The 144,179-nt window shown below is 43.4% G+C and overlaps 1 protein-coding gene across 1 annotated transcript; it reads right to left on the bottom strand.

The window, feature by feature from the left end:
- Positions 1–29,809: 29,809 nt before the first annotated feature.
- Positions 29,810–117,653, bottom strand: CACUL1 (CDK2 associated cullin domain 1). The gene is made up of 9 exons (XM_053310048.1): positions 117,067–117,653; positions 113,685–113,811; positions 110,061–110,163; positions 81,310–81,405; positions 58,764–58,866; positions 42,902–42,991; positions 41,135–41,273; positions 35,218–35,261; positions 29,810–34,588 (listed from the first exon to the last, which is right to left on the bottom strand). The coding sequence occupies exons 1-9, from the start codon at positions 117,425–117,427 to the stop codon at positions 34,548–34,550; spliced, it is 1,104 nt and encodes a 367-aa protein (XP_053166023.1). The 5' UTR covers positions 117,428–117,653; the 3' UTR covers positions 29,810–34,547.
- Positions 117,654–144,179: the final 26,526 nt, after the last annotated feature.

Below are 144,179 nucleotides of genomic sequence, written 5' to 3'. Positions count from 1 at the left end.
AATACTTTCCTCATCCAAAGATCCCCAAAAGCTAAAGCTAGAGGGGATAGGAGCAGTACAAAAGTTCTGAGACCTGGAGGTCAACAACGGATCCTTAGAATTTATTCACAATTTATTCACAATTGTTATAGCCAGCCTGTACAACATATATAAACAGGTTGCTTACCTGTAACTAATGATCCTTGAGTGATCCAGGGGTATTCACACAACTGGGCAATGTGCACACGCAGCAGCCACCTTGGTCGGGCTTACAAAACTCCACATGATGCTCTCACTCCACCCTGCGCTCATGCATGCGCTTCCATTAGGAGAGGTGGCTGGAGCATCATTGCCACAGTTCCTAGATGACCGCTGCATCCTCAGCAATCATGCTATCCGGAACTAGACAAGGTAAGATAATATTAAAGTGACAAGACCATAAGTGATCCAACCTTTTGCGGGGTTGGAAGCATGGGACATGTGAATACCCCTAATTCACTCGAGGATCATTAGTTACAGGTAAGCAACCTGTTTATCCTTGACATGATCCTGGTAGTATTCACACAACTGGGTGATGAGCAAGCTCCCTGTACAAGTGGAGGGTACAGCTTGTGGACTTAACCTTTTCTACATCAGGGTCTGTTTAAGAATCCCTCTTCCAAAAGAATCATCCATTGAGGATCTTAGATGAAGGGAAAGCCAGATGACTAGGTTGCTGCTCTTCAAATGTCCTCCACAGATACTCCTGATAAGCTTGTTGCCAAAGAACCCATTGCATGTGTAGAATGTGCTCTAATGTCTGAAGGAGGTTTAATTCCTTGAGCCTTATAAGCCTCTTCTATAGCTGATACTATCCAGCTTAACAATCTCTGTCAAGTTATCTTCTCTCCTTTCTAAAAGCCAGGTCTTTTAACTTGTTTAACTTTATTACTCTTTTACTTTACATTGCGTCTTTTTGATTAATGTTGTGAGCCACCCCGAGCAGAAGTATTCTGGAGGGGCGGGGTATAAATATTTTAAAGGAGAAAGTGGTGCTGCAAATAAATCTGTGTACAAATAATAAATAAATCCTCTCTGTGGGTTGTTGTCTTTCCTAAAGACTTTTGTCCTGTCCAAGTAAAAGGACACTACGTACATCTAAGGTATGCAGTTTTCATTCTATGTCAGTTTGAGAGTTATAAAAAAAGGAAGGAAGGAAGGATGATATCTTGATTGATGTGGAAGCTTGTATTTACCTTTGGAAGGAAATTGAGATATTTATGCAGCACTGCTTTATCCTTATGAAAATGGATGTTAGGTATATCTGCCCTTAAGGCATGCAACTCATTAATTTTTCTGGCCATTATTAAAGGTAAAGTGTGCTGTCAAGTCGGTGTCGACTCCTGGCGACCACACAGAAACATTCTGGATGATGTGGTACCCACTTGTCTGATGTTATCTTTTCCCAGGTCAAATAATGTTCTGAAAGTAAAGGCATTTGTGCTGGAAGTGGCAGTTCTTGATTTAGCAAAGTATCAAAGGCTCTGTTTATTGCTTTCTCCTTGTTTCTGGCATGATGTTATTTGTTTGTTCCTTGGTGTATATGCCTTGGCGCTAGACTAGGCATTGTTGTCAGCAGCCAAGCAGTCATCAATATTGATGTAGCTGTCGATGTCCTCGTGGAAGATGCCATCATCCATGTTGAGGGGTGCAATGCCAAATTATATAAAGCATTCTTCAAGTGCAATTCCCAATTTTTCCTTTGCTTTGAAAATTAGACAAATTTTATAGGGATGTGCACTAATCAATTTTTTTCATTTCAATTTGTGCCTGAATAAAATCACCCTGTTTTGTTTTGTGTCCGAATCTGCCCCCCTCTGAATCACCCCGATTTGATTTGGATTTGATCTGATTCAAATTTGGATAGATTTGGACCACTTATAAAGGTTCTAGGGGCACCTAATTTGGGAGGTAAGTAGGTCCCCATGGGTGCCACCTACCACCCAAATTTCAAGGCAGTGGGGCACTTGAATGATATTTAATGATTTTATATAGTTTTTACTGATTTTGTACATTTCCGCCATAGGAAATAATGGGAATTCGAAGTCACCCTATCCTAACCCTAACATGAATCCCCAGCTTTATTTTTTTAAAAAAACTAAGCTCTAGCCCTCGTAGAAGTGAAGTTATGGAGCAAAATGCATGGTCACTATTTTTCAAGTGTTTGGATTCTTTTGTCTATAATAACTTTTCCTCATAATGCATTTCTATGTGGATTCATTGCACACCTTCATTTCTTCTGTTCATTTTTACTGTCATTGGACAGTGCCATGTGATAGAATTGTTTTTTCACAGTTAAAATAGTACAGCCCTCTCAAGGAAACGGTGGTTGGCACCCTGAGGTATGACACACTGGTTCTAGGGGGGGAAGTTCCAGTGCTGCTGCTGAGTTTCAGCACAACGCAGTGCAGCTGCTTGCACTGGGAGGACAATTTTCAACAACCTCCTCCTCTCCCAGAAGTGTTCTGTGCCACACAAAAATATGTCCCCAATGGCTGTATGACTCTCAGGCACATATTTCCACATAGTACAGAGCGCTTCCTCCAGAAAAGGAGATCGTTGAAAATCACACACTCCTCTGTAATGTCTAGATAGAATGAGCTAACTTTACATTTCCTCAGGCTACCACAGGGGGCAGCAGAGTGCACCCTACACACACTCTTCACTTTTTACCAGAAATCTAAAATGGAGGACGGAATAAAGATGTTGTTGTTACTCAGGACCAAATGGTATCTCCCTGTTCATTAAAAAACAACAGCAACAAAACACCATAACCTCCATTCAATCACCAGAACTGCTTCAGCAGAACCAGCACTTTGTAATTCAGAATGACAGCCAATACGTATAAAATGACCTTCAGAGTGACTGGAGTTATGTACCCTCAGTTTATACAGCAACTAGCTGAGGGCCTAAAGCAGCAGTTCCCAACCACTGTGCCATAGCACAGTAGTGGGCTGCAGGACACTGGCTGCTGTACTGCACAACTCTGAGCCAGCTCCACTCAAGGAAGACATTGACAGTGAGGGAGGATTGTTTCAAAGGGGAAACATTAAACTTCCACTTTCCACACCTTTTTCTATATTCAGCTGAGATTTCTCAGCTATAGATTTTTCCATCTAAAGAAATAAACAAGCCATGGAGTTGTAAATACAATTAGAAAGTTCTTCCTATTACAAAGTTCATTGTGTGTGAGATAAACACAGATAAAAAGCTTTTTAGAGCAATCTCTGTGTTGAGGCTAGACAGACTCCCATTTTATATGCTTTTTGGTATAAGGCCAAATTTCTGTTTAAGAAAACTTCTAATGAGCTGTTGATTTATTGATGGTGTTTGGATTGTTTTATTGATTGATTTTGTTATGTTTTATAAAGTATTTTCATGGGGTGTTTTTTTTTTTTTTTAATTTTGTAATCTCCTTTGGATCTACTTGGAGAAAAGTGGGATAGAGATTTTTTCAGTGTAAATGTAGAAGACTCAACAGACCACAAAAGTTAAACACAGAACAATCCAAGGAGGGACCTAGACACAAGCCCTGTTCACACATTATGGTCAATGCACGTATATCTTTGTACAGTGTATGCACACAGAGATCTGTACACATGTACAGTTATTCACACATAATGTTCAGTGCACATACAGTAGTACACTTATTGTTTGTATCTTGCATTTGAGGGGGCCTGTATCCAGGTTCACTTTTGAAATGAACTCACAGAGCAGAAACATGTTGCTTAACCCTCAGAATGCAAGACTACCTTCACTTTGGAAAGTGCAGAGACCAGCATGGGCTAGCACTGTGTAGGCACTAATGCTAGGAGCACCAACATTTCATTTGCCAGGATGTCAGCCAATATGTTTACAATGCATTCATAAAATGCTTAACACGTGCATTTTATGGAGGGCTATATGGTAGGGTTGTGCAGAACTGTCATTATTTGGACGGATCTGTATCAACCAATCTCAGGAATGACTGAATTGTACAACAGATATCAAGAGTGCCCTGGATGGCCTATGTTGGAACTATATGGCTGGGGGTGGGGTGTTAATTAAGATCTGTCCCTGAAGAAATCAGCTGCCTAGAAGCGGCCACAGCTATTCAAATCACCGCCTTTCCTTACATTGTCTTGCCCTAGAATGCACCAGGACAGGAAGCAATGCCATGGCATTGCATCCTTTTCATGGTGTGTTGCTGGGGAAGAAGTGGCCATGCAGTGAATTTGAAGAGAATTGACCCACTTCATAATTTTTGCTGAAATTTTGTTTTTACAAATGGCTGAAATGGTGAAATCTGGCTTGTTTCAAGCCAGAACTTTTCAAAAACTTCTAAAACTGAAGACCATCCTTGGACCAACATTCTACTAGCATGTGGAGGAATCTGTGCTTTGCCTTCATGAAAAGCGGTAAGAGCATTCCCCTTTTGTCCCTCCCTTTATATTTCTGGAGTGAATGGGCATACAGTTATGAAATCTGGCACACGTGAAGTCCACATTGGTTTTTCAAAGCTATTGGTAACTCCTCTGACTTTTGGTGAATTTGGCGGGTGTGTGTGTGTTAAAATGGCTAAAAATTATGAAATCTGGCTTGTTTTAAACCAGAACTTTACAAAACGTTCTGGATCTGAAGCCTCTCTTTGGACCAGCATTCCACTCCCATGTGAAGGGAAAGGGAAATTTCTTTGATGTTATATTAATTTTTTGTCTTTCCCTATTATCTATATTATTAATTCTCCAAGACGGGCCATGTTGAGGATGTGGTAGAAAGGAGGCAATTGGCTGACAGAGTTTGCAAGCAGAAGTACCTGATTGGGCAGTGGGGATTCCATATGCAGATAGGGAGGAGGAGCCTGTGGCACTGTGGTGATTGGGCAGTGGGGATTCCCTATGCAAATAAGGAGGAGGAGCCTGTGATGGTTAAGGTCAGTTGGAATGCAACTGTTACTGGTTGGAAGATGTTCTTGATTGCAGAGGAGAGGAATCTATATATATAAAAGGATAGCAGGCAGGGGTCTGCAAAAAGAGGGGTCGTGAGGGAGGAAAGAGCCCCTTCAGGAGAAGGAGGATGCCGTTGCGGTAATTAAATGAGGAAACAAGATGAACAAAATCTGTTAACTCAGGGAGAGAGGGAGGGAGAGAAAAAACATGAACGGAGGGGGAAGAAAGAGTGGCGAAGAAAGAGTGGAGGAGAGAGAAAGAGAAAAAGAAGGGAGGGGGAAGAGAGACAGAAGGAAGGGCAAGAGATGGGCCTGAGCCTGTCAGCAGCCTGAGGGGAATGAGTGGCCATGGCAGCACTAGCAGCAAGGAGGGGCCCAGTCAACCACTGCTGCTGTTTGGGGCTACCAAGGCCATTGTCAGAGGGAGGCAGGCAGGCAAGGGACGGGCCTGGGCCTGTCAGCGGCCTGAGGGGAACGAGCAGCCATGGTGTTGGCAGCAGCGAGGAATGGCCCGGTCAATCACTGCTGCTGATCCTGGGGGGAGATGCAGGAGCGGGGCTCGGATGAGGGTGGGGAGGTCTCTGGGGATAGGGGGCTGTAGCTTGGCCAATAGGCGGCAGCAATGCTGCAGCTACGACCAAGAAGGGTGAGGGGGATGGAAGCAACGGTATGGAGGAGCAGCAGGAGTGCAGACCAGGTGAGGGTGGGAAGATCTCTGAGGTGAGGGGAGAAATCAAGTACTAATGCACAGATGCTCTAGAGTGTGCAGGAGTTCCAGCACTGAAGTGGAGAGAAATAATGGTGGCGGTCAGGATGCAGAGGTGGAGGGCCGCAGGTGAAGCCCCTCCAGCCAGAAGAGATGGGTGGATGGAAGGCGAAGCCCCACCAGCCAGGAAGAGGAAGCAGTGGTGGGGAGAAATAATGGCGGCAGCGAGGAGGTGGGCAGATGGCAGGCAAAGCCCTACCAGTTGGGAGGAGGAGGTGGGAGGTGACGGCGGGATGGCCTGGCCCTGGCCCGCCCAATGTGGAGATCTGCGGTGGGAGAGAGCGAGTGAGCGGGCTGCGGGGGGAGAGCGAGCGAGCGAGCTGAGGGGGGAGAGCGAGCAAGCAAGCTGCGGGGTGGAGAGCGAGTGAGCGGTCTGCGGGGGAAGTATGGGCTGCGGCGGGGAGAGTGAGCGAGAGAGCTGCGGGGGGATGCCACAGGCTCAGTGCACAACTGCACAGGGTCAGCTAGTTTTATTTATTCATTCATTCATTCATTCATTCATTCATTCATTCACACAGTCAGACAGGTGTTATTGACTGGTCTGTTTTATCCAGACATTGAGTCCTTCCCAAGGACCTGGGATGGGTGAATTTTATTGTCAATGTTGTTGCTGTTGTTATAGATATCATCGCAGAATAGAGGCTGTTACCAGTAAAGTTGCTTTTTGTATTATTATTATTATTATTATTATTATTTACATTTTATATCCTGCTCTTCCTCTAAGGAGCCCAGAACAGTGCACTACATACTTAAGTTGCTCCTCACAACAACCCTGTGAAGTAGGTTAGGCTGAGAGAGAAGTGACTGGCCCAGAGTCACCCAGCTAGTATCATGGCTGAATGGGGGATTTGAACTCGGGTCCCCCCCAATCCTAGTCCAGTATTTTAACCACTACACCATGCTGACCATTCTTTTCAGGAACAGGCAGACCTTTTAAAGAGGATTAAAAGGACTTCACACCTTTTAATCCCTTAATGATTAGAAGGGGAAGTTAGAAATTCTTTCTAACCAAAACAACAACAACAACAACATTCAAAGTAGTTTCACTTTTACTGACTGTGGGCTTCTGCAATGGGCAAGACAAAATCTAATATGAAATCAAAGGAATATCCTTGTTCCACTACATGGAGGTGGAATGATTGTCCTAGGGAGGGCTTCAGATCCAGGATCTTTTGTAAAATTCTGGCATGAAACAAGACAGTTTTAGCCCTTTTGTCTATTTTTGTTTTTCAAAAATCCCCCCAAAATCAGAGGAGTTACCCATAGACCTGAAGAAGAAGAAAAACAACAGAGTCCTGCCAATATAAATTTCATGTGTGCCAGATTTCATAACTGTATGCCTATCCATTCAGAAGATATAAAAGAAGGAGCAAAAGGGGCATGCTGTTACCCCTTTTCATGAAGGTGAAGCACAGATTCCTCCCCATGGGGGTGGAATTACGGTCCAAACAGGGGCTTCAGATCCAGAACGTTTTGTAAAGTTCTGGCTGCAAACAAGCTGGATGTCACCATTTTTAGCCATTTAATTTTTTTCTAAAGCACACAAGCTAAAAGCATTGAATTTTTAAATTTTTGCATTTTTCTCAAGCTTCCGCCACCCAAAAGAACATGAAAAAACCCACATTATTTTAGCCACTTTATTGAAATCCTGGGTCCCGCCAAAATGGACTGTGGGAACCACTTTATGATTTCTGAAATTGACATGTTTCTTAAATTAATTTTGATATTTCAGAATTTTGATATTAAAAAAAGAGAGTTGGATTTGGATTTTACTGATTTTTACCAATTTTGCACAATCTCAGATAAAATCTGAGTTTTCAAATCTGAACTTGCACAGGCCTAACAGAGATCACATGACTCGACTCCTGTGCTAATCACACCTTGAAGGTGCTAATAATACCCTGAAGGTGCGAAAGGCCAGTGGGTTCAATTCAATTCTGCTTCCAGCTCTAATTCCTTTGTTAAATGAATGTTTGCAGACTAGGAGCTGACTGCTATCTGTGGCATTCTATTCACACATGAAAGTCATCACATTAAATTGCATTCAAGTGATGAATTTATATGTGTAATCTAACCCCTAGCATTTCTTCTGGCTCTTTTTACCTTGTGAGGTGGGTTCTGCTTTTCTTGAGCATGATGTTGCTTTGGAATTATTGATCTGATCATTGAGTGTTAAAAATCTATTGAGAAAATAACAGTTAAAATATGAAGAGGTTTAAAACTACCAAAAAAGTATTAAATTTTCCCTGAGCATATTCTTGTGTAATAAGCCAATTTAAGTAGCAGGATTATTCATGCAAAATTTGGTGTCTGTAGATAATTGAGAAGTATGTTATTCATAATTTATTCAAAACACACCCCTCCCCCAAATTAAAATTCTACTTAGCATATTCTGGTGAAAAAAGTAGTGCATTCAGCTAATCTATATTTATTTTATTTATATTATAAATAAATATATTTATATTTATATTTTAATCTTTTATCAGCAGATTGTGTGTGTGTTCAATCCCTCCCCCTGTGTTCAATCCCTCCCCCTGTGTGTGTGTGTGTGTGTGTGTTCAATCCCTCCCCGTGTGTGTTCAATCCCTCCCCCTCCCCCTGCCAGCCTCTTGGAACACCACCACAGCCCATCCCGGGCTGATTTTCAGGCCTGTTCGGGCCTACAAAGATCAGTGCAATGGCCATTTTGGAGATTGTTGTACATGCTCAAAAGGCCTCTATGAGGCCTGGCAAGGCATAGGACCTCACAGGGACCATTTGAGCATGTGTTGTGACCATTTTTAAAAAATTTAAAAAGGCTGCTGAAACCAAAAATGGCCACTGAACATGCTCAAATGGCCTCTGCAAGACCCAAGTCTTGATTTTTCCCTAATCTAGGGAGTCAGAAGAATGCAAAGTTGTTGGCAAGGGACCCGAGCATTTAAAAAACAGAAATAAATGGCACAAAAGTAAGTGGACAAAACATCCCTTAAAAAGACAATGTTGGTTTAATACCTTGTAAGCTGGCGAAACTGAAGTGGGGGGACGGCAAGGAATAAAATGGAAATATTCACTCGCATGCTGTTTAATTCTCTATACAGAGCTCTATCTTTATCTGTATATTTGTCAAGCAATCTGATTATAAGGTTTGTGAGATTTCAAACTTGGAAAGTGCCTGCCTTTAACTTGTGTCATGCTTTTAAAAAACAAAACAAAACTGCTGTAAGAATTCACACCCAGAAATGTTGCATTTGCAATGTATTGCCATCCCTGTGTTGTGCAGTCTTACCATACTGAGAAATGGCTTGTCTTCTGAAATAAGTGGTTAACGTGCTGCAAATTATTCCCTTCAATTTAACTGAGTTGTACTCGGGTTTTTAATTGCCTGTGCGCATCCCAAGTAGATTTGCTCAAGTTTCCTTGCCTTCTAAAAAAGTTATATTTTAGAATGTCTTTTTCTAAAAAAAAAAAAATCAATACAACTTCCTTTTTACTTTGAACACAATTGTTTTTAAAAGACACATTGAATAGTCATGCTGTGATTCTGATTGACTAGTGCATTTGATAAACTAGACATAAAGTTTACAGTCCAGTCTGCCTGTTGCCTTCCTCTGTATTGAACAAGGCAGGTGTAACTTATCCAAGGCACCATATTTGTGTGCCTACTTGGTTCATTTAAGGCAGAGCTCACTTTTGAAAGGGCTGTAATGCTGTGAAGGTGGCTGGTGTCCTCCATCCAATATAAACTATCACAGTCCATATGCTCTTACTACCTTAGAACATAAGAACATAAGAACAGCCCTGCTGGATCAGGCCCAAGGCCTATCTAGTCCAGCATCCTGTTTCACACAGTGGCCCACCAGATGCTGCTGGAAGCCACAGGGAGGAGTTGAGAGCGTGCCCTCTCTCCTGCCATTACTCCCCTGCAACTGGTTCTCAGAGCCATCCTGCCTTTGAGACTGGAGGTGGCCCACAGCCCTCCAACTAGTAGCCATTGATGAACCTCTCCTCCATGAAGTTATCCAAAGCCATCCAGGTTGTTGGCTGTCACCACATCCTGTGGCAGAGAGTTCCACAAGTGGATCATGTGTTGTGTGAAAAAGTACTTCCATTTGTTGGTCCTAGACCTCCTGGCAATCAATTTCATGGAGTGACGCCTGGTTCTAGTGTTGTGTGAGAGGGAAAAGAATTTCTCTCTCTCCAATTTCTCCAAACAATGCATGATTTTATAGACCTCTATCAGGTCTCCCTGCAGTCATCTTTTTTCTAAACTAAAAAGCCCCAGGTGTTGTAGTCTTGCCTCATAAGAAAGGTGCTCCAGGCCCCTGATCATCTTGGATGCCCTCTTCTGCACCTTTTCCAGTTCAACAATGTCCTTTTTAAGAAGGGGTGACCCAGAACTGTACGCAGTACTCCAAGTGTCTGTCACAGCGACAGATAGGAAATAGAATATGTGTGCAATAGAATTGGGTTTTTTGTTTTGTTATTACCTTTAGACCCAGGAACTTGAGGGGATGGGGCAGGGGCAACCTTTCACCAAACCTTTGCAGTGTGACAGAGACAGAAAATTGGTAGATTATTGTTATAAATTCTCTCTCTCTCTCTCTCTCTCTCTCTCTCTCTCTCTCTCTCTCTCACACACACACACACACACACACACACACACACACACACACACACACACACACCATTTTTCTGATTCAAATATCACTCTGTTTTGCTGTTCTGTGGCTAGTTGCAACTTCCACCTCCAAGCCTATTGTAAGCTACTGGATAATTTCAGATTGTTTGGGGCCCCTAGGATTTCCCATTGCATTTCCCATTGCAACCATCTCCCTTTAAGCCAAAGGCTGTTTGGACAGGAAAAAACCCATCCCTGAATTTCTTGGAGGCAGCAACCTGTAGTGAGGTGTGCTGAGGTGGCAGAGCATTTGCTAAAGAGAGCTTTCACTGCATAGCTCTATGGAGGTATGCTCAGCACATGGATGTGCTTCATTTCCTTGGGAAGGCGACTGGCACATATGTGGCACATGTGTGGTTGTATGTGTGTATGCATGTGTGTGTTGCTTACAACCTGTTTCTCCTGAAAGTGTCTGAACTTGTATTTTTGAGCTGATATTATGGTAAGGTTATCTGAAAGATGGGTGTCAGATGTTTGGACAGGGATGCAATTTCAGTGCTTGCCCTAGGTGCTTTTCCCTAGATACACCCCTGATGGTATACTATAAGAAAAATATGTTTTGAGCCTGCAGTGGGAGACTGTGGAATTGACTATTAATATCGGTGGATAGGCAAAGCCAGCTCTCTTTGGATAAATGGTTGCTAAAGCAACTAGTGCTGGTTGTAATGACAAGCTACTTTGTTTATCATATGTCTTTATGAAGTGGTAATTTCATTGGTTGTCCCAAATAGAATTTTGAGATTGAACAGCTGTTCACAGGCAGCCCTGAATCCTCAGCGGGGCCAAGATTTCAATTAAGAGACAATAAACATTTTCTCTTAACTTCACTAATCTTGTCATAGTGAGGCATCAGTTACTACATATAAATGGCCTTGGGAGAGCCAATCAAGCTAACACAAAGCCTTGCAATAACATTTTTTAATGAGAGGAGGTCTTTTTGCTTCAAGCAAGGAAATTAAAAATCAAAACTAAATTTCTAAGTGCCACATAATGACTCAACTTACAAAAGTTAACAAAGAAAGCAAATGTCAAGAAATGTATTCCTGCTCTTCTTCACATTCAGTTCCTTAGCCAAAATATAACAACAAAAACCATTTTATCTAATAGCAGAGAAAAGGGAAAGCTCAAGAATGCATATTGTCAGCTTCCTCAAAATTTAAGGCAGTCCTGCTTGAAGGACTTTAGATTACAATAAACAAGAATAACCTTGTTTATCATTGTCCTATTGCACAAAACTTAATACTCCAGTGGTAGAGGAAATGTCCATCTTTTCCAGGTGTCTAGAGACTAATTAAGGAATTGAAATGAGAGCTTCTGGCCAGCAGGCTAATTCTGCACCATGTACACACTGATTTTGAAATAAAATTGCTGTTAATCAGCTCTCTAATAATCTGGACCCATGCTATAGGTACAGCATTTGGCACTACCTCCAAAAGACAAAAAAAGCATAAGATGAAATGGAAACATAAGATGAAATGGAAAATCAAAGAATCTTATATGTACTTATTGAATTCTACTTTAGATGGCAATAATAGGACCGGGTTTCACGATCGGTGAGACCCGGTTTTGGGAAGTGAGCGGGAAGAGTGGGCTAAGCCCGCTCTCCCCGCTCACGAGTGGGGAGGGAGCCCTGGGCGGCCAGATCGGCCGCCCACACGATGGCCGACTCCGAGATGGAGCCGGCAGGGGCTGGGGAGCTCGGGGGCCGCCTGCGGAGACCCCCGAGCTGGGAGGCTGCTTTTAAGCCTCCCGGCCGGGGGGCTACTCACAAGCAGATAGCCCGGGTCTGCGGAGCGCTTGCTCCGCAAACCTGGGCTAAGGGGTGGGCTACAGGAGCGGGTTAGCCGCTCCAGAACCACCGGGCTCGGCTGTGAGCCCGGTGGTTCTTACGATCACAAAAATCGGGCTAGGATTTTCCTAGCCCGATTTTTGTGATCATAAGAAGTGCCCCCATAGTCTCATGCCTAAGCAAGCCACATTCAGAACTCAGGGCGCATTGTAATGGGTAACATTTGTAGTAGAATATAGCTCAGTCATTGTGTTATGTTATACCTTATATAAATCTAGGCGGACAGCTGGTTTCTTGGAGGCAGCCTTGGAAACGCTACAGTCTGATGTCTTGCCTGCATTGACATCTCATTGTAAAGCCTACTGACAATGCTTCATTTAGTGAGCATGTGTCTTATGGCATCTGCTGACACAGTCATTCAGTTACCATTCTAAAGTTTGGTCTGGAATCAAAAGGGGTAAAAAAAAATTACCTGTTCAATTTACAATGAAGCAAAATGTGTGAAGACAGAAATCTCCCATAAAACCCTGAATATGCCATCTTAGCATTAGTGGTGTGCACGGAACCACGCCTCTGCAGTCTGGCGCCATATGGGGGGCGTTTATTTATTTATTTATCACATTTGTACACCGCCCCAAACTTTCGTCTCTGTCTTTAAGGGCGGGGGGTGCACTTAGCCCTCCCACCGCTTTCCCCCCATCGGCGCTCCTTTTTAAAAAACTTCTTGGGGCGGCAGCGTACCTCCCTGCTGCTCCTGCCCCCATTTTCAGTCGTAAGTAACACGCGCACATGAACACGTCATGCGCATGTGCACCCGCACATCCAAAGTGCACGAATGTGCACACACACGCATGGTACTTCCGGCCGAAAATGGGGGCAGGGTCAGCAGGGAGGTACACTGCCACCCCAAGACATTTTTTTAAAAGGAGTGCCGGCGGGGGGAAAGTGGCGGAAGGGGTACATGAACCCCTTTGACCTTAAAGAACCACCCCCACGGCGCCGAACCTTCGAACTGTGCCACATTCGAACTGGTTTGGAGGCCTCTACAATAGCCTCTGAACCGGTTTGTGCACATCCCTACTTAGCGTCAGCTAAGTGTGATCATGTGGTTGGTCAGCATCTTGATCAAGTGTGATCATGTGGTCAGCATCATCTGTGTGTGATTATGTTTGCATGGTCTCCATTACCCATTTGTTGCCTGCCACTATAAAAATGGTAACTATATTGAGCAAGCTCCTTCTCATCTTGTTTGTCCTTCCCTCCTCTGCTCCCCAGTTATTTGTTAATAAATGGTTAAGAAATTTCACATCTTTGTCAAGTTTGTGACAAGAGTTTAAATTGTCATTTGAAGGCTGTTTTGGTGGTGTTGGAATACAATTGAATTAATAGGCAATAGCCACTTTAGTGAGAGAGTGGCAGGCAATGAAACGTTCAAGGGCAAAATCTCATTCTGAGAGCCATTGTTGCATCATGCACAAGGGAATGAGCTGTAAACCAACAGATCCTCTGTTCAAGTTTCATCTCAGCCATGAACTCACGCAGTAAACAACTATCTCCCATCCTCCGTTTCCTCCCCATACATAATATGGGGAAAATAATATTGACCTATCTTATAGAGTTGATTTAACTTACAGAGTTTCTTTACTTATTAAAATAAGAATTGTTTACTTTGATTTATATCTCAGTCTATCACGTGGGCTCAGAGTAGCCTACAGCATCCCCCCCACTCTAAAAGTTAAGAATCCTATACTCAAGGGGCTCAAAACAAGCAAGCTCAGTCTCAAGCATGGTGCTGTCACTAGTGGAGATCCAGGGCAGTGTTCTGCATATGGCAGTATTGAACTAGTTTGAGAGGACGTCATAGTTGTGCAAAAAGGGCGTGTGTGTGTGTGTGTGTATGCAGGAGCACTATTGTGTCACAGCGATCTTGTGTAAAAGTCCCCATTAACATAAATGTGGCATGCTGCAGTTGTGCAAACACAAACAGGCTGTGCAACACCAGTCTGAAATGCAAGCTCTGGGAATAGCACAATAGCTCTGTGCCAGAACAGCTGCTCCCATACGTAGTACATTGCTCTGGATGTCAGCCACTGTCTTGATTGCTCTGCCCAGGAAGTAGGAAGATGTTCGCTCCCAGCTCTGGGAATGCTCCTGCTCCCAACAGCATCAACTGCCAATGGCATCATTTGGAAAAGGTGTTGCAGAGCGGGCTGAGCTGGGCGTGGGGCAAAGCTCGGTCCTGGGTGTGATGAACTCCAGTGGACTCTGCCCACCCATGCTAACTTACAACTCCTGGAATGCTACTACTTGTGTAGTTGTTTGAATGCTCATCAGGTACTCCATACATACTAAGTATTATTATGCCAAGCACAGAGTGGCCACCCCAGAATAACCCTTTGAATAAGTATGTAAAACAAACCTCAAGTTGTTTCTTATTAGTTTGCAGGCTGTGGGTAGAGGTATTGGGTGTATCCAAATCTGGCTCTCTGCTAGCACAAACAGGAGAATATGACTTTTGTCCATTCCTTCTCTCCCCAACTCCCTGCACCCACAGTAGATCTGCTCCTGAAGGTTGGAGGGTCCTTGGGAGCAGTGGAGTGGAGAGGGATCAGCAAAAACTAAACATTCCTCACTTACAGAAGTGTAAAATAGCATGCATGGAAGGTAGAGGTTGGATACAGCACATTACAGCTGAGCAAGAGGACTATGAGTAGAGCTAATGTATCTCTCTCTATACAATGATAAGACGTATGTGGCACATCTCGCAGTACGTGGTACATCTCACAAGAGTTATGTCAACAATGCCGAGGAGATGGAAGGCACGGAGGTGGTTTGGGTGGCAGGCCGCAGGAGTGCAGAGGAGGAGGGAGGGCTGAGGTGGGGCAACAACAGCAAGGAGAGAGAAGGCATGGAGAAGGGCTGAGAAGCGGACGGAAGGGCAAATGCTGCCAAGGAGGAGCAGGAGGGTGGCGGGCGGGAGAGCCGAGGTGGAGGTGGTGACACATCATCATTCAAAATGCATCTTTGTTTAAAGAAGCAGAGTGAAGGGGAGGGGTGAGTGAGTGTGTGAAGAGGAAGGGGGTGGCTGAATGAGTGAGGGAAGGGAGTGGTGGCTGAGTGAAAGGGAGCGGGTGGCTGACACTGAGCAATAAAACGGGGGCTGCGGCAGGGGGAAAGAAGAGCAATAAAGTCCCAGCATGCAAATGCTCTGCGTGGGATAAGCTAGTTTTTCTGAATTGTTCAAGTATGCTAACTGCAATCTTCAACAACATTCTGTGATTCAAAACAATAGCTTTGTTACTGTTTATTTTTAATGATATCTGCAGTTGTGTAGTGGAAGCATACTGAACTGAATATGGTTTTAAAAAAAAAAAGTTGAGGCCTTTAATTGTAAGCTTTATAAATAAATAAATAAATAAAAGTAAAGTAAAGTAAAGTAAAATAAAATAAATAAATTTTGAAAGCATTGCATTTCTCATCCTCAAAGGAACCTTTTGTAAAATAGGCAGAATCCTTTATTGAGAGGATTTCTATGGCTCACTATTCTGTAAAACCCATAAGAGCAGCATGGTAATGATAACTTGAGCAGATAAGTGCCTTTCATGATGCTCTTTACCTTTTGAAAGTGAACAGTGAAATCAGAAGGAAATAAACTGCAGATGCTCCGACTGGATACATTTATATGGTGGTTTGAGAAACAGATGGGAGGCCTGAAGTACTACCTATAAAGACTGCCCATCTGATTCTCTGAATAAAGGATCCCTGGCTTGGGGCTTTTGGTCCAGATTCATAGCAAAAAATATGAAGTGGCAGGTCTCCTAAAAATAAGAAAGCTGCCACTTTAAAAAGTGCTTCTTTGCCCAGTTAGTAGGGATTCTCTGTAACACTCATGTGTTCTCTCATTTTATTCTGTCGCATGAGAGGCTGAGAGATAGTAACCTCTCCAAAGCTACCTAAGTGAGCTTGATGGCTGATTTTTTTTCTACCAGCAGTTTCCCAGTACAAGTCTAACGTTCTGTCCACACAGCATACAAACAGCACAACTTCACAAACTGATTAGAATTCAGTCATTGCATGACCAGTTTGCTGCTCTCCTCAGATTTACTTTGAGCTCTCGAGAGTTGTCAAAATGAGCAGAATGTGCTTGAAAGCAGAACAGTCTTCCACAAATACTCCCTAAGTATTTCAACAGAAAGTAGCAACATGCAGTGCAATGCAACACTGAAAGAGCACACTGGAGCAACTACTTATGTGCGGGCACTTGCATCATGCTACTTTCAGGGTTTCCAATTAAAGTAGCACAACACAAATGCCCCACACACTGTTTTAAATAGTCATGCAAATGCACTCATGTGCAACACCAGCAGGACTGGCTTTCATGCACACAGCAGCCTTGAAAGATTGGAAATGCTGAAGTTGTGTTGTTCAGCATTGCATTGGCCATTTTATTTTAAATAGTTCATTTCTTGCCTTTCTACCACCGTAACCACATACCTGCTGACATGTCCCTATTTTCCCATTCACCTGAATGGGAAAATAGGGATATGTTGGCAGGTATGTAATCAAGGTAGGTAACACTGGGTTGTATTCTACAGAGCATGAGTAGAAAGAATCTCATGCAGATAACAGGAGCCCTCTGTGCCCCTTGAAAATCTGCTCTGAGGGTTGGTGGACCCTCCAAAAAACAACTGCACAGAGGGCTTTGTAACAGTAAAAGGAGACTAGTGAAACCTCACCCAGCCCACACTTTCACAAATGGAATATGGCAAAATGGATCAATAGTGCAGAAAGGACCAGAGGGAAGCCAATAGCTACTTTAGGTGACTATTTCTTTCAGCAGCCCACTCATTTTATCTGAAGTCTGTTGACATTGTCACTTATCAAGAGTCACATGAAAAGAACTCAATCACACTTTATTTCTCTGAAGCTGAACTTGTGTTACATCAGAAGAGATCTCATTTTGCTGTTTTAAGAAAAAGCCAAATATAACTGCATGTCAATTGGCTAGACAGAAGAATGACCTTGACAGGGACTTTGTGGCTACAGTATTGTCCCCAATAGCACTCAACCAGCAATGTTCACTCTGGAAATGAGATGAGGCTATCCAAAAATAAGATGATAGTTACTACATAGGTTGGGAACTCCCTAGCTACAAGAAGTATATGTTTTTTGTTTGTTTTAAAAGAAGTGGTCCTGTAAGCTTCTAGGACCTATGGAATACTGAGGGCTCTTGAAGGAGGATATCTTGTTTTGTTTTGTTTTTTGTAAAGAAGGAAAATGGGAGGATGGGTAAGGGAGAACTGGCCTGCTCAGGCTTTTAGTTAAGTATTCTGGAGGGAGCATGATTAGGGCTGGGGATGCATGATATGAGGTTAAACTCCCCTTCTTGCACCATATAGGGATGTTTCAAGTGGAAGGAAATGGAAATGGGGGAAATGGGGGGGGTTGTAGAGAAACCTTTTCCCTTTTTTTATTCTCCAGAATCCACTCATTCTAGTGCTGTATAGTAATAAGATGGTCAAATTTGAGGTTGGTAGTCATTAGCCAATTCCCAAACTGACACTGAAATCTCAGCAGGGGGACATCTCAAGGGAGTGGGAAAGTCAAAGGGTGTTCTCTCTCTCTCTCTCTCTCTCTCTCTCTCTCTCTCACACACACACACACACACACACACACACACGGCCTGAACATCACTACAAGGTCAGGCTGGCTGGCGTCCTGAACAGGAACAGCTCTCAGGTTCAGCATTACACTGCACAGTTTTGTTGCATCTTATAGGAATGTGTGAACTGGTTCTATGCTGAACCAGTTCAGCTCGAAGGTTCGGGGTCAAGCTGAACCACTCCCGGTGGTTCAGCTCATGAACCACCCAGTTCAACCACCCGGTTCAACTCCTGGTGGTTCAGGAAAACCCCTTTCCCCCAGCTGTTCATGGGGTTTGCAAGCATTTTTACGTTAACAAATCTTTTAGTGCTTACCCCCTCCAGGGGACTTCTCCAAGGCCACCAGGGGGGGTGTCCTGCGGTCGTCCCCCCCGCTGCCATCCTTTCTTATGTCAAAAATCACCTGCTTCGGGCATTCTTCAGCCCCTTCCAGGCCTTTCCCCCCTTACAGCGACCATTTTGGAGGCTGCCGCACATGCATAATGGGCCCCTGCACCAGGCCATGCAGAGCCCATTACGAATGTGCAGCGGCCTCCAAAATGGTCACCACGAGAGGGGAAAGGCCCGGAATGGGCCGAAGAACGCTCAAACTGGTTGATTTTTGAGATAAGGAAGGCTGGTGGGGAGAGGAGGAACCTCCATAGATCCCCCTCCCCTGGCCTTGGAGAAGCCCCCTGGAGGGAATAAGCACTATATATGTAAAAATGCTCGCGAACCACCCCCTCCCAAATGAACCAGTGGGGGCATTAATGTAGGGGCAAAACTGAACTGGCCTAGTCCAGTTTGGTTTTATGCACACCCCTAGAAGCTTCTGCTTGCCTGGGTTCCTGCTTCTGAACTCTCCCTCCCTCTCCCATTGTTCTTGTGTTGTGAACCAGCCTGGCTGTAGGGGAAACCCATTGCTGTAATTTGTCTATACAGTACTTGAATTGATTTTATATGTTATCACTAAAACATATTATATTAATTTCCCTACTAGCATGTAGGGAATGCATGTGTGAAACGAGTGAGCATTTGTGCCAGAAGGAGGCCGAAGAGTCTGGAGTGACCAGGAGAGATGTCAAGTCTGCACATACAGAACAGCCTGAAGACAGAAACCCAGAGAAGGAAAAGTACAGCTTGCCATCCAATGTGCTGAGTCAAGAGGCAGTTCCTTGATGAGCAGGATGGTTGGCCAAACAGCACGTTCCTAAGAAGATAGAATCCTCTGAGGGAGGGTGTTGGTGTTGGAAGTTAAAGGACTTTGCACTGTCTCTTGTCTCAGACAGTGGAGGACAGACTAGTGAGTCAGAGGGCTAGAGGGTCAAGACATTGGTCATCCCTTCTCCACTGCTCTGATGCTATCCCTTTGAAATGTAGATTGCTACTCTTAGGGATTCAACTTCCTCTCTCTCTCTTCCCTACCTGTCCTTCTACCTTGCAACATGGCAAGCTCCTCTCCCTGTACCATGTGTGCAGAGAAGATGCAGAATCCATCTGCATCCAGCTAGATAGATAGATTAGAGATCCTAACTCCTCACTTTCCTATCTAGAATGGAGTTCCTTAATAAATGCCTTATATATTGATTTGAAACTATGAATTGGCTCCAAGTTACTTTTCTCTCAGCATACACGCATGCCTAACGAAATTCCGCTGTGTTGTGCCTCTGTGCACTCTGCTATAATGAGAAAGGGATTCTCTCACCACAGAGAATTTCCAACAGTTGGTTCCCAGATCACAAGCCTGTGAACCGGTGGCTGCCAGAGGAAGCCGTAAGGTGAACTATCAGCACAAAAGACCCGAGGCAGTGACCAGAGAGAGAACTGTATAAAAAGTGGCTATTCTGCAAATGCCTTCTTCGGGAGACAGCTGACTAATCCTTCAAGGCAGAGTGTGTGCACACTCCAGAACTCCTGGCCTTTCCACTCTTCATGCTACCTTTAGGGTTGGCTCCCCCAAGTGTATGCATCTTGAGTATGAATAGGGAAAATTAAATTAGTAACCCTAGTTAATAAATTGTATTCTTTGAATCTCTACTTGTCAATCATCACGAACTTTGGGACAACAAAGCCTGGTCATACACACTTCCTTCCCACTCAAGGTAGCCATTCCTCTGGTGGGGCCTCCTAGGGGCTTGTCCAGGGGAATTGCCTGCACAGCATTTTTGCATTCACACATGCAGGGAACACACATGCTGCTGCTTTGGCATTTAGGTGGGGCAGAGGTGCAGGGTGGGCCTCCAGCAGCAGCACAGTGTGCCGAGTCAGTTTTAACTCCTGGCGCCCTAAGAGCCGTGTGGTTGTCGGCAGAATACAGGAGGGTTTTACCATTGCCATTTCCTGCACAGTATGAGATGATGCCTTTCAGTATCTTTCTGTATTGCTGTTGCTCTATATAGGTCTTTCCCATAATACGGAAAACATACCAGCGGGGATTCGAACTGGCAACCCCTGGCTTGCTAGTCATTTCCCCGCTGTGCCATTAGGTGGCAAAAGCAGCTGCTTATCCCTGCCCAGCCACCTATCTGTTGTGCCAGCCAGCTATTGCATCATCCCTGCCCAGCTGAGGGGCTCAGGCAAAGTTACCTGGCTGAGCTGCAGCAGCAAGTTCAGTGAAGGGGCAGCGCTCTAGGGATGCTGTTCCCCCAGCCATGACTGTGGTTCTACTACATGGCCCTAAATACAGATAGAGGAGAAACGGGCAGCACCAAGGCAGGCCCAATGATACTTTGTGGCCTAAGGACCTAGAAGAATCATGAGCCAGCCCTTCTATAAAGAAAATAGCTGCATGGTTCTCTCACTCCCTCAGTGACGGATTGTGTGTTTGTGTGTGTGTGGCGGGGGGGGGGGGAGTTTGCAAATTATTTAGGGGCAAAGTGAGTCATCCCAGTTTACCCAGATTGAAGATGACTTTTCAATTTGTTCAGAAAATTTCTTCCAGCACATTTACATGCCACAAAACATTTGATATTTTTAAAAAATCCCACCCACATGTTTTGAAATTGTTGGACTTCACACCCCACAGGTTTGGAGTGAGCTCATTCACTACTGTGCGGGGAAGTGGCTAGATCACAAAGCTATCTGTGATGTCCTAAATATGAACTCCTATTCCATTATCAGTTAATGTAAATTAGCATCATTATGTCTGGTTGAGAAAATAGGCACTCAGGAAAAGCAGTTCAAAAGATCACTATATATGCAAAGTACTTCTCACAGCTCTCATTCATCTTCAAAACCTGTTAGGTGGGACACTGGATGTTGCCATTTTGAAGCAGGGAGAGAGATAATTTCTAGCCTATTTTCCAGTAGGGCTTATGAGATCACCCGGCATTGCGTGTGAGCGTCCAACCCCTGCCACATCAATATCACAATGCCTCCACTACTATGAACAAAATTTGGTACAGTTGTAGGGACAACTAGGGACACCTCAAAGGCATAGTTTGTGACGATGTCATCCACCCCCATTCAAGATGCTGGATGTGTGAACATTTGAGGTGCAAGTGGACTAACTTGTAAGCCCTCTTTTTTAGATTGTGAGCCCTTTGGGGACAGGTGGCCATCTTATTTATATATTATTTATATATGTAAATGGCTTGGAAAATTTTGGTTGAAGAGCGGTATATAAATATATTGTTGTTGTAGTTCTGGACTGCATAAACGATTTGAACCAAATTTGCTACAGGTGTAGTGACACATAGGCTGAAGTGGGCTAAATTATGAGGATCAATTATCAATCAAATTTGGTACAGTTGTAGTGAATGACACATACAGACACCTTAAATGTGTCATTTGTAACGATGTCATTCACTCCAATCCAGCATGGAGGACATGTGAACGTTTGAGGAGCAATTGGACTAACTTGTGAACTGCCTAACCGATTTGAACTCATTTGCTACAGGTGTTGGGATACAGAGGGACAGTTAAAGGGTATTGTTTGTGATTATGTCATTCACTCCAATTCAAGATGGCAGACACATGAACGTTTGAAGAGCAAGTGGGCTAACCTGCGTACTGCTTAATTGGTTTGGACCAAATTTAGTCCAGTTATAGGGATAGTGAAAGTAGGCTGATTAGTTCTTACTAGAACTTGTTAAAGGTGCAAACAGCCATACAAGTATTTTCTGATCTCAGGAGGATGCTGTTAATTTAAAAAAAGATTGTTGATTAACAAATAATCAGCAACTAGCTGAATTGAGTGCAGAGCATCTGCACCTCTAGTTCTCTTCTCAGCTTTCCTTTTGCTCTCCCTGCCCGATGGCTGTCGCTCAGCCATTCTCATGGCCAGCACTTTCTTTAACCCCACCCGCCCTTTCCCGTCGTTATCTGGCAGCTGCTTGTGAACTCTCACGAGAGCTGCCACACATGGGATTAGCAACGGGTACATTTAAGAGAAATATAGATAGATAATCAAATATAATGTGCAAGACATTTAGGCTTCCACCTTACTCAGTTGCTCTGATATTATACTGCTCTGTTGTTGTAGTAGCTGCAGTAAGTTATAGAATGTCTGTGATGGAGTGTTCAACAGTCTAGGAGTGGCTGCTGTGGACATGTGCTGTCTTTGAGGCTGAGACCTCCTAGGGCTAGGACATGTTCAGCTGTTAAAAGGAATTTTTTGGTACCTGGCATCCAATAACGCAGATAAAAACACAGTAAATCACACTAGGGAAAAGGCCCTTCTATGAGGCAAAATATTTAGTGTCATTAGATAATGAACAGGTCTAGGATAATTTGGATAGATACCAGGGAAAATTCTAATGCAGAGATCAGTCCCAAATCACTCTGCTTTCCAATGTCCACTATTTGTTATTTTATAAATCCTTTAGCAGCATCAAGTCCCAGTGCCTTTAAAAACTGAGATGAAAACCTGTGATTGCCCAGCATACAGGTGAAACTCGGAAAATTAGAATATCGTGCAAAAGTCCATTAATTTCAGTAATGCAAATTAAAAGGTGAAACTGATATATGAGACAGACGCATTACATGCAAAGCGAGATAAGTCAACCCTTAATTTGTTAGAATTGTGATGATCATGGCGTACAGCTCATGAAAACCCCAAATCCACAATCTCAGAAAATTAGAATATTACATGGAACCAAGAAGACAAGGATTGAAGAATAGAACAATATCGGACCTCTGAAAAGTATAAGCATACATATGTATTCAGTACTTGGTTTGGACCCCTTTTGCAGCAATTACTGCCTCAGTGCGGCGTGGCATGGATGCTATCAGCCTGTGGCACTGCTGAGGTGTTATGGAAGACCAGGATGCTTCATTAGCGGCCTTCAGCAATTCTGCATTGTTTGGTCTCATGTCTCTCATCCTTCTCTTGGCAATGCCCCATAGATTCTCTATGGGGTCAGGTCAGGCGAGTTTGCTGGCCAGTCAAGCACAGTACACTGTATACTTTTCAGAGGTCTGATGCTGCTTAAGGTTGTTGTTTTTTTGGGTTTTTTGCAAAGACCATAATCTTAGATTTTTGAGCATTTATGAATAAATTATTTTCTTCACAATATTGGGCTAACCTGTGTAAAGCTCTTCTCATACCAAGTGTTCTAGATAAAATAACCACATAGTTGGCACAAAGTAGTATCAAAGTAGGTTTACTGGCTAGTGTGGGAGAATGGAAATCAGGGCTATCCATACATTCAGTAAGGGAGTTTATATAAAAATTGAAAAGGAGTGGGGCCCAAATGCATCCCTGCTTGACTCCCTTCTGTGTAGGTACAGACTCAGTCAAGTGTCCTTGAGCACTACATCTCACTCTCAACTAGTTGTTCTCTTGCAGCATCTGAATAAGTAGTAACTGAGTTTGCAAGTTTACTCCACAAAAGCTCCCTAGGAATGGAGTCGAATGCTGCCTTAAAATCAGTAAAGGCTGAATACAGAATGAATAATTTTCAGCCAGGTGATGTAGTAGTAATGATAATGATAACAATAACCACCTTTGTTAGCTGCCCCATAACAAGTTGTTCTCTGGGCGACTCACAACATAGCATTAGTGGGATGGGGGGAGAGAAAGAAAATATAAATACAATACAAAGCAATTTAAAATGATATAACCCAGGATCCCAATTCCCATAAACTGTTTCTAACACTGAATCATACTGGTCACAGGCCTAAAAGCCTGAACCAAAGCTTAGCCATTTTTGTAGCAAAACACTAAGCTCATAGCTGCCTTCAGAAATGCCGATGGGCTAACTAGCCCTCCCTTTTCTGTTTTTTTTTCACACCAGAGATGTCCATGATCTTTTAGAATGTAGATGAATCGCCCTAATTGCTAGCTTCACTCCTACAAGGGAGTCAGCTTTAGCTTTGTGAGATAACGAAAAGCAATAACTACAAGAGGGGGCCCTGAGAGGCTCCAAGACTTCACCAGTAACAAACCTGTTGACACATAAGGGAGATAAGGCCAAAGAACTAAACAAAAGGAGGTGGAACAAACTGTGAATTACAGAGATCTGGGGACTGTTACATGTCAGTGCTGATGTCAATTGTTTGTTGTTTGATGCTGATGGAGATTGATTTATGTATGTAGTTGCTAAAGTGTCTTCTTTCGACATATTGCTATGTCATAGATATGTAGAACAAAGAACTTAGAAATGTATAAATAGTTACTTGAAACTCTGTAGAATTTGCATTTGATCTGGGCGTTGTATCGCCCCTCTTGCCTTACTTAGCTGCAGCAGTAAAACTTTGAAACTTTTCCGCTGTGTGGCATCAATTATTGGCGTCGATACCACCCAGACAAAGAACCGGATTTTCGGTATATCAAAAACCTTTTAAAATCAGTTTAAAAATAGAACTTTAAAAATTAAATTTAAAAGGCCCAACAAAACAAAAAAGGTATGTACCTGGCAACTAAAAGAACAAAGTGATGAAGCCAGGCAAACCTCACTGTGGAGGCTATTCCATAAATGGGGTGCAACCACCAAAAAAGCTCTCTCCCTAGTAGCCACCCAACTCACCTCATTTGGCAGGGGCACTCAGAGGAAGGCCTGCAAAGAAAAACTTAAGGTCCAGGATGGGACATATGGGGCACTCTCAGGTAATCCGATCCAAAGCCGTTTAGGGTTTTAAAGGTTAAACCAGCACTTGGAATTCGGCCCAGAAACAGACTGGGAGCCTGTGCAGCTGATGAAGCACTCATGTAATATGCTCAAAACATCCAGTACCAGTTAATAATCTTGCAGATCTATTTTGTACCTATTTTATAGTTTCCAGACCATTTTCAAATGCAGCCCCACATACAGTGCATTGCAGCAATCTAAGAGAGAGGTTACCAGTGCATGAGTAACTGTGGTCAAGCTATCTTTATCCAGGTAAGGTCGCAGTTGGCATATCAGCCAAAGTTGATAAAAGGCTCTCTGAGCCATAGAGGCCACTTATCTAATCTAATCTAATCTAATCTAATCTAATTTGTACACTGCCCCAGATTTTCGTCTCTGGGTGGTTAACAATAGCATAAAACAAGTTAAAAACATATACAGAAAACCTAAAACAATGTAACAATTTAAAAATAAACCAGAGATTAAAACCTAAAAATTTTTAGGAGGCTGAGAAAGCTTGGGCGAAAAGATGGGTTTTCAGGCATTTTTTGAAAATTGCCATAGATGGGGAGGATTGTATCTCAGCAGGGAGTGCATTCCACAATCTCGGGGCAGCGACTGAGAAGGCCCGTCTCTATGTAGCCACCAAACAAGTTGGCAGAAACTGCAGACGGACCTCCTCAGATGACCTCAGTGGGTGGTGGGGCTTTTAGTGAAGACGACGCTCTCTTAAATACCCAGGGCCTAAGCCGTTTAGGGCTTTATAACTAGCACTTTGTATTTTGTCCGGAAACCTATTGGCAGCCAGTGTAGCTCTATCAGTAAAGGAGTAACGTGGTCTCTCCGAGATGACCCAGAGACCAACCTGGCTGCTGCATTCTGAACCAACTGAAGTTTCCAGACTACGTACAAAGGGCAGCCCCACGTAGAGCGCATTACAGAAGGCAAGTCTGGAGGTTACCAACAGTGGTACCACTGCTTTGAGGTCAATGATCTCGAGAAACGGGCGCAGCTGGCATATCAGCTGGAGCTGATGGAAAGCACCCCTGGCCACCGCCTCAACCTGAGAGACCAGGGAGAGGTTGGATCCAGAAGTACTCCCAGACTGCGAACCTGTTCCTTTTGGGGAATTGTGACCCGATCAAGAACAGGTAGATCAAAATCATCTCTAGAGTTCTGACCTGGCACAATAAGTACTTCCGTCCTATCTGGATTCAGCTTCAGTTTATTCTCCCTCATCCAGCCCTTTACTGCTTCCAGGCAGGCATTTAGGGAGGATATGCCAGCTCCTGAAGAAGTTGACATGGAGAAGTAGATCTGGGTGTCATCAGTGTACTGGTAACTCCCAGCTCCAAATCCCCTGTTGATCTCTCCCAGCGGTTTCATGTAGATGTTAAAAAGCATTGGAGAGAGTACGGAGCCTTGAGGGACACCATACTTAAGTTCAGATTTTGAAGAGCAACAATCTCCAATCGACACCATCTGGAATCTATCCGAGAGGTAGGAGCGGAACCACTGTAAAACAGTGCCTCCCACCCACAACACTCTCATACATTCCAGAAGGATACTATGGTCGATAGTATTGAAAGCTGCCAAGAGATCCAAAAGGACCAACAGTCACACTTCCTCTGTCAATTGCCAATTGGAGATCATCCATCAGGCTGACCAAGGCAGTCTACACCCCATAGCCAGCCCAAAAGCCAGTCTGAAATGGGTCTAGATAATCAGTTTCCTCCAAGAGCTCCTGGAGCTGAGAGGCCACCACCCTCTCAATTACCTTGCCCAGCCATGGGAGGTTGGAAACAGGCCTATAATTGCTCAGCTCTGAGGGATCTAATGCAGGCTTCTTTAGAAGAGGTCTAATGACTGCCTCCTTAAGTCAAGGAGGCATCCTGCCCTCCCTCAGAGAAGCATTTATAATTTGAGCTTGAGCTTCTAGCACTTGAGTTTCTAGCAACAGTGCTGGATCAGTGAGTACCCCCAGACTGTGAACCTGGTCCTTCAATGCAACCCCATCTAGAACAGGCTGAACATCATTCACACGGGCAGAGGAACCATTGACCAATAGTACTTCTGTTTTGTTTGGATTGAGTCTCAGCTTGTTCACCCTCATCCAGTCCATTCCTGCACTGATTCAGGACAGTCACTGCCTCACCTGCATCTGATGAAAAAGAGAGATAAAACTGAGTGTCATCTGCATACTGATGACATTTCAGTCCAGATCCCCAGATGACCTCTCCCAGCAGTTTCATGTAGATGTTAAACAGCACAGGGGAAAGAATGGAATCCTGCAGAACCTCAAAGCATAACTGCCAAGGGGTTGAGCAGTAATTCCCCAGCACCAACTTTTGGGGACGTGTCTTGAGGTAGGAATGGAACCACCTCCAAGCGCTGCCTCCCACACCCAACCCAGCCAGCCTCTCCAAAAGGATACAATGATCAAAGGTATTGAAAGCCACTGAGATATCTGAGAAAATTAACAGTGTTGCACTCCCCCATCTTTCTCTCTGCACAGGCCATTCCAGAGGGCGACCAAAGCAATTTCTTTTCCAAAGTAGTACCAAAGCCTCATCAAGTGTCGACTGACAGGTCCTGAACCCCACCTGTTCCTCCTGTGTATGTTCTCTTAATCCAGAAGTTTACCATATAGATGTCTAGAATATAATTCACTGATAATACTCAATAAACTGATAGGTCAATAATTAGAAGGGTCAAAGCATTGGCCTTTCTTATAAATAGGATCAATCACAGTTGTATTTCTCTCCCGAGATACAGGCAGATCAATCAATATGAGTGAAAAGACTTGCAAGTACAGGATCCCACCATCCAATATTTCAATTTTGACAGTTCAAGAGGGGTGTGATTCAAATCTGGGGCTTTACCCAATTTGAATTGGGTCAGTGATCTCCTTGATGAAAACTGTTGGCCAGATCGGGAGAGGTTCCTGAAGAGGCAATAAGGGCATTTCATCAAAATCAGATGCCCTATACAAGGCCCTAAAATGGGTTGCCCATACCTCTGCAGGGATATGACAACCCAATCCATTCCAGGGTCTGTCTGAGGAATGAGCAAATACAATATTCCCACAGGCAGCAGTATCATTAATTCTAGAGGTGACCTATAATAGCTCCCCCATTCCCCTAAGTGCAACTCTTTCTTTTAATACTTTTTTTCCTGATCAAGTATGTGTTGTTCCATAATTAGACCCTCATTAGCCCTATAAAGTTTAAAATTGGCAACCAGGGCCTTTGTGTTAAGGCAATCTTGATCAAACCACCCATTGGTATCTATCTACATCCACTGGGCTATTAATAGTGCATTGGGCAAGGGGTTGTTGAATTGACTGAATAAGGGCCTGAAACTGGTCAAATACCCCATCACTAGTTTGCTCAGTTAGCAGGGTGCCCCAACTTAATAATCTAAAAACACCCTAATTGTTCATCTAGCCAGGTAGACCATTCACTCTAGTAAACCTGTTACTGTCTGAGGCCACCTATATATGGAATATTGCATCCTAGTCATTTGCACTCATAGATAACACTACAGGATTTGCAGTTGATGTTTGATATCTTACGTTCTTTCAGTCCTAGTACTCTTGGAAGTAGGTGCATCACAGAGTTAGATACAAGTGACACATTTTGAATCACAAGAGTGTGATCCTGGATTCCTGACTGGTGGCTTAGTTACAAATCTCAGTAGCAATCTATGCAGATTTGGTAGCTGATGAAATGCTACAGTAGGTGTTTTGCTGAATGTTTCAGAGTTGGCTAAAATTGGGTAGCTTTTTCTTATTCTTTGGTGATAAACCAGGAGCTGCAGGATGGAAATCAAAACTATTAGATGTGTTGAACTTTGCTGGTACTTACTTACCTTGCCATTGTGAAGAGTCTCTATAGTTACAATGTTCTTTTTTTGTTATTACGTTGTTATTACAGATACATTTGATTCTAAGAGCCAAACTGTGGGTTGTTTCTTTTGATATGCTTGTGATGACAATATTTCCAGTTGAGATAGTTATGAACATCTGTAGGTTTGTTGTACAGAACAGTTATTATTTTGTCATCAATAGTGAGGACTACAAATAATAAGCTTGGATTTTCAATGGTATTGTTAAATATGGATTGTTGAATGGATGGCTATTTATGTAATATTTAATCTTTTCTAAATTATTTACCTTTATTCCAGACCATAAAGATGTCACAGATTTACCACAAAAGCAGTTTGTGAGTAGTTTTCTCTAGGATGTCCTGACCAAGTTCTGCCATGAATAAATTTGCATAGGATGGGACCATACAAGTGCACATTACTGTACTTTAAAGCCATAAGTAGTGTTTTTCATTGAAAATGAAGTTATTACAAGTACTAAAAACCTCTGAGGATGGATCATTGGTGTTTGTTACTAAGACAGTAAACATACATCCTCAGGGGTTACTAGTAATTTAGCCATGTTAGATTATTATGGTGAACTATGGCACAGTTTAAGGGCACTTAATCCTTGCCTCTCATGCTATGGTCATTATTAAAACTCCCTTCCCCAATGCTGCCTGTCTCAAGAGGAAACTCACTATTGGATGTTACAAGAGCTTCCAGTCTATGGCACATAGGGAAGGAACACTCCATCCTTTCCTCACATGACATGGCCATGATTAAAGTGCCTTTAATCAACACTCTTTGCCTCAGGAAGGAAGCCACCTTTGGGAGCTTCTACCCCAAGGCAAATAGTTTGGGGAAGCATGATCAGAACTGTGGTGTAAGGGGAAAGGGTGAAATGCCCCCTTGTCCTTGTGGCTGCTATGCTTATATGATGGATTTATCACTACGTGTAATTTGACCCTAAGTGTAATATGCCACACTCCGTGGCACCATGCAAATTTCATTAGTCACCCTCAGCTGTGTGATCCATCACCTTCAGCATGATCAGTGGATGCATTAAGAATTTCAATTTCAGAACCAACATCTTTTGTCTAAAAAATAGTTTAATAGAGCAAGTTTCCCAGGAAACAAGAACTGATATAAGATGACACCCAATGCATTTAAAAATGTTGCCATTTAGATCTCAGGGGGGTGGGGAACACACATACGTGGCAAATCATCTGATTCACAGAAGCACCATAGTGAAGACCATGCTGCTTTGGTTAAGTCATGGCTTTAGAGACCCAACACACTGCTCCACCAAATTATAAAGAAAAATGTTTACAAAGTAACAATTGCTTTATATGTTTCGTTGTTTCTTTCATGCTCAGTTCACAAAGATAAAACCCTTTGAAGATAGGAAAACAAATGATTTCAGCATTAGATGCCAAAACATACAGAAATCTTAATATCAATTTACAACATAATACAACATATTAATTTATTTTTACAAAAAGAGTTCTCAGGCTTCCTATTCAGGCAAGATGCTACATTGGGCTAAAACATCTTTGAAAGTAATGTGTAAAGTGTTATTAGAGGAATACTTTGTCTTATTAGCTTCAAAGAAGAACTGTTTTCGAAGTTATATCCTACGGCTCAACATCCAATGAAAGAAATAAAACCATTACCTGAAAATAGAAGCCATGTATTCTACAGGTTATTTACAAACCAGTTATTTTACATTATTTTTAAAGTAAAAAAACAGAGAGAGAAATCAAACCCAAAGGTTTTTAAGTGCATAATAAAATTTACACACTACTTGTAATAAAAAGGGGCATTTTATTTAAATTTTGTATCCCACTGACTTAATGGTGCTAGCTTTGATGTCATAAGCAAACACCCCAAGTTAGAATCTGATGAAAGCAACACAGATGCTGAACTCCCATGCCCAAAGAGCTCACCCAGAAGGTAGCTGAAACTGAAACTCTCCTCAAATATATTCAGGGTCAACTAGGGATTCACAAGAAGGAAGATCAACCATGAATACTTCCAGGTGTCTGTTGCCTGGGCTTAACTTCAAGACTAGTATGAGAAAGACACACAGGTGCTACATGGGCTTTTCCTTCTGGTCAGACAGCTGCTGTACTGCCCAGGCTCTCTGTCAAACACACACACACACACTCCATGTGACATTACCAGCATTCCCTGTAAAAGAGGTTCCCAGAAGTTGACAACTACAACTCCCATCACCCCCAGCTGCAATGAGAATCACTGTTACAGGGAACACTGCACTCCATCCTAACTTGTAACCTTTTGAATACAGCAGAAGATTCACTTGGGCTCTAGTTGGATATCTAGTTGGATAAGGTTGCCATTGGTCTCCCTAAACTACAGTAAAAATAAAGCAGAGGACACACCATATTCTGTACTTAGCCTCCCATTCTGTATTCTCCCAAACAAGCTGCAGAGTCCTTATTTATAAACCTAAATATGCTCAGAAGGCAAATGAGGGAAGGAGAGAATCTAAGCTTTTATCACCCTGAATAGTGCTTTACAGTATGATAAAGGCTGCTTAGGTTGGGTGTGAGTTAGCTCAGGAGAACACAGCAGCAGATGTCCATCTTTTAAAGGAACCCCCAAGGGCAGTTGCATGACTCCATTTCTCATGCATTCCTAGCAGTTTAACTTTGCCATCTTGGACCACACAGCAAACTTCTAGAACGGCAATGTTTGGGGAGGATGCAGCAGCATCAGGAGCTTATGGAAGCAAGAATTTATTTATCCTTAATTCATATAGAACTAAAATGTAACAATTCTATAAATGAGCTTTTATGCCATCAGATATTTGTTTTATATTGGAATTTTTTTTAGTCTTGGTTTCTACTAATGTTCTGTGAGTACACTATTTTTTCCTATTCCCACATCCCGTTTTTCATGCCCAAACAAATTTTATTTCATGTGTCCATGTATTTGTGTGAGGCCTATCCTACACACACATCCATACATTAAACCCAGCAATGAATTTGTCTAAACTTCCTATCATGGTTTCTTAAAATGGTAATTTCAATATCAGAATAATAATGAACTTTGTCCTCACAGGCAACTGAGGTCTGGTGGATAAAGTGCATTCTTGAATCAGATGCCAACTGTATTAATGTAATTCTAGGGGCATGATTGGGTGTTCATTCATCACAATAATATGACTGGAATTCAATCTGCAAATATACTGATGGACCAGGCGATGACATCATACCTTGCATATACTAACTCCCCTTTACAGAGATGAAACTAGTAAATGTTACAACAGAACAGGTCTTTTGAAATAGTTTGATTTCTGTCTTATTTGCTTTAAAACAGGGGTAAGGCAGCCTTGACTCTCCAGCTGTTATTGAACTACAAATCCCACCATCCCCAACCACAATTTGTGGCTGAGAATGATGGGAGTTGTAGTTCAATAGCCACTAGAGAGTCTTGTCTACCCCTGTTTTAGAAAGGGGCATTTAGAATTTAGAAATTTCACCAGTAGAGACTGTTCCAAAGTTATATACCTCCACACTTGGTATTTTTTTAACTTATTGTGTTAAAAACAACAAGAAGAAGAAAGACATAGGTAAATTCTGTGATTATTCCTGACAGTGGCCCACATCCTAGTGTGCATAAGTGTGTGCATAAGTACGACTGCTGGCACATGCTGGGGGCCCTCACCAACTCCTCTAGTTCCCTTCTATGCCCACTCTTGAGCCAATATAGAGTTCAGAGAGCTCACTCTAGAAGTGCTCTATAAGATCAGGAACACGTTCCTGACCCACTCCAATGGTCTTGCTCAACAGCATGCATCCAGGGACTGGGAGAGTTGTGTGAGAGCTCCTTGTGCATTCCCACAGTCCCCTCTTACACATACATCACTAGAATGTCAGCAGTGGTTTTTAAAATAAGACAGTCCTAACCAATCAGATTTTAAAATAGTGCAGGCTTCAGTGTGGACCCGAAGAAATGAGCATGGCCAGTGCCCAACAGCAAATGGGAAAGGCATGCATTAGTGCACTTTTTTAGCTTATGAATAATAAAACCCTTTTAATTTTCCTTTTGGTTCCTCTCAGTGTTGCTATGATGAAGGTTTGTGTATCTGGATGAATATTATTACTTTTTAAAAAACTAGCTGTGTTACCCTACTGATTTGGTAATGGGCGTATCCAATGGCTAAATGAGCCAAAAGAAAGATATTACTACTACATAATAAACATTCTCATATCCTCTCCAAGAGATGTAAATGTTTCCTCCTCATGGCCCTTCTTTGGGCACAGCAGTGAAGACTTCACACTTAACTTCTTCCTGAGCACTAACTCCTCACCACAGCTGCGTCTAGTTGGCCTTGTTATTTCATTAGGCCTTGTTACTTCAATGGCAAACTTGCCCACACTTACCAGTTTTACAGTATCCCTTTTCTAAACCAATTATAGTTTGAAAATAAGGGAGGATCCTCTAATTTACCTACACACATGGTACTTCTTCAGAGAGAAGACAGAAAACAGCACCTTGCATCTTTACCTCTGAACCAGACCATAGGTAGAAAGCAGGGATCCAGATTACTCCTTTATGAGGTACATATTGCTGTAGATAGTTATAGCCCTAGCACACTGTAAACTACTCCTTATTAAGAACTATGCTTACACTGCAACCCAAACAGTGTTGAGGTTCAAAAATACTTTTCAGTGGGTATCAAACATGCAACCCCCCTCACCTGCATTCTGAATTGATAAGACAGCTGTACTGCACCACAAACGTTTCCTGAATATGCAAGTCAACCTTGCTGCCCAAGGATAAGCTACAAATATAACCAAAGTTCCAGCCACACCTACTAAACCCATTACAGATTACTTCATACTAAAAATCTCAGTACTGCCATAGGACAAACTACAGATGAACTGGGTCAACTTGGTTCACAGTCTCTTACCAAATTCTTTAACTGTTATGCAGTAGTGTTTGAATTCTGAATAGAAATCACATTATTACATTCTGTCTGGAGTTTAATTCATTGCAGTAACTGGAGAAGGCAATAAAAAAAAATTGAATGTTGAGACTTGTGTTAATACTTCTCATGAGTGGGGGAAAGGATTTGAACCTTCTTCAGTTTCAGTTCCTAAAGATAATGAAGAGGTATAGGAAGATCTTTTAGCAATGCAGCATATTTAATCAAATCACAGCTTACAAGAAGTGTGTGTGTGATCTGCCAAGTTGCAAAGCACACAAGTCAAAAACAAAGGCAAAAAGGGGCACAGGAGGGCATAATGATAAAGAAAGAAGTGTAGGGAAGGAAGAAAAGGGCTGAGCAGGCGAGTAAATAAGTCTGGAATGTAAGTGGCATGAGACCAACTCAGAGGCAAATCTTTTGCAGCAAGAAAGAAATACTGCCAAGTGATGAATATTTATTTTCCTAAGCAAAAGCTTCAGACAAAACCTAATGGGCACAAGTTTTAACTCAGCAATGTCCATAAATTGGAAAAAGTGCAAAGTTTTTTTTCCCCCCAGGAGAAGCTGCTCTTTTTGGCTACCAAGTTGTTTTAAGCAAAAAAAAAAAAAAAGGGGGGGGGGGAATGTTTCTCACAGGATTGCCCACAGAAGAACTTATTGAAGCCAGTCATGTTGTTCCAAGTTAGCCCCCAAATAGCAGCAACAGACATTTTATTACATGGCAAGAAATAAGTCCAAACTCCTCTTCTAGGTATAGTTTGCACCAAAGAACCTGAGTATCAGTAGAGCCCAACTGAGCTTTTGGATACCCTCCCCTCCAATGTTGCTCCAGTGTCCGCTCCGATTGGAAATAAAATACATCTAGTACAGTCATTATCTGCATCCTCTTGAGCTTGCACATGAAGCTGAGCCATCTGAAAGACAAGAAAAAACTAATGTAATGCCCATTTCACCTTGACCTAAGCCAACAGATACACAGGATTCCATTCATCTGTTTGCAAGAATAAGTGGTCCAAGAAGTTAAATGGACACCCTTCCATGGGCCAGAAAAGTTTTTAATTTCGGTTGCACCATAAATCCCCATCTAGGCCATAATGCACTTCACACTGGATAATGTCTATGGAGCAGAGACTTTGAAGCCTGCCTATTCAGCTGTCTTTATCACAGACGTGATAATTCTTTGGCACCTTTGATCCCGACAGAGTACCCATTCATTGGAATCATGAGAAATTGCTTTGGCTATCCCATACTAGACTGAATTCCTTGAATAATTTTCTTGAAGAGAGTCCTCACTGCAGGGATTCATACCCCACTGCCCAAGTGTACTCAGGGCTTCGGCTACTGATAAGGTGGAAGTGGTACAATGAAGTATCTCCTATTTGAGGTACAGGAATCTCACCCCTGACTCTGTCAAGATGGTGTACTCAAGACATCAGACTTTTCTTTACAGCCACTGGTGAGAAGGAACTGTATGCCACAACTTACTACACATAGTTATCATTGCTAATAAAATAACTTGGAATAACAATCTAAAATTACTCACTGTACGTTAATTCTTCGCCCGCTCTTTTACGTGACTGGTCACCTCTTAAAAAGAAAAGTGGAAGACAGAGGAAAAGAATTACAGAAAGTTACCATGGGGCCTAATATCAGCCTGGACTTTAAACACAATGCAACAGAGAATGTTTTAAAAATTATCTGTTAAGTGCCAGTGAGAGTGACAACACCACAGGTAATCCAAGGGGGGCGGGGTGGAATCTCAACATATCCTGCTAAGACTAAGAGGCTTCAGCCTTGCCATTTATGGCCAATTCTGATGTTGCCCATGCAGCATGAATGCCATTTCTGTATCATCAGATCTTACTCTACGACAGTAACATTTGAAATTTATTAATTTAAAATATTGCTATACTGAAATGAGAAACCATATGGGATAGGGAGATGACATGACTATTTCTCATGACAGCCCTACCACTAGGCACAGTGAGGCAGTTTTTTTCAGGCCATAAATACTGAAATACCATTAAAAAGGATAGCAACATTTTAAACTAAGTTATTAATTTTTTTTTTACCACCATCAAGTTCCATTTAGTTCTACTGCCTTAGCCAAATGGTCTGATGGCTATGGCAAAGTTACTCAGAAGTACTCTTTCCACGAATGTTTTCCAATAAATGCATTTTAAATTACATCAGTATGCTGCTGAAATAAATGCATACAGAGAGAATTCCAAGTTTCTTTTTTATTCAAGGTACCATTTGTAGATGGCATGGAAGAGTTAACATTTTTCTAACATAGTGAAAACTACTTTTCAATTGTAAGCAACCTAAGACGTTACAGATGCATTATCCTCCTGGAATGCTGCCAGTGTTAAATCCCAACCCCAAAGCTTAATTTATCAGAGGTCATTGGGGAAAATTAAAATTCCGAATGAAAATGAAACAAACTTCTTAATCAGATTTCCAGATTTAAGTGATTAGGTGCAATTGTATCATTTCAAATATTTTTACTGGCAAGCAAGAAGACTGAGGAAGCTACATTAACTCTGCAAGGCTGGGATGGTTCAAGTACACATTTTTAATGAGGTCTTGGCAAGTTTCTACTTTTCTTGGCAAAAGCTGGAAATATATAGGAAGAAACTTGTAACAAGGGACAAAGCATCAGGACAAACTTCCAGTTTGTGTCTCCTTCAGCATACCACATTCAAAACCAGTTTAGAGAAGCCCCAATTAAGATAAGATAAGTAATGTGCTTATCAATGCCACTTTTCATTATCAAAATAGTCAGGGAATGTAGTAATCAAATTTGAAAAATAACATAAAGCCTCTAAACAAATGTCTTTGTTAACATGAGCAGAAAGTTTTGTGGATTTTAATGAGTTTACGGCTATTGTAAAGTGGGGCCCTATAGGCCATTGAATCAAACTGCTTGGTCAATACAAGAAATCTGGAGCTAGAATATCTCCTCAGATGGCTGTCCAGAACCTCCTCTGAAGACTTCCAGCAAGGAAGAATCCATCCCCAGGCTATGTAACTGGTTCCATTGTCAAAGCTTCTTTCACCATTAAGAAGTTTCTCCTAATGTTCAAATGAAATCTGCCCTCTTAAAACTAAAGTCCATTAGATCTAGTCCTGCCTTTTGGAGCAGCAGAGTAATTGCCCTCTTCTAGGAGACAGCCCTTTATATATTTGAAGAGAGGTATCATTGGCTAACATGCAGAGCAAGGATGTACCAGTACAGAAAGAGTGGCTTAACTAACTACACTGGCGTAACAAAGATGCCCTCCCCTTCTACAGAAAGCCCTCTATGCCATTGAAACATACATCCCTGAGGGCTGTGCAATCCTTGGGGACATAACTTGGGGTAGCACAGAGGGCTTCTAGGGTAAGTGCTGGAGCGCTTGGTCATTAATGAAAACATAGATATAAAGGACATAACAGAAAATAGGTGGAACAGTGAAAACCAGTGGGAACGGTTATTCCTGGATATAAACTCTACAGAAGGGATAGGGAGGGGAAGATCGCGGGTGGAAAAGCACTGTTTGTTAAAGCAGGGACAGAATCCAAACAATTAGAAAACCTAGGAGGACCAGAGACCTCCACAGAACCATTATGGGTGACAATCTGAGGACTGAAAGGAAATGTGTTATTTGGGACATGCTATCACCCTCCGGGTCAAAACACTGAGAGTGACCTGGAGTTGGAGAAGCAAATAAGAGAGGCGTCAAAAAGAGAGAGAGTAGTAATAATGGGCGACTTCAATTACCCACATATAGACTGGGTAAATCCATGTGCAGGTAGTGAAAAAGAGGCCAAATTTCTAGAAATGCTAAATGACTGTGCCTTAGATCAGTTAGTCACAGAACCTACCAGAGAGATGGCAACCTTGGACTTAATCCTGAGTGGTGCCCAGGATCTGGTGTGAGATGTCAGAGTTGTGGAACCATTGGGAACCATAGTGTGATCCAATTCAGCTTATATGTGAGTGGAGCATTGCCAAGGCCACACTGATGCATTGGACTTCAGAAAAGGAAACTTCTAAAAAATGAGGGAACTGGTAAAAAGGAAACTGAAAGGGAATGTTGGGGGGGGGGGTATCAAATCACTCCAGAAAGCATGGAGCTTCTTTAAAATCACAATAGAAGCTCAGTTGGAATATATACCAAGAAGGAGGAAAGGTACCACCAAGTTCAGGAGGTCGCCAGTGTGGTTAACAAGTAGATCTCTGGTTCATCTAGGAGAGACCATATTACTCCTGTGTTGAAATAACTACACTGGCTGCTGATATGTTTCCGGGCAAAATACAAGGTGCTGGTTATTACCTATAAAGCCCTAAACAGTTTAGGCCCTGAGTATTTAGAGAACGTCTTCTTCACCATGAGCCCCACCATCTGTTAAGATCATCTGGAGAGGTTCATCTGCCTTCTCCGCGGCTGCCCCTGGACTTTGGAATGCGCTCCCTGTTGAAATAAGAACCTCTTCATCTCTGGCAACTCTTAAAAAGGCACTGGAGACACATTTATTCACCCAGGCTTTTAATTAGATTTATGGTTTTAAATTTTTAATGTTGTGTTCTAAATTATTTTAATTGTTTAATTGATTTAGTTTTTATTTTAGATCTTAATTGATTTTAATTGTGTTTATTTTGATGTAAACCGCCCTGAACCATTTTAGGAAGGGTGGCATATAAATCAAATCAATCAAATCAAATCAAATATATCAGCAGCAGAAAACCTTCCAGGGAGGCAGTTGGACCATTAGATGATGAGGGCATGAAAAGGATTGTTAAGGAGGAGAAGCTGAATGAGTTCTTTGCATCTGTCTTCACAATTGAAGACATTGACCATATATCCTATCCAAAACCAAGCCTCTCAGGCTTCGAGGCTGAAGAAATGGGCCAATCTGATGTGATGAGAGAGAATGTTCTAAATTGTCTTGAAAAACTACAAAACTACAAATCACTAGGGCCAGATGGCACCCACCCAAGTGTATTTACTGAAGGAACTCAAATGTGATATTGCTGATCTCCTAGCAAAAAAATATAACTTATCCATACAGTCAGGCTCTGGACTGGAAAGTAGCAAACTCCAATTTTCAAGAAGGGATCCATGGGGGATCTGGGAAATTACAGGTCAGTTAGCTTAACTTCAGTGCTGGGTAAATTGATGGAAAGCATACTTAAGGACAAAACTGTTAACACACATAGAAGAATGGGCCTTGCTGAAGGAGAACCAGCATGGTTTCTGCAAGAGAACATCTTGCCTCACGAACCTTTTGGAGTTCTTTTGAAAGTGTCACCAGGAATGTGGATAAAGGTAATCAGGTTGACATGGTATACTTGGATTTCCAAAAAACTTTTGACAAAGTTCCCCACCAAAGGCTCTTAAGAAAACCTACCAGTCATGGGATAAAGCAACAAGTACATATGGGGATTGCTAACTGGTTGAAGGACAGGAAACAGAGGGTAGGAATAAACTGACAGACAATGGAGGGAAGTAAGTTTGGGGTCTCCCAGGGATCTGTACTGGGTGACCCCTGTACTTTAACTTGTTCATAAATGGTCTAGAAGTTGGGGTAAGCAGTGAAGTGGCCAAATTTGCAGATTACACTAAACTATTTAGTGAAATCCAAAAGAGATTGTGAGGAGCTCCAAAAGGATCTCTCCAAACTGGGTGAATGGACAACAAAATGGCAAATGTGGTTCAAAGTAAGCAAGTGTAAAGTGATGCATATTGGGGCAACCCCCCTGCCAACTTCACATATATGCTGATGAAAGCTGAGCTGTCAGTGACTGACCAGGCAAGAGATCTTGGGGTCATGGTGGACAGTTCTTTGAAAGTGTCAATGTGCAGCAGCGGTAAGAAAGGCAAATTCCATACTAAGGATCATTAGGAAGGGGATTGGAAATAAGAATGTTAGTATTATAATGCCCTTATACAAATATATGGTGGGACATTTGGAGTATTGCATACAGTTCTGGTCACTGTATCTTAAGAAGGATATTGTAGAGCTGGAAAAGGAGCACAAGAGGGCAACCAAGATGACGAGGGGCCTGGAGCACCTTCCTTATGAGGCATGGCTACAGCATCTGGGGCTCTTTACTTTGGAAAAGAGGCAACTTCAGGGAGACATTACAGAGGTATATAAAATGATGCATGGAGCAGACAGAGAGAGTGGACAGAGAAATTTTTCTCCCCCTCTCACAACACTAGAACCAGGGATCACCCCATGAAACAGAATGTCGGGAAATTTAGGACCAACTAGAGGAAGTACTTTTTCATATAGCACATAATTAATCTATGGAATTCTCTGCCCCAGGATATGGTGATGGCCACTGGCTTGGAGGGCTTTAAAAGGGGCTTATACAAATTCATGAAGGACAGTTCTATCAATGGCGACTAGTCTGGTGGCTATAGGCCATCTCCAGTCTCAGAGGCAGGATGCCTCTAAATACCAGTTGCAGGAGAGCAACAGCATGAGAGAGGGAATGTCCTCGCCTCCTGCCTCTGGGCTTCCCAGAGGCATCTGGTGGGCCACTGAGTGAATCAAGATGCTGGATTACATAAGCCTTGAGCCTGATCCAGCAGTGTTCTTATGTTCTTAAGAGGAGAGTATCAAGTTGGGAAGTTCTTTTAGGTTGCTCTCTTGTTGTATCCAAGCTCTGTATTATCAGCCAGTCCTGTTTTCTCTAGGCCTAACGTACCCAATTCTTTCAACTTTTCCTAATAGGATTTGTTTTCCAGACCCCTGACCTTATCTGAACCTGTTACAATTTGGCTACATCCTCTCTTACTTTACTGGCTTCTGAGTTAATAATCTCTCCCAGTTGTGTCACTGTATTTTTTTCTTCCTATATGCAGAATCTGTGATGTATTATGTTTTATACTGAGCTTCATTTCTCTTTTTTAGGTGTGAAACAAATGGAAAAGTACTGATTTATTTGAAAAACACTTGTTTAGTTGCACAAACCTAACATGACTGTAACATATATGACAACCATACTACCTTTTTGTGTGTGCTTTGGTTTGGGTCAGTATTCCATTTACTCTGTGTTACACCGAATATATACAACCGTGACACATTCAGCTACCACTAAGTCACTTCCACAAGGAGATACTTGTGTTTCTAAATGCTCTGTTCTCATGATAAACATGCAGCTATTTAATTTATTATTATTATTTTTTTGAAAAACATGCAATTATTTGAATGGGCAAACAGCACTGTACAACTGATAAGCGTGACAGAGTCGCACTGACTTCAGACAAAGTCTGAAGAAGTACAAGCCATCCCAGAGCAGTACTGTTTAGCAAGACTCTTCATTAGATGATCTCATAATCATTACCTAAAGTTTCACTCTTGAGTGACAGCTTGTTGCATTTGTGATGTTCAATGTATAATTTATAGACCTCAGCATCAACTCACAATACATGCTGGACCCAAGTTGCAAGTGTCCATGCTATTACCTGGGAAATCCTTCCTGAATAAGTTCTTGTTGGAGTTTCTGGTCTTGAGCAGCATATTCCTCAAGCTCAGATTCTACAGCAGGAGGGAGGATGTTTGGGATAAATTTAGAAAATAAAGCTGGTGCCATCTGAACCCATTCTGTGTAGAAATAGAAAGCAATAGCCAATGAAACTCAATCAAATTTGACTTCACAGGTACAAGTTTGGTTTCTTCTCCCCACCCCACCTCTCTCTCTCTTACACACACAGACACACACACACACACACACACACACACACACTGAATGCAACAGATTCCACGACAGGCCTCTGAAATCCTAGAATCAAGCTTTGGAATTACCAATATCTAAACAGAAAGCGTAGACATCTAATCTTGCTGCATACCAAGAATGTTAGATACATAGCTCATGTCAATATTGCATAAGGGGCTCAAGACAACTCAGCCATACAGTTGATTAAATGTACATCGAACAAGAAGATACTTGAGTGGTAGCCTGATGGTACAGGAAGCTCCCAAAGTAGTTTGTAAATATTACCACAGAAGCTCCCAACTGCCAGTATGCCACATATTTTAATATTTGCAGCTTAAAATAAATGGCTCTAGGACTCCATATGCAAGACAAGCATCTAGCTAATATACACAGGGTGGTATCCAAACCTTGGTGCAGTGGCTGCCATCATTACAAGCTCCTTCTAGAAGCAGAAGCTGAGTTATGCTCAGGCAAGGGGTCCTTCTGTGAGTGTGGCTCTCCTTTCATGAGCAGGCAGAGCTTCTGATGATGGTGCTTCACTATACCAAAGATTTGGATGACAAGAAGTGTGTGAATAGACCTGAAAACATACTGATGTCTGCAGATCTTATAAAGGATATGTATCTGAAAAGACAGACTTGAGATCAGTCAGAAGGACAAGTTATGCTGTGAGCTTTTCAGACATGCCCAGATGAACACTAAGGAATTCTACTGAGGATAGAAGCCAGCTCCCTCTAGCTAGGGAGGGGTGTGTGTGTGTGTGTGTGTGTGTGTGTGTGTGTGTGTGTGTGTTTGCCTGCGATTCAACCTTTGTATCACTACTATTTAACCATCAGTAGAGAAGTTATTCCACAAATTTTAGCAACATTTCAGCACTTTTATTTATCCAGTTTTTAAAAGAGTTGGAAGAGCAACTTATAGCATGTTGAATGTGCAAGACCTGTGTCAGCTCAGCTTACTACTTAGTAGTGTAATTTACTAATTACATGGTGGACTTACGAAAGCTGCTATCAGCCATTGCCCTGCAGTCATCAAAGCAACAGCTCACAGGGGAGTTGAGGAAGAATAAATGACATTAGAGTTGTATGGGTCACGTAGACCATATAAACAAAAAATAAATCATATCTTCAGATTTAACAATTTCCAAAAATCAGTGCTAATAAGTGAGGTTTGATGATTCAACTTAATATAGAAGTCACTCATATCCCGCACCAGTACTGAATTTAGAACATAGGGCAGGTCTAATAGTGGCTGCTGTACTCTAATTAAAAAAAACAAACCTTAAGCTAAAGTAAATGCCAGCAACCTAATCTTAAGATCTGCTGCATCAACATCTGTCAAATACAAGTTATAAGTCCGCCTTCAAGAGATAATGTGGATTTTAACAAGACCAGAACAGTCTCATTGCAATATTTTACTGGTTTTTCCTATACAATTCCTGGAATAAGTACAGTATGCAATTTTCAGGAATATCTGGTACATTACATAAATGAAATAATATTCTATAATAGTTTACCTGGCCTAAGCATATATAATCCTTTTACAATATTTGCCATAGTGGAAGGGTTTATCCAAAAAGGTGTGGACTGAGCTTCTAGAAGTAAAGCTGAAATGAGAAAAGAAAACCAATTACAAATTAATGTTATGCCAGTTCTTGTTGTGTCGAGTACTTCTTTGCCACATGGACTAATACTGTTCAAGGGAAAATTAGTTTTATTCTAAACTGAAAATCCTAAGCACAGAATTATTAGCAAGCAAGTCCAGTAGAACTCAATGGAATTAGCTTTGGCATAAACATGCTCAGTATTTCACTGCACATCTATCTACCAAGTGGTTCTACTCAAAACCATTCATAACATTATCCATACAGGTAGATCTCATTGTCTGTGGGGGTTCCATTCCCATGCTGGTATCCCTAGGACCTACCTATGGGGAACAATGGGGTGGTTCAAGTTCCCCATTCTTCCCCATGGCCAAAACAAGCAGAGTGCACAAATTCAGCAACCTTGCCTTGAATATTGCATAACAGAAGCACACACAATCCCTCCCAATACAGAACAGCACCACATTTTACCAAACACACTGTCCAAAAATGGCCAAAAAGGAAATACTGACCCAGAATTAACTGCCAGTCACAGTGCCTGCACTGCAGTAACATCATTGGCACAAGATGCTTTCTCACACACAACTATGACTCCTTACTTCAGCATTTGCAACAGCTGCCTTAGCAGTGCCCTTAGCAGCCTGCAAGACATAAACTCAACAACGTCTTCAGCCACATTTAGACTGAGTACACCTTGGGGAGCCAGCGTGGTGTAGTGGTTAGAGTGCTGGAATAGGACCGGGGAGACCTGAGTTCAAATCCCCATTCAGCCATGAAACTAGCTGGGTGACTCTGGGCCAGTCACTTCTCTCTCAGCCTAACCTATTTCACAGGGTTGTTGTGAAAGAGAAACTCAAGTATGTAGTACACCACTCTGGGCTCCTTGGAGGAAGAGTGGGATATACATGTAAATAATAATAATAATAATAATAATAATAATACAAACCAGTCAATAACACCTGTCTGACTGTGTAAACAAGAAATAATAATAATAAGAAGAAGAAGCAGAAGAAGAAGATGACAAACATCTGCCACACAATACACCAGATATAACTGTAGTTGAGAAGAAAGAAAAACAAGTGAAAATAATCGACATAGCAATACCAGGGGATAGCAGAATAGAAGAAAAAGAAATCGAAAAAAATCACCAAATACAAAGATCTACAAATTGAAATTGAAAGGCTGTGGCAGAAAAAGACCAAAATAATCCCAGTGGTAATTGGCGCCCTGGGTGCAGTTCCAAAAGACCTTGAAGAGCACATCAACACCATAGGGGCCACAGAAATCACCATCAGCCACATAAATCACCATCAGCCAATTACAAAAAGCAGCTTTGCTGGGAACAGCCTATATTCTGCGACAATATCTATCATAACCGCAACAACATTGATAATAAAATTCAACCATCCCAGCTCCTTGGGAAGGACTCGATGTCTGGATAAAAACAAACCAGTCAATAACACCTGTCTGACTGTGTAAACAAGAGATAATATAATGCAAATTGCAGGACAGACCAGAGCAGTGAGGGAAGCACAAGTTAGTTTCAAGGCCAGACATGGAGCTCACTATATTATAATAATTATTATAATATTATTATTATTGTTTACAGAGTCAGACAGGTGTTATTGACTGGTTTGTTTTATCCACACATCGAGTCCTTCCCAAAGACCTGGGATGGCTGAATTTTATTGTCAATGTTGTTGCTGTTGTTATTATAGATATCGTTGCAGAATATAGGCTGTTCCCAGTAAAGTTATTATAAATAACCTCTTCTAGTTGGACTAGACTTGTAATAGCATTATTTCCTTGTTGGCATTTTGTGTATATTTTTTCCGGTTAAGCGACGTTTCTTCCAGTAACCCTTCAGTCTCCAGCCCTGGTTGCTCAACTGAAGATCTTGAGTCCTGTAAGCCCACTTGCCACCAGATGTCCAGGGACTCCAGCACCTGGCGCGGTCCTTGTTGACCCAGGCGACGAGCGATCCGGTATAGATTTATTAAAGTTATGTCTCACCATATTGTTGATGGGAGAGGCACTCTTCGTCTGGCTCCTCTGGTGAGACCTGTCCAGTATGGTTGGACCTCTGGCATAGCTCTCACCTTCCTCAGAGCACACAAGCCCCACAACCACGCCAAGGTAGTGCCTCACTGAGGGATGATGATGATGATGAATTTTGATTTCTATACTGCCCTTCCAAAAATGGCTCAGGGCGGTTTACACAGAGAAATAACAAGCAAATAAAATGGAAACCCTGTTCCCAAAGTGCTCACATTCTAAAAAGAAACATAAGATAGACCCCAGCAACAGTCACTGGAGGTACTGTGTTGGGGGTGGATAGGGGCAGTTACTCTTCCCCTGCTAAATAAAGAGAATCACCACAGTAAAAGGTGCCTCTTTGCCCAGTTAGCAGGGCTCATCACAGCAATCACCAAGAAATATTACATAGAGAGCTGCCACTGTCCATTTCTCGCCACAAAACCACATCAATAAGAGAAAGCAACAGCACACTAAGCACAGCAAGCATATTACATTTAGTTAGTGCTGAGAAAGCCATAAAAATCAAACCTCCTTTCCATTCTGCCTGCCACAAAGACAGGAGGACAGAGCAGCAGTCATGGCCCGATAGACCAATGGTCTGACAAGAAAATAAAAGCCTCTAGACTCTTGAGAAGAAGTCTTCTTTCTTTTCTTCTCCAGTGTAAGTTTACATCCCTGCCTGCCAGTCGACATCTGGATAACACCATGGCCTCAGATCGGTGCTGGGCCCCGAATGACAGCCTGACAGATGAGTCGGGGCACCAGTACATCATGTCATTATCGGCCATGGCGGTGGCATGTCTACATGTGTCAGTAGCACTAACGGGCAGACTGTGACACATCTGGGTTTCAGGTTGGCAGGGTGGGGCAAGCTGCCAGTGGTGTTGCAGGGGGTGAAGGTGACCATGAGTCACTCACCCTCCATAGCCAGCTCTGGATAACCCAGCAAGGAGAAGCTGGCCATCAGGAAGACTGGCCGATCCACCATGTCAACATCCAAGCGTGAGCAATGGGGTGTCACCATGCCCCTAGCCATGGAGAACACCCTCTCACTCTGGAAGCTGGTTGGCGGGCATGAGAGGAACTGTATGGCAACTGCCGCCAAGTCTGGTCAGACTTGGTGACTTGTTACCCAAAACTGGATCAGCGGCCTGCCACTGGCCCCAGCAGGTACTGCAGCTCACACTGCTCAGCACTGCTTCAGGGCTCAGTGTGCTCCTTTCGTACCCCTGGCAAGGTGCCAAGGAACTCCTCCATGAACTACCGGGTGGATCACAGAGGCGGAACTGCTGGCTCATTTGGCCCGGCCAGGGACACCACTCTGCTGGACTAGGAAGCAGTGGTGATGGTTCTGCTAGGGGTGGGAATGCACATAACCAGTATGAGCTCTTGAACCCTCCTCCTGGTTGTGCCCCAGCCTCCTCTCCTCTGCTTGCCTAACATCTTCAACCATCAAGTCTCTCCATCCGGGCAGCTGGTCAGGGGTTGGACAGGCCACACACTTCCAAACCACACCTCCTTGCCAGGGTGTGGATGGCTGCCTCTTGCTCCTGCAGGCGCTGGAGCAAAAAGAAAAAAGAAAAAAAAGTGAAGTTCTACCAGATTGGAACATCCTGAGGGATCAGGTGTTCAGGTAGGCCAAGCTCAAGCTGCCTCTCCTTGAGCATCCACCTACCCTTTTTGCTCTGGTGGAAGAAAGCTACTATCTCGTGGCACCTCGCCACAAGAGCAGCCATGGCAGCAGCAGGATGGCACCCAGAGCCTGCAGCAGGGATGTTTCGCTTGGTCGCAGCCCCCAAAAGGCCAAGCGCATCCCTCATGATTAGGTTCAGTGTGTGCGCCACACAATGGATGGACACAACTAAGCCTGCTCAGCTGCCCTAGTAATGTTGGTGGCATTTTTGGTGACCATGAACCCTCGGTAAAGGTTTGGCTGCCTGCACAGCCACTACACCACCTGGTGATCCATGGCCACCAACAGCTCACCTGCTGTGTGGTCAGTGTCCAGCACCTCCACATGCAGCACAGCCCACCTGTGCTTTGCTGCATGGGAGGGGCTGGCCACGCCACCACCAGCAGCTGTGCCCTTGCTCTCCTGCCTCCACCTGTACGCCCATGAGAGAGACCAAAGCAGAAGCCTCCCACAGATCCGCAGTGAAGCGTATGCTGGTGTCAGGTGCTGCTGCACATAGCAGTTCCAACACAACCTCCCTGCATGACCACTACAGGGAGGGCACCACCCGGCTGCTAAAGGTGGTACATGAGGGCATGTTGTAGTAGAAGGTGAGCAGCCAGCGTAAGCAGGCGTTCTCCATGGTGTTCTCAAATGACCAGTCATCCAAAGCAATAATCTCCCCAATGCCCTGGGTGATGAGATGAGGCTCTGGGCAAAGAGACCGCTTGCCCACCGACTGCACCCAGAGTGCAGGCAACTTTTCCTGCTTAGAAGCAGGTACCTTGCCACTAACCAAGGACACACCAGGCCTATTGCTGCCAGCAGGAGCATGGACCCCCAGGTGATGCCATCGCACATGCTGCAGCATCTCCATCATCCAAACACACTTAGGCTCCTGACCTCAGCTGACCCATGTCCTGCAGTGGATGCAGACAGCATTGTGTGGGTCACTATGGGAAAGCTCAAAGTGGTCACACGCCATGCTGCTCTTTGGGACCATTTTGGTGGTAGTGGTAACGGGCTGCTGGTTTCTATGGGGGGGGCACCACCCTCTGGGGCTGAGAAGCTCCAGAAACAGCCAGAATGACTTCAACCTGCTCCTCCTCAGTCTGAGACGGGGTGGTCAAACTGCCAATGGGGAGGATGGAGAGTGCAGTGTGGCTGGTCTGGCAGCTGATGACACCTCCTCCTTCACTGTCACAGGAAGAGCTTCTTCCCTGACAGGGGAGGACCCCCCCTAGTTCTACCTCAGCTGCCTCAGGCACTGTGGCACCAGGCTCCTCCTGAAGGGTGAGCCTGTGCGGCACCATAGGCCCCTATCGCCATCGCCCATGATGACCAGCAGCAGCATCCCTTCCTCTGCCTGGCAATCTGCCTTGAACCCTCCCGGACATCTTGGTTTTTTGTTCTTGTTTTTTTAAAAAAGGTTTAAAGACCTAATTCTGAAGGGGGGGGAGTGGCTTCAAACGAGTGTGGGGTCGGGGTAGTCTATTTATGCCCTGTGCGCCACACATAGCAATATCTATAGCACTGTAGTACACACAAAGCTAGAAACATTTATTCTCGCCCCCCCCCATAAAGAAGAAGCAGGCTTTATTTGAGCGGTGGGGCTTTTTTTGAGGGGACTGAGCTAGTTTGTTGAAAGGAAGGCAAAGGGCAGGGAATTACTGTGGCCTCTCTAACACAAACCCACTCCTCCTGTCCTGCAGTACTGCCATTACCCACCTGATCTCTCTTCCCCAAACTAGGCACTTTTTAAAGAACTCTAAGGTCTAATAACCTGACCAGGGCGGAGAAGCTCTCTCACCTTCTGGAGTCTTCAGCTGGGGGCTTCCGCCCCAATGTCTTCAGCTGGAGTCTGCCAGGTGTTGCTCTCAGAGGCACTCTGGGCCAAGCAGACACCGGGACTCAGCAGCTGGGGGGGGGAGGGGAGTGTCAGCAGGTGGGCACCCACCCAATCAATCAATCAATCAATACAAAAAAAAACACAAACCCAGGCCGGGGGGGGGGGGCAGAGGGAACCTGGCAGGCTGGGCACCACACACCAGCCTACAAAAACCAAAAATTAAACCATCAAGCAGCACACAGACAGCAGCAACAAAGGTGGCAGCAGGGCTGCAAAATAAATAAGCACAGCACCCCAGTTATTAAAGTCACTGTGGACTGGCTACAAACAATGAGGGGGGAAACCCACACAAGTAATAAAATTCCAAGCAGTACCTAGTTAAAGTCTGGGGGCTGTTGATACAATTAAAAAACCAATTAGAATAAAAACTGCAGCACCCTGTTTATTAAAAGGAGGATGGTTACAAGCAATGAGAAAAAGAAAACCACACAAGGCAATAAATTCCAAGCAGCACCCAGTTCAAGCCATTGGGGCTGTTTTTAAAAATCCAAGAAAATAAAAGTAGCTGGAAGCACTGCAAATTAAAAGGAAAAAAGAGACAGATAAGCCCCCCTCTCTCTCTCCTCACTGGGCCAGGCAGGCCCAGGCCACCACCACCAGTCTCTGCTCCCCTCTCAGTGCTGCTGTGGTCTCTCTCCTGAGGCACAAATGGCTCTCTGCCTCCAAGCAGCCCCTTAAATACATTTTAACTCCCTCCTTTGGCATCCCCCTCCCTGCTCGCCCTAACCCAGCCTTTGTCTCAAAGCAAAGGCCTTTGTCCCACCTTAACCCAGCCTTTGTCTCAAAGCAAGCTCATGTGAGGGGAAGAAAAATGCTGAATCATTCCCTCCATGTCTGCTCAACAAAGGCTGTCCCTTTAAACTTAAACTGCTTCTTCAGTAGCGCTGCCACCACACTCACTTTTTAACAGAGTTTATTAACCCCACCCCACCCCGGTGTGGCTGAAATTCCAGGGGAACTCTCTCTTTACCAATGGAAAAGTACAAAACCCCCTCCACATGCAGCTTCCACATGTGAGAAAACCTGGTAGTGCTGAGCAATCAAACTTGACGTGTTTGCACCAGAGTAAAAACCCCTTTCCTGAGTTAAAAATCCACTCAGAGGCAGGTAAAATACAAAGAACAAAAAGAGAGAAGCTTTATTTAAAATAGTGCACACTGCTTCTGTCTGAGGCTATTTCAGCTTTTAGTTACAGGTAAAATAATCATTCGGTAGTTGTAGGAATACTACAAAAAGCACCCCAGCAGCACTCTTCGTTGTACATTAATATATTGAGCTACATCTAAACTTTTCCAAAATTAAAAGTGTACCAACTGCTGTACTTTGTTTTTTCCATATGGTATTAATTCCATTTCACAAGGTTAAATCAGAGTAAAAGTTTTACTACCCCAAAATTCAATTTACAGCCTCACAAAGGCTAGACTTCAGCAATTTGAGCATTCCAAGGAACAAATATCACCTCTCGAGATTGGATTAAGAGTTCAGAAAGTTTGAACGCAAGCATCAGAAGAGGTAAGATATCAATGCCTTTGGAATACAAGGGATATAATATGGGGAAAGGTAAAGGTTAAAAATGAAAAAATGGTTAAAAGTGGGGAAAAACTGGACTACGAATAAATGTAAAGAAGACTAAACTCATGGCGACGGGTACAGCAACCAGCCTCAGAATTGATAATGAAGACCCTAAGTGGTGGATACCTTCTGCCTTTTAGCATCAACCATCTACAGTAAAGGATCCAGTAGTCAAGAAATATGCCGCAGACCAGCACTTGGTAGGGTTGCAATGAAGGCCTTGGAAAGGATATTTAGATGCTGTGATGTGTCTATATCTACAAAGATTAGAATCATTCAATGGTTTTTCCTATGACACTCTATGCATGCGAAGGCTGGACTTCGAAGAAACAAGAGAGAAAAGTATTGACGCTTTTGAACTTTGGTACTGGAGAAGACTTTTGAGGATACCATGGACAGCCAAGAAAACAAAAAAATGGATCATAGAACAATCGATCCAGAATTTTCTCTCGAGGCACAAACGACCAGGCTCAAACTATCATACTTTGGACATATTATGCGAAGACCCAGCTCCCTTGAGAAGTCCATAATGCTGAGAAAAGTTGAAGGAAAGAGAAGAAGAGGACAACCAGCAGCAAGGTGGATGGACTCGATTACGACAGCAATGAATGCACCACTGAGAGACCTTAAAGGCCCAGATGAACACAGATCATCCTAGAGAGAATCTATCTATATGGTCACTAAGAGTCGACACCGACTTGATGGCACTTAAATAATCAATCAATGGTTAACACTAACATGATTTTTAAATAATGGGGAAGTAGGCAATTTAACGTTACTCACTCAGAGCCACCCAGTGATGCAATGAAGTAGCCAATGTATATAACTTTCCATCACCACTAAGGATTACAATTCATTTGCATGAAGTGGTGTGCAGTAATCAACTTTTGGTGTATCTTAAGCAAATTTTATATATATATATGCGCACACATACACACACACACACACACACACACACACACACACACACACACATATATAGGTGTGCTCTCTCCAAGCCTAAAGGAGAAGTCAAATGGCTGCTTTGATAAGCATTTGCTACCAGGATATCATGAAATATTTTAGCTACTTATTTCACAAGAATGAAAAGAAAACTGAAGAGCAAGAGATGAATTTCCTTCTTTTGTTGAAAAGCAAACATATTAGAAAGACCTTTCAACACTCAATAGGAAGGTGATGGCACCCTTAAGCCCCTGAAACAACAGATCCTTGTATTCACTTTCTAATATAAAAAAGAGAGCCGACAGCTAAGCTTAATGTTCATTTCTAGTCTTCTATTCCTTTTTGAACATCCCTAATACTAATACTATCTGCATTTCACAACTCTGGTGTTAAAGTAAATTTCCCCTCACAAACAGGAATAATTCAGTAGCACTGCCACAAAAGCCTATTATATATTAAGTATTAGGGATGTACATGAAATGGATTTAGCATTTTGTTCCGAGCTCGAAACAAAAACGCAGATAAAAGAAACATTTCGCCAAAATAGCGTTTGTACTGGTTGTTTCACGAACAAAATTCAAAACGTTTCGGGTGTTTCAGCCATAGGGAACAATGTGGAAACTTTAAACACCGCATTGCTCCCCATGGGTAGCTCCTAGGGACACCAAAATGGTTTCGGTGGTAGGGCATGAAAGGTGCTACCTACCACAAAACCCACAAAATAAATGGGCAAGCAGGCAACTTTTAACCTTTCCCCCAAATCCCCACAGGATCCCAGTTTGGAGAGATCCTTTTGGAGCTCTTCACAATTTGGCCACCTCGCTGCTTACCCCTACTTCTAGATCATTTATGAATAAACTAAAAAGCACCGACCCCAGTACAGATCCCTGGGGGACCCAACTTCTTACCTTCCTCCATTTTGAAAACTCTCCATTTATCCCTATCCTCTGTTTCCTGTCCTTCAACCAGTTATCAATCGACACATGTACTTGTCCCCTCATCCCAGGAATGCTAAGTTTTTTTCAAGAGTCTTTGATGAGGATCTTTGTTGAAAGCTTTTGGGAAGTCCAGGTAGACTATGTCAACTGGATCACCTTGATCCACATACCTGTTGACACTCTCAAAAGAACTCCAAAAGGTTGGTGTGGCAAGATTTACCTTTGCAGAAGCCATGCTGGTTCTCCCCCAGCAAGGCCTCTTCTTCTATATGTTTAACAATTTTATCCTTTAAAATGCTTCCCATCAATTTGCTCAGAACAGAGGTTAAGCTAACTGGACTATAATTTACCAGATCGCCCCTGGATCCCTTTTTGAAAATCGCTGTTACATTTGCTACTTTCCAGTCCTCCAGCACAGAGCCTGATTGTAGGGATAAGTTATATATTTGGGCAAGTAAGTTGCCAATTTCACATTTCAGTTCTTGAAGGATTCTTGTATAGATCCTGTCTGGTCCTGGCGATTTGCTAGTTTTTAATTTTTCCAGACAGGGGACACAGCAGAACCACATAAAGAGCAGACAGAAGGCTGTGCTAACTGGTCAAAGAGATCAAAGAGCCAAAAGAAAGATAGCATACACCAAGTAAGAGATTCAGCATATAGGTTCTTATATGCCAGAAGCCTTCAAGCCAAGATGGGTGAGCTGGAGTGCTTGGTTGCTAATGGAGAAATAGATATAGTGGGCATAACAGAAACATGGTGGAACAGTGAGAACCAGTGGGACACTGTTATCCCTGGATATAAACTCTATAGAAAGGACAGGGAGGGGTGCCTTGTAGGTGGAGCAGCACTCTGGATCAAAACGCTGGCAGTGATGGGAGTTGCAGAAGGAAATCAGGGAGTCACTGTCAGCATTTTGATCTGGACAGCGATAGCACATCCCCAGTAGCACATTTTCTTTCAGGACTTGTATTGTCACCCACAGGGTTTCTGTGGAGGACTCCGGTCCTCCTAGGTTTTCTACCTTGTTAGATTCTATCCCTTCTTTAACATACAGTGCTACTCCACAGAAGGGGTCACTTCTATAGGAGCATTTCCCTCTTCCTCAGATGGATGTCCTCCTTCCCCGAGACCTTCATTCTCCCTGACAGAAGAGAAGCTATCAGCCTTGGAGTGGGATGCATCTACCACGTCCCTGAAAGTCTCATCTGAATGTCTCTTGGCGCTTCTCCAGATCTGTCACCTTGATCTCGAGGGAACGAAATTGTTCCCTGAGAATCAAGAGCTCCTTGCACACACCCATGACTTCTGCCCATAGAGCAAATAGTCATCTATGCAATACACTGGGAAATGCCCCCTCCCCTGCTGGCTTTCTATCTTCATAACCGGTTTTGTTGGCTGTTTACAGTATTTAGAGATAGTTTATTAAGAAAGTTAGGTCTTAGCTGTATTGGTCAACTATTTAACTGTTCAAACTTCCTTTCTCAAGAATATGAAGGAGGGAGTAGTACTTACCTTCTCTTCCCACTAGGCTCCTTGTGATCAAGGCAACTAGTTTCCGGCTCCCCCGCACACTTTCCCGCTAAACGCCATGCAAAACTCCAGTGCCCTGTTTGCTAAGCTCTCGGGCCTTTACCTCTTATATAGAGACTAGGCTTCAGAATGAGACACAAGAATGTGGCTCACTGGAATGTGGGCGCTGCCACTAGGAGTGACTCACTACAGCCCTAGCTGACTCCTCCCTATCTCCCTCTCCAGGCAGGGAGAAACAACAACTAAATGTCACAGAGCCCCTAATTCAACTCGTGGCAAATGCTAGCCCTGGCAAGAAACAAACACAGACACACACACTAGGACTTCTCTCTTAAAAAGAAACCAGCCCCTCAAAATTTCCCCTCCTCCTGTTATTTAGTTTGAAGGAAAAAGACTTGATGTTGTTTTGTTTAGAAAAGCTTTCTTACCTCCTGAATCCGCTTCTGCTCTTCTCAGAGTAGGCTTCAAACTGCCATCATCAGTCCACTGATGGATTATTAGTCCACTGATGATCACTACTCCCATCTTTATGACTAGCCTCAGAAGTCTTATGTGTGCCTCTTAGCCTCCTTGTCCTCCTGCTTACTACACTGAAGAGAGCAAGAGCAACGGTGATGTTTCTTGGAGACCTTGGGCCTAGCTAGAGCCTAGCTCCTCTCCTCAAAGGCAAGATCCTCTGACAGGGACCCAGACAAAACATCTTTCTGAGGAAGATCCATCTGAGATGGTAACAACAAATTGAGAGAGAGGGGGATGGAAGAGGAAGGGGAGACAGTCCAATAATCTTTTCTTTTATCAGGGGGAGAGAAGGAAAAAGAAAATAGGTAAAAAGAAGACTAGTTCACCCTAGCAGAGAATAGATGGAGACAGATTGAACTGAAGGCTGAAAGTCAGATGGAGCAGCGCTCCAGAAATGCATCTAACCAGGAGCAAGACAGAAAAAGAACTGGACATCCAGCCCAGTGCAGGATGGGGAGGAATCTGGACTTGCTGTTACCCAATACATCTACCTGAAGCTAACCTATCTACTAGGAGCAAGTGGAGGAAGATAACCCAGACTCACTGATGACATTCTACACTGTGTGAGAAATTAAGGTGGGTCTCTAACTGACAGCTGGAATCACACCACATTTACGGTAAACTCCAACCTTAATATAAGTTTTATTAAATACACTCAACTTATGGTAACCCATTTACTTATGGTAAACAGCAGTTTTGATGCCTTTTGCTCTCTACTTCCAACATTTTATAGAAGTTATAAACCTAGTTATAAACTAATCAGGATGAATTAGAATTGTAGGGCTAATTTCAGCCATTAGTGAGGATGCACTACATTCTTGCTTTTCACAATCTTCTCTCTACTTTGAAATCAAGCTAGTTGTAAAACATCCACACACCTTCCTAAAAGGATGTGAAATGCAAGTCTCCAGCCTTCCAAACAAGAATTCAAGAAACAAGATATATGAACAAATGTAGAAATAACAATTTAAAACAGAAGATGCCCATAATATTCCAATTCATACTATATAAGTTTGGTTTTGTAGCTACAGAAGATATGGCGGCCTCAACATTTTGTCAAATTTTATCAAACTCTGTGAAAGTGTTTATTTCAGTAGAAAACCCAGTCTTTACAAACTAAATTCAAATTGAAAAGCTACCTTTATGGCCTATAAATATTCCTGTCCTGTGGATAACTTTTCATTGTAAAGTGGTAATATTAACTGATAAACCAATTGTGGCATAACAGGAACCTTACGAACTGCAGTTTCCCAAGATGTTAATTAAGATTAAGAAAATATATTTTAAGCTTTTTATAAATCAAATTAGATAACATAGGTGTATGAAGTATTCATAATAAGTTACAAACTGCATAGCTGATGGCTGACCAAGAATTTTATTACTAAAAATATGTATATACAACTTTTCAACAAAAATGATCAAAGATGCTTATGTAACAAAGATAGAAGGAAGTAACAAAAGGAATGAGAAAATTGTTTCATGTCCCAAAAGGTGCTCATAATCTGGTTGAATAGGAAATCTGGTTGAATAGGAAATCTGGTTGAATAGGAAATCTGGTTGAATAGGAACAGTAGCTCTCCTCCAGCTAAATATGAGCCACCACTTTAAAACATGTCTCTTTAAGCGTTAGAAGGGGCTTTAAAGTAGCAACTCAATAGGTTCTCTACTAGGTTCTCTACCTCTGCTTGAGCTTTCCCCCCCAATATTGGCATTTTCTGTGAATTCTGTAGTTTATCTCCATAACCAGCAGAGAAGAGAAAATGCTAACCTATCTAATCAAAACAAAATACACATAAGAGCAGCACTGCTGAATAAGACCAAACGTTTATCAACTTATTATTTATTTATTTATTTACACAGTCAGAGAGGTGTTATTGACTGGTTTGTTTTATCCAGACATTGAGTCCTTCCCAAGGACCTGGGATGGCTGAATTTTATTGTCAATGTTGATGCTGTTGTTATAGATATCGTCGCAGAATATAGGCTGTTCCCAGTAAAGCTGCTTTTTGTAATTGGCTGATGGTGATTTCTGTGGCCCCTATGGTGTTGAGGTGCTCTTCAAGGTCTTTTGGAACTGCACCCAGGGCACCAATTACCACTGGGATTATTTTGGTCTTTTTCTGCCACAGCCTTTCAATTTCAATTTGTAGATCTTTGTATTTGGTGATTTTTTCTATTTCTTTTTCTTCTATTCTGCTATCCCCTGGTCTTGCTATGTCGATTATTTTAACTTGTTTTTCTTTCTTCTCGACTACAGTGATATCTGGTGTATTGTGTGGCAGATGTTTGTCTGTTTGTAGTCGGAAGTCCCATAATATTTTTACATCTTCATTTTCTACAACTTTTTCAGTTGTATGGTCCCACCAATGTTTGGCTACAGGTAGCTTGTATTTTTTGCAGATGTTCCAGTGTATCATCCCTGCTACCTTGTCGTGCCTTTGTTTGTAGTCAGTTTGTGCAATCGTTTTACAACAGCTGATTAGGTGGTCCACTGTTTCATCTGCTTCTTTACAAAGGCGGCACTTGCTGTTTGTTGTGGATTTTTTGACTTTTGCTCTTATTGCATTTGTTCTTAGTGCCTGTTCTTGTGCAGCCAGTTTTAAGCCCTCTTGTTTCTTTCTTCAAGTTGCCATTCTTAAGCCATTGCCAGGTTTTGGTGATGTTTGATTTTCCACTTATATTGTGCAAATATTGACCATGCAGTGGCTTATTTTTCCATTTTTCTGCTCGGTTTTTGACTTGTTCTTTCTTGTAGGCCTGCTTTGTTTCATTGGTGTTGAATAGTTTCTTCTTGTTGTTGCTGTTATTATCATTATTATTATTATGATTATGATTATCATCATCATCATCATTATTATTATTATCATTATTATTATTTCTATACCGCCCTTCCAAAAATGGCTCAGGGCGGTTTACACAGAGAAATAACTAACAAATAAGATGGATCCCTGTCCCCAAAGGGCTCACATTCTTCTAAAAAGAAACACAAGATAGACACCAGCAACAGTCACTGGAGGTACTGAGGTGGGGGTGGATAGGGCCAGTTACTCTCCCCCTGCTAAATAAAATCAACACATTAAAAGGTGCCTCTTTGCCAAGTTAGCAGGGGTAATCTTTTTAGAGAGATTAGCCAGATGCCTACAAGAAGCCAAACAGTCCTACTCTGTTTTTATCCCCCAAAACCTGGTACTAGGATGCATATAACCCTTGAACAAGATTTCATTTGGCTATCATGGCTAATAATTTGATTAATCCCTCTTTTAAAGTCATCTTGCGAATGGCCATCACCATATCCTATGGCAGAAAATTCAATTTTGTGTCACGTGGAAAAATCCTTTTTTCTGTTTTAAATCTACTGCCAAACAATTTCACTGGTTGAATACCATTCTCTAGACATATTGTAGCCCACAGGCCCATATTTCTACAAGTCAACAGGGGTTTTGCTGAGAGGAGAAAGAAGCAAAAAATCCCCCTTCATGTGAACTGCCCTGTGAGGCAAGCCTGCAGTACAGCTGTTTTGCCCACTCCACCCTCCTAAGGCTGCAGAAAATGTCAGCCATTCCATATTGCTTATTGGATGTTATGGTATGACTTTCCTATCTCTACCCTAGATCTAGGATGGGGTCACGCTACAGAAGAATTCAATTTGCCTTAATCACTGCAGTCAGGAATTTACCATTATAAATCCATGTGAAAATTGGTGACACTATTTCATGAAAAAATCTAGGAGAATGGCATTTCTGTTACAACTACAACACACTGAGGACATTCACACAACTGGGTGGGCAGGGCGGCGGGTAGGCTGGTTGAACTCACCTTCCCCCCAGATCAGTGCTTGACCTTCCTGGGATTGTGGACCATGCTTCTGGAGGATCCATGCTGCATGATGCAACACAGAGCTCCAGAGGCCAAGATGATGCATTCCAGCCTCCAGATATCCCACAAGCACTGCATGACATGCACAATGCATTGGGGGAGTCCCCCAGGAGATGCGCGCTCTAGGCACTCGTCTCTGTGTCCGCTAGGGCTGAATGTAGCCCCAGCAAACACATGATCCTGGAACCCAGGTTAAGGGCTCACTCAAGCTCTTACGCCCAGCTAAGAGCCGGGTTTCAAAGCATGGCTAGGTGGTGCTGCCCTGCCAGGATCAGGCCCAATCCCAGCGGTTCTGACGTGCAACCTCACCCAAACTGAGCCTCCCTAGCCTGGGTAAGGGTGCGCATGAGAACAGCCGCAACGTTTCAATAGACACTCATGTCATCACTGAAATGTTCTAGTTTTGTTATAACTGGGCATTACCAGACTGACTTACCCTATGAAATGAGGTCAGTGTTATTGTTATACAACACAATTCTAATACAAAGCATCATACTTTCAAAGAAATGCACTTCATCCATCTTCCTGAACGGATTTTATATACATATATAAAATAAATATTCAGTTACTTTGCGTTTCTCCCAATAAATAATCCTATCATCTGGCCTTTAATTCTATTAAAACATATTCTAAGTGATAAATGGTCTGCATACACAATTTGTCTACCTGTTGAGTTTTGTCATTAATATCTACCCTTTATGACTGTCTAATTCCAGAGCATGAGAGAATCCAATTGCCCTCGTGTTTTGAAAAAAAGTAAGCCCAACAACTTTACTTACGCATCAGGCTGTAAATGTGCTTTTCTGCAACATGTTCCGTAAACAGTTTTATAAGGTCGTTTCTTAAGTCTCGGTTAAGCTTGGTTTCTATGTAAAACTTATTCTGAAAAACAAGAGAGAAAACTTAAGTGTTTTGAGAGTACAGCAACATGAATCAGAGAACTAAAAAAAATCAAAAAAGCAGCATTATTCACTGCTTTTTCTACCCCTTCCCATCAGAAGCAGAAATTTGTATTATTATTATTTTTACATTTATATCCCACTCTTCCTCCAAGGAGCCCAGAGCGGTGGACTACATACTTGAGTTTCTCTTTCACAACAACCCTGTAAAGTAGGTTAGGCTGAGAGAGAAGTGACTGGCCCAGAGTCACTCAGCTAGTTTCATGGCTGAATGGGGATTTGAACTCGGGTCTCCCCGGTCCTAGTCCAGCACTCTAGTCACTACACCACGCTGGCTCTACCTTTTGTATGTTCAAAAGCACAAAATGAACAGTACAGCAAGTACAATAAGAGAATTAAAGACAACTTGAGCAACCAAGGCCGTAGGCAGTTTCTGAAGAGAGATGCCAGAATATAAGTCTGATTGAAAGCCCCAATCCTAGGCAGGCAAGGGAAGGCACTGGTAACAGAGCATCAAGGGAAGTGTCCTGTCATGCCCTTCATTATTGCATCACATATTACTATGCTAAATCCTTTTATACAAATCTAAAATCCTACATTTCCCCCTTCTCTCAATAACAAAAGAGATAGCCCCACCCCTACTCTTTCCCTTCCAGAACTGTAGCCTCCATCAGACTAGACACACACACTTTGCTTCAAGGTGTTACTGTACCTATGAGGTCACTATCAACGGATAGAATTGTGCCCTCACAATATAGCTTTAGCACCATTTTGCATCATCTCATACTGCACGGGAAATGGCAATGGTAAACCCCTCCTGTATTCTACCAAAGACAATCACAGGGCTCTCTGGTCGCCAGGAATCAACATCGACTCGACGGCACAATTTATCTTTACCATTTTAAGAGACAGAAGCCCAAGCAAATCAGTTTGCCATATTAGCCATGATGAGAATTCCTCCGTCCTCTGGCAAGTATAACAATCCCCAGACTTCCAGAGCTTACAAGGGGAAGCAGGATTAGCCCTGCAATCGTGCTGTGCTGCAGAGATGCTCTAAGCCAGGGATAGGCAACCCTGCAGGGGTTGCCTACCCCTGCTCTAAACACTTGACTCAACATGAGGTCATGTCAAGAACAAAACTGCACTCCTTCATTGGAGAGGGGCAGGTCCTTGCAACAAAGGCTAGTCAACATTTGTGAAGAAGTCCTTTCACTCATGTTTATGCTTTATACTTGTAGCTAAAAGTTTACTAAAGCACTATAAAAAAAAAGCGTTCAGGAGGAATCTACATCTCCAACTTCTAGAATTCTAAGGGATTATGTGGATTTCTATCCTGGTTTTGATAAGATACAATAGACATAGTAACCTTCCACTTTGGAATCCAAACACAAACAAACCAAGCCCAACAGAAGCAAGAGCAGGATCAGATGTTTTTATCTGTCTCCCTCTCTCTTCTGCTTCTCCCTCACAGGGCAGTTGATGTTCAACAGATTACTTACTCTAGCTGCTCATGGATGGAAGCAATATGGAAGCATATAAAATGAGATGTTAAAAAGGAAGCTTTTTCTGCAATTTCTATCCATTTTTGCCATCAAGTAATATTTTTATTTATTTTATTATTTTTTACATTTTATATCCTGCTCTTCCTCCAAGGAGCCCAGAGCGGTGTACTACATACTTGAGTTTCTCCTCACAACAACCCTGTGAAGTAGGTTAGGCTGAGAGAGAAGTGACTGGCCCAGAGTCACCCAGCAAGTATTTGGCTGAATGGGGATTTGAACTCGGGTTTCCCCGGTCCTAGTCCAGCACTCTAACCACTACACCACGCTGGCTCTTTCCTATTTCTTGTATGGAAATAGTCCATATAAGACTGAATCCAGAGGAGCCCAGGTTGAGTGAAAAGGCTCTCAAAAGGGTGACATGATTTCTGCCAGCTCCCCTCCAACAACTGACCCTCATGCTGTATCTCACACCATTCCTGTGCCTCTGACCCTGCTCAATATCAGACAAAGGCTTTTCAAGGCCACTAAGTGCTGCAGCGAAGAAGAGGGATGGAAAAGTCCCATTCTGCAAGTGGAACACCAACTGTAGTTCTCTGACCCAACCCAAAGTGATAACACAGTTCAATGCTAATACAGCATTAAAAGTGAGAACTCCCCTGCTTGTTAGTAGAACAGGAGACCATTTTTTCTTAGGAGAGATCTCCTACTGACTTAGCACATCGCTATTGCCTGGCTTCACATGTCAAATATATTTATTACATTCTAGATGATTACGATGAATATTCATCATATTCTAGATGAATACGAATAAGCTCTAGTCCAGGAGAGCTTATGCTATAATAAATCTATTCGTCTTTAAGGCGCCACAGGTTACTGTTTTAGAGGAGTGTGTGCAAGATTATGTCTGTCCATCATCATCATCATCATCATCCAACTCTGTCTTCTCCGTTTTATATGCTTAAAGGGCTCTGGCTCTCTCCTCCTTTTACTGTACATGCACAAACACTCGTAGTTATAAGCAGCCTTGAGGCATTGGCCACTGGTGGACATGATTGCCTAGAATGTCCCCATAGGTTGTCAACCAGATTATTTACTCTAACAAGGCCTGAAACTGCAACTGTGGAAATGATTAATCTGACTATACCAGCAGAAGATATGCCTGCTCCAATAAAGTACCATACCATATTTTAGCACAACATGACAATACATTAAAGCATTAGAAATACTCATACCAACCTGTTGTAAAGAACATAAATCTACAAAGTGCACAAAAGTACCAGAATCAGAGTTGCTTATTTTAAGCTGAGGTATAACAAAATGTGATGACCCCAGAGGCTGAACACACTATAGTACTCTTCAAAGTTTTTGCCGTAACTTCAGCCAACATACAATACAGAAAAAGGATACAAACTGACCAGCATACATAATTAACATAAGATAATGAGGAAAACTAAATCATGTGGAGGAGGGAGACTAAAGCCTGAAAGTAAGTTCAAAATACAGTGTCTTGGATGCTACAGGAGGAATTGTGGCGTTGCTTAGGAAACCACACAATAAACAGCAGTGAAAATATTGGTGCATAATATTCATGGCTTCTATTGCCTATATACTTATGTACAGAGTATGATAAGCGTCTTCCAAATTGAGACGTGTTTGCACCAGAGTAAATCTACTCAAAGAGGCTGGTTAAAATTGTAAAGAACAAAAAAGAAAAATAAACTTTATTCAAAATAGTACAGAAAGCTTCTGTCTGAGGCTCTCTCAGCTTTTTTTACAGGTAAAAATACTCAGTAGGTTACAAGATTCCTTCCAAAAAGCACTCCAGCTGAGTGCCCTGGATGGATGGGCACACAGATTATTGTCTCTTAGCTTAGTTACATTACAGGCACATAGTCCTAGACCAGTTGCAAGGATATACAGAACACACGAACGGGAAATAAACATCTAACACAAGGGTCTATGACAACTCGCCACCAGTCAATTGGACGTGGCCAACTCGCCGCAGGGACAACTCGCTGCAGGGAACAACACCCCCCCACCACCACCACCACAAGCCTGTCCTGTCACTTTGGCTTTCGATCCAGAGGGGACAAGCAGAAGGGAGTGGACAAGTGGGAGGGAGGGTGGCACCTACCACCCACCAAAGCATGTCTTTCACGTTCTACAGTGGAAGGAAGAATCTCTCTGCATTCCTACCTGTGGGGTTGTGCCTCATGAAAAGTGAAATGTCAGATGTGGAGCCTGCACCAGAGCTTTAGAGCAGGCAAGCTGTCATTTTCCTCCTCATATTGCCCCTCTGTGGGTCTCCCCAAAGCAGCAGCAGACCTTGCTGCTGAGTTCTCTTATTAAAGCAGAGTACCTCAAGTGTATACTAGGGATATTAACAGAATACTTGGGGGATCTGGTGTGTAGCTGAATTTTGAATTGTTTGGCAAAACTCTTAGGAGATTTCCTGGCCAAGGTGTGTGTGCATGTTATATTGTTGTTTTTATTCTCTGCAGGAAAGTACAACTCACTGCACCCTATGGCCCAGCATAAAACTGCTTATATGGCAGAGAAAATATCAAGATGCCACACCAATCACTCACTCTGCAGGACTGTACAGACAGGCTTTTATCTATTAATTTATTTTTGGATGAACAAGAGACTGGGCAGTAGTCTGGGCTGCATTATCCGCATGTTGAAAACTGGCATATCTCCTAGCATCCTCCCCATATAGAACACAGCCTCTTGTTGGACACTGTGGCATTTCAAAATAACCACGCAATTGTCAAAACATGCTTGTATCTGGTGTGGTGTTAGACTGTCTAAGAATCTCCCTGCATTCCTACATGTGGGGTTGTGCCTCATGAAAACTGAAATGTCTGGTGCAGATCAATTTCCCTACTCTGGGCCCAGCCCTGTACAACTGCCAGAGCTTGGATAAGTGTATACATGCTCAGGCTTCTAGATATCTGCAAGTCCACAGTATAACTATTACTGACTCCGGAGCAGTATTATGACCAGAACGCAATACTGGATCAAAATAGCCCTATTTTCATATTTGTCACCAATCTGAACTATTTATCACCTCTGGAGAGATGACAAAAATGCAATAGTAAAAAATCAAAAAACATTTGTGACTCTTCTCAGATGGAAATTTAGCTGCCTCTCGCCTCCCTCCCACTTGTCCCCTCCAGATCGAAAGCCAAAGTGACAGGACGGGCTTGCGGTGGGGGGGAGTTATGTTGTTCCCAGCGAGTTGGCCACATCCAATTGACCGGCGGCAAGTTGGCTACGGCGAGATGGCTGCGGCGCGTTGTCCCATTCCCGAATGAGGAAGATTTTGCAGTTCCTCCACCTCTTCTGAGGTGACCAGAGTATGTCCACCTGGAAGGAATGAAGCCCAATTCAGACATTATGGGGTACAAGTGTACAGATGTCTGTACTCTAGCACATCTGTTTGTTTGAATGACTATATCTGTGTTCATTTTAAAAGTGATCCTGAATCAAAATAAAAAATAAAATAAATGATACAACTGACCAAATCAAAATCAAAAATAAAATAAAATAAGTGATACAACTGACCAAATCAAAATCAAAAATAAAATAAAATAAATGATACAATTGACCAGTGGTGAGTTGTCCCATTTCCCTAACACAAACTGACTAACGAACAAGGCTAAATTTCCAGAAACCAGAAGCCCTGGCTTCCTTCCCCCTTGAACTCACTCCAAACTCCAGGAGAGAATTCAAGCCCATGCAGTCTTATATTCCAAGAACTGCAATCTTGCTTTCTTTAGCCATTTCCCTGGCCACACAGCCTGTTGCAAGCCCAGGCTAGCTTCAACTGAACAAAGAAACCCTTCTCTTCATGCCTCATGGCCTTCTAGATTCTACCCAGCTGTGGGCTAATTGGTTGAGCCCTGGAGGTCACCCTCCTGTCAGTTAGGGTTCGCTTATGGTTCACTCTTTAGGGGAAGGGAGGAGCTGATACTGGCTGATTGATACACCCGACACCCACAAGTAACCCTGGTGCACAGTCACCCCATCTGTCACTATGTTATGGAAAGGTACCCACTGGCAATGGGAGTGGAGCACCCCTACAACCCTGTGCTCACAAGCTGGCTGTGTACACAGTTGGATGTTCCTGCAATGAATAAGGCATCCACCATAGCGAGCAGAATTGGGGCCAGTCCAAGGCCCCAGGCAAAGCCCACCCAGACACCCCCCACCTGCCTCAGTTACCTCCCCACCACCGCCCCCATCACCCATTCCTGGCCATAGCAGGAAACAGGCAGGATGGAGCAGAACCTGCAGAAGAAGCACCCCTGCAAGCTCAGGCATGTGTCTATAGTGGCTACTGCAAGATCCACACCTAAAACCCACAGTGCTTCAATGGAGGCTTATTCAGATTCCCTTCTGTTGCTTGACACTATAGCACCATTCCCTGGTCCCTGCTCTCCCCCTGCCCACTCACCACTGCTCCCTATGAACTCTTCAGCCCACTCACATCTGGTTAAGATGGCATTGTAGTCCATTGCATTTTCAGTTCACTCCGCTGATTATCAGTTGATTTTGGGTTTTGGACTGCTTTAATTTTTTTGAAGAGGGAAGAAATTGTGGTTATTAGGCAACCCCCCCCACCTTTATTTCTACCATGTAAGTATGATATTTAGTGGAAATGGGTCCTAAGACAGAAAGGAAGAGAGCTCCGTTGTTTGCTTCACCACCTTCTACTCAAAAGGACTGCCTTTTCTTAATATATGGCAAGTAATATAAAACTATTCAAGCTTCTATGAGTTCACAGCAACCTTTGGTCAATAATCACAACCAGAATAGAAGAAGAAGACAGGATTTCTCAGCAGGAAGATAGGACTCTTACTTTTGAAACAATGACGACTGCAATACAGGGAGTTAACAAGACTCTATAGTATCAAGTTTCTGACCTAGAGAACTCTTTTCATTATTGTAATTTAAGCATTTTTGGATTATTGGAGGGAGCAGAAGAGAATCGCCCTGCTGTTTTTATGAATGATTTTTTGGTGCAAGTCCTGTCACTGCCAGATGATTATGGTTTGGAAATGGAAAGAGTATTTATGTATCGCATTCCAGTTTTGCCATCACATTCTATCAGTAGCCCTTGCCCCTTCATTGTTAAATTTTGGAGACAATCACAGGACTCTGTGGTCACCAGTACAGGACTCTGTGGTCACCAACTTGATGGCACACTTTACTTTACGATTCAAGTAGATCTTCTGAAGCAGGTGCATGAATCTAAAACTATAATTTTTCAAGATTTCTCAAAGGAGGTGGCAGACAAATGTTTATTTTTCAACTATTTGAAGCATTTTCCAAGGCTCGGCAGTTTATTTAACACATTTCTATGCCATCCTATACGCAAGCCCCTAGGCAGTTTACAATTCTCTCTAGTTGGCTAGAGAGAAGAAACTGGATTATTTTATGAAGTTCTAAGTCAAATTTTGTGTTAGATTTCAGGGTAACGAAGATTTTTCAGGATGCTTCAGTCACAGAAAGGCTTATTTCTGGTATGAACTCCTCTGATGGGGACTAAACTGTGTTTTCATTTTTTTTATTTACTGTGAGTTGCTCTTAGTGAACTCTTGTTTCTCTGCAGCTGTGTGCTATTAGGGTAGAATGGCCTTCACATATTTCTACAGGATAGAATGACTTTCACTTATTTTTTTACAGAAAACAGTCCTTGCTTATCTAGTGTAACTATGGAGATGCACTGGAGTGGACAGAGTGAAGTTTTGGTTTGGTTTTATTCCACCATAGTCTGGAAGTATGAGAAGTTTGTTTTTTCCTCCTATTTTTTTCCTTTTGTCAAGTTTTGTATGTGTGTTTTATTATTGGTGTATTAAACTTTTTAGCCTACTTTCCAGCAGCCTTATGAGATCACCCAGCATTCTGTGGGTGTCCGCCCATGTGTGTGTTCCCCGCTATCAACTTTGCAACTCCTGGACCAATATGAACTAAATCAGGTACAGTTGTAGCAAAACATAGGAACACCTCAACAGCGCAGTTTGTGATTATGCCATCCACCCCGATTAAAGATGGTAGATGCGTAAATTTTGGAGGCGCAAGTGCACTAACTTGCAGACAGTCTAACTAATTTGAACCAAATTTGCTACAGCTGTAGGGACACATAGGGATGCTCTAATGGTGTGGTGTGTGATGATGTCATCCACTCCAATTCAAAATGGCGGCCGCGTGAACAGCTGAGGCGCAAGTGGTCTAATTTCTTGACTGTCTAATCCAGGATTTCTTAACCTAAGATGCTTTCTTAACCTAAGTTGGACTACAACTCCCAGAATCCTCAGACATGGCCTTTATGGCTGGGGATTCTGGGAGTTGTAGTCCAACATCATCTGGGGGCCCAAAGTTAAGAAACCCTGGTCTACTCAATTTAAACCAAATTAGGTACAGTTGCAGTGAGTGACAGGGACACCCCAACAGTGTAATTTGTGATGATGCCATCAACACCGATTCAAGATGGTGGACATCTAAACTTTGGAGATGCAAGTGCACTAACTTATGGACAGTCTAACCGATTTGAACCAAATTTGCTAAAGCTGTATGCACACATAGGGATGCCCCAATGGTGTAATTTGTAATGTCGTCATCCACCCCGATCCAAGATAGTGGAATGTGAACTTTTGAAGTGCAAGAGATATAACTTGTGGACCTTGATTTGAACCAAATTTCGTCCAGTTGTAGAGACACTGAAAGGGAAGCAGGCTGATTAGTTCTTACTAGAACAACTTGTTTTGGATTATGGTTAGATTAAAGTTAATAGTTTATTTCCTCTTCTTTATATACATTTATTGCTATGAATTAGAGCATCTACAACATTTGGGGTGTGTGTGTGTGTTGATATTGGCCCTAAACTACTATGGGGGTTAATAGAGTAAATATGTTGAACTGAAATATCAAGCTCAATGACCTAGATAAAATTCAAAAATTCGTTTAAAAAATGCCTGTTTGATTGTTTCTTGGGTTGGGTGGTAGGTACATTGGGTCATGCCCTACCACCCAACCCATCTTGGTGTCCCTAGGACCTACCCATGGAGAAAAATAGGGTGATTTGAGTTTCCCATTGCTCCCTATGGGCATCTAATTCAATTTGTTGAAACGGCTGGCTATTGCTAGCTGGTTCAACGAATTGATTCCTTTTTTTGTGATTCAAGGTAAAATTGAATCTTAAACTATTTGTGCACACCCCTAGCCCATAGTGTCATTATCAATAGTATGAGATTCTTTTAAATGTTTTATACAGGGCCATATTATAGTGTATGCATCCTATTTTTAAAAGTTACAAAGTTAAAAAAAGTTTAGAAAAGAAGATCAAGGAGTTAGGTTTGCATGCTACACACCCCTCCCAGGAGTTGTATAAAGCTTGGTTGGTAGTTAAACATGTTGGTTGTTATACTTAATAAATCATATGCATTTGAGATTGAATTTTGTTAAATTATACTAGACAAAAGTATTGAGGGTGGGGGGAGAAATCAGGTAAGCTTTTGACCTCTAAGCTGAAATAGATAAAACATTTCTTCTGTTTGTGATACCCAAGGTAATATGTCACTCGCTGTGACATTTTAAATGACTTTTTTGAGGATAAAATCTCTCGGATACGGGCCGAGCTGGATTCCAGATTTACTGCAGAGTCTACTGTGGAGTTGTCCAGCAACTCCTCTTATGGGATTAGATTGGATCATTTTCAGTTTGTGACTCCTGAGAAAGTGGACAAAGTGGGGCCCTCCCACCTTCTGCCCCAATACCCATACCCCTTGAGGATCCACTGCTGTCATCATGGTGCTCCAGCTCTGCCAAGGTCTCAGGCTCCAGGAAGTTTTGGATGATGCAGATTATCTAGACCCATTTCAAACTGGCTATCGGGTTGAGACTGCCATGGTTGGCCTGATGGATGATCTCCAACTGGCTATCGACAGAGGGAGTGTGACTCTGCTGATCTTTTTGGATCTCTCTGCGGCTTTCAATACCATCAACCATGGTATCCTTCTGGACTGCCTGAGAGAGGTGGGATTGGGTGGCACTGTTAAACAGTGGTTCAGTGAGACTTGTTCTGTAAAGCGAGAACTAAAGTGTGGAGTTCCACAAGGCTCTATACTGTCTCCAATGCTTTTTAACATCTACATAAAACCACTGGGAGAGATTTTCAGGAGGTTTGGTGCTGGGTGTTATCAATATGCTGATGACATCCAGATCTATTTCTCCATGTCAGCCTCATCAGGGAATGGCATATCTTCTCTAAATGCCTGGTTGCAGGTGGTAATGGGCTGGATGAGAGACAACAAACTGCAGTTGAATTCAAATAGCATGGAAGTACTGACTGTGGGGGGTCGGAACCTAAGAGATGGTTTCGATCTGCCTGTTCTGGATGGAGTTACACTCCCCCGAAAAATCAGGTATGTAGCTTGGGAGTGCTCCTAGTCCCAAAGCTCTCCCTGGTTTCTCAGGTTGAGGCAGCGCTTTTTATCAGCTTCGGCTGATATTTATATTTATTTATTTATCTATCTATCTATCTATCATATTTTTACACCGCCCAAAACTTACGTCTCTGGGCAGTTTACAAGATATGATATGACAGCGATGTCCATTTCTGGAGGTAAATGACCGTAATTATTTATTTGATGTCTCATAAAACAGTGGTACATATGCTCGACTACTGTAATACACCCTACATGGGGCTACCTTTGTACGTAGTCCGGAAACTACAACGGGTACAGAATGCAGCAGCCAGACTGGTCTCTGGGACAACTCAAATGGACCATAACAGCAGTTTTAAGGGAACTGCACAGGCTGCCGATATGTTTCCGGATGAAATACAAAGTGTTGGTTATTACTTATAAAGTCTTTAATGGCTTGGGTCCAGAGTATTTAAGAGAGCGCCTCCTTTGTCATGAACTCTGCCCACTGTTACAATCTTCTGGAGAGGTCTGATTACAGTTGCCACCAGCTCATTTGGTGGCCACCTGGGGCCAGGCTTTCTCTGTGGCTGCCCCAGGGCTTTGGAATATGCTCCCTGCTGAAATAAGAGCATCTCCTTCTCTGTTTGTTTTCAGGAAGACCCTCAAGTCTCACCTGTTCTCACAGGCTTTTAATAAGAATTTTAATAATTTGTTTTAATGATTGTTTTATGTTACTGTTTTATTTGTGTTTTAATTGTGTTGTATTTTAATCTGTGCTGATTTTTAAATATTGTTTTAAATTCTGTACACTGCATAGAAATGTATATATCAGGCAGTATAAAAATAAAATAAAATAATAAGTATACAGATTTTAAATCTATAAATCAGCAATTTGAATTTTATTCTAAGTTGAATAGTAGAAGTCTAGCTATTGCTGATGAAGACACAGGTTGTTTTTTATAGAAAGTATTCCTTCCACATTTAACACACAATCAAATGGATTTTCTTACAGCACCATTGTCTTTAGAAATAATGGATCCTATTAGAGCTATGAAGTGTAAAAAACCTCTAGGGCCAGCTGGGCACGGGAATTTTATAAGAATTTGATTTTTAGCACCTATTTTGTTGGAGGCTTATAATGAAGTGTTTTTGAATAAGGGCTTACATCCTCTTTTAATGAAGCTCTGTAGTGATAGTGAGGCTTTAGGGGAGGACTAGGCCTCACTTAAGAGTAACTGCTGGGAGGGTGGGGCTTTTGTAATAAGCCCCAGGAAAATCAGAACAGAAGGACCAATCTAGAGGACTGAGCGGGATCTACACACATAGCTATCAGCAGAAGAGAAAACTTTGTGTTTTGTTTAGTCTATCCCAGGAGTGCCCTGAGAAAGCAGCAGGCTGAGAAAGTGCTGGGGAATTGGGAGGCTGGAAATAGCAGGAAGACCCCTGACAGTAAACAGTAGAATAGGGACCAGTTCAGATAGAAAATCCATCCAATTGCGCATTATATGTATAGATGCGCAAGGGAAGTTAATTTCCTTTATTGTACTGCTTGCATCTGAGTTGCCTGGTTAGTGAAACTCTCTCTTACAATCTGCTTTATGAAGAGACAATTGTTCTTATTGCATACTCTTATTTTCTTTTAATGTAATAATAAACCTTGTTAGTGAAGTGTGCTACTCTTCATTTTGGGTCTGCCTTAGACACACACCTTTGAAGGCCCAATTAACACACAAACACACCTAGGAATCCTATATGGAGAGTGGAAAATTTATTTATTTATTTATTTACCTATTTCTATACCACCCAAAACCTGCGCCTAGGCAGTTTACAATTAAATAAAGTGGATGGTGGTAGCCATCCCTTACAGTCAAGGATTCAATCCCAGTGAACTCCTACCTCCTCCTCTGGCTCTGGTAGGAATTATGACAAGCATATATAAAGGTGATTTTCTCCTTATCTATTCAACTTATATGCTGAACATATAATGAGAGAAGCTGCATTGGAAGAAGATGAGCACCGTCTTAAAGTAGGAGAAAGAAACATAAAAAACCTATCCTAAGCTGATGACACTAGTCTGATAGCTGAGAATGCAGATGAGCTGCAAGCTCTAGTAATGAAAGTCAAGGAGCACAGTGAAAAATGGGACTATGGCTAAATGTAAAGAAGACTAAACTAATGACAACAGGTACAGCAACCAGCCTCAGAACTGACAATGAAGACACTGAAGTGGTGGATAGCTTCTGCCTTTTAGGATTGACCATCAACAGGTTTTTGTTTTTTTCAAAGTCAATACGCAGTAGACCAGTACCTGGTAGGTATGCAATGAAATTCTTGGAACGGATATTTAGATGCCGTGATATGTCTATACCTACGAAGATTAGAATCATTCGGACAATGGTTTTCTCCGTGACATTCTATGGATGCAAAAGCTGGACTTTAAAGAAGCAAGATGGAAAAAGCACTGACGTGCTGGAGAAGACTTTTGAGGAGGAAGCCAGGAAAACAAATAAATGGATCATAGAACAAATCTATCCAGAATTTTAACTCAAGGCACAAATGACCAGGCTCAAACTATCATTAGGGATGGGCCCGGACCGGTCCGGAGGCCATTAAAAAAGCCTCCGGGGCGGTCCGGTTCGGGTGTGTGGGGGTACCTTTAAGAGCGGCGGGAGGGTTTACTTACCCCTCCCGCCACTTTCCCGCTTGGCGCTGTAATCCTAAGAGTAATTGGGGCGGCAGGACACCTCCCTGCCGCCCCTTCCCGACATTGCTTGCAAAAAACCAAACAAACCCCAGCAGTCCTTTGCACCCACACGTGCTTGTCTCTGTGACGTGCGCATGTGTGCAAAGGACTGCTGGGGTTTTTTGCAAGCAACATCAGGGAAGGGGTGGCAGGGAGGTGTCCTGCCGCCCCAATTACTCTTAGGATTACGGTGCCAAGCGGGAAAGCGGCGGGAGGGGTAAGTAAACCCTCCCGCTGCTCTTAAAGGTACCCCCCACCCCAGTGCCGGACAGCAGTTGGCAGTTCCGTGCACACCCCTAACTATCATACTTTGGACACATTATGTGAAGACCCAGCTCCCTTGAGAAGTCCATAATGCTGGGAAAAGTTGAAGGAAAGAGAAGAAGAGGATGACCAGCAGCAAGGTGGATGGACTCGGTTAAGACAACAATGAATACACCACAGAGAGACCTTTAAGATCAAGTTGAAGACAGAATCCTGGAGAGAATCTATATATGTGGTCACTAAGAGTAGTCACCAGCTTGATGGCACTTAATCAAAGATCCTATATTATGTTCTAGATATAGACTTATTTCTTTGTTAGATGTGGATGCTAAAATATTAACTGCTATATTGGCACATAATTGCTGTTGGTAGTTTCAACTATTATTCAATTTTTGTAGACAGGGCTTATTTTGGTTGCCAGGGGTCTGATAATACTAGATTGTTGGTAGATATTATAGCTTTAACTAAAGATAAGGAAGTCCCATCTGTGGTTGGAATGGGTATTAAGTTTAGTTAAGTTTGGATTTCCTGTAAGTTTTTTTGATTGGGTTCAAATGTATGCAGCTCCTATTCATAGCTGATTACCAATGGTATAGTGTCTTCTTCAATTAACTTTGGTCGTAGTACACACCAACGATGTTCCTTATCCCCACTTATGTTTAATTTGGTATTAGAACCTCTGGCTAGTGCAATTAGATAGTCTGAGAATATTCATGGCAGTATACTAGGTGAGGTAGGGTATAAGGTGACTTTATATGCAAATGTTGTTATGTTTTATTGATAAGGTTAGGAATTGATTTTTCTGGCTTATTTCCATAATCCAATTTTTGGTTCTGTATCTGGTTATTCAATAAATTAGGATAAATCAGGTAATGCCTCTGGATATGAAGCACAGTATGAATAAATATAAGATATGGGGTTTTAGGTGTTGCCCAGAATCTTAAATGATAAAATGTATGTATTGCCTAGGCTCAAATATATTTTAAGAGGTATGCCAATGTTTATACCAGTTCCCTATTTTAAGAGGGTATATAGACTGGAGAAAGATCTTGTGGCAATGGGGCCCTCCTGGTAAGTTACAATTGCTGGTGAGATAAGGTGGGCTTAATTTCCCATTTTCAAGCTTACCACTGGGCTTATAATATTTTAGCTTTTGCAGTGGGATGGAATAGGGAGCAGGTTGCAGTTTCACTTTGGTAACTACTTGAGAGCTATTATGTAGCTCCATTAAAATCCTGGCAGGTATTAGGTTTTGTTCATGGATCTCTATTTCTTCCTGCACTTTATGCTACACACTATATATGGAGAATGGCATAGAGAGGTTTTAATCCCTATATGCATGATAGGTTTACATTGTAGGGAAACCAAGGTTAAAGATTGCTTATACTGTAAATCCAGGGGGTGGGTGGGTTATTAATTGGGCTTCCCAAGGCCTTAATAAATTGGAACAGCTAATTACATCTGATTTGTGGTATGTCTTTTTGTGGTATGCCTGCAAAGTATGGGATTTATATATCAATAATGAAAAACAAGCAAGCTTGAAGAGCAAGCAAGAGAAAAGGAGGAGGAGGCGAGCAAAGCATAATGGATGCTCTTTCAACAGTATTTCTGCGTAGTTCTCTGCCATGGTTGCCAAGGCTGACCAATGTGGGGTAGAGTTAACCCATAACATTTGCATTTTCATGATATCCAGTGAAGGTTAAATATGAAGATCAGATGTGAGGGATTTGTTTTATTTTATTTATTTAACACACTTCTACACCGCCCAAAACTCACATCTCCGTGTGGTTTACAACAAACAAGTTAAAACATTAGTTAAAATAAATGATGACAACAACAACAACAAAAACTTAACAGTAGTTTAAAAAAATAAATGACAGTAAAACTTAGAACATTACAACAATTTAAATTAAAAAAATTTTTAAATGATGATAAAATTGTTAAAACAATATTTAATTAAAAGTCTGAGTGAATAGGTGCATTTTTAAAGATTTTTTAAAAGTTGTCAGAGATGGGAAGGCTCTTATTTCAGCAGGGAGCGCATTCCAAAGTTCAGGGGCAGAGAAAGCCCGTCCCCGAATAACCATCAAATGAGCCAGTGGAAACTGCATAATGACCTCTCCTGATTATCTCAAAGGGCGGTGGGGTTCATAACAAAGAAGATGTTCTCTTAAATACCTAGGGCCCAAGCTGTTTAGGGCTTTATAATTTATAAACAGCATCTTGCACTTTGCCCGGAAACATATTGGCAGCCAGTATAGATCTTTCAACACAGGAGTAATATGGTCTCTCCAAGATGACCCAGAGACCAACTTGGTTGCTGCATTCTGAACCAGCTGTAGTTTCCAGACAACATACAAGGGCAGCCCCACATAAAACGTGTTGCAGTAATCCAGTCTGGAGGTTACCAGCACATGTACCACTGTTCTGAGGTCATTTATCTCAAGAAACGGCTACAGCTGATGTATCAGCCAAAGCTGACAGAAGGCACTTCTGGCCACAGCTTCAACCAGGGAGACCAGGGAGAGGCTCAGATCCTGAAGCACCCTTAGATTGCATTTCTGTTGCTTCCAGGAAAGTGTGACCCCATTCAGAACAGGCAGATCAAATTCATCTCCCAATTTTCAACCCCTGCAAAAAGTACATCCGTCTTATCTGGATTCAGTCTCAGTTTGTTATCCCTCATCCAGCCCATTACCTCCTCCAGACAGGCATTTAAGGAGGTTATGCCCCCTCCCGATGATGTTGACATGGAGAAGTCAATTTGGGTATCGTCAGCAGTGTCATCAGCATCAGCACCCTGCACCAAATTTGCTGATGATCTCTCCCAGCATTTTCATGTAGACATTAAACAAGATTGGAGACAATATGGAGCCCTGAGGGACACCATACAAAAGTTCAGATTTTGAAGAACAACAGTCTCCAAGGGACACGATCTGGAATCTGCCTGATAGGTAGGAGTGGAACCACTGCAAAGCAGTGCCTCCACTCCCAACCCCTTCAGACACTCCAGAAGGATACTATGGTTGATCGTATCAAAAGCCACCAAGAGGTCCAAAAGGACTAAAAGAGCCACACTTCCTCTATCAATTCCCAATTTGAGATCATCCATTAGGCCGACCAAGGCACCCCATAGCCCGCCCAAAAGCCATTTTAGAATCAGTTTCCTCCAAGACTGTGGAGAACCTTATCATTTTATACACTCACTCACTCACTCACTCCCACTGGCAGCTTTGGGGGAGTGGTGTGTGGGGACTACACAATTTGTTCAGCTAGCAGCTGTGCATTCCTCTCAAGCTGTGCCATGTGTGCCTGCATGCTGTGTGCAAAAGCCTCATCTGAGTGGAGGAAGCATTCACCCATGGCCTCACTTGCATGGGTAATAGCTGCACTTGTGGAAGCAGCACTCTCTGCAAATTCTGCCCATATAACCACAATTTCTGCTGCCTGTATGTCTGCTGTATGCTCAGCAGCCTTAAGGTAGGCACGCCTCTCTGCCTCTCTTAGTGCCTCCTGGTTCGTGCCAAGTTTGCAAAGGATCTCAGTAGACCACTCACTGGCAGCTGTGTTGTGTGACATGAAGTCTCGGACAAGCTGCATTCTGTTTTCTCTCTTCCTGCCCCTCAGACTTGCTGCTCATTTTGCACTGCTCAGTGGGGCCCTCCCATCTTCTGCCCCACTGGGGTTCTCCCACACCTGTCAATCCCTGGCCCTCCTTGTACCACTTGCCGTGATGCACACAGAGCTTGGGTGGGGAGGAGGACTTCTTAAGGGATGCTGCAGGTGCCACTTCATCTAGGTGATTTGGGGAGCTGCACTGCTAGGCTCCGTGTGCAGCTCATTGGTTGGGCAACAACTTGACATGAAGCTGTGAGGAGCTGTCTGGCAGGGCATGCATTTCCCTGGCACTGACATTCCAGAGGGCTTGAGGGGGTGATGAGATCCCATGAGTTTCCCAGGCCAGTTCTGTGGATGTGCGGAGGGGAGGCAGATACATGTGCCTGTGAGACTGGGTGCCATCTCACAGTACTGTTGCGTAGAGAGCAGATTCCTTGGAGCACAGGTTTTCTTTTGGGGCTGCCCATGCCACCATCCCTTGCAGATTGGGATGCCCACCCCTGCTCCCGAAGCCATGGCTGTCACTGCAGGGGGCTGTACACTGGCTCTGCCCATTGGGAAACTCTGCCTGCATCTACTGTCTGCGTGTATTGAAAACCACCCAGAGATCCGAGTTTTACCACCTAATGGCACAGCCCTGTTTTTGACAGTCACGTAGATGCCCTTATTTATAATAGTGATGGGCAGCAGCCAGACTAGTCTTGTGCTAGTGTAAATGCTGTCAAGCTAACATAAGGATGAAGCACACAGTTGTTGCATAAAGAAATGCATCTCCCTTGCAGGTTAGTTATTCCACACTCCCTTGGCAACTCAGTATATATTATATGCAAATGAGGACCTTCTGGCACAACTTTGTATTACTTTTTGCATGTGCCCATATGTGCGCAGAGAACTCCTTGCCCAACATGTGTTCAGGCAGTTCCTTTTCCATTAGCAGTAGTGCAACTTTACAGAGCACCTCAACCTCAGTAAGTACTTCTTGGAGTGCCACAGTGGATACTACCTAAAAGCTTTCGAAAAGAAATATGTTTGAAGAGAGGGTCAACTGGAGTTCTTTAGGCAAAGAATTCCAAAGGAGGGTGAAGCAACTGAACTGCCCCATGCCCTTGCACATTTCACTGCTCTAATAATGACAACAGGACACACAGCAGGGCTTCATTTGCTGACGTCAAATTATAAAGAAGTACGTTTGGGAAGAGGCACTCCTGAAGGATTGCCAAGTTTTTAAAAAGATCCCCACCCCCTGCCTTTGTTGTGAACTGCCTAGAACCATCAGGAGTGAGTAGTATATAAATATAATATATTGTAATATATAAATGTCTTCTGGTAGCAAGCATGAATTGTCCCCTTTGCAAAGCAGGGTCGGCCCTGGTTGCATTTGAATGGGAGACTATGTGTATGAGCACTGGAAGGTATTCCCCTTAGGGGATGGGCCTGCTCTGGGAAGAGCACCAGCATGCTTTCCAAGTTCCGTCCCTGGCATCTCCAAGATAAAAGCTGAGAGAGACTCCTGCCTGCAATCTTGGAGAAACTGCTGCCAGTCTGTGTAGACAATACTAAGCTAGATGGACCAATGGTCTGACTCTGTATAAGACAGCTTCCTAGGTTCCTATGTATCAGCACTTTAAACTGGCCAACAAATCAGAAGCCATTGCAGAGGAACCAGCACCAGAATGATCTGCTCTCTCCTTGGCAAGCTTGCCAGGAAGTGAACTAGCACATTCTGCATTAGCTGCAGCTTTCTGAACTGTGATCGACAAGACAAACATGTGAAACTTCAGGTATTGTCATGAGTCTCCAAACGGTTGTCAACTAATAAGTTTCCTTCAAACAAATTCGTAAAGATAGAACTGACTGCACTCAGCTGGATGAAGTATACCAGGAGTATTGACTCTGAAGTCAGTAAAATGTTTAGATGGACAGTTAATATGATGCAAGAAGTGAGCACTGCTTCATTACTACCTTGCCTTTCCCAATTAAGGTTCAGAAAGGAGGAAGAATTAAAATAAGTGTAAACAGCTTAAAGGTTCCATCAGTCATATTCCAAGGGCAGTAGCAAAGCTCTAGAAAGCTTTTCTGGCGTTTCAAGCTTAAGGGTCCTATCAGCCATATACCTATCTGAGCTGTAGCAGAGCTCTAGGAAAACCATACTGGTATTTCATGACACCAAGATTGTCCACACAAGCAACGCTACCTGGGTTTGCTCAGCCCTAACGGGGTAGGGCTGCTCATATGGAGTGCCAAGATCGAACCAGTGAAAAGCTTTTTCACCAGCATAGCCTGGGTTTTGTACCTGGACTAACAGGGAGGCAGGAGGGTGGAAGCGTGTCCTACCCCACTTCCCAGTCATATGAATGCTTGGGCTGCCTGCATAGAGCTCAGAAGCAAGAGTGGCCAGCGGTGGGGAAATCCTCAAATGCCACTGCATTCACATTCCAGTTTGCTTTCAAGGAGGATTGCATGTGCCTTCCAGGACACTATCCCAACATGTACCAAGCAGCTCTACTAGAAGAAAATGGAGATTGGGGACAAGTTTCCCACAGGTCTATATAATTTTTGATGATTGCTTTTGACCCAGAAATTGAATGTATGCTAGAAGTGTGTGAAGTGCTGTGCATGTGTCTCATCTCAGGGTAGAAAGCCATGCTCACAAACACTAACAAATTATCAGCAGAAAGAAGTGAGCTTGTCAGAAGTCATTCAGGTCATGATTTTAGCTAATTAGTAACTAGCCATATTTTAATAAATGTTTTCTATGCAAGAATGGAAATCAGAGAGCTGAGGTTACTGAATTCCTATAAGTAAGGTGACAATAATATTTCTTAAAGAGCTCAGGTTAGCACAGTTACACACAAATGAGGTTAAGGTTATGTTTCACTTTTCCCAAGAAATAGTTTTTGCAAGGCCTCTTTGCAACTTGACTGAACACACACGCTTATATCACCACTGGTACTGTAAGACACACACACACACACACACACCCCACCGCAAAAGTGATGGAAAGAAGTTAGGGCTATATTGCTATCTGATCAAATTAAGTATTACACTGCAGCAAAAATATAAGCATCCATTTTTGATAAACAGCATATATAATTCACCGTTTCTCCTATGAACTTTCTGTTACCCAATGCTCCCAATAAGGTTTGATGTATAAAATCAGTGTCTGAAGGATCAAATATTTTTCCTAATTTGAGAAAAATTTAAGTTAATACAATCTCAACATTTAAACCAGTATGAAAAGTTACAAAATCGACTGCTAAAAAAGCATTTAGACATGGGCTTGTTCTTTTCAGGGCAGAATGGCACATTCATTACCTGTATCCCCACCCTATCCCCCATAGGCATTCTTTTTCTGTGCACTGCGTTCATGCACATGGACCCCCCTCCGCCCAAACACACACACCTGCAACTTCAGGTGGTACAGGTCCCAAAACAGGTTTACTACGTCAGCCAGAAGTAGGCTTTTATCACCAGGTTTCCCTCAGCTTTTCCATACTCTGCTAATAAAGATTCAGCAAGATAAAACTTGATAGCAAGATACATTTGTGTATCATTTCCCTTCCATCCTAGCAATATTCCCCAGAAAACAGCACACATGGAGCATTCATGCCATAATCACCTTAATACTATGTCCAAGAGCTAAACAAATCAAATTACATATGTTTTTATACTGCAAAATAGTGTTTGCTAAGAAAGGACACACAGTCCTCATCCTTTGCCATGGCAGATTATAAAATCTTTTATAATCTTCTGCATTTCTACAGAATCTGTAAATGTAGAATTTCAACAAACAGCATGCACTGTACATCGAGGCTGGTAGCCCCTGGACCAGAATAAGAGCATTGGTGTCCATTCCCCAGGTCCTGGGTCAAAAATCAGAAGTTTGAGGCGGTAACTGCAACAGAGTTGTGACAATCCAGAATGAGGAATGTACAACAGCTCAGGTAAAGGTAAAGTTGTGCTGTCGAGTCAGTGTCGACTCCTGGTGACCACAGAGCCATGTGCTTTTCTTTGGTAGAATTCAGGAGGGGTTTACAATTGCCATTTCCTGCGCACTGTGAGATGATCCCTTTCAGCATCTTCCTATATCACTGCTGCCTGATAAAGGTGTTTCCCATAGTCTGGGAAATATACTAGTGGGGATTCAAACCAGCAACCTCTTGCTCCCTAGGCAAGTTACTTCCCTGCTGCTACCAGCTCTTTAAAAGAGACCCAATTTAGCAGAGGAACACAACAGAAGAAACCAGTGCATGGACACACAAGAGTACAGCAGGGGACTACCACTTGGTGAACTTGCCAGAACAGCAAAAGGAACAGGATTCCCGGAATGGGGAGAGGCAAGAGCCCTCTTCAGACATTGGGAAAAAGAATAGCGTACTTGCAGAAGCCATCCAAGGCAGGTCCCGAAGTCCTGCCCCCCAATGCAATCATCCCCCCTCATGTCATTCGCAGTTATGGTGTTCTTTTAAGTGCCGTAAGTGTGGTAGCAGATGCCTCCATGATTGTCACCCTGGGGTGCCCAGGCTGTCGATCATGAAAGCACCCACCAGCACACTTATGACATTTGCCACTTCAGACCAGCGCTGTAACTGTGAGCAGCATGGGGGGCGGGGTGTGTGTGTGACTGACATGCCAGACCTCTGGAATCACTTTGGATGACGTATGCCATGTTTTCCCCCCAAACCTTTGACAAGGGCTATGGCAGCAATGGGAATCCAGTCTAGGGACAGGATACCCACAATAGACGCCAGGAGACCTTTGAAGGGAGTCAAAGGGAGCAGAGCGAGGAAGACTGTGGCTCTGGACTACCACACTACTCACAATACAGACTGCACAAGAATCTAGGTTCTGACCATTGCAATGCCCTGTACCTGAACAGTCCCACTTCCCTTTACCTTTTTGTTATGGAATTTCCACAATGCAAAAGAACAAAGTTATCAAACCAGAACAGGTGATGGCTTTATCATGTCAAGTGATGTATGTTATCTAGGAATGTGCAAACAGGCCACACAGAGCATGACCCAGGCCACACAGAGGCCCATTGCGCAGGAACGGCAGCCTCCAAAATGCTCACTGTGCAGGGGCGGGAGGGCAAAAACCGTCCAAAAGGCTTATTTATGGACTAAGGGAGGCTGGCGGGAATAGGGGGAACCTCAGTGGACACCCCCCACCCCGCCTCGGTTAACTACCCCAGAGGGGGTATGTTTTTTTAAAAGAGCTTTTTAAAGCTCACAAACACTCCTCCAGACCAAACTGGGGGGTGGGGGGTTCTACGAACTGGCCTAGTTCGAGTCCAGGTTCAGACTCGGACCGGACCACCTGGTTCCATGCACACCCCTAATGTTATCTTTTATGCATTTATGAGTAATTTTGTTTGGCTTTTTAATAAATTTCACACGTCTTGGTTTAATTTCAAACATCTTGGTTGAATCTAGTATTGCCTTAAGACCTATCTATATAGTTCATGAAAGCTATCCAATTTTGTAAGACAGCTTTAGATCAGGGGTTGTGCTTTTGATTTGTCCATAATTAACATGACCCAAATTTTATCAAACCAATCTGATCAATGAAGGTTTTTTCCTCTTTTTCTTTCCTTTGGTTACTACATATTTAGCTGACATTGGGACAACTGCAATTAATTCATTGCAATTTTTTGAAAAGGAAACATTTGGTGAGGCTCTAAGTATAAAAGGCAACTAGATTTATAAAAGGCAACACTGAAAGACCAAGGATAGTTTTTACATATTGCCATACGAGTTCCCAAAATAAATCTTAGGACATTCACACCAGAAATGAAAATAAGTACCTCTCCTCTCATATAGCCTGACATTCTATCCACTATTTAAAACATTGTTTTAGGAACTTACCATATATATGAAAAGAGGCACAATGCTCTGTAATGCTCCCATATACTGTCCGAGTGCTATGTTAAACCTTTCAATGTAGAGATCTGGAGGGCTGGCCTGCAAGAGAAAGAAGGTGGTTGCTTTACTAAAAATGAAGATAATCTGACTTGGAGTAAATAGATTGGACTTGCAAGTAAATAAAAACTTGAAACCTCAAAGCTAAATAATTTGAAAGATTAGGAAACGTATATCATATGTCAACAATGTTTCTCCTCCAAGACCACCAAACTGAAGCAAAAACTACTTTGCTAACTGCCACAGTATGTATCATATCTTTCAAAACATAACATAACATTAATCCTTATTGAAAAGACAGGTCTAAGTATATTACATTTAGCTCCAGCAAAATAATCTATATAGAAATCCTAAAGAACAACTTGGAAACTTTGTATCAAGGAGTGATGTTAATTTGTCTTCCAAACTACATTCACATTACAAGCACTGAACTAATAATGATTTTTAATAACCATAATTTAGTCTTGCTGGATCCACTCATGAAACAGACCTTGGACAGAACATTCAAGCAAGTTAGAGTCAATTGGCTGCAATTACTGGAAGCACCATAAATATTTTGAAAAAGGGTGCAGCATTTGTTTCTCCACGTGTAATTCAATACATGAAACATAGAGAAGAACTACAGCAATTTTCCTAGTTCAATAATTACAAAGTTACGGCATCAAAAAATGTCAAGCGGTGTATCTGCTCATGGAAGAAAACAGGTCTAGAAAAAGTGGTTGTCAAGATCACCACCATTTGACAAAAGGCCTCATTTACATGGCATGACATAACATTGCATGTTTTCCAGGTAGGGATGTGCAAGAACTGTGATTCAAACTGCAGTTTGAGCACATTTTGAGAGCGGAACCTGGGACCTTTAAGAGGAGAGCAGGTCCTTACCTGCTCTCCTCTGCCCCATGCAGCTTCCTGATGGCGCAGCATGCACATGGCGCCATGTGCATACTGATGCCACACGGGGCTTCTTGAGATACAAGTCAGTGGGAAGCTGCATGGGGTGGCAGAAAACAGGTGAGGACCTGTTCTCTTTTTTTAAAGCTCCTGGGCCCGCTCCCGAAACATGCTCAAACCACAATTCAAACAAGTTTATACACCTCTATTTTCAGGGCTATGGACAGATCACCATGTTGCCTCAAAAGTCTATTGCCAGGCTTCCCTCCCTGCCCAAGACAACATTGCCCAAGTTTCCTAAAAGTAGAATGTAAAGCAAAACCATTAACACTCAGGAGTAGTGGGGCTTTGTTTTTGTTTTTTTAACTCACCCATCCTCTAAGACAAAGGAACTTCAAGAAAAGTAAACCTGATGCTGTTTCACAGCAGTTTGTTTTGATTCACTGAAAGGAGTCACAACAATTCAGATGCAGCTTAATTTAGAAATTCATTTTTGTAGACCAGTGTCCTTGGCTTCAAGAGCATTATTGCAGGAAACGGTTTTCAAGACAATAAGCACATATAAAAATAGATGTTTCAGTATAAGGGGAAAGTTAATGAGCAGGAGCTGAACTACATTATTCTTGACTAAGTTCCACTGACATGAGCAAGACTTCAGTCATGACAACATCTAATTTATTTCAGTGGCACTCAGTCATGACTTAAGTCTGGGTCCTGCCCAATATGTTGTTCAGCACAGTGAGCAGGTCCAGACATCACAAGAAGGTGAAATGTTGGTTTCTTGTTACATCCCTGAGAGCATATGCTCTCCCCTCCTGCAATTTGGAAGAATTCTGATTGCAATTAGAAAGAAGCCAGGATCAGTCATGCCATGTGAATCGACCAATCCTTGTTTATTCTGACCACAGTGCTTGAAATAAACCTAGATGTGAACCCAAGGTTTATTTCAAGCATTGAGATCAGAATAAAACAGGATCAATAGTTCTGGATGACAGAATACCAGCTTCTTTCTAACTGCAATCTGAAGTAGGATTCTTCTAATTTATGCGAAGGAAGGGGAGAGTGAAGCACACTTGTGCAAGGCTTGAAGACATTACACAAAGCCAAAGTTTCACCTTGACCGCAAGCAATGTCTGAAATCATCCAGTGGCCTGGTTCAGACACAACACTAAATAGACAGCATTGCCCTTCTCTCCCCTCTTGATTACCAGGAGAGGGAGGAAGAGGAACAGAGTGAAAACTTTTGCTTTCACTTTAAGAACAAACCAGAGTTTTAACTAACTAGAGTTAGAACAAGCCAGAATATCAAACCAGGATCAAACTGTGATTTGTTATCCTGACTTTCAAACTCCAGTTACTAATGCCGCAGTTCAAGTTTATATGCAACCATTAGAAGAGGCCCATCATTGACCGGGCAAAGTCATTTTGCATAAACTACAATGATTTATTGGAAAGTTTAAGAAAATAATATAGGTAATAGCATTTCTAATTAATGTGCTTGCAAAAAGGAAGATGAGTTTGACATTTGTAAGATTTCAACTACAAACATAATTCATTTTATTGAATAGTTATCATATATAGCAAATTTTAATCTGAGAACTGTAGTGCATTCAGCTAATCTAAGTGGCAAAACTGTATATGCAAAATTTGATATCTGTAGGTCATTGGGAAGCATGATTTTATTTTGCACAAACCAACCAACCAAATCTTCAAAATACTTAATTGATGCAGAACTGCAGTTTGGTTTTAAAATGAAAGCAAGTGCTTTTACTCTCTGCGTCTAGCATGCAAGAGGATGAGAAGAGGAGAGCACGAGACTGCATTAAGTTCAACCCCATTGTGCTAAACTAGGGTTTAGCATTATGTATGAAGTAAGCTCCTCTGCCTTTTCTTTTATAATGAAATTTACATTTCAGAGTCTGCTCAATTAAATATTGGAGACTGCCAAGAACTTAAAAGAGATGCCTAGAGAGGAGTCGTTTGCATAATCAAATGCAGAATTAAGTTCAGTGCACACAGGGGTCCACCTCTAACAACATATTACATACAGAGTACTCTAGAGATCTGTATTTTTCTCCACATTTTCCAGCTGATGGCATGAGATTTTCCTGTGAACGTTTGGTCCTGCTTATCTATTCTTTTGCTTGTATTTCCCCTACCTTCTCCAGCAAGAGTAAGTATCACAAATGTAGTTGCTTGTAATTTCTCCACTGTCATGATGATTCATTTAGAAGCAAGCTATAACTTTTGTATGAGTCAGTGCACAACAACATTTGGCAGTGTAAGGGCCCAATATCCTGGGGCAAGGCAACAGAAGCTCTTGCACATGCTCCATCACTGCAAGTATATCTGTCTAAAATTTATTATTGTATTATTTTTTTTACATTTTGTATCCCACTCTTCCTCCAGAGTGGTGTACTACATACTTGAGTTTCTCCTCACAACAACCCTGTGAAGTAGGTTAGGCTGAGAGAGAAGTGATTGGCCCAGAGTCACCCAGCAAGTATCATGGCTGAATGGGGATTTGAACTCAGGTCTCCCCAGTCCTAGTCCAGCACTCTAACCACTCACCACGCTGGCTCTCCCAGATCTTTAATCTTTGTTCTCCGAGACTGTCCTCTAAATAAGCATACTCAACTTTATTTCTTGATGACTGTCTTTGTGCTTGTCTGCATGGTCGTTGTGCCATACCTACCACGCTGAGGCTCTGGACTGCATTCCATGCTGAAGGAAGGGCTTTACCATCTGTCACAGCCCAGTCTCAACCAGTCGCCGCTGCCACCAAGTAGGCTTTTATATTTTCTCTGGCTGAGTCTACTGAAACCCTCTTTTCCCTCCAAAGGTTAACCAGTAAAACCCGTTTCCCTCCAAAACCAAACAGTAGAACAGAAGCTGTAGAACCAGCACTGCTTTTTAATACTGAACATAGGGAGTAAGCAAATACATATGTAGTATAAAAGTCTGTAACACAAAGAGAGGAGGTTCAGGCCTCATTCCTTCACACCATCTCTAGCAGTCTTTAGAAGAGCTCTTTAGACACATCTGCTTAATCAAGCCTTTGGCTAGCTCTTAGTTGGGTTGGCTGTTGATTGATATTTACTGGTATTTATTGGTAGTTTAATTGTTTTATGGCTTTATTGTGATTTTATTGTTTTAATCTGTATGTAAAGCACTAATGGATGCAATTTTTGGCAGTATACAAATGTATACTGGGGGAATTCAGTGCCAAATGGGCCACAGACCTAGCCCCTAGACTGCAACATGCCTCAAGTTTGCTTTTAAAGTCTGGGACCAGGAAAGGATATTCCAAACCTAGAGGGATCTGCATTAAAGCTACAGAGTCACATTGTAAAATATACACGCCTGCCATTTTACCAACTCTGTTCATTGTTGTAAGTATTACTGCATGGGGCCTATACACAATTTTGAGAAGTTATTTTTTGCAGGAATGATCTGTTGTCAGAAAATATTCTCCATCTAGATACAATGAAAATTGTACAAATTCCATCTCTGTACTTGAATTTTAATGATTACATTGGAATTCCAATTTTATTGAAATAATTTAACCTGTGTTAACCTGTGTCCCACGCAGAGTGGGACCACAATCAGAAGGGAGAGGGATTAACTCTCCTCTTGCACCATTTTTCTGATGAAAAGCGTACTCCCTCAAGCTGCTACTTACACCCATATGTGTTTTCTTCCTGGGCAAATGCAGTTGGGAGCAGAGAACTAGTCAATTGTCATTAGCAAAAACAGTACAGCTACTTGTCCTGGAGAATTCCATCAGTCGTTATAGTACAAACACATTGTTATGCCATCTGCCTATCAGACATTCTTCTCCATTGTGCTTGCTGTGTTATTGTTGCACTGCCATTTTATTTATTGATAGGAATCCCATGATGACAGCTGAAATGTTTATGGCAAACAGAGGATGTTTTAGCAAGCACTGCCTAGGACAGGAATCTTTCCTGTTGGAATTAGTTTCTCAATGACAGCTTATGATCCCTGAATGACAGAAATAGGCAGGCCTGAGTCACAGAGACTGACCAAGTTAGAAATAAGAATATGGGAGAGGTCTTATATTTACTGAGGTATTTTAGAGCATATGATTGGAGAATAAGCAAGAAACAAATCATGTCAGTAGGTCTATGCAAATAGGCTTGGTGGGAGAACATTATGAAAAACCATACAGTTCCACTTCCTAATTTCAACTTCCTTTTCAGGTAAGGAAACAAAAATAGATATCACATATCAAGATTTATAGTTTAGACCAGTTTTTCCCAACCTGAGGGCCTTCAGATGTTGCTGAACTACAACTCCCATCAGCCTTAGCTACAATTATTGTGGTTGTGGATCATGGGATCTGTAGTTCAGTGACATCTCAAGGCCCCCAGGTTCAGAACCACTGATTTAGACTTCTGATATGAAAGCCAGACTTGTCACTTCCTTCCCCCACCTTCCCAACTATTCTGAATCTAATAAGAGTTGCTTAAAGGTCTCCAGAATCAAACATCTAAATTTCCCCATAACAAAACTAGAGGAATTGTGTATACACAGTATTAATTGGTTTTGCTACCTGAATATTGATTGATAGACCAGCTTAAGAAAGTGACCACATATGTCTGTTAGAACATAAATGCATTAAAAAAACAAGTTGTTCTAGTAAGAACTAATCAGCCTATTTTCTTTTCACTTTCTCTACATTTGGACTAAATCTGGTGCATATTGAGATCCACAAGTCAGATTTCTTGCACCTCAAATGTTCATGTGTCTTGGATCAGGGTGGATGTCATCATTACAAACAGCACCATTGAGGTGGCCCTGTGTGTCACTCACTACAGCTATTCCAAATTTGGTCCTCAAATTAGTGCACTTACGCCTCAAAAGTTTATGCATCCATCATCTTGGATTGGGGTGGGTGACATCACAAACTATACCATTGGGGCATCCCTATGTGTCCATTCAGCTGCAGCAAATTTGGTTCAAATCAGTTAGATTGTCCAAAGTTTAATGCACTTGTGCCTCAAACGTTCATGTGCCTGCCATCTTGAATTGGGTTGGATGACATCAAAATCTCCGTCATTTAGGTGTCCCTATGTGTCCTTACAGCTGTAGAAATTTGGTTCAAATTGGTTAAGCAGTTCACAAGTTAGCCTACTTGCACCCCATAAGTTTATGCATCTGCCATCTTGAATCAGTGTGGATAACATCATCACAAACTATGTCATTGAGGTGTCCCTGTATTTAACTCACTACAACTATACCAATTTTGGTTCAAATCAGTTTGATAGTCCACAAGTTAGCCTGCTTGTGCCTCAAACATTCACACATCTGCCATCTTGAATTGTGGTAGATGATATCACAAACTACGCCACCGAGGTGTCCCTATGTGTCCCTACAGCTGCAGAAAATTTGGTTCCAATTGGTTAAGCAGTTCACAAGTTAGTCCACTTGCACCTCATAAGTTTATGCATCTGCCATCTTGAATCAATGTGGATGACATCACAATCAATGTGGATGACATCACAAACTACGCCACTGAGGTGTCCCTGTGTCACTCACTGTACCTAATCTGGTTTAAATTGGTCAGACAGTCCACAAATTAGCCCACTTGCACCTCAGATGTCCACACGGCCACCATCTTGAATTACAGTGGATGACTTCACCACACCATTTGGGCATCACTGTGTCCCTGCAGCTGTAGCAAATTTGGTTCAAATCGGTTAGATGGTTCACAAGTTAGCCCACTTGTGTCTCAAAAGTTTACATGTCTGCCATCTTGGATTGGGGTGGATGACATCACAAACTATGCCACTGATGTGTCCCTACAACTGTACCCAATTTGTTCATATTGGTAAAGCGTTGTGAAGTTGATAGTGGGGACACACGGACGAAAACACACACAGAATGCCGACTGATCTCATAAGCCTACTGGAAAGTAGGCTAAAAATTGATACCAAAAAATGTTTTTGAAAAGTTGCTAACTTTTTAGTAAGGAGAACAAGTTTTCTCATTTAATAAAATAATGGTGCCATATAAGATGAGGCTTTCAATAGAGATCTTTATGAATATATTTTGACACCATTTGTGCTCTCTTCTTTCCTTCTATCTACATACATATGAGATAAATGGAAGGAAAAGGAGTAGAATCAAGGCTAAGTTAGTTGCCATCAAAATTAATGGAACTCGAGTTAGTTAACTTGTTTCATTTATTTCAGTGGTTGCTTAATCATGACCAACTTAGCGTGATTCCTGACTAATATGTTTCCCCCCCAAGGTTTCCAAGTGAAGGAAACCTAGTTTAAACTACAGTCATGGAATAATGGGCAAGTTCAAAGAACCATCTGCTTCTTAGCACTATGAATCAAGTAGTCCCTATCTAAACATAAAACAGCAGAAGACAGGTTTTTCTGGTACGAACGAATCTGCCCATTTTCCTTTCACTATAATGTTAATTTATAATTAACATCCTCACAAGTTAGCCTACTTCAGCCTTAAACATTCACACTTGCGCCATATTGAATTGGAGTGGAATACGTAATCAACTATGGGAAGAGAGCTAGTCTTGCGGTAGCAAGCATGACTTGTCCCCTTAAGCTAAGCAGGATCCACCCTGGTTGCATATGAAAGGGAGACTAGAAGTGTGAGTGCTGTAAAATATTCCCCTTAGGGGATGGAGCCGCTCTGGGAAGAGCATCTAGGCTTCAAGTTCCTTCCCTGGCTTCTCCAAGATAGGGCTAAGAGAGATTCCTGCCTGCAACCTTGGAGAAGCCGCTGCCAGTCTGTGTAGACAATACTGAGCAAGATGGACCTATGGTCTGACTCAATATATGGCAGCTTCCTATGTTCCTATGTACGCCCTTGAGCCAATCCTGTATGTCCCGACATCGTACCAAATTTGGTTCAAATCCATTAGGGAGTCCACAACTATTACTACAAATATTTATATACCCCTCTTCAACTAAAGTTCTCAAAGCATATAAATACAAGAATAAGATAGTCCTCTGTCCCCAAAGGCTCAGAATCTTTAAAAATCAGCTCATAAGTTAGCCCACTCATACCTCAAACATTCACACATCTATCATCTCGAACTGGGGTAGATGACATCATTACAAACTATGCCATTGAGGCATCCCTATGTGTCCCTACAGCTGTAGCAAATTCAGTTGAAATTGGTTAGTTTACAAGTTAGCCCACTTGCACCTCAAATGTTCAAGCATCTACCATCAAGAATTGGGGTGGATGACATCACACTATACCACCGAGGTGTCCCTACAATTGTATCCAATTTGATTCATACTGGTCCAGACATTGAGAAGTTGATGGGAGAGGGACACACATGGACACACAGAATGCAAGGTGATCCCATAAACTTAATTTCCTTAAGAAAAAGTAGGCTAAAATCATGTGTGTATTCTTAGGCAAAATAAACAATACATTAAAACCAGAAATGAGATAACAGCAGAGTCACTACGAAGCATGAGTGGGATGTTAGGTAAGCATAACAGGGAAGTTGAGGTAAATGTGATATTTGGGGAATCCAATCTACTGTAGATCTACTGCGCATATGACAGTGCAATTATTTCATTGCAGTCTCTTTTATGGGGGAAACAAAGCAACCAAAAAAAAAAAAAAAATACACAACCTATTACTAAGTGGTAACTTAACATACCTTGTACATATTACCACTTGTTAAGCCAGTCATTGTTATAGTCTTGTCAGTATATGGAAAGCTTACACTTTTACACCTGATTAGAATCCCGGAAAGCAGGAAAAAAGAAACACTGGTATTCACCATGAAGATTTTAGTAGTGTGCATGGTTCGGTTCGGAGGCCATTGACAAGGCCTCCGGACCGGTCTGGAATCCCCGCGGTTCGGTTCGGAAGGGCGGGGGGAGAGTTTCTCTTTAAGGGGGGGTGGTAGTACTTCCCCACCCCCACCCCGCCGCTCTTCCACCTCCGGCGCTGGCGGTTTCCAAAACGTTCTCGGGGCGGCAGAGTTCCTCCCTGCCACCCCTGCCCCCATCGTTGTCCTTGCTAGTGTAAAAGTAGAAAGAGCTGGTGGCGCGCATGGACACCCCTAGAAGGTTTCTTCTTGCTGGTGTTACGGAAGTCACACATCGTGGGTTATCCCACCCACTTGCTCTAGAAGGCAGGAAATAAGTTCTTGAAGAGACCCTTAACTAGCCCGCAAGGGGTGGTCCCTTCCAGACCTTTGAAAAGCACACACCATAAAACCAGAAGTAGAACCAACAGCAAATATAAGGAAACAGTAACAACTGACAACACAGACAGACCTATGTACATGAATGCATAAAAGACATAGAGGGAAACCATTAGAGAAGGTGAAGGAAAGATGACCCTTCCCCCAATCCAATCTAGGTGGCAGGCTCAGGCCCAAAAACCCCAGGTGAGCATGAGTGACCTCCGTGACACCAGCAAGAAGAAACCTTAATGGTGAGTACCAATGATTCTTTTTCTGCTGGTATAGGTGGTCAGGCATCGTGGGTAATACTACAGCTCACACCCATGGGAAGGAACAAGCCTGGACCAGTACCTACCACCCTGAGAGAACTTTATGCAGAACCTGTCTACCAAATGCCGCCCTGGAGGAAGTATGCATGTCCAATTTATGATGTGAGAAAGTAGACTGAACCTTCCATGTATATGCTCTGCAAACCCCCTCAAGCGAAGCAGCAGAGGAAAAAGCAGCAGAAGTAGATGCAGATCTAGTAGAATGAGCTGAAATCCCCACTCGGCGAGCTATATGTTGTAGCTCATATGCCAAAGTAATAAATGACCTAACCCAGTGGCCTATTGTAGCCGCCAAGGCCAGCTACCCCAACTGCCGGCCCTGAAAACCCAAGAACAAAACGTCCAACTGTCTAATGTCCTTAGTCCTATCAGTATACGCCCACAGGGCCCTGCTGATGTCTAGCTTATGCCAATCCTTCTCCAACCTGTGTTGTGGCTTAGGACAAAAAGATGGCAAATAAATATCCTGAAATCTGTGAAAAACTGAGTTGACTTTTGGAATAAACAAAGGTTCCTGAATGACTCAAACTTATTGCATCTTTTGAAAAAATACATAACTTGTCTTTCAGTGACAGTGCACAAAGTTCAGAGACCCATCTGACCTAAGTAATCGCCACCAGAAATGTCACCTACCAAGATACGTTCATAATGAAGTCTTGCGTAGAGGTTCAAACGGAGCCTGATGTAATGCCCTTTAAAAAGTATTAAGTCCCAGGAGGAGAACCTATGACACACAGGAGGTGACAGCAGAGATGCCCCCCCAAAGGAACTTCTGCAGGAGCAGCCAAAGTGGATCAGCAGCGACCCCCTCAGGAAAAAGCATAGGTGTGAGACAAGCCGCCTGACTTTTTAATGTTGCCACTTTCAACCCCCAAGACAGGTCATCCTGCAAGAAGTCCAGCAGGTTCCCCAGAGTACAACTCACCACCTGTAAACCTCGCCTGGCTACCCAATGCAGAAAATTTCTGCAAATAGTTTGATAGATCCTATTCGTCGAGGATCTACAAGATGCCAGTATGGTATCCACCACGGCCAAGGAGAGGCCCCTGGAAGTCAACTAGTTCCTTCCAGCTTCCAAGTAGTCAACCTTAGCCAGGCCATGTCCAGGTGGTAGACTGGGCCCTGTGACACGAGATCAATCTGTACTTTCAGATGTATGGGCCCCACCACCACCATGTTCACTATCTCCGAAAATCATGGCCTGCGTGGCCAAAATGGAGCTATGGGAATCAATGAGGCTTGAATGTAATGAAGACAATGCAGGCACCTCGCTAGTAGCAGAACAGGAGCAAACGGATATAGAAGCAATGGAGGCCAATGCATTGACAATGTGTCCACTGCTTCTGCTCCCCAAGTCGGGAATTGTGACACAAACCTGGGCAGTTTTATGTTCTCTGGCTATGCAAACATGTCGATCAAAGGACATCCCAGCTCCTGGGTCACCATGCTGAACACCTGTGTGTGTGGGCTCCACTCTGATGGGTCAACATCTCTGCGGCTCAGCTAGTCTGCCTGTACATTCGACACTCCGCTGCCATGATGAGCTAGGATAGAACTGAGGTTGGCCTCCGCCCACAGAATTATTGAGCTTGTCAGATGATGAAGTGATTTCAATCTCGTTCCATGTCTGTTGATGTGAGCCTTCATGGACATGTTGTCCATCTGAGTGCGTACATGCGCCATCAGGACTGGCGAAAATTCCAACAAAGCTAGCTGCACAGCCCGAAGTTCTAGAGAGTTTATACTGTGCCTTACTTCCGATGACCATATTCCCTGGACACGAAGATGCCGACAATGAGCTCCCTAGCCAGAGAGGCTCACGTCCGTGGTAACCAGGATTTGGTGAGGTTCGGCAAATGACTTGCCCCACACAGGTTCTCCAGGATTGTCCACCAGTGAAGGGAGAGAATCAGCGACCCCGACTGCCATAAGCACCATTAGGACTTGCAGGCAATCTAATTCTGGAAAGGTAGAAGCGCCAATTGTCGAGGGCCCACTTCAATGGAGTCCATAGAGGAGACCATTAACCCCAACAGCCTTGCCAGGATCAGAATGAATCCTGACCTGCGTCATATCAAATAGCTGGAAAGAGAAGTTATGTTCCGTAGTCTGTCCAATGGAAGGAACAGCCTTGGCCTCACGGTATCTATGGTTACGCCAAGCTGCTGCAGTTGTTGCATTGCAGTGAGATGACTCTTTCCCACATTTATCAGAAACCCATGAGCCCCTCAGACACTCCAGTGTTAGCTGGGATGCTTTTAGGGCTTCCGTCTCCAATCAAGCCCTGATCAACACATCGTCCAGATAACAATAAATGTTCACAACCTGAAGATGAAGAAATGCTATAATGGGGGCCAAGACCTTTGTAAACACCCTTGGTGCTGATGACAGGCCGAATAGTAAGGCTCTATATTGGAGGTGTTGTCCCCGATAACAAGTGTAGATAGCTTCCACTCATTACATGCATCAGAATATGCAGATATGCTTTCTTTAAGCCTATGGATATCAGGAATTCTCCCTCCTGCAGAGCCTCTGCGATGGATCTCAGTCTCCATACGGAAGCATCTCTTTATCACAAACCTGTTGACTGATTTTAAGTTGAACACCGCTCTGAGACACCCATCCTTCTTTGGGACAGTAAATATTATTGAGTACACCCCTTTCCCCATTTGTGCCAAAGGCACAGCTTCTATGTCCAATAGATGCTGAATGGCTAGTAGAACACCTCGATGCTTTGTGGGGGGTTTGGACATAAGAGTAAATACAAATCGGTCTAGAGGTGTTCTTCTGAGTTCTATATTGTAACCCTCTCATATGACAGATAACACCCAATGATCTGTAGTTGAGGTCTCCCAGGCGTGCTAATATGCTGAGAGACGGCCCACACACACAGCTCTTGCACCTCAAATGTTCATGTGTCTGGACGCATCAGGACTGCTTTCTAGGCTGCTTGACTTGATGGGAAAAACTAGAGCATTGAGGGAAGGACTGCTGTCTGTCCTGCCCACACTCCCTATGCCACGTGGGCTTGCCAGACCTGTGAAAGTCCCTTTGTCTGAATGAGAGATGAAAGGAACGTGAAGACTGAGTAAGTCACCAGTTAACATCTCTATCCTCCTTCCTGGATGAGGGGACAGCTCTACACTTATCTTTGGTCTCTACTAATAAATACCTCATTCAGAGCCTCATCCCCAAAAAGCTTTTCCCCATCATAGGGAACCGCTGTCAGATTTGCCTTAGACAAGTTGGTCAAGCAGTCACGTTAGAGGCTATTGATTTGGATGAGCAAGGAATGCTGTCTAGTGTGGCATCCAAAGTGAAGGCGGCTGCCCTCTGGAGACGTAACAGCTTCCACCTACGCCTGACAGGGTCTGAAGGGGAGGGTTGTTCACAAACTCATCAAGCCACAAAACAGAAGCTCTGAAGCGGCTGAGTCAGCTCTGACTGCCATAGCCGAAGACTCATGCGCTTTGTGTATAGCTGCCTCTGCTTTCTTATTGGTTGGCTCCTTAAGAGCAGAGTCTCTGTCCCTGGGTACCACTGCTCCACTGAGGAGGGACACGATGGGAGGAACTTGTAAATGGTCCATAGCGCTCTCTTGAAAATTATAGAATTTATTAGCCTAGTATAGGTTCATTTAGACACTGCAAGTTTTTTCCACTCTTGCTTAATAGTATTAACAAACCCCTCTGGCATGGTAACCCTTGACAAGGACCTAGTCAGGGAAGAAAGGGCTAGTGACCCCTTAGATGGACATTTTGGGAGCTCAGTATTTGTACAAAGACCAAGGCATCAGTCGCCTGTGTCAACACAGGTAACAAAAGCCTCTGGGCAGAAGTACTAGGAGGTTCATTAGGCAATTCCCCCTCAGATGATGAAGATTCCCTGGGAGAAATGGGGCTTAGTCCAAGATTGAGAGGCTTCAATGGGTAGTGAGAGTCAAAGGATTCCTCTCCCGAAGAATCGGAAGAGTGAAGGGGGTTACATTCACCCTTGGACTTTGCCTTCTTCCCCTTAGATTTTTTCTTCTTTACAGGGGCCTCCTCCAAAGAGAATGAAGGAGGACAGGGATGTTTATGGCAATTGCAGTGCCTATGCTATCCAAGGGCTTCCTGGCTAGCTTCAAATGATTTCTTCATAGCCATAGCCACCCATTCTTGCCAGTCCACAGACTTATCAGGTCCCCCAGGTGAGCTCCATTCTCCTAGACACCCTCCCGCGGGGCAGGGGTTCTAACTAGCCCTGCTGAGAAGTGGGGGAGTGGCACAGCCCCCACTCGCACAGTCTGGGTGTCACTTAACAGGTTTGGGTTAGTCGTCACCCTCAGGGCTGATTCCCCTCCCTGTCCTCTGTGTTGCTAAGGGTGGTGTCCTCACGCTCTTCAAGAGTCTCTCTCCTTTGCTCCCTGCACGATGCCAGCAGGAGAGCACAAACTGGCCTGAAGGCAGGCATCAACTGGATGGCGAGAGGAGTGGTGGCGCTGAGGAAGTGAGGAGCAATGGCACCTGGCTGCCGAGCTCTGCCACGCTCCTACTCCCCAGCAGCTGGCGGACGTGCTTCTTTCCTCTCGGAGAAGAGCGGCTCCACTTCTTTTGCTTGCTAGCCGGCGATCTGTGAGCCTTGCGCCCCTCTCCTCTTGATCCAGGAGCTCCCTCTGGCTCCTTGGCCGCTGACACAGAGAGCAGCTGGGACCCAGAGCCACCAGCAGAGCTCCCTGCAGCAACCACTAGCAAGGAGGTCTCCTGCTCTAGAGGCAGGGAAAGCCTGACTTTGGCGTGCTGGGCCCGAAATGCCAGTACCAGTGGCTTCTTGAGTTCCCCACCATGGTCAGAGAAAAGTTTAGAAGTGAATAGGGACATAACCAGGAGATAAAGCCAAGGAGTGTCTAAAAATTAAAAAAAAAAAAAACACCACCACTTAGGAGAGATTAAAAGCTGGAAATTCAGAAAGGCAGAACAAGGAGGACACAAGAGCAAATAACCAGAGAGGTCAAGTAGCCTAAACAAACAGAAAGCTAAAGCTATCTGACCAACTGGAGTAAAGTCAGGAAACTGAAAGACTGGAAGGGGCCACGCCTTTCGGGCTAGTTAAGGGTCTCTTCAATAACCTATTTCCTGCCTTCTGGAGCAAGTGGGCGGGACAGCCCATGATGAGTAACCTCCTACACCAGCAGAGAATGCTAAGATCCTCCTTGCTACTTGGCAAGAGAACTAACTTACCAAATGCACACCTCAGTTAAAATTAGCAGTTGGTAACAGGGTGGATTTGATTTAAATCACGATTTAAATCACTAGCAGGGTGGATAAAAATAAAAAAAATCTGATTTAAATAAAAAAAATCTGATTTTTTAAATTTAAATCAGATTTTTTTGATTTAAATCGGATTTTTTTGATTTTTATCCACCCTGCTAGTGATTTAAATCGTGATTTAAATCAAATCCACCCTGGTTGGTAATTATTCTATACTAGCCGACCTACACAGAGCATCTGTGCACTCTTTGGGGCTGGCTGTTCCCCCCCGTCCCACTCTCTTGCCCCCCTTCCCCTCCCTCCTGCCCCACGCTCTCTTTCCCACTCACCCCCTTTCCAGTCTCTCCACTGCTTTCCCGCCACTTCTTATCTCGTTGTCCGTCCAGCCACCGCCTCCCACAGTGGCCAGGCCGGGCTTTGCTGCCGCTGCCAGTGCCTCCACGCCGTCCCGCTGCTGCCTCCTGGCAGCCAGCCAAGGCCGCCACCTCAGGCCGTTTTGCGGCCCCCCCACCACCATCCTCCGCCTTTTTTTTGCTCTGAACTCTCACCCAATGCCAAGAACTCTCGTAAGAGTTCCACCGCCAAATCCTGGGCATACATGCCGGCTAAGAGAATTAAATATATAGATCCACTCAAAGGTTGTAAAGCCAAAACTATGCAATCTTGACACAGTTCAATTATCACTCTCACACAAATGGTTCTGCAAGTTTGCTCAAACCTGACTTCAAGAGAGAAGTACTGTATCAATATGAACTCCTCAGTGTTGAGTTTCTATACAACAGCAAGAAATCACCACAAGGAGATCCTAAAGAAAGAACAAAGATGGACATCTGACTTAGGCCACCTATTACTGGCTGGGCTCAGGACATCTCAGAAATTGTTTTATATGAGAGGGGGGAAATAAAGAAAAGAGAACTCTGACGTTAGAATGAGCAGTTCAATTTTATGATGTCAGTTTCAAAATATGATTTAGAGCCAGCATTAATAGAACTACAAATCGTAACTGAAAGCCGACCTCCAACATAATTGTAGGACGACAGATGGCAACTATTTCAGGATAAAAAGAATTTATTCTGGCTTTGGGATTTCAGAAATGTAGGATCCAAAGAACTGCGTACAAGGTCGGTGGCTGTGGGCAACCTCCTGCCTCAGAGGAATGAAACCTATCAATACCAGTTGCAGGGGAGCAACAGCAGGCGAGAGGGCATGCCCTTACATCTTGTGAGCCATGGTGTGAAAAAGGATGCTGGGCTAGATAGTCCTTGGGCCTGATACAACAGGACTGTTCTTATGTTCTTACAAGGTTGTTTCTGCATGCACACTGGACTTGGATTCTTCTCCACAACAGCTCTACCCTCCCCTGTGCCTCACAAACATCCATTCATGAGAGTCTGGAGACCCTCCAGTTCATCATCCAGGTGAAGGGCTGCAGATAGAAGTCACTGCATAGTCACATACACATACAAGCATTTTAGGCACCTGCATGGGTCTCTCTAAATCTTCATAAGAATGTGTACACAGAGCACCCATAGACACAATACAAGACAATACACCTCAGCCACCAGTGCTACAAATTCAGTCACTGCCCATTCTCAGTGGATTCCTGCACATGTGTTAGTTGGCATCTATCCCCATGTTCTAGACTGAAAAAAATGCTCATAATGCTGAATTAATTTTAGATATTTCTATCTAGCAGTAACCATTTGGTCAGATATAAAGCAAGAACTCAAGCACAAGCTATGTTTTGTGCAATTCAAGAGCTGATGAAACAGGAAGGAGGTTGGGGGATGTAGGAAACCATCAATATGAGACCGTATCTTGGGATTTGTAAACCTATGAAGCATAATATAGTACACAAGGGAGCTGTCCGTTTTTCAGAAGAGAAATTTCTATTTTGAAGTGTCTTCTGCCCACCACAGTGAAAAGCATTCTTTCAGATTTCAGATACATAATACAATTTTTTTGTATTTCCAATCTGCCAGTTGAAGCATTCTGCTGCCACCTACAGTACAACTTACAAACTGGAGCTTTTCTAAACAGACAGAAAAAAATACAGCCACCTCCACCAGTTCAGGCTCTTATTTGGGGGCTAGGCTGAGCTGCAACTCAGACTGTTCTGATTCAAAGAACAAACAAAAGAGTACTTCATCACTTTATTCAGAAAAATTGAATATTCTGAAAAATGGAATATTCCCTCAAGTGTCATGATGAATGAGCACTTTAGTTTTTAAAGTAAGCCTACACATTCTAACCAGAAACACTAAGAAATGTTTCAGCAGTGCATAATGGTCTGCACATACGTGTACGGGCACGTGCACACACACCCATAGTGATTTGCCAAAGATTACTTACCACCCTAAGTAATCAAGACATTCAGCATAACATTATGCAAGTCCCCTTAATTGTTTAAATTTCCATGGAGCTTGCAAGACTTAATCATGAAAATGAAGGTAATAAAGATGAACAGTGAACTTTCCCTTGTTAAAGCTGCAGATAAGAAAGCGTAACATATTTCAGCAGTGGAACCATGTTGAAAAACAGTGTGGTGGTGGTGGTGGTGCTTTTCACATACATGTATACTCATGAAAAGGGCATGCTTCCCTTTTTGTCAATTTTCAGAGGGGCACAGGAATATTATTTATATTTATATAGCACCCGACTCCAAAGGCTCTAGGCGGGTTGCAAAAACACACACAATAAAAACAAAATAAAACAAACTGTTAAAACATCCATTAAAATTTTTAAGACATTCAGAGATTACTAAAAGCCCAGCTAAAAAGTGTTTCTTAAGGGCTCTTCTGAAGGTTGATAAAGATGTTAAACCATGAATGTCTATAGGGAGCTCATTCCACAGCCCTGGAGCTACTACAGCAAAAAGGGGCAAAAATGCTGGCCTCTTGCGAGGGTGCAGAACACACACACAACATGTCTCCAAGTTGCAGAGAGAACCGTGAGGTGCTTCTTGTGCTACAAAAACCAGTGCCGTTGCCCTAACAAGGCTTGGGCAGCCCTACCTGGGCAGGGCTGCTCGTGTGAAATGCCGAGATCGTCGATTCGTGACCTACCCTAATGCTGCCTTTCCGGGTAGACCAGGAATTTCCCCCAGACTTTTGTGTGGTACCCAGGTCCCCGGCCATGTGTTCGCTGGGGCTGCAGGCAGACTGAACAAACACAGAGCCTGATGCCTAGAGTGCCCAGCTGGAGGGAGGAAACTTTCAATGTACCATGCTTCTCACGTGAGGGATTTAGGGATATCTGTGGGCTGCATTTTCCTGGCCTCCAGATGGCCACATCACTCCCAGGAGAGTTGCTCATGTGGGTGCATGAGCCGCGCAGCCAGAAGAACAGGAGAGGTCATCGAGGAGCGGGAAGCAGAGACGATCCTGCCTTCCCCCCACCTGCCCATTGCGCTGGTTTAACAGTCATGTGAATGAACTTGAAGTTTAAGTGAAGCACATAAATTCTTCCACAATTGCTGGTGGAGAAGGAACATTTGGAAGGAGGAAAGTAACTAACATGTTGGATGATAGACCCATTATTGAGTGAAGATAAAGAGGCTTCTCAATACTTTCAGATCTGGAGACTGGCAACTGGACTATGAAGCAAACTCTACAGGCTGGCAAGCCTAAGCCACACTGGAGGAAAGATTAAAAATTGTCCACCTGCCCATTTCTTTTGTGAGTTGGGTGCTATGTAGCACCCATGATGCCCTACTACCCAACCCACTTTGGTGTCCCTAGGAGCTACCCACAGGCAACAATGGGGGGTTTCAAGCAGCACTCAGAGTGCACTGCACACAAGTTTTGCATTGCAATTTGCAATGCATTTTGCAACCCTGCCTTGAAAAAAACACTGCAGAAGCATACAATAAAATGGAATCCATTGGGAAATTTGTCCCAAACAGGGCTCAAGAAATCCACTAGTCCACTGTTTCTCAACAGCCGGTCCGGGGACCAGTGCCAGTCCGCGAAGAGTTGAGTGCCGGTCCGTGCCTCCAAGGACCCTTGGCTAGTCCTCCTTGCCCTCCTCGCCTTCTCTCTCCTACTTGCCCTCCTGCTTACTGGCTGGGCGAGCTAAGCAGCCTGCTGCTGCCATGCTTCCTTCTGCCGTGCAGCTGCTTTCATGCCTGCACTTGCGTATTCCATGGTGCAGGGCAAATGATGTGTTCCCTCCCTCTCCCTCTCTCTCCCCCAAAGCGAGTGCAAGGATCTGGGCTGCGGGAGTAGCACACACTGGCCAAGCGGCGGACAGCCTTACTCGCTGTTTGCAGCCTCACCCTTGGCTTGTGCTTGCTGCTCCCTCACTTCCTCTCTGTATGCACAGCAACATACATTGGCTCAGCGGCTCACCTCACTCGCCTACTGTTGCTGCTCCGCTCCTTCTCTCTGCCTCTGCGTGTTCCCCACCCACCAAAAACAAACACAGAAGAACGCTCAGCCGCCTGCCTGTGGCACCACCTCTGCTGCAGGCAGCTGAGCTTGGGGGGAGAAACACCACCATGGCTGTAAATAGGCCGGCTCACTGGGTCTGGGCACATAGCTAATCAGAGCAAGCCTGGGAAACAGAGCTAGAGACAGTGCCTCCTCATCATTTTGCTGCTTCTCCCTGGTTTATTCTCTCAGCTTCAGCCCCTTCCCTCTCCTGGAGAAGTTGCCTCCTCGTCATTTTGCTGCTTCCCCTGACTTCTCTTGACTTCAGCCCCTTCCCTCTCCTTTCCCTTTCTACCCCCTCAATTCTCTCTCTCTTAAGCCAAACCTCCTTTCCCTTTCTTCCCCTCCTCCATTCTCTCTCTCTTTCTCCTTTCCCTCTTTTTCTCTCCTTCTCCCTTCTGATCAAAGTGTAATCTTATCCAAAATTATGAGGAAAAGCTTCTCTATTTTTTTTAATTACAAGTGCTTCATGTTAAGTATGATGATTTGGCAGAAGTGGAAAGGAAGAGCAATGCATTTTATTGTTATGTATTTTGTATAGATTGTATTGTAGTTATTTTATTAGAATTTTTAATTCAATTTATTTTATTTTTATTTAAATTAATCTTGACCTGTCAGAACTTCAAAAGTTAAATTTTGATTAAATTCATTTAAATTAATTTCACTTTAATTTGATTTAATTGATTGATATTAAGTGTTACTTTAATAATCAGCATCCTAAAAATGGACCTCGGCCCCTATGAGCCAAGTCACGGTCAGTTTTGGCCCACCAGGTCATTTGAGTTGTGCACGCCTGTAGTATAGTACTAACAGATAAACTTGAAACCCCTTTACTAAATGTTGGTCCAGGAAACTGCACACAGAGAATGCAAGCAGTCCTTCAAACTCCGCATGAAGAATTTAGCAGTCCTTGACTCCAAAAAGGTTGAGCAACACTGCTCTAGTCTGACAAGTGAAAAACGATGCCCAGCAAATGAAAAAAGTCCTTATAAGTAATATATCAACATAGCTTGAAGAACCATCTGACTAGTAAAATGTGTGTCTGGCTGGTGAATTGAGCTAAGGTTCCTTGACCCCTGCCTCCCAATACAGAACACATATTTTAAATACAGTCCAAAAATGGCCAAAAAAGAATCACTGATCCAGAATCTACTGACAGCCACAGTGCCTGCGCTGCAGTAACATCATTGGCACAAGTTGCTCTCTCACATACAATATGTCTCCTTACTTCCTAGCATTGCAACACCGTTGCAGCAGCACCCTTAGCAGCAAGCATAGCTACAAGCTCAACATAAGCAACTTCAGCCACATAAATTTTGACTGAGTACACCTTGCAATGAAGCCAGCCGAGCAGAGCAGTGAGTGAAGCACAAGTTAGTCTCAAAGCCAGACATGGAACTAATCACAGCAATCACCAAGAAATCACTCTCTTTCTCATTTTGATTTGAAATTCATCCCCTTTTGTGTCCCCCCCTCCCCAAATGGATGCACTGTTGGCCATGACAGCACTTGATTTACATAACAAGCCAACCAAGAAACAAGGAGATCGCAAGCCAATCAGCAGCTGGTGCCAGAAAACCAATTAGCAAGACCTCCAAAATGGCACTCAGAACATTTCGATCGAAACAGGGGTTGTTCTGCTCTGAGCTCGAAAAAGGCCCTTTATTTAAAGGATGTTCCGTTTTGAGTCGAAACATTTCACCGGGAAAACTTTCTGCATTGTTGCACTGTCATAGTTAGGAAACCTCCAGTATAGCAAAAGTTCACACTTTTTTCAGCTTGCTACCTAACCTTGATATTAACACTGATTGATATTAACACTGATGATTTGAAAGCAAGCCTTCATAAAACAAACTAGATCTTTCACACACACACTAAAAGTAAACTAGAACTACAAAAGCATAACAGGACACAAACATGAAGTTACATTACTACTGACAGCAAGGACTAGACAGGAAGCATACATGTTTACTTAATAATATCACTTCTGCTTCCTTCAACTTTGATACTTGCTCTCTTACCATACTTCCTATTTCCTTAGCATAATGTTGCCCAACATTTATCAGGAATGAACACAGCTCTATGTTTTAGACTAGTGTCTGAATATTCAGAGTTCAGGATTCAAGCCAAGGTGTAAATAGTTACTTGCCCCATCACCTATGCTGAGCAAGAACTGCCTTCAAACAAACAGGCAGAGAAACATTTGTAAACTGGAGCGGGAGGGATCTTATTTTAAGCTGGCCATGTGGCCACAAAGGACTAGATAAAAAACAAACATGCCCTGGTAATATGTGTGAATTTAGTTCCAAGACTAAGATTTTAACCTGGACTCATAAGTTCTTCGTATGGGGACTGGCCCCAAACCTCACACACCTACTTTCTTTAATATCATGTTGCTGCAAGGATCAAAAATGAGATACATTATTTGTGTTTATCCAGGGCAAATCACAGTGTCTGCTGCCGCCGCCGCCCCCATCAAATATATATAATCACCCACAATTCTAAAAACAGTCAAATCAGCAAATCTGTCCCAAAAATTACACTTCACTAATTGCCCTGGTTTTTACTCACTTTTTATCATGTCTGAGGTGTATTTATTTATTTATATGCCACCTGATCGCTTGGCAGTGTACATAATCAAAATTACAATATAAAAAATTAAAAAACACAACAATTAAACAGTTTAAAATTATTTTTAATTGAAAACCTCAGAAAACAGGTGTGTCCTAAGGGTCTTTTTAAAAGCAATAAGATGGAGAAGTTCCTATTTTAACAGGGAATGCATTCCAAAGCCCTGGGGAAGCAGCAGAGGAGAACCATCCCCAAGTCACCACCAGACAAGCTGGCGGCAACAATAACTGGACTTCCCCAGATTATCTTAATAGGCAGCAGGGTTCATGACAAAGGAGGTGCTCTCTTAAGTACTCTGGACCTAAGCAGTTCAGGGCTTCATGGGTAATAACCAGCACTTTGTATTTTGCTCGGAATACTGGCAGCCAGTACATTTCTTTAAAAACTGGTGTTATATGGCCCCTTCTAGTTGTCCCAGAGACTAAGCTGGCTGCCGCATTCTATACCAGTTGTCGTTTCTGGATTACATACAAAGGCAGCCCCATGTAGAGTGCATAGCAGCACTCAAGCCTGGAGGTTACCAGCATATGAACTACCGTTTTAAGAACATTTACCTCCGGAAATGAACATAGTTGGCATAACAGCCGAAGATGCTAAAAAGTGCTCCTAGCCACTGTCTCAATCTGAGAAACCAGAGAGTTTTAGATAAGGATGTGCAAGAACCAAGGTACATGCTGATGCCGCACGTGGGTACTTGGGGTGAACGCTGCCCCAACAGTAGGGGCAAAAAGAAAGGACATGCTCTCCTCTTTCTTAAAGCTTCTGCTCACTGCTCTACTCCATGGTGACAAACTGGTTCAGACATTGTTGGACCAGCTCAGAGCTGAACTAGTGCTCAAACTGGTTCATGCACATCTTTAGTTTTGGATCCAGGAGCACTCCCAAGCTACATATCTGATCTTTCAGTGGGAGTGTAACCACATTGAGAACAGGCAGATCTAAACCATACCTCAGGTCTTGACCCTCTACAATCAGTACCTCTGTCTTATTTGGATTCAATATCAGTTTTTAATCCCTCATCCAGCCTTTTACCACCTCCAGGCAGACATTTAGGGAAGTTATGCCATTTCCTGATGAAGCTGATAGGAAGAAAAAGATGTGGGTGTCATCAGCATATTGATAACACCCTGCACAAAATCTGATGATCTCTCCCAGCGGTTTCATGAAGATGTTAAATAGAATTGGAGACAGCATGAAGCCTTGAGGAACCCCATACAGTAACTCTCACTTTGTACAGCAACAGTCACCAAGTGACACCCTCTGGAATCTTCCTAAGAGGTATGGAAGGAACCACTGTATAACAATGCCACCTAATCCCACCTTCCTCAGGTGACCCAGAAGGAGACCATGGCCGATGGTATCAAAAGTTGCCGAGAGACCCAAAAGGATCAGCAGAGTTATACTCTCTCTGTCAGTACTTAATTGGAGATAATCCACCCAGCCAACCAAAGCAGTCTCAACCCAACAGCCCACTCAAAAGCCAGTTCGAAATGGGTCCAGATCCAGAGTGTCAAACTCCCAGCCCAAGGCCAGATCCAGCCTGTGTAGCCCTGCTGTCCAGCCCCTGAACCACAGCTTCAGCCACCGCATCCAAGAAGCAAGCACAGCTATCACTGCCACCACAGCGGCCAAGAAAAGGCCATTGCCATGGCAGCCAAGGCCATTGTTGCCACCGGCGATGCCAAGAAGAGGCCATTGCCACCGCTCCCAAGAAGCGCCACCAGCAGCAAGGCTGCAGCTTTGGTGCGAGGTGTGGGTAAGACAGGGGCTGGATGCCACCTCCCCCTCCAGCCGGCAGGGCTTAAGAGGAGAGATTAAGAGGGGGAGAAAGAAAGAAAGAAAGAAAGAAAGAAAGAAAGAAAGAAAGAAAGAAAGAAAGAAAGAAAGAAAGAAGACAAAGTCAGAAGATGGCATTTTTATCTCTGGGCAAGGAAGAGAGGAGGATGGGAGTGAGAGAAAGATGAAGAAATAATTGTGAGTGGGAGGTAAGGGAGAGGGAAAGAGGGATTCTGGTTGGGGGCTGCATGGTGTTTTGAAATTATTGATCTGAGTATTATGTGTTAGAATATGATGGTTACATTCAGAAAAATACAAAAAAAATTCCCTAAATATATTCTGTGTAAGAAGTAGTGCTAGTTTCAGTTGCAGGATTGTGTATGCAAAATTTGGTATCTGTAGGTCATTGGGAATTTCTTCAAACAAATACCAAACACTATTTAAATGTTCCTGAGCACATTCTGGTGTATAAGTGATGCATTCAGCCAATTTAAATGGCAGGGCAAGGGACGGGAGGAAGGAAGGGAGAAGGTAGTGTGAGGTGGACGCAAGGTGACAGAAGGCAGAGTGAGGCTATGTGCGGCCACCCCAGAGGTACATCGGGAACAAATCCAGCCTACTGCCCAAATGAGCTTGACGCACCAGTCTAGATCATCAATTACCTCCAAAACTGTGTGGAACTGAGAGGCCACCACCCTCTCAATCATCTTGCCCAACCATGGGAGGTTAAGAGTAGTGTCTATAGCAGCCTAACTCTGAGGGATCCAATGTAGACTTTTTCAAGTATGGTCTTATGATAGCTTCCTTAAGACAAGGAGGCATCCTACCTGCCCTTGGAGAAGTGAAATTTACCAGACCTTCTCCAATAATCTGTTTGTTGGATAAAATAAGCCAAGCTGGGCAAGAGTAAAGAAAGCAGATAGTTAGACTCACAGTCTCAAACATCTTGCCCACATCCTCAGGATTCACAAACTGAAAGTGATTCAGTCTGAGTAGTAAGAGGAGTTGTTCCACATAAGAGGAACTGTATCTAAAATACATTTTTAAAATACATTGCCAAACCCAAAATACATCTCAGCCAATCATTGCTTTGCTTTCTTGCTTCAGGAGCTGCCTTTTTATGGCAAGCAGGCAGCCCACTGGCTTCCAAGCATCCTCGTGTGTGTGCTCTCTCTGTTCCTCCATCTCTGACCCCTGAAAGTTTGAATAGTTTTACTCTGCTGCTGACTGGTCAGCTAGACAAATCTGAAAGTCAAAACAGGGGGGAAGAGACTGTCATTGTAAAATAAAATGAGGGGTGAGGGTGGCATGCGAGTCCATGCTGCCCCCCCCACGGATTTTGGATGCAAGAGAACTTCCTACCTGACAGCTTGCTTGCTATAAAGTATCTCTGTCCCTCTAGCTGTAACGCTGCAACTAGAAACCGGACAACCTGAAGAGCAATGGCGTAGGGAGGCTGGTGGTGGCCGCCGGCGTTTGACATCAGACGCAGGCCCGGCTAGCCATGCCCTGTGTCTGACGTCAGACGTGGGGGTTGTGGTCTCCCTCCCAAACGGGGCCACGGGGTCCCATTTGGAAAGGAAACAGTCCACGCTACATTGGGCAGCGTGGGCCAGAGCAACTTTCCCTGCCTTAAAGGCAAGGAGAGCTGTTCCAGCCATGCTGCCAATGCAGCACAGGCCGATCTCTTTCCTAAATGGGGGTGCACGGCCCCGTTTGGAAGGGAGATCGATCCAGCGAGACCAGGAGCAGCTCTCCCTGCCTCTAAGGCAGGGAGAGTCATTCCGGCCGTGCTGCCAATGCAGTGCGGGCCGATTTCAGCTCCAAATAGGGCCATGTGGCTCCATTTGGGACCGAAATCACGCCCCCCATGTCTGACGTCAAGACACTGGGGGGGGGGCATGTCTGGGGCCACACTCGCGGCCCAGGTTCTTTGAACCCGTTCACCAAATGGTGGCTCCGCCCATGCTGAAGAGGCTGAAGTTCGTCTGGAATATAGGAAGTTGCCAAATACTGAGTCAGACCATTGGTCTATCTAGGTCAGTATTGTCTTCACAGATTGGCAGCAGCTTCTCCAAGGTTGCAGGCAAGAATCTCTCTCAGCCATATCTTGGAGCAGCCAGGGAGGGAACTTGAAACCTTCTGCTCTTCCCAGAACAGCTCCATCCTGAGGGGAATATCTTACAGTGCTCATACTTCTACTCTTCCATTCATTTGCAACCAGGGCAGACCCTGCTTAGCTAAGAGGACAAGTCATGCTTGCTACAACAAGACTAGCTCTCCTCTCCTGGTCAAGTCTCTGTGTAAATCTGCAATTTGCCTAAGACTCAGGCAGGTTGTTTCGCAGAGTAAATATCTCCCCGTCTGTGTCCCCTATTGTTTACTGTGGCTGACTAATGGTAGCAAATGTCCATTTCTTTCCTCTCTGTGAAACAAAGCATCGGCATACTGAAATTTACCTTTAGAGAGCTTTGTGCTCAGATTGCTCAAGGGCATGCAGAGAGTTTAGCTGGTTTTCCAGGTTACAGGGCTGTAATGGGAGTGGGACACACCGAGGCATTTTTCACAATCCCTGAGAGAGCGAGGAGGGTGCGGGGGAGGGGTGCTTTTAACACCTTCCGCCCAGACAACCAAGCCCCGGGTCTTCGGCATGCCTCCCACGTGCCCAAACAAGCAGCACTCCATGAGCGAGTGCAGAGTGATATGTGGCCAGAACTCACTGTTCTGGCTGCCACATATCCCACAATGTACCATGCAGTGGGTGATTCCCCCATCTCCTCAGGCTGCATACTGCCCAAGCAGACACCCAACAGCTGGGTTCAGGGTACACTCACACCCTTAATTTCAGCTAACAGCCAGGTTTCATAAGGGGGTCAGGCTGCACAGGAGGGACGGGATTCTGACGCTTCATGTGACCAGCCAAACCCAGGCCTGGCTGTCCTAGCCTGTGTTAGGCTGGCTGTGAGAACAGCCTCAGTATCACTGTAGGACACAATACAGAAAATCAAGTAGCCTGTAAAGTTGGTCAGAGAGAAAGAGCGCGAACACGCACCTCACAGGAGCAGATAATTGCATGTATAGTATCCAAAGTTTGTTTCCCCCCGTTTTATCCTCACAACAATTCTTTGAGATAGGCTAGGCTGAGAAATAGTGAGTGACTGAGATCACACAGTGGCCTGACTGAGTGAGGGCTTCAACTTGGGTCTCCCAGTCCTCATCCAACAACCTAATTCCTACACCATATTGGCTGATGGGGCAATTAGAATCATCTTTATTTTCTGATTTGTAGAAGGATATACAAATAAATCCTTTTGATTTATATATAAACTAGCTTTCTTACTGAGTAACAGTTTGGGATTAGGGGAATCCTTCAGAGTCACTCCTGTAAAACGCACCCCCATTGCTCTCCGTGCTTCAAGAATAGCATAGAGAGGAAAGCGGGGAGTAGATTAATTGGGATAAAATGAATTGTTCTCCTCCCCATATGATTGCTTCACCATAAATACAACTTGCTGCTCATTTGACTATGCCACAGCTATAGGATTGCACTCTTTGTCATAACTAATTTTCAGTTATTTCAGTGAGTCTACTCTAAGCAGGATTAACATTGGATATATCCTGTTGTGTTTTGATTTCTATTGGCATGCTTTGTGTATATCCCCACCTACCCCCAGGGAGAATGGAGAAACACAGCAAACATAGCAAGAAGAAACAGGGTATTGTTTTGAAGTTATTGATCTGATTGAGTGTTTAAAAAGCTGGAAATACTCTAGTTTTTGCAGGACAAATCCAAGCACATTAGTATGTTGGATGGGTATCCTATTGTCCGATGGCTATTTTTAAAGATAGAATACAAGTCTAACATCAAGTGGTCCCATAGAACAATTATTTTCTTTTGCTGGGATGGTTCAGAGCCCCAGAAGGCACAACTTGAGTGATTTAATCTTTGAAAAACTTTTATTACTTAAAGGAAATGGAGACAAGTTCAGAAAAGCAACTGCCATCTCAAAACTGTTTCCTTTTTTTAGACATTGTATTTTGTATTTATTGGTTGTTTACCAAGTATTTTGTATCTAAAATATATCAGCTCAGGTATTTTGTATCTAAAGTAGTTTAGAAGTATTTTGCCCATCTCTGGATACCTCTGTAACAGACTCTGCACTAATTATAGAATCCAGCTCAGCCTGAATACGAGAAAAAATATTAAAAGCATCACAGCAGGCGATAGTTCCAAATTTGGATTTGGGGAAGGTGACTCATATTAACCCTCTCACAATCCTAGACAACTCCGCTGAATGTGAACTTGCAAATGCAATGCGAGCAGAAATGTATTGCTTCTTTACCACACATATTGCCAGTGCATAGATCAGATAGGCTCTTTGTTGTAACCTGTCCAGTTAGAGTCTTTCTCCATTTGTCTACCTCTCCACTTTAGCTCCCGTAATTCTTCCAAATACCACAGGGCTAATTTTGAAGCAGATCATAGAGGACGCTTAGGAGCAATTGTGTCTACTGCTCTAGTGAGTTCATTATTCCATGATTGTAACAGAGCATCGACAGAATCATCGGCAGAGCCAACTTGAAACTATCTCAAGGCTTCCTGGAATCCTATTGGATCCAATAACCTTCTTGGGCAGACCAACTCAATGGGTCCTTCATCCCTGCAGAGGTGGGTTGTGGTTGCAAGTCCTACCTTAACCAAATGGTGTCTGTCATTGACAATGGGGAAATAACAGGAGTTCCCATGCACAGAACCACTTGGGCTAGGCCCATAGTTGTCATAGTCGCTATGAACTACCAAGCTGCTCCTGACAACCCAATCCCATAGTGAACATTAGAGTCCCCCACCACCAACAGTATGAGCGACTCCAATGCCAGCCTCGCAATCAGGCCTGTCAGCTCAGTTAGGGATTCCGTTGAACACAGTGATCTGTAAACCAATAGCAGTCCCATATCCAGGTGTGATTAAGTTTCAGGACTGGCCCAACAAGTAAATTTTAACTTTTGGTTAATAACAGATTTTATAAACTATTACTGTGCTTGTAGACTGCGTCTCATCAAACACCAGGTTTAACCGTGTTCTACACAACTATCAGCTGCAATAACAATTCCTTCAATGATCATTGGTATAAGATTCCCAGTAAAATGCCAAATCCCAGGAAAACAAAATTGTGCAGCTTCTTACCTGCAGCTCCTTTGAGACTCTCTCTAAGTGGTTAGTTATCTTTTTTATTAGGTCACTATACATCTGTTCCGAATGCTGCTGGCACACACATTTATACACACAACTGCAGAAATAAATACAGGAACAGTGATGAATTGACAACAGTTTGCAGCTTAGAGGAGGAAACAAGAAAAAGTTAAGCCAGAACAGGTCTGGCTTTAAATATATATATATCAGATGAAATTTCAGCAATATTCATTCTAAAGATAAGAGACTGCATAGACCAACAGAACTATATTCTCCATAGAGGACCCAAAAGACTTTATATTAACCCAACATTTAACATAAGGCCACTTCACATATGACAACAGCAAATGTTACAGAACATCTTAACTGTTTTGAAATTATGAGAGATCTGTTATCACGGACTAGCTCTCATTATATAAGCAAAGCCCCTAAATGAGGAACAGCAAATCAAGCAACATGTACTTTGTTTCAGTCATACACTCTTGAAAGGGTTTTTACATCTTTCATAATGTGAATTGTCAGCAATTATCTTTAGTTTTAGGTCCTGCATTAAAGTTATACTAAATATTCAGCAATATTCCTCCAAGGCCAGGTTTTAATTACTACTTATGATATTCATTTATATAGTAACTAAAGCTTTACAGGCTGCCTGCTTTCCCAACAGTAGTAGCCACAAACCAGGACCCAAGAAGTCCTATATACCAAAGAGGTACTGTTATCACAGGGATCACCTATAATTTTGAATGGTAGTTGCTAGCACCTCACACCCATCCCTTATGTTAATTCCTGTTAGATGTTTGGCAATCAGCAGTGATTAGCATTGCTGATATTCAGCTTGTGGGTGTCCTACATTCCATTCACTCATAAAAATGTAAACAAAAGCCAATGGCACAAGCACCCATCAAGACCAGCACTCTTGTCCCTCCTCTCCTGGCATGAATCTTTGCATGCTTCCGTACCACCGTTAATGAAGCACAACAGTTTGCATAAAACACAAAGTGAAGTGCAAACCATGTGCAAATCGCAGGGATATGGATTGAGCCCCTTCCACAACAGCAGTAGATTGTGCAAAATACTACTAGTCTAGAAGCCCCTCAAGTTTAAAATAGGTTCTGTTTTTAACAGTCACCTGAAACAGTATATGGCCCTATCACATAACAGAAAACAGTCTCTCATCAATATGAAACTAGCAGAAACATCATCAAATTAGAAATGTAAGTAGTATAAAGCTTGTCCTCTACCAGTAATTTAGATAAATATCTAAATAAGATAAGATATTTAGAGTTAGAACATACTAAATATCACATCACTTTTAGCAGAATCAAAAACAATTCATATCTCCTGCACAGAGTGCCTATGTTAAAAAAAAAAATGAAAACTTAATCTATACAAAAAAAACCCAGCTGGTTTTCACTGCCATATATTTCAGCATTTTAAAGCTTTCCTGAAATAAGATATATCTGGAAAAAACTGTACACAGTGATTATATTCAACATTACAAAAATGCAGTGCTTTCAGATAACCAGAAGCCGATAGTGACACAAACTTACCTTTACCAAACACCTGTCACAAAGGTATACAAAAGTGTCTCTCTCACTAGGTTTTACAATGGAAGACACTGAAAAGCCTCATGTGAATATTTAAGTACAAATTTCAGAAAGACAGCAGTTGCAAGGCCCAGAGATGAGGGAATAGTCAAAAACACTCTTCCATTTGTTATTGTTCAATTTGAGCCTCTAGCCCTATTCAGACATTATGGTGTATGGATGTATAGATGACAGTACTGTATACTTGAACATTTTTGTATGTATGGCTGTACCTGCATTCATTTTAAAAATGAACTTGGGTACAATCAACCTCAAATGCATGGTACAGATAGGAAGGGTGTACTGCTGTTCCTGTGTTCAACATAATGTATTAATTAACTGTCCCTATGTACATGGTACACTCGTCAGACAAGTGTTGATCTTCATGTGTAAATAGGGCTTCACCTCAGTAAGCTCATAACACACCATGCTGGGACTTTTTGTGAAGGTGCAGGGAACAAATCTTTTAAATAAATACATCATGAGCACAAACAGTATATAAGTCACACCAAGATCTATAGAAAGCAATAAAGGACAATACCATTCACTGCAATTAAGACATAGCCTTAACTGCTCTTATTTGATTGTTTTGACTTGTGTTATTTTGTTTTGTTACTTTGATTTTAAATCCATAAGCCACTTTGGTTCTTTTTCAAATGAGAAAATCAGCATACAGATATTTTTAGGCAAACAGTAAAGTAAAGTTGTGCCATCAAGTCGCTGTTGACTCCTGGCGACCACAGAGCCCTGTGGTTTTCTTTGGTAGAATACAGGAGGGGTTTACCATTGCAATCTCCCGTGCAGTATGAGATTATGCTTTTCAGCATCTTCCTATATCACTGCTGCCAGATTTGAACCAGCAACCTCTTGCTCCCTAGGCTACTTCCCCGCTGTGCCATTAGGTGGCTTAGGCAAACAGCAGTCACAACTAATCTTTTCCTGGATTGTGCACCATAAGAGATACACAGTGTCTCTATCACCACCACCATACTAGGATTCTAGTGCTGCAGACAAAAATATAAACAGGTACATTATGTTTCTTGGACTTCTGTGGTGCACTTCAGCACACTAGTCAAGATATGGACACCTTCTGCTGTTTCTCTAAGTGGGATCACTGTAGAGAGGTGCACATGGAAGTGCATGTTAAGTGGATGCTAGCATAATAGCAGCTAGAATTTTATTCTGGACATGGTTGAAATATTTGGCTCAGCCAGAGAGAAAACTGAGCAACTTTGGGTGAGACACAATTATCTCTCACTCTCAGTTGCACCAGGAAGAGGAAGGGGGAGTGCGACCATGTTAATTTTTCTGGCTCTCTCAGTAGCCTTTAATATCCATTGAACATGGCATCCTTCTGGACAGTTTAGCTGGGGTGGAAACAAGCAATAGTGAACTCCAAAGGTTCAATCCATACCTGGCAGACCAATTCCATGAGGAGACCATTTCACTGTACCACAACACTTATATGCTATGAGTTCTGTAGGACTATTTTGTTTCTTGTACTGCTCACATCTACATGAAGCAAAGACATCAAGGGATGTGAAATAGTGTCAATATTCCAACACCACCCTGCTATATTTCTGCTTTTCACTGGAGTCAAGTGAAGTGGTATAAGGGCTCACAGGTGTCTGGAGTCAGAAGAAGATTGAGGAGAGGACCAATAAATTAAACTTCAATCGAGGCAAGTTGGAACTGCTCTTAGCAGATTACCTGTCTGACCAAAGAGGTGAGGCTCAACAGTTCTGGAGAGAACTGCAATTCATTTTAAGAATCAGAGTGAGAGTGCTATTAGATCCATCCCATAAGACAAACAGTTTTTGAAACCTGTTGGCTTTCACAATCAAGTAAAGGCCTCTCATGCACCTGGTTGATAAAGAACTGAGAACTCTGATGCTAGAATTTATACTGGTGCCCAGTTTAATGATGGTTCTGTAAAAATGGCTCCTGTATCTAGGCATACAACTGATATAGGGAAAATAATAAAGACAATAGTATAAAACAAAGACATATCAAGTTTATAAGACATCTTTACCTGTATATTTGTTCATAGGAGATGGGGATGTAGTCACCAGGACTCTGAGTTAAAAGCTGATCTATGGCACTATCCAACTTTGGCCAATATGTGCTCTTATAGTCTTCTATAGTTATAACATTCATTACTACAAGAAAAAAAAATATTTAATATAGAACCCACTTAAAGGAATGAAGATAATATCAGCCTATAATAATATCAACATGTAAAATTTGCTTAAATATGCATCAAACTATATCTACTCTGTATGCTTACATGTGTGGGAAATACTATTAAAGATTTTAGTTGGTTCAAGAAACAACTTAGTATTCTGTTATGCAACCAACTCCTATGGATGTATAATTGAAATAAGTTCTACTATGGAGTGGAGTTTATTATCAAGTATGCACAGGATTGCAGCCTTAGTAATTTTTTTGTCTAAAAAGATTTATAATAAGTTTATACAAGATTGTCATAAATTTACACAATCTGACACAGATTGGCACTTTAACCTGTACTTCCATTTTGCTGAACAATGGATCATTGCACATCTTATGTGCGCCCTTCTACTTAATGAAAATATTTAGTTATATACAATATAGTTCTCTTGGACAGCATTAGTACAAAGATAACAATTATTACACTTACTCTAAATCAGGCCTACTAAAGTCAGATATCTGACAACAAGTGATCCATCAACTGCAGTTGGATTTGGATGTGCATACCCAAATCTTATTCCAATACAAAAACTACAGTGTAATGAAGTACTGGGGTCAAATGTGGGCAAACTAATACTAATTTGAGAAGGAAGTGATCTATTTCTATAAGAGTGAGTGAGTGAGTGTGTGTATAATAGATATATATAGAGAGAAGACTATGTGACGAGTGAAAAGAGTCCTGATGAGTAATGTACCAACATAGCTTGAGGAACCATCTGACGAGAAAAATATTTTATCTGGCTGACAAACTGAGCCAACATTTGTTCACCCCACAGATAAGCCCTGTGAGGTGTATAAATGCAAGTGTTAATTATGCAGAAACAGAACCACCAATCTATAGGTTCTCTCAGAAACCGTGTATGTTTAATCCTTGCCTCACATCTGCACATGACTTCAAAATATGAACTAAAGAATGGTTAATGTGCTTCTTTTTCCAGCTTAGGCATTAATAAAGTTGCTGGCATACACTGTAATATGTGAATGGCAACACGAGTGACTATTTCAGATCCAATATATACACACACTGAAGTAAACCAGATATTAAGGGAATAACTAAAGTTAATCTGTTGCAGCAGTTGTAGTCCACAAAAAGCCAATAAAGATAAATTTGTTAGTTCTTAAGATGCCACAAGATTCTTTGTTGCTTTTCCAATAAGATAAGCCACCAATAAAGGTAAAGTGTGCCATCAAGTCAATTTCGACTCCTGGCACCCACAGAGCCCTGTGGTTTTCTTTGGTAGAATACAGGAGGGGGTTACCATTGCCTCCTCCCGCACAGTATGAGATGATGCCTTTCAGCATCTTCCCATATCGCTGCTGCCCAATATAGGTGTTTCCAATAGTGTGGGAAACCTACCAGCGGGGATTCAATCTGGCAACCTTCTACTTGTTAGTCAAGCAGCCACCATTACCACCATCCTATTGCAGAGGGGAGTGTAGAAGTCAAGAGGAGACTTTTCTCACACTAGCCAATCTAAAATTGGTAGCCTGCTTACACCTCTTCCCTAGACAAAAACAGTTCCCCACTCAAACAAGAACAAGTTACTGCCACACATTAGAAAGACCCAAAAGGTAGGTGCACAGTCACCATGACTGTCACCCACCAAATTCATAGGCAAGCCCTTCCATTGCCCCCTCTACCTCTGCATTGCCTCTCACCCTGCACAATATGTAGAAGTGTTTAAGTAGAGCTAATCAAAGAGTAGAGTCTCCAAGCAATGGACCTAGTTTGTGTCTTAAAAGGGTTAGCACAACTAGCAAGACAAGAACCTCTCAGTGTACACAAATAGTGGGTGAGAAGTGAAGTAATTAATATTAAAACATTAAGGTCAGGGAATAGCATATACACACCTAAAGGTAAAGTGGGCCATCAAGTCCCTGTCGACTCCTGGCACTCACAGAGCTCTGTGGTTGTCTTTGGTAAAATACAGGAGGAGTTTACCATTGCCTTCTCCTGCACAGTATGAGATGATGCCATTCAGCATCTTCCTATATCACTGCTGCCCAATATAGGCATTTCCCATAGTCTGGGAAACATACCAGCAGGGATTCGAGCCGGCAACCTCTGGCTTGCTAGTCAAGTCATTTCCCACTGTGCCATTAGGTGGCTATATACACACCCAAGCGTACTGAAAAGAAGCAAGAGATGTTTGTAGCCAAAGGCCCTATGAGAGAATTGCATGTTTAGGAGCAACACGCATGTGATGAGTCTCTAGAGATCATATACACATGGAGACAGTTCTCCAGAAATTAGACAACCCTCTTGGTTAGCCATCCTTCAACATTCCCACAGGAAATTTTAGTTGCATGTTTTCCACAATCGACCAGAACCAGGGGCGTAGCAAGGCTGGAGTGGGCCCAGAGACAAGATTTTAAAATGGACCCCCCTCTCTGAAGTGCAGCTCATGAAGTAAAGAAATCTTGAATGAGGCTGAATAGTGGTAATAAAAAGCATATATATATCCCCTATGTGCCACAATAGAACATCATCCTAAATTATCTTTTAAAAGGTTTTGTAAAGTGTGGACGATGCAAGTCATTTAATGGTACTAGAGAAAGACATGCTGTTCTGGTAGCTCTAGGTCTTAACACTCACATCAATTTCAGAGGATGAATACACTGAAGGAAGCCCGGGTGGGTGCGTGGCTGGGGGAGTCAGTCATGTGACTTGCCTCTGGGGGCCCCCCAAGGCAGTGGGCCCCCAGACAACTGTCTCCCCTTGCCCTATTATAGTTACGCCCCTGACCAGAACCCATGGGCTAAAACCATGGTCACACCAATGAGCCCATCCCCTTACTGCCCACAGGCATGAAGGAAGCATTAGCAACTGGAGACTAAGGATAATATCCTTCACCACTCCCCAAGGTGGAATAGCAGTTTCTGCCCCCAACACAACACCAACTCACTTTCCAAGCCAAATAGCAAGAGAGAGAGAGAGAGAGAGAGAGAGAGAGAGAGAGAGTGTGTGTGTGTGTGTGTGTGTGTGTGTGTGTGTGTGTGTGTGTGTGTGTGTAACAGGGGCTGCAGCGCCAGGCCTTGTTAACACGCTCTGGGAGCGGAGCTTGCCTGACCTCTCCATCAAAGCGAGCTACTAGCCGGGAAGGTAAGCGCGGGCGACACAGGAAGGGGGCAAACCATACAGCCCGCTCGCCCTGATGCGGGCCAGAGCTGGAGGCGTCACTCACAGAACTTGGAGGCCGAGGGGTTGATGTTGAGGTTGATGCTGGCAGCGGCCCCTCCCTTGCCCCGTGCCGGTTCACAGCCCTTCCCTTGCCCGCTGGGGGCCTCGGACATAATCTGGATCTCAAGCTCCTCCTGGGCGGCCAACGAGTCCCTGTGCCTGTGGGGCTCCCCGGGGGAAAGCGGCGGCGGGTGCTGCCCGTAGACCCCTCCTCCTCCTCCCCCCACAGCCGCTTCCGTCGCCGCTTCCCAGTTGTTGTGGTTCTGGTCGTCCATTAAGGCCTCGTAGCTGCTGCTGCGGCTGCTGATGCTGCCGCCGCCGCCCCCCTCACCCCCCTCCTCCTCCTCCATGCTCTCCTCCTCCATCCCGACAGGCCTGGAGGGGCCCGCTCTGCCCGGGCCGGGAGGGGGAGAGAGCGAGGGGGCTGTCACAATCGCCGGCCTTCCATCGCCCAGCAGCAGGCGTCTCGTCTCCGGGCTACAGCGAGCGACAGCGCCCGAGCGCCGAGGGGAAGGCTACCGGAAGCGGATTCAGGCGTCTGCCGTAAAGCAACCGCCGTGGAGCTACTCGGAAACCTACTTCCGGCGTGGTCTCTACACTCTTGTCGAAGGGAATTGTGGGAATGGTAGTTTTAAAGCCTCTTCCTGTCTGCCGGCAGGGGGCAGGCTGCTTAATAAAACATCGCCATGACGGGATATTGGTTTTAACAACTAACATCAAACAAATAAGGATTTCTCGAAAACGGGAAGAGGGAAGATGCTAAACTGATTACCAGGCCGGATTGCTAGTTTTCCTTGTTCACCCGTTAGAGCCCACGTTCAGTGCTCAGACTGCTCATAATTTCAAGATAATTAAGCTATAATAGAATGTGGGTTATTTTAAAAAAGCAAAAATCACCTAGTGTGGAAGTATCAAGACATTTTTGGAAACATCTCCATCTAGTGGTGTGAGATTTCCATGCGTCACATTAGACATCAAATTGTAAATTTAAAATCAAAATAATAAAAGGGTTGTTTTATTTAAGCAAACAACACCAGATGAAAATCCCTCCAAACCCCCAAAGACATCTGGGATTTTAGAAGCGTTTCAGTTTTCCTAGCATCACATGTCCCTAACTGTGTAGACAGCAGCATTCAAATTGTCAGATGCAGATTATTTAGATGCTTGCATGCACTGGTTCCTTCTGAGTTTCTTTCTCCAATGTGTTGGACCTGAATTCAAATTCCTGTTCACCAGGTTCTCTGGAATGGCCTTAGGTACATCAATATATCTCTGCAACCCGTCAGTCAATTGTGAATAATAATTATGTATCTCAGAAGAATGTTTTGAAAATAAATGAGATAACGTTAATGAAAGCTTTGCACACTAACTGTATCCCATATTCATAGCAGTAGTAGAAGTCATCTCACTTTGTTCACATCACACCATGCACACAGATGGCATAATAATAATGTCCCCCTGAAGAATAAATCCAATTGAACACAAGGTAGCTTACTTCTGAATAAACATGCACAAAATTGGACAGCACAAGTGCTTCAGTAATCATTATTTTATTTATATTTATTTTTATTGTTAAATTTCTATACTGTCATTAAAACAGTCTTGAGGCAGTGCACACAAAACTTAAAAGACTACAAAAATTACATAATTAAAATATTAATAAGAGTATAAAAATACAGATCTGATTAAAAAAATTTAAAACAAGCAAAATATAACTATAAAAAGATACAAAGCAGCAGCAATAGAAACAATCATATAAAAGCCTGGGTAAAAAGCCAAGATTTCACACTTTCTAAAAATTTGATGGAGACTGAGGAGCAGATGCCCACTGGGAGAGCATTCCAGAGTCTGAGAGCAACAATTGAGAAGGCCCTGTCCCGTGTACATGACAGCTGAGCCTCCCTCATTGTCAGCACCTGGCAGAGCCCCGGATGACCTCATCAAGCGGGCAGCAATCTTTGGGAGGAGGCAGTCCAGGGCCCAAACTGTTAAGGGTTTTAAAGGTCAAAACCAGCACCTTGAATTGGACCCAGAAACAAGGTGGCAACCAGTGCAGCTCTTTCAAAACGGGAGTGATGTGATCCCAACGGGCAGCTCTAGATAAAATCCTAGCTGCCACATTTTGCACTAGCTGCAGTTTCCAAATATTCTTCAAGGGCAGTCACACATAGAGCGCATTACAGTAATCCAGTTGTGATGTGACTAAGGCATGGTAATTGTGGCCAGATCTGCCTTCTCAAGAAAGAGATGCACCTGGCACACTAGCCAAAGCCGTGCAAAGGCTGTTGGGGTTTGTGATTACTTAGTAAAGTGCCAAAAGAAGCTACCCACTCCAGTTGCAAAGTAGAGTGCTGAGTTTAGTTGTTGCAGTCATTTAAAGAACATGTATGGAGATTGTTGTACAATCTAAACTAAATAGATTTATTGGTGAAGTACATTTGAGATAGAAAAAACCTAGTCCTATCACCTACATAATGAATAGGTAGGGAGAGAGAGATGTTTCCATCTTCTCTCTAAGAGGAAAGGAAGAGGACTGAAGAGTCAAGGCAGGGGTCATACAGTAGAGGCAGGCAGGGACAGGTAAGGAGACTTTCACTAGCTACCTCTGCTCCCAGTGCCCCTAGTGGTCATTAGGATAGTTGGTGCAAAAGGTCATTGCACTGAAACTCCATCTCCAACAAAGGCGCCCCTGGATACCACCTCCACCTAAGCTTCCAAAAGCAGAGTTGGGTCCAGCAATACCCCCAAGCTGTGCATTTGCTCTTTCCAGGAGAGTGCAACCTCATCCAGAACTGGTAGAATCTCCTCAACCCGAGTGGCTCACCTACTGACCAACATTACCTCCGTCTTGTCAGGATTCAATCTTAGTTTATTAGTCCACATCCAACTCATCACAGCCTCCAACCCCTGATTCAGAACATCCACTGTCTCCCTAGGATAAGGTGACAAAGAGAAATAGAGCTGAGTGTCATCTGCATATTGCTGACAACTCAGTCCAACCCTCCTGATGACCTCTCCCAGTGGTTTCATGTAGATGTTACGGTACTGGGAACTAAACCGAACCCTGCAGCCATGGAGCTGAGCAGTAGTCCCCCAGCACCACTTTCTGGACCCTTCCCCCAAGAAAGGACCGAAGCCACTCCAGTACCTCCAATTCCTATATTCGAGAGGCGGTCCAGAAAAATACCATGGTTGATGGTATGGAATGCCGCTGAGAGGACCAGCAGAACCAACAGGGATGCTTTCCCCCTGTCTAGCTCTCAGTATAGATCATCCACTAGAGCAACCAAGGCAGTTTAAGTCCCATATCCAGGGCGGAATCCAGACTGCAAAGGGTCTAGATAATTCATATCATCCATATCTCTGCAATTGGGACATCAATTGGGATATCACTCTATCATCTTGCCCAAAAAGGGAAGGTTAGAGACAAATCTATAGTTATCCAGGTTGGATGGATCAAGGGAGGGTTTTTTAAATAATGGTCTTACTATCGCCTCCTTGAGGCATGATTGCATCCTGCGCTCCCTTAATTAAACATTAATAATCAACCACCTGCCTGTACCCTCCCTGGAAGATTTTATTAGCCATGAAGGGCAAGGGTCAAAAGCGCACGATGTTGCCTGCACACTGCCAAGGATCTTGTCCACATCCTCAGGCTGTACTAACTGAAAAGAATCCAATACAATAGGCCCAGATGGTACTGAAGACACGTCTGCTGGAACTGCCAAAACTCTGGAGTCCAAGTCAGCATGGATGCAAGTGACTTTATCTGCAAAGTGACATGCAAACTGATCACAATGGGCTGTAGATTATTCCTCCCCCATTACCTGGGGGGATGTGTGGAGCAATGTCTTTGCTACACAAAACAGCTCCTCTGGTCTGGACTGAGCAGATGCAATGGAGGCAGAGAAAAAGTGTTTCTTCGCCGCCCCCACCGCCACAGCATAGTCCCCAAAATGGGCTCTAGCCCATGTTTGATCGAATTTGTCACGACTCTTCCTCCAGCATCATTCCAGCTGTTTCCCGAGTTGTTTCATCACCCTAAGCTCCAAGGAAGACCAAGGAGTAGAATGGGCTCCACCAAGCCAGAGAGGGCTTTTAGGAACAACCATGTCAACAGCCCAGGCTGTTTCCCTGTTCCAGAGGTTCACCAGCTCTGGTGAAACTCCTCGAGGGCTATCTGGAAACCGAGCGGATCCATAAGTCTCTACGGGCGGACCATTCTAATCAGTCCATCACCCCTGCAGAGGGCAGATGGAGGAGTCAAACTAAACTGGTGATATGTCCATGACAAGAGAATTATCTCAGGTTCCCTCACCTCCAGATCATTTATTCCCCGATCGGCAAAAACCAGATCCAGAGCATATCCTGCCATGTGGGTAGGGCCAGATACCAACTTAGATGGGCCCATGGTTGCCACAGAGGCCATGAAATCCTGAGCTGCTATTACTGTGGGGCGGGAGGTCAGCATGGACATTGAAATCCCCCAAGACAATAAGCTTGGGGGAACCCAAAGCCACCTCCAAGACCAGCCCCGCCAGCTCAGGTAGGGCGACTGAAGTGCAGTGGGGTGGTTGGTACACCAACAGAATCCCCAACCTATTTCGGAGGCCAACCCTCAAGGACAAACACTTGAAATGCTAAGATTGCCTAAATGGGCAACTGGATAGGGGAAAAGTCTCATGATAGATGACCACAACGCCCCCTCCCCGACCCTCTGGGTGGGGCTGCTGCAGGATCAAGAAACCTGGAGGACAGAGCTGAGAGAGACCAACCCCACCCAGCTCATCCATCCATTGCTTTAATTTTTAAAGCAATTATTCTTGGTTTCTAACCGGCAATGCACAAAAAGTCACAGCAAGAGTCACAAGCCCTTTGTAATCTCAAACCCCGCTCTAAGGAATGTTTGAGCAGTTTATAGGTTTTTGTTAGAAGTTGACAATATCAGATTTTATGTGAAAACATTTTTTTTAGTTTTCATGATGGCTATTAAATAATTTACTGCATTATTCCTTTCACAATAATAAGACACAATGAAGCAAGTAAAAAAAGAAGCACCAAATCATCTTAACTATTATCATTTCAGAGTCAGTTCAAATTTTCACAAGAATTTCAAGGTAAGGGTAGGAATTTCAGGAATGAAATAAGGAAGTTATGTTTCTGTCCACCAACTGTTTGGCATCTGCCATAGCCATGGGAATGATATACAAATGATATGTGGCTCTTTATATAACTCCAGTGTGGTCCCTCGGTGCAATACAATGTCCTCATCCCATGGCTGCAAGCCAAGAGATGAAAAAGCATTAATTCCTTCAGGCTGCTGTATAATAATATTGTCATAATACCACTGACTTCTGCAATATCACATACAGTAGTACACAATCTAGGGAGCGGATGGGGGAGGTTAGAAGGATCAGTGCACTAATGGATCAAATGCTCTTGCAAACTCTGGTAAATGTGCAGCCTCATGAAAGCAGTGACATCACATTCTGCTACCACTTTTGTTAGCAATGAATCTACAAAATAGTACATCTGAAGGGCCCATTAATTTGCTGCTTCTCTTGTGGTTAGCCTTTGTTGACTTACTACTATCTCTGGCTGGAGCAAGGGAAAAAGAAACAGAGGATTAATTTATTGCCTTTGTCTGGTGTTACACATCACTGCTCTCTTGGTACACCAGGTGGTTTGCTGTTTTTAGCATCACTGGAGACCATTAGGATGGATATAAAATTCTGGAACCTCAATCAAGAAGCCATTTCTAACACAGGCTTTGCAATTTCTAGTCACTGCAAAGCCCCATATGTGAATCTGCACATCATTCTTGACAGCTATTGAGAAGCATTTTATGTGATTCACCTGCAGGAAAAGCAATCTCACCACCATACTGCCTACCTGGCTGTCAGTCTCAGTGTTACTATTGTCAGGTGTTAAAATTGCTAGACAAAAGGAACACCAAGATGGAGCTTTTCCTCTTCTTCTGCATCCTGGTTTTTAGGAAATTCTTTCATTCACAGTCCTCAAATCAATCAATCAGTCAAGAGCTGTCAAGATTCTCAAAATAATGATGTTGATGTAGAAAACAAGAAATGTTAAAATATAACACATTGAGTCTTTATATAAATTATGTCTCCAGGTTTGTCAGTCATTGGGACACAGAGATACTACATGCTGACATATGGAGAACTAGAAGCTTTAAAAAGCAAGGGTCAGAAAAGAATGATGGGCAGCCCAATCCTATGCTTGTATGTTTGTTTTTAAGTAAACCACTGAGATTGATGGGTCTCAATAAGTGTGTTTTGGAGCGTGCAACATGTTGTATATTGCAGTTTTCTTTCTTTCTTTCTTTCTTTGTTAAATCATCCTGACCTCCCAACATATGAAGCTGGCTGATGGTAGAAACCTATAAAAACCAAACACCGGTAACAGGGAATTAGAAAAAGATAATATCATTCAGACAAATCCAGGGGAAAAACAATAATCTGTACCTGGCACCTAAAGGATAGGTGATAGGTGAATATGTCTGGAATCCAGATAGTCTGCTGGTCCAAAGTCAGGGTGCTACAAAAAAAAAGGCCCTGTCCCCAGAGGTGCACTAAGTAATTTTGGAGCCTGGACCTAAAGGCCTTTGGAGGGTCCCCCCACCCTCTGAAGGCCTCCCCTCCAGCTGCAAGTTAAGCATCATCCCCCTATACACACACACACACACACACACACACACACACACACACACACACCATGACAAACACAGTATTTTTAACACGTGAGGTATATTTCTGCAAATATTAAGTAGCAGAAACATTTCAACACACAACTTAACATATTCCCATTCCACATTTTCTTTTCCCACTCCCCTCCCCCCATGTCAATAAAGCACCCACCACAGATCATAATTAATTTTTGGTTTTAACTGTTAATTGATTTTAATTGTTTTTATTTTAATGTAAACCACCCCGAGCCAGCTTTGGAAGGTTAGTATAGAAATCAAATAAATAAATAAATAAATAAATAAATAAATAAATAAATAAATAAATAAATAAATAAAGTATGGCTGCCCAGCTCAGTGCAGACCAGCAGCAACCATACCACCCAGGACAGTCTAAAGAGGATTTGGGGTGGCCCAGGGGGTGTGGAGGCCCTGGACTTTGGCCCCAAAGTCTAGGGGTAAGAGTGCCACTGCATGTCCCCATCCCCTAACCTCTGAAGATAGAGACTCCCAGAGGGTAGACCTCGAATCATGATCTGAATGAATGGACAGGCTCATATGGGACGTGATCCTTCTCCATGTCAGTCACAGCCTGAGAATGTTCTGATCATCTGGTCGGTGAGCTACCCTGCTCCCAGAACCCAGCTTATAAAATCCAATGCTAAAGTTTCACGGCTGATGCAAGGAGACTTCTTCATTTTGGTCCTGGTCCTATTATCAGCACAGTTGTGCAAGAATCAATCATTACACCAGTGTGGTAGGCTTTGAGGAGGGCAAATTCCCTTCAACCTGCTTTTGAAGCGAACAACCATGTACTGTAGGCTGACACAAATGCATGCCAACAAAAAGCAGAAGTAATGGAGGGCAGAGAGAGTTTCCTGGCCAGCGGGATAGAGCCTTGCTGCTTTAGATGAGGAATTTACTGCCATAGACTGGGCTGCCAAATTGGTGGGATGTGGCGCCTGTTCTAAGTCTAGAACTACTCTTTAGGCCGCTTCTGTTCTGTCCTCTATGTTCATTCTGTGTGACAGACTTGTAAATAGCTAACCAAAAAGATACCACCAGGGTTCTCCCACCACTAAAGGGATCTGGCTCTACAATTTTGCCACAAGGCCGGGAAAAGGCAGCAATCTTGCTTTTCATGTCGCACATCAGAAATGGACTCATTGTGTAAGTTTGAGCCAAACAAGATTATGGTTTTCAGATGGAAAATACTTGGGGAATCTCATTACTCAAGGGTTATTCTGAGTAGAGATTTTAAAGGAAAAAGGGGTCAAGAAGACACCCACTAGATTTACATCATAATTTAAAAGAGATTTGAGGAGAATAATAATAATACTGGCTGACATTCTGACTAAAACAGCAGCAGCACGCTGAAAAGACATCCCTGTGCTGCCGAAGGCTTCCAGAATTCCACTGTACGGAGCATGCAGGGTAGAGAGCAAATTTTGCTGCACTTTGCTTCTCCTAGAACTGCCCTCTGAAAATATGGCACCCTGAGGACTGCACCCTCTGAAAATATGCCCCTGAGGTCTGCATGACCCTTGGGACATATTTTCAGAGGGTGCAGGAAGCTTCCAGGGAAAGCAGGAATCCGTGAAAATTGTCCCTGTTCTCTGCAGCATGGGAGCATCTTCATAGTGTGTTGCTGAGTAAGCACACCAACCAATAAGCATAAGAATATACTGTTCTTCATTAAAAAGGTTTAAATGACATTTAAATACCAGTGGTTTAAATACCACCGCCCATTCTAAGTCAGTTTCTTGGTTAATCTTTTCTTTCTTTCTCTTTCTTTCTTTCTTTCTTTCTTTCTTTCTTTCTTTCTTTCGGTTGTCAGCACTTTGGGGACAGGGAGCCATTTTATTTTATTTATTTATTTATCTTTCTCTATCTATGTAAACTGCTTTGGGAACTTTTGTTGAAAAGCAGTATATAAATATTTGTAGTAGTAGTAGTACATCAGTGGTAGTAGTTCATCTATCTCAGTATCATCTGTACTGACTGCCAGTGACTGGCCAGGATTTCAGACAAGATCTTTCTCAGCCCTACCTGGAAATGTCCAGAATTGAACTTGGGACCTTCTGCATGCAAAGCAAATGCTCTGCCACTAGGCTATGGTCTTCCCCCACATTACTCTGTAGGCTCTTTTTTATTTTTGTACTTTTTGTTTCTGAAGTTATCCCCACCCTCATAAAGTCATATCTGAGAAATATGCACTCTACACTGAAACACATCATCATCATCATCATCATCATCATCATCATAACAACAACAACAATAACAATAACAACCACCGCGCCAGGTGCTGGAGTCCCTGGACATCTGGTGGCAAGTGGGCAACAGGACTCAGGATCTTCAGTTGAGCAACCAGGGCTGAAGACAGCAAAGTTACTGGAAGAAACGTCGCTTAACCGAAAAAAATATACGAAAAATGCCAACAAAGAAATAATGATCTGCTACTACAAGTCTAGTCCAACTAGAAGAGGTTATTTAAAAAGAATGTACCAAATTTGGAAAGAGAAGCATCCAGATACAGAAATAACAGAACAAAGGCTAGCAGACCAGAGAAGATTCCTAATAAGAAATAAAGTATTCACAGGAGTTGAGCTGGAAGAACTGCAAAGAGCAACACAGGCTCAAGATAGGGAAGAAGAATTACCACCAACTGAAGAAGTTGCTCAGGCGCAGGTGGAGGAGGTTTTGGAAATAGAGGATGCCACTGTTGCTGAACTGCTTCAAAATCAAAACCAGGCAACCGCCCCTTCGCCTTCACCTCAAAAACCCAAATGCCATTTAACAGGAAAGCAACAAGAACTAAAGCAAAAAATAACTGAGCACATGAACCAAGCAAACACCAGGGTTCGACTTCCAGCTCTAAAAACAGTTGCCAAAAAACAACTTGCTCAGGTATTAAAAGATGTCAATGCTGCACTTGCAGAAATAACAACCAATAATTTGCAAGAAACAAACCAACTAATGTACAGTGCAGCAACAATAACAACACAAGAGCTCGGATATAAGATCAGTGGACCTGTCAAAAAAGAAAGTAGTACATCACCTAAATGGAAGATTAGATTAGAAAATAAAATCTCCAGGCTTAGATCAGATGCTAGTAAATTGAAAGATATTTATTTATTTTATTTATTTTTACATTTCTATACCGCCTTTCGTTAAAAGAAAACCCCAAGGCGGTTTACAAAAATTAAAACATACGATAAAAGCAATAAAAACATCAAGCAATAAAAACATCAAGCTAAAAACATATAAAACAAGCATAAAAACAAGACAACAGATAACAGATAAACAGATAAAAACACAGAGAAGCCACAGTAAAAACGATTATGCAAAAGCCTGGGTAAAAAGCCAAGTCTTTAAAAGCTTTCTAAAAGCCATGATGGAGTCTGAGGAACAAATGGCCACTGAGAGAGCATTCCAGAGTCTAGGGGCAGCAACAGAGAAGGCCCTGTCCCGAGTGCATGAAAGCCGGGCCTCCCTCATTGTCGGCATCCGGATCAGGGCCCCCTCAGATGTCCTTGTCAAGCGGGCAGCAACCCTTGGGAGCAGGCGGTCCCTCAAATACCCCGGGCCCAAACCGTTAAGGGCTTTAAAGTTCAAAACCAGCACCTTGAATTGGACCCGGAAACGAACCGGCAGCCAGTGCAGCTCTTTCAAAATGGGGGTGATATGTTCCCGACGAGCAGCGATGGATAACACCCTCGCTGCTGTGTTTTGCACTAGCTGCAGTTTCCGGATACTCTTCTAGGGCAGCCCCACGTAGAGCGCGTTACAGTAATCCAGCCGCGACGTGACTAAGGCGTGGGTAACCGTGGCCAGATCTGCCTTCTCGAGAAAGGGACGCAGCTGGCGCACCAGCCAAAGCCGTGCAAAGGCACCCCTGGCCACCGTCTCCACCTGAGCTTCCAAAAGCAGAGCCGGGTCCAGTAGTACCCCCAAGCTGCGTACTTGCTCCTTCAAGGGGAGTACAACCCCATCCAGAACCGGTAAAATCTCCTCATCCCGATTGGCTCTCCTACTGACCAACAGTACCTCCTTCTTATCCGGATTCAATTTCAGTTTGTTAGCCCACATCCAACCCATCACGGCCTCCAGCCCCCGATTCAGGACATCCACCGCCTCCCTAGGATCAGATGATAAGGAGAGATAGAGCTGAGTGTCATCCGCATATTGCTGACAACTCAGTCCAAGTCCCCAGATGACCTCTCCCAGCAGCTTCATGTAGATATTAAACAGCATGGGGGACAAGACCAATCCCTGCAGGACCCCACAGGCCAACGGCCACGTTCTTGAAGCAAGATCAAGAACCTGGAAGAGAAAGAACTTTACAAATACTTGGGCATTCTCCAGGCTGATAACATCGCACACACTGAAGTTAAAAGAAAAATTGGAAGTGAATACATCAGGAGAGTTAGAAAAATCCTCAAGTCCAAACTCAATGGTGGGAACACTATACAAGCCATAAACACCTGGGCTATACCTGTTATCAGATACACTGCAGGAATAATAGACTGGACCCAGGCAGAGCTAGAGACGCTAGATCGTAAGACCAGGAAAATCATGACCATCAATCATGCTCTGCACCCCTGCAGTGATGTCGATAGGCTATACCTCCCTCGCAGCTCAGGTGGAAGAGGAATGCTGCAAATCCATCAAACAGTAGAGGAGGCGAAAAGAGGCCTTGGAGAATATATCAAGGACAGTGAAGAAGATGCACTTCTAATGGTCAATAATGCGAAACTATTCAACACCAATGAAACAAAGCAGGCCTACAAGAAAGAACAAGTCAAGAACCGAGCAGAAAAATGGAAAAATAAGCCACTGCGTGGTCAATATTTGCATAATATAAGTGGAAAATCAGATATCAGCAAGACCTGGCAATGGCTTAAGAAGGGCAACTTGAAGAAAGAAACAGAGGGTTTAATACTGGCTGCACAAGAACAGGCACTAAGAACAAATGCAATAAGAGCAAAAGTCAAAAAATCCACAACAAACAGCTAGTGCCGCCTTTGTAAAGAAGCAGATCAAACCGTGGACCACCTAATCAGCTGTTGTAAAAAGATCGCACAGACTGACTACAAACAAAGGCATGACAAAGTAGCAGGGATGATACACTGGAACATCTGCAAAAAATACAAGCTACCTGTAGCCAAAAAGAAGAAAAAGAAATAGAAAAAATCACCAAATACAAAGATCTACAAATCGAAATTGAAAGGCTGTGGCAGAAAAAGACCAAAATAATTCCAAAATAATCTGCGACGATATCTATAACAATTGACAATAAAATTCAGCCATCCCAGGTCCTTGGGAAGGACTCGATGTCTGGATAAAACAAACCAGTCAATAACATCTTTCTGACTGTGTAAACAAGAAATAATAATAATAATAATAATAATAATAATAATAATAATAATAATAATAAGAAGAAGAAGAAGAAGAAGAAGAACTTCAACTGCAAAAAAAATACAAGCTACCTGTAGCCAAAGATTGGTGGTACCATAAAATTGAAAAAGTTGTCGAAAATGAAGATGCAAAAATATTATGAGAATTCCAACTACAAACAGACAAACATCTGCCACACAATACACCAGATATAACTCAAAATAATCGACATAGCAATACCAGGGGATAGCAGAATAGAAGAAAAAGAAATAGAAAAAAATCACAAATTACAAAGATCTACAAATTGAAATTGAAAGGCTGTGGCAGAAGAAGACCAGAGTAATCCCAGTGGTAATTGGCGCCCTAGGTGCAATTCCAAAACAACTTGAAGAGCACCTCAACAGCATAGGGGCCACAGAAATCACCATCAGCCAATTACAAAAAGCAACTTTACTGGGAACAGCCTATATTCTGCAACAATATCGATAATAATAACAGCAACAACACTGATAATAAAATTCAGCCATCCCATGTCCTTGGGAAGGACTTGGTGTCTGGATAAAACAAACCAGTCAATAACACCTGTCTGACTGTGAGAAGCAGCAGCAGCAGCTATATTGTTTTTTTGTTTGCTATTCACCCCAAAGTGGGAAAAAGTAAACCAGTTTCATCATGCTATATGAACCATTCCACTAATGTAGCTTGCCTGGAAATTCCATTTTGATCCCACCCACTGACAGCCAACTGTGACAAAACAGGGGTTACTGCATCTTTCCTGGGATCTATCCTCAATAGAGGATAATTCTCCGCAATCTCAATAGAGGATAATTCTCCGCAATCTATCCTCCGCAATCTAGGAGCACACCACTCCTTTGAGGTAGGCCTGGTATCAGCTGGTTGATTAATGGATTAAGTGCCGTCAAGTCGGTATTGACTCTTAGCGACGACATAGACAGATTCTCTCCAGGATGATCTGTCTTCAACTTGGACTTTAAGGTCTCTCAGTGGTGCATTCATTGCTTTTGTAATCGAGTCCATCCATCTTGTTGCTGGTCGTCCTCTTCTTCTCTTTCCTTCAACTTTCCCCAGCATTATGGACTTCTCAAGGGAGCTGGGTCTTCACATAATGTGTCCAAAGTATGATCGTTTCATCCTGGTCATTTGTGCCTTAAGTGAACATTCTGGATTGATTTGTTCTATGAGCCATTGGTTTGTTTTCCTGGCTGTCCATTGTATCCGCAAAAGTCTTCTCCAACATCAAAGTTCAAAAGCATCAATGCTTTTTCTATCTTGCTTCTTCAAATTCCATCTTTCGCATCCATAGAGTGTCACGGGGAAAACCATTGTCCAAACAATTCTAATCTTTGTAGATATAGACACATCACGACATCTAAATATCCTTTCCAAAGCCTTCATTGCAACCCTACCAAGTGCTAGTCTGAAGCATATTTCTTGACTGCTGCATCCTTTACTGTTGATGGTCGATCCTAAAAGGCAGAAGCTATCCACAACTTCAATGTCTTCATTGTCAATTCTGAGGCTGGTTGCTTTACCTGTTGTCATTAGTTTAGTCTTCTTGACATTTAATTGTAGTCCCATTTTTTCACTGTGCTGAGCTGGTTATCTATTGTGAAAAAGGGTTTAGGCCTGTAGCTTGATGGCCCTGTCCCTTCAATGACAAAAACATGGATTGTCCTCATTCAGTAACAAAAGGGAGAGATGTCTCCCATTCAGAGAACTCAGGAAGTATCAGGCAAGATTTGAGTTTCGTCACAATAACTATATGGGGTTGCTGGATATACAATACTAGGTTTATGTTGATTTTATGCTGTTATCTGTGGTTCTGTAGTAATCTCTTTTTGTTGGTTTTGTTTTACTTCTGTATACATTTTTATTACATTATCTTCTTATAAGTCATTTTCTTAACAAAAAGCTAAATATACATTTAAATAATAAACATCTGATTCAGAATTGAATTGATGTGTGCTTAAAAACATATATTCACTAATCAGAACATATCTCATCATCAGAACATATCTCATCATCATACCAGGCCATTTTTCACAAAGAGCTTTTAAAGCCCTTTAACTCGCATCTCCTCCAGAATGGAGGGTGTGTTCACATATTGGGCAGATTAACCCCGAAGTCCCTGTGAGCTATTGGTGAGCACTTCACACACGATTCGGGTTTTTCACTGCCCTTTAGAGTGTAGCCTGATTTATATCTAGGATTTAAAAAATCCACTTTTTGTATTGTTTTTGGGGGAGAACTTCAAGTTTGCAGCAAAACCTCATAGGGATATGCAAACAGGTTTGTGTTTTGTTCAAACTCGAACCAGTTCAGTTCAAAGGTTCAAATTCGAACCAAATCAGGCATTGTATTGGCAATGCCGATCCAAGTTGAAACCAATCAAGCCTAGTTCGGATCAAACCAGTTCAAACCAGTTCGAAGGCTTGAGCCTCCATTTTAGGTGCTATCCTACGTTTTGTGTCACTTGTGTTGCTTAATTTCATTTGCTGAGCTCATGCTTCCTGATTGGTGATGAGTCTGGCTCTCTGGTAGGCTCTGTAGTGGTGCCACTCCTTGAGAACTGGCACCCTATTGGCCAGTGGGGAAGGCAAAGGTGGGGACTCCAAAAGGAGGGAGTTTCAAGTTCTATTTAAAGGCAAGCCTCTGGCCTTGCAAAATCACTCTTGCTGCAGTTCTCCTTGGCTTGCTGAGTGCTGGCTGCTGCCGCCGCCGCTGTTGTTACCATTGAGAGTCTGCCTGCAGACTTGTGCTGTGTTTGTTCCCTTTAGTCCCTCCCACCTGTTTTTCTGCTTCTCCCCCCCCCACCATCCCCTCTGCTTTAAACCATTCCGCCCCCACCCTGGTGTGAATGTGTGTATGTTTCTGCTGTGCTGGTTTGTTGTTTTTTCTCAGAGTGAGTGAGTGACTGTCTCTCTCTCTCCCCTCTCCTGCTCTGGTCTGGGGGGGGGGAAGGTTCTTTGGCTTGAGAGGCCTCTCTGACCCATTTCCCTAACCCCCACTGTCCCCCCACCTTTTTAGCCTACTTTCCAGTAGGCTTATGAGATCACCTGGCATTCTGTGTGTCTGTGTGTCCCCCCACTATCAACTTTACAACGCCTCGACCAATATGAACTGAATTGGGCACAGTTGTAGGGACACATGGGGACACCTCAACAGCGTCATTTGTGATGATATCATCCACCTCGATCCAAGATGGCGGATGTGTAAACCTTTGAGGCACGAGTGGGCGAACTTGTGAACAGCTTAACTGATTTGAAGCAAATTTGCTACAGCTGTAGGGACATATAGGGATGCCCTAATGCTGTCGTGTGTGATGATGTCATCCACTCCAATTCAAATTGGCAGCTACGTGAACATCTGAGGCACAAGTAGGCTAATTTGTTGACTGCCTAACCCATTTGAACCAAATTGGGTACAGTTGCAGTGCGTGACACACAGGGACACCTCAGTGGCATAGTTTGTGATGATATCATCCACACCAGTTCAAGATGGGGGACGCATAAACTTTTGCAACACAAGTGGGCTAACTTTTGAACTGCTTAAGCAATTTGAACCTAATATGCTGCAGCTGTAGGGACACATAGGGATGCCCCAATGGTGTCGTTTGTGATTATGTCATCCACCCCTATCCAAGATGGTGGACGTTAGTGCAAGTGCACTAATTTGAGGACTGTCTAACCAATTTGAACCAAATTTGGTATTGTTGAACTGAGTGACACACAGGGACACCTCAATGGTGTAGTTTGTAATATCATTCACCCCAATCAAAGATGGCGGACGCATGAACTTTTGACGTGCAAGAGGTCTAACTTGTGGATCTCTATTTGAACCAAATTTAGTCCAGATGTAGAGACCGGGAAAAGAAAGTAGGCTGATTAGTTTTTACTAGAACAATTTGTTTGCTTCTGGGTGGACTGTTGGCTGCTGCTTTTAACTCTGGACAGAGTTGAGAAGAGTCCTCAGCTCAGCAGCTGCCAGTTGCTTTGTTTTATTTTGGGTTATTTGGGTGAGGGGGTTCTTGTTTTCTTGGGAGCAGGTGCTTTTCCTTTTTAACCTTTTTCTTGCTGTGCTTAGCATACCACCTGCTCCAGAGTACTCCAGCAGTACCTCCCTTCTGTCCTCTTTTCCCTCCCTTCCCCTGACCAGTGTGTGGAGCAGAAGATCTTCTGGCTGAAAGGAAGGTAAGTGGTCTCTTTTTGGTGCTCCCTTTGTCCCCTTTGGTTTTCCTTAAATGGGGCCTCCTTTCTTGTTTGGGTGTGCAGAGGTATATTTTCTGTATTGTTGTTGTTTTTTCTTTACAGGTTGTTTCTTGTTTTCACAGGTTGTTTCTCGTTTTCACAGGTTCCCCTCCTTAGTTGCCCCCCTTGAATTGTTATTGTATTGCATTGCATTGTGTTGTTGTGGGTGGGTAGATTTTTTTAAACCAGGTTTTTAAAAATAGGGTTTTTTGGATTCCCCCCTTAATTTTTTTTAAATTTTTATTTTAAAAGTTTTTTAAAGCCCACAGGATTTGGGAATGTCTGAGCGCCATGAGCATGGAGTCCCACAAATCCTCATTGGTGAGTTCTTTGCCCAAGGTGAGACAGTGGAGCGAAGGCTCTTCTATCCGTAGAAGCCTGCTGCCGCTGAGCCAGTTCCAGCACCAGTGGCTGGTCCATCAGGTGCACTGCCAGTGCTGCTCCTCCATGAGGAGCCTGGAGATGTGGGGGGCCCTCCTGCTTGGGAAACTGCTTCCATGGTGGGGGTGGAGGGCAGGGGCTTGACAGCTGGCAGTGCCGCCAGATTTTCCCTCCCTCTCATGGCCCCTCCAATGCTCCTCTCGCCACTCAGTGGACGCCCCCCTATTGATGCCCAGTTTGTGACAGAGTGCAGTCTGGGTCCTCCCAGTCTGGCTTTGAGGAGAAAGGGACTGCTGCAGAGGTGGAGTTGCCCCCTCCTCCAATGAAGCTGTGCCCTTTTTCTTCCTTGGGTGATGGCAGCAGGCAAGCACCAAAAGCCCCACTTGGTCTGATGTTACCCCAAAAGCCCAAGATGGTGTCTAGGACATCAGAGGCCACCCAGAGCAGCGATATTTGGTGGCATTTGGAGATCCCTCAAGATGTCCCATCCACTGCTCACTGTGTCCACTGCAGGACACAGGTCAGTTGGGGCAAGGATGTAAGCATCTGGGGACAACCTCTATGTGGTGACACATTCAACAGCGTCACGCGAATCTCCTTGACTCTGCTGGCAGCACTACTGCGCCTTGTATGCCTGTGACTAGCGATGACACAGGCCATGTGAAGGCTTCCATGAAGCAGGGCACGCTGCCAGTCAAGTGGTGGACATAGTCGTTGAGCAAGAAGCATCCCGGTCACGTGGACCATGTCTCCTCATTTGCCTCATTGGGGAGATGATGGCCACTGACGGTAGAGATGTGCAAACTGGTCCAGGGGTTCAATGGTTTGGTAGTTTGGTTTAGGGGTTCAGGGGCTTGGGGTCTAACCAACCCCCCCCCCAGTTCTGTCCGGACTGGAACCGAACCACCACCACCCCAACCAGTTCGCAAATTAAAAAAAATTTGGAATTTTTTTTTTTAACCTTCTCTCCCCTCCGGGGGAGTTCCTTGGGGCAGCGAGGGGGTGTGTGTGGAGGTTCCCCCTCCCCCTGCTGGCCTTCAAAATGCCCCCTTTGAGCCTTTTCGGCCCATTTTTTCAGCCCATTCGGGCCTTGCTAAAATGGTGCGGCGGCCAAAATGGTTGCCACCGTGCATGTGCAAATGGCCTCTGCAAGGTCTGGCATGGCCCAGGACCTTGCAGAGACCATTCACACATGTTTGGTGGCCATTCTTTTTAAATAAAAAAAATTAAAAATGGCCACCAAAGAAAATTGTCGCCGCTCGTTGCCTCTGGCTCCAGCGCGTCCTACACCAAATTTAGGCACAGGTGGGCCATCTTGCATGTGGAGACCTTGAATGTCAATCACACCAAGGAGGAGGTGGCAGCCATACTTGGATAGTGGATAGGTGAGTTGCCACACCTCACCCGGGGCTTCATTGTGACAGACAATGGTTCCAATGTCACGGCAATGGTAGAGTCAGTGTTGGAGTGTGTAAACATACGCTGTATGGCACACAGGCTCCACCTGCCTGTGGGGGATGCCTCTGGCCTCAAAGAGGCAAAGACGTTCAGGGAACAGAGCCGTCCCATGGTAGGTGCTGTTGCTGCCATGGCTGCACTTGTGGAGAAGTTCCACAAGATTGCAGCTCACTTCCACTGGAGTGAGAAGTCTAGGTGCCTGCTTTGCAAGCAGCAGCGTGACCATGGCCTACCCCAACACCTCATCCCTAAAGATATAGATACCCGGTGGAATTCCACATTCCTCTTGTTCCAGTGCCTGCTGGAGCAGAAGGTAGACCTTGATGACCTGGCGAGGAACGAGGCCTTGGGCGTGTGCAACCTATCCAATGCGGAGTGGAAGCTCCAAAGATCTTGAGTGGAGACACCACTCCTGCCCATGGCCCTGACCGTGGCTCTCCTCCTAGAGAAGCTGATGGGTGTACTCCAGACCTCACTGACCAAACCAGAGGGGTGTGTTCTGGCTGGAAGGCTGATGACTGGGGTTGTCAACAGGCTGGTCGATGAGTTGGGTGACAGGGAGGAGTATATCCAGTCTTGTCTCTGCAACCTGACCATCAAGGGCAATGTCGTTTGCGCGGATGACTTACCCAGGAAGAGGGACCTCTTGGTTGATAGAGTTAGGGAGGAGGAGGTCATTAGGACTGGCAGAGACTAGGAGGGTGGTGATGCGCAACCCACACCCAGCAGCAGCACTGCGGGCAGCCCTTCGACTCCTACCCCTTCCTTTTCACAGTCTAGCAGTGTGGCATTCCAGGCAGCAGTGCCAATGCAACCAGCACTTCCTCCTGCTAAATCAGCCCAGTGGTTTAAGCGGTTGTGTCTTGGTGCCTTGCCTGGTTTGCGGGAGGCTCGGCCTACTCGGTCCACCAGTGCTACGCAATGCATTGCCCAGTACTTGGAGAAACCTGTGGAGGAAGACCCCGAGATAGACTGTGTGTAGTTCTGGGCAACCCACCGCCAAGTCTGGCCGGAGCTGGCGGTGGTTGCTGCATGCCTCCTCTCCTGCCCGCCAACCAGCGTCCAGAACAAGCAAGTGTTTTCCTGTGTTGGTGATGTGGTAACATCCGCTCGGTCATGGTCTTCCCCAAGGTGAACCTCCCCCTGCTGGGCTACCCCAAGCTGGATGTTGAGCTGGAAGAGTGATTGGCCCATGGTCAAGCCATGGTGTTGGTCACCTTCCAAGCAACAGCGTCCACTCATCTCTCCCCTCCCCCCTTCCTTCTTCAGCCGTGCCATGTCACAGCATGCCCGCTAGTGCTGTGATATGACAACTGGACACACACCCCCACTGGCATAACCTGATGTTTAACAAGCCCCTGGTTCCATCTGAGCACAGCACTCGGGGGGGGGGGGGCTGCGTAGATTTGTATATATGTAGATTTGTTAGTATGTAAACTTTTGAATGTGTGCATAGGTGACTTGCGGGGGAGGCAGCGGCAGGGACTGTAAAATGTAGATTTGTAAAAATTTCAAACTGTAACGGTGTAAATATGTGCTTGTGTAGAAGTGCTCTGTGTGTGTGTGTGTGTGTACACGCACGTATGTGGAAGTTTCTGTTGTGTGGGTGTCACTAGAGGTTTCTTTCTTTTGTATAGATAGTGTTGTGGAAGCTTTGGTTTGTGTAGATAGTTGGTGTGTAAAAATCACAGGAGTGTCCAATTGTTTTGCAGTTTGGGTGGTACTTGGCACCACTGGCTGCCTACCATGCAACCCAGTTTTGTGCCCCTAGGTGCTCTGCACAGGGAATAATGGGCCACTTTGAGTCCCCATTATACTCTATGTAAAACTTTTTAGAACCAGTTCAAATTGGGTTGAACTGAACTGTGGGTGGGGGAGAGGTTTCCGAGCAAAACCAAAACCAAACTTACCCTTCCTGGTTTGAATTGGGTTCGAATTCGAACCAAACAGGCCAAGACAGTTTTGTGCACATCCCTAAAGCCTCGCAATAAACCTGCGATAAAGCTTGCTGTCTGGGAAAGCTCCTGATGATTCTAGACTGATCAATCATTACTAACTTACTTTTCATTAATTTCCATGAGACTTAGTCATGACTAGCTTAATCTGATTGCTGTCTATTATTTAATCATCAGAGGCGTAACTAGGGAAAACGGTGCCCGGGGCAAGCACTGAAATGGCGCCCCCCCACCGCACCCCCCACCATATTACATTATACATAGGTTTTTCCTCACAAGCGCCCGCCGCCGCCGCCAAGCCAGGCCACTGACTGGCCGCCAGGTGCCAGCAAAGCAATGGGGGGGGGGCGCAGGCGGCGTGGAAGGGACCGCTCGTGGGGAAGGGGGCACCGACGCGCTCCCTTGACTGCTGCAGTGCTGCTGCACTGAGCAGGAAACATTTGTATTAACAAAAAATTAATTTTTTAAAAAAAATTGGTCATGGCGGCGCCCCCCATGTGACCAGAAAAGATGGCGCCCGGGGCACGTGCCCCCCCTGCCCCCCCTATAGTTACGCCTCTGTTAATCATCATCATCATCATCATCACTTTCAATGTACATGTTACTTTAAATTATAGGATACAGTAGGAGAGATTCTTAGCCAAGGAGCTTACAATCAATGTTTAATCACAGAAGAGATAACAAAAGAAGGTGAGGAAATTGAGGCAATAGTAAACACTGGAAGATTATGCATTTATTTCAGTTACATAAACTTAGTATATTAAAGCATGAATTATAAGGACTTGGGCTAAAGGCTTCATGAAAAAGATTGGTTTTGACAAAGGACTTGAAAGAAGAAAAAGGAATATTACATCCACAGTGGTCTTCAGTTTGGAACAGGAGAACTTAGCCCGAAAAAGGACTATTCCAGAGTTAGCACTCTGATTCTAGAGAACACACTCCTGCTGCAGACTAAGGACAAACTGTGGATGCTACAGTGTGTGTGTGTGATTTGCCCCAAATGTTGTCCAAATATTGTTTCTATTTTGATTTGTGAGTATAGCATATGCAAATCTCCACATAGCAGAAGGAATATATAACCCTTAAAACACAGCAAATCTGTGGTTTTTGCAGGTAGTAAAAACTGAGCAATGTAGATTTGCCAGTATTTGTCAAAAGCTTTCTTTTCTGGCTAAAGTCATCTAAGATGATCAAGCCATCTAACTCTAAATGCATTAGTTTTCTCTCAAGGTTCCTTCATAACCTTGTGACTGTTTCACATCCAAAGAGGCTTATAAAGGGGGAAAATGTATTCCATTTCCCATTCACTGCTGACAGTAGTATTCCTGTTATTTTGCCACAGTGTGGAGAACCTGAAAATATGATTTTGATAAAAGTAAGCAGGGATGAAGATGAGAAGTGTAAGGCCTCAAAATGCATGTAGAAAACATGAGCGGATTATGAATTTGTTAAACACAGTGATTGACAAGGAAATTGTTCGTGAACGCATAATACAATTGAAAGCCTGGCTGTAAAGCAATATGAGTGATCTTGATTTGAAGTTAAGAGGATTAAAAGAGTGTAAATAATTCAAGTCCCAAGGGCTGCATTTAGAGATTATTTTTCCTTACAATTTATACATGCATCCACTCGGGGGAGTACTTTCAATTTGATATTCCTTTTCATGTGTATTTCCGCTCAGTGCTTCTTTCCCTGATCAGAATGTCAGCTTTCTATTCAGCAGAGAGAGGGAGATAAGACACAGCCAGAAAAGAAACTTAACAAATAAGAATTATAGGAACAGCCCTGGGGAGTGTTGCTGCCTCAAGAACTGCTAACAGTCTCTTCATAAACTAGAACAAGGAAAAAGAAAGCAGGGAGGCACAGCGGCCATTTAGCACATTATTTGAAAGCACAAAATTGAAGCTAAATGTGGCTGCCATTTCCCCTTGCCAACAGAACATAAGGGAGCCCCTACCCCACTGTACACATCAGATATGTATGCACATCCTATTAAAATTAAAATAAGTATGTGCATCTACTAACTGGCAAACAACAGCACCTTTTTAAATGATACAGGGCATAGTAATGTTGGCAGTGGCCCATGCCCATCCCCTCACTCACCTCCCTGCTTCCCTCTACCCACCTCTCCACCCCAAGATTACCTGCTGCCTCTGCAGCTGCCCTACCTCACTAAGCATGCAGTCCGCATGTGTTGCCAGCTGGCTAAGCTTAATCAGCAGTATGGACAGCTTAATGATGTCATGGCCCAGAAACCAGGCAGGTAAGAGGCCTTCAGTGACACTTGTTCTTAGAGGACCCAGGAGTGGCTTATGTTCTTAGAACATGCCCACCCAATTACAGTTATGCTAGTGAAATGGTGTCTGTCTTGCATTTAGCAGCGGGAAGCAACTGTCCTTATATAGCCCAGCATAGCCTCTCTCCATTGGTCACTGGTAGAATCTCCTTTGTGTCTGCTTGGTTTTTAGCCTACTTTTCAAAGCAAGAAGGCTTATGAGGCCATCATGTGTGTGTGTCTCCCACTCAGAGGTGCACCTAAGTAATTTGAGAGCCTGGACCCAAAGGCCTTTGAAGGCCCCCCCTTGCTTTGGAGGCCCCCACACCCCCCCACACACACCTTGACACATGCAGTATTTTTTACATGTGAGTTCTTGAGGGCACAAACAGCAACTGAACTCACAAGAATGTAAGGATATAAAACAGGTATATTTATGCAAATATGAATTAGCAGAAACATTTCAACACGCAACTTAACATATTCTCTCCCCACATATTTCTTTCTCCATGCCCCCCACCCCATCTCTAAAGCAGAGGTCACACTCAGCCGGCCAGTACAGTGGCAGGCCAGCCCCACCCAGGACAGAATAAGGAGGATTTGGAGGCCTCCAGGGGGTGTGGGGGCCCTGGACTTCAGCCCAGAAATCCAGGGGTAAGAGTACCTTTGCTCCCACTGATAACATTTGCATGAACAGTCTGATACAAACCAAATGCGCAGCACTTCCTAGGGGACCATGAGAGGGTTTTGGTTTTTTTGTTTTTTGTTTTTGTTTTGTTTTGTTTTTTGCTGATCTGCCATCTTGTTTCAAGAGGGTGGTCCCTCAGTGAGAAAGCAAAATCTCTTTGTAATTCTTGTGTTGACAGTCAGATACAAACCAAATAAAAAGTGTATGGGAGGGGGTCCTTCTAAGTTAAAAGAAGCAGAAAGTAGGATCAAATAGTTCTGCTTAGAACTACTTGTATTTATATTGTGAGCACTTTGCGGACAAGGAATCATAGCTTTTGCTATATAAACCACTTTGAAAAGATTGTTGAAAAGCAGTATATTAAACAATAAAATTATTGTCATTTTTCCTCACTATGGATATCACTGTGCACCAGAGGCGTAACAATAGGGGGGCAGGGGGGCACGTGCCCCGGGCACCATCGTTGCGGGTCACGTGGGGGGCACCGCCATGACCCCCACCGATTCAAAAAATTTTTTTTAGAAAAAAATATATTTTTTAATACAAATTTCTGTGGCTGAGCCGCAGCAGCAGTCAAGGGAGCGCGTTGGCGCCCCCTCCCCCATGAGCGGTCCCCCCCCCCATTGCTTAAATTTTGCTGGCCTGGCTGCTGGCTTGGCGGCGGGTGCCTTTCATGCTCACTGCTGCACATGCGTGCGGTGTGTCTCCAACGTCCTCCCAGCTCGGTTGCCTGCACCACGTGGAGTGGAGGAGAGGAGAGCGTTGTTGCTGGGGCTGGCTGGTGGGGCTGCAGCAGTCCTCTTCTTTGGTTCCCATCCCTGAGGCGTGGGTCGTTTCGAGTTGGAGCGCGCAGTGCCTGACTCGGAGGAGGCAGAAGCCGTGAGTGTCCGTGGGAGAGAAGGGGCTGGAGCGGACCGGGTGCTCGTTGTCGTTGGTGACACTCCAGGTGGGGTCTTCCTTCCTGCCCGAAAAGCCCCCCAGCCTGGCTGCTCCTCCTGCGGGACTCGGCAGCACAGCAAAGGCTCTTGGGGGCAGAGAGGGGCCTGCAGCTTCCTTCCTGCCGAGAGAAGAAGCTGCCGTGGCGGCGGCTTTGAACTGCTCAGGACTCACTCGACCAGAAATGGCGCGGCTTGCCATGTCAGTTATTGCCCGGCCGGCTCCAGGGCTGGGTCGGTGTGTGCGCGGTGCAGCTCCCAGCCTCTGAATGAGCGGCTTTTCCAGCTGAGAGCTCCCGGGCGCGGGGCCAACTTGCGCTCTCCTGCTGGCGGCAGCCTTGGCGGCGCTTCTCCTCCTGCTGTTGCTCCCGGGTCTGGAGCAGAGAGGGAAGGTGTGAGCGAGCGCAGGGACACGCACTCTCGGAGGCCTCGCAGTCCTCCACACGGGACTGTGTGTCAGACCAGGAAACCGGGAGCCAGATCCTGGTGACTCCTGGGCTGGGCGTGTTTGTGTGCGTGCGCAGCAGCAAATGGGTTTGCTCAGACTCGGAGCACGCACCGCGGCTTAACCTCAGTGCGGATGGAATCAGTGGCGTGGCTGGGTGGCTGCCTGGGGATTCCTGCACCTGCGCGCTGCTGAGCCTTCCGCACTGCTTGTTGTCTCCTAACAAACAGCATCCGAACCAACCAACCGCTACTACATGCCCCTCTCTGTGCCGACTCAGGCTCCTCCATGCCGACCCACCACGGGCCATGAAGGTGAGTGTGGATTCGGGCGAGGAATCGACTTGTCTGTGGCAAAACGGAGGTTTTCAGGGTTTCCATTCCCGGACACCTGCTTGGATGCGTGGGCACGGAGAGGGCTACATCTGCTGTAGCAGAAAACGTCTTTAAAGGCAGAGGATACAACTATCGTGGCAAGAGGTTCCGCAGGCTGGAGTCCCCAAGCAGCCTCCTAAACTGGCAGATGTTTTATCCAGGTAAAGCCAGTTAAAAGTTAAAGAGAATGCATACTGTCTCTCAGTGATGGAGTAAAATGGTGGGTGCCCCCGCCACATTAATATTTGTTCTTTTCTTGTCATTTCAAATGTTGAGTTGATTTAATGTTACTTTATGTACTGTATACATGCATGATGATTTCCCCCCCACTGGTAATTTGGTGATTTGGTAATGTTTGCATCCATTTTCTGTTGGGAGGCAAAAGTTGCAATATAAAATGCATATAAATGCTCTGCTTTTGTGCTTTTTATAGATTTCATACAATCAGCAAATCCATGTGTCTTTGTGACATTTTCTATTGTGGAAACCTACTCAGTGCATTCTTGTAGTATGCTTGCTGCCATTCTCAGGCTAGTCCCTTAGTCTCACAATAATATATGGAATAAGATGGTACTTTATTATTTCTTTTAGTGTCATCATTCTAGTTTTAAAATAAGTAGTAATTACACTACTAGTGTGTATCATCATTGCATCATAATTCTGTTGTTTGAGATACAGGCCAACTCCACAGGGTTGTTGCTTGTGAGGAAAACCTAAGTATAATGGAGGGGCGGCGGGGGGGGGGCGCCATTTCAGTGCTTGCCCCAGGCGCCGTTTTCCCTAGTTACGCCTCTGCTGTGCACATATATCTACCACTGCTAGACATAGCTGTCGATTAATTACATCAGTTTCAATATTAACCATTTTGACTGACTAGTTACAATATCTACTATTACCAGTCTTATATTATTGTTCCTGATTATATATTCAGTGATAGTGTGCTATACAAAATATGGAACATAGAGGTTCCTGCTCAGGTAGCTTATAAGGCAGTTTGGATGGGCAGGAAAATGGTAACAGAGAGGAGAGATCATAGCTTGCTACTTGTGGATGACTTGTGCCCATCTTTTTCTGCTGAGCAGTCTGTCTGTGATCTTGTTCCCCTGTCTGGATTCCTGCCAGTAACCAACATACTCCTATGGGCCCCAGCCTAAAACAGGATTTCTAATGTCTGCATAAATACAGTAAAGTAAAGTTGTGCCCTCGGTCAACTCCCTGTGACCACAGAGCCATGTGGTTGTCTTTCAAAGAATACAGGAGGGGTTTACCATTGCCATCTCCCACGCAGTATGAAATGATGCCTTTCAGCACCTTCCAATATCACTGCTGCCCAATATAGGTGTTTCCCATGGTCTGGGAAACATGCCAGCAGGGATCTGAACCAGCAACTTCTTGCTCACTAGGCAAGTCATTTCCCCGCTGTGCCATTAGGTGGCTATAAATACAGAAGAGAGGTATTTTCTGGCCATCAATATTGGCACTGGTTATACTTTTAATTTTCTTTCTCTCCCTCTTTTTTCTTGTAAGGAAAAAAATATCTCAAGATGCATCAGACATAATGGATACAGCCTTTTCCTACACAGCTGTTGGTTGATCTTTCTGAACATTTTTGCAGCTGTTTGATTCCTCATCTTATGCCATTTTTGGTCCTGGCTCATGTTGTTTCAGTTATTGCTAACCTCATTGTATCTGTTGATATTTTGCCACTTTATCAACTAACCATAAACATCCATAAACTCTAATAGCAGTGACAAAGTAGTAATTTGTTTTATTTATTTATTTAGCATATTTCTATACTGCCCAAAATGCAAGTTCTCTGGGCGGTTTACAGGACAATAAAACAACCAATAAAAAGATTAACATACTTCAACAATTAAAATTTTAAAAGTTAAAACTATTAAAACACAAAACATAATTAAAACAATGTCAATGCTTCTTCACTTATTCATATGACCAATTAAAATCTATAATGTGGAGTGCATAAGGACTGTCTCTGGGCATGCTCTATTCATTAATTTAAAATTTTTATTTTTATATATACACACACACACACACACACACACACACACACACACACACTTTTTCAATGAAAAAGTTCTTAAAGCAATTTAGATAGAAAAAGAATGAGAAGATGTTTTCCTGTTCCCAAAGGGCTTGCAATCTAAAAAGAAACTCAAGAAACTAGGAACAGCCACTGGAGGGACTGTGGCTAAATACGTCCCCACTTTGAAAGGTGCC

This window comes from Hemicordylus capensis, chromosome 3 (assembly GCF_027244095.1).
Source record: "Hemicordylus capensis ecotype Gifberg chromosome 3, rHemCap1.1.pri, whole genome shotgun sequence".
Classification (NCBI taxonomy): Eukaryota; Metazoa; Chordata; class Lepidosauria; order Squamata; family Cordylidae; genus Hemicordylus; species Hemicordylus capensis.
The sequence above is the reverse complement of the archived record's forward strand: the minus strand, read 5'-3'. Positions and strand labels throughout refer to the sequence as shown.

Coding starts and splice junctions, on each gene's coding strand:
- CACUL1 (XM_053310048.1), bottom strand. CDS start 117,427: ATGGAGGAGGAGAGCATGGAGGAGGAGGAGGGGGGTGAGGGGGGCGGC. Junction 81,406..110,060: donor GAGTCTCAAAGGAGCTGCAG/GTAAGAAGCTGC, acceptor TTTCTCTTGCAG/GCCAGCCCTCCAGATCTCTA. Junction 58,867..81,309: donor TGCCTCTTTTCATATATATG/GTAAGTTCCTAA, acceptor CTTGTTTTTCAG/AATAAGTTTTACATAGAAAC.